The sequence below is a fragment of the Watersipora subatra genome, chromosome 4 (genome assembly GCF_963576615.1).
Source record: "Watersipora subatra chromosome 4, tzWatSuba1.1, whole genome shotgun sequence".
NCBI classification, from domain to species: Eukaryota; Metazoa; Bryozoa; class Gymnolaemata; order Cheilostomatida; family Watersiporidae; genus Watersipora; species Watersipora subatra.
In genome coordinates, this window is record NC_088711.1 from 37,768,461 (window position 1) to 37,886,199 (window position 117,739).

The window sequence follows — 117,739 nt, forward strand, 5'->3', positions numbered from 1 at the left end:
CGTACAATGCTACTGTATGTGTGGCAAGTGTTCAGAATGATACAACTTATTCTACAAAAGTACTTTTAATTAGCCTCCTGTTATAGTTGCCGCAGCATTGACAATAGTTCTTGGTATCAGATCCCTAAAACTTTGCATGTGCAACTGCATGTAACATGTATTTGTACATGCAAAGGCATGTACAAATGTAACACATTTGTACATTTTGTAATACCCTACAGGATGAAATTATTCACGGAATTAAATTTCGCGAGCAATTTTCAAGCATCTTCGTGGACCAAATTATTTGCGGATGAACACATTCGCGAATAAATTAATCGGTGAAAGCGACTAGCAATAGAGTAAAACCTTCACTTGCGTATACCACGTGTTTAGGTTTCTATTTAGCTAAAAAGTTTATGTCGATCATGCTAAGCTATAAATTTTTAGCTTCATCCAGAGGTTTTCATGAATGTTCATCGATTTGGAGGTCTTTTGTGAACCAACAACTTGTGATAAGTTATGAGTTATTTTTCAACGTTAAGAACTGCAGGAGATTTTTTTCGATGATGATGCCGTGCCGAATTTTGACTAACCTGTGACAACCTTGAAAAATTTGGTAAAGAAGTGTGGTGCATTGGCAATGGGCTTAACTCAAAGCCCCGGCGAAGATTTTAAAAGAGTTTGGAACTCAGCTACTTTTACTAACTCTGCCTAGTGGCTAGTTTTTAATTTGAAGTAGTAGTTATTCTCTCTTGTGTTAAAGATAAAACTAATTATTTGCAGATTTTTATAATTCACGGATTTGACTGTACGCGAACTCGCGAATTATTAAATCCATTGAATATTTTCATCCTGTAGGGTATTTAAACGAGTCTATTATGAGGCCAACAGCGCTATATGTAAATGACAATGAGCTTCTTGTAAGAGATTATAAGTTTTAGAATTGGGTAGTCATAAATGAATGCTAGCAATCCTAACTGTTCTTCATACGGACAAAAATGACAATGTAGCAATGCAGGAAATGAAAACAGAAGGTAAAAAAATTAAAAAAATGGGAGAAAAAAGAAGCAGAAGAGGAAGAAATAAGGAAGGAAAGAATCAGATCAGGCGAAAGTGTATTATAATGTCTATAGTTGCAAAGAGACTGATGGAATAGAGACGTATAACGCTACAAGTTCAATGCACTAGCTGGTATGAATAACGAGAGAGAGAGGCAGCCGAGCGACTAGTGATGTGATTGCCGCACGTACTTTTATTCTGAGAACTTTAGCTGCAATCAAGTTTTGCCGATTTTAATCTTAAAACAACCTGGCTGTCAGAACACATCAAACATCAAAAACAATCAAAAATGATAAAAAATACTGATACTTTCTGATAAAATACATTAAAATTTTATGTACATGTAATTCATCTATACAACAAATAGCACCAGCTAAAATGAAGTATTTTGTAAAATAATTTATTTTATAAAATAATTCGCAGATGGTGAATATGTAAAATTCTATTATTGACCACTTACAACTATGACTATAAAACTTGTCACGTTTGTAGACTGGACAGAGAATGAAATAGTAGAGACACATCGCTGCCAAAAGGATACAAAAGGAATTTTAGCAAAAAGTGAATATAATATACACTCAAATCTCTCGTAATATTAAATTAAAATACAAGCCATGAAGCCTTTCAAATAACAGCTCATTCGCGAAAAGTAAATGAAAAGTGAGAGCAAAGAAGAAGAACAACAAAGAAGGAGGCATGGGAGCGGAAAGTACCCAGTTGTTCCAATTACAAACCTCACCAACAGTAGCAGAATTTCTTTATATATTTTATGCTACGCCATTGCGATGCTTCACTTTTGAAAATTTACAATTACATTTGATACTGTGGTATGCTAAAAGCTGTGATATTTGGCATTAATTATTTAATTTTCGTCAAAATTACAAATAAAATTTGCTTATTCAAACACTTTATGCCTTGTTGCTTTTAGTTATAAGACTAGACATTAATCTCCCAAACCTTCCACCGAGCTTGGCACAAACAGATGATATATACATATATATATACTAGCTGTGCTTTATTAAAAATCAGCTTATAAACAGTGAGAGTTAATGAGAGTTGCCTGCCACTTACTATTAGCCTGGCACATTGCCAATGGATAATTTGAGTGAACTTACTAATAAGAGCTACGGCTTCTCATGCCGCTGCATCGTAACGGAAAGTAACGTAACGTATTTGCTCCCATATATCAACTTATATCGCCCAACTCCATCGTTTTTAGGGTCAAATATCCACTGTGTCATATACATGGTATCGTCCTATACGCGGGCATTTACAGTAATAAGAGCAACGGTTTCTCATGACTTTGCGTCATGCCTGAAAGTGTAGCGTATTTGCTCCCATATACTGACATATATCACCTAGGGAGGCTATCAAGCTCGTGTGGCTGAATTGGTAAGGTGTCGAACTGGTGAAAGGTAGGGTCTGAGATCAAATCTTTTGCAGTATGGATTTTTTAGTCCAAGATTTTAATAGCTATAGGTGGACATATACAACGACGAACGAATACACAAAATTTCAGAAATGTACATATATATAGATAGATATAAAACACACTCGGTGCATTTGTTATGAAGTGGAGTTCACCATCAGGTAATGTATTAGTTAAAAGACACTTATGAAGCATCACAGACACCATTCCATAGATGTACTGGTCAAGTAAACAAAAACAGTTGTATAGACTGTTTTTGTATATTAAGACTTTGTAATATTTTTGTAACAAGTTTAAATTTTGCAAACTTGTTTTCAAAAGTTTACAAACCCAAAAGTTTTGTAAACTTTATATAAATGTAGTTTATAACAAGATAAATGTTATTGTAAATTATAGTTTAGCCCTAGAATCTTTCAGAGATCTTTCAGAAGCTAGCACGTTATGTTTAAAAAAGCGCCTTTAACTTTACAGAAATAACCTCTTTTAGACTGGGTTCTACACTGCTTATTACAAAAAATGGTTTGGCCAGTACGGATTTGAAATCTAGTAAACTACACGTATGAGCAAATGTTGTTTTCATATGTTACACAGTTTAATCTTTATAATCTGGTATTAGGTGAAAAATTATTCATACAATCCTCTCTGCAGATAATTGGTTTGGTATAGGATTGTCAAAAAAGATATTTTAGTCAAACAAATTTATTCAATGCTCGTTATAAGTTTGGTCAATACGCAATTTTTGAGTTGTTGATTGATTTTCAAAATGAATATTCTGACTATACTGAGAAAATATTTACGATTTTCTGTAAAATAAAATTTCAAGCTTGTTTATAATTAAGCATTATTCATTCTTTTCTCTCTAGCATTTTGTATTGCAAAATGCCATATTAGGAAGCAAATAATTTATTATCAAGCCTTTCCGTCAGATATTTCCCTGTGAATGATAGTACCAATTTTTTCACTTTAACTTGTAATCATCAGCTTAAATAATACTATAATAGCAAATAATTGCCTTTATCTATTCTTAACTAACTACTGAAAGTTTTTTATGCACACAATTTTGGCCAATCAAACGTGCTCGTGTTTGCTGTTATAATCTTTTAACGAGGTTATTTGTTTTGTAGAAATCTGCTTCAATATCCATTTACCCAGTCAAGAATGGCGACCAATTGTGATGCGGGTTTAGGGCTCTAGGCTAGGGATGGAAAAATAACGATAAACGATAGCGATATTCGATAGCTGTCTTTTCGCTCATATATATCAAAGTGAAACTGCCCTATCTTGTCATCGATCTTACCGGTAGTTTCTTCTTCTCATCAATAGCTCACACTTCAATATGTATATTGTTTGTCAATTTTTTTGCAGTCGATTGTTTTTTTCTGCAGTTCATTTTTTTATTCATGAATCACGATACCACAATTGTTGTGGCTGTGATTTTGTTGCTGAATCAAAGGTATTTTCTTTATCCTAATAAATGCTAACTGAAGCCCAAGCACCCAACTGAATCTTTAGAAGACTATTTTTGCACACATACAATCTTATCATTTAAGTAGATCTTATGCCATGACAATCCTTGTTCCCTTGATAATTATTGAGAATTTTTAAATTCTTCTCTGTCAACTCAATGTTTTATTTGACTGATAGGTCAATAGTTATTTTATTTCGGTAGGTAGTTGTTGCATCACCATTAGCCGGGAGTTATCGGTAACTTGATATATCGAAAAGACAATTCCCAAAGATACAACATTAGCATAAGGAGTTGTCTTTTTCGCAGTTTTATAGACCGCGCTTGCTTCCTTTCAATAGTACACTCGAACAAAACATTTCCGATTCTATTATTGTCTAGCAACAACAATATATGTGAGGTCATCGCTTGACTGGCGCCATCTTCCTTTTTCTGCACCAGGCGTAATGGATAAGCCGGGAAAAAAGATAGCGGAGCTCAGAGTTGTGGATCTACGTGAAATATTAGATAAACGTGGTTTGGACAAAGGAGGAAATAAAGCTACATTGATTGAACGTCTTTCTAAGGTATTTAAATGCTGTGATGTATAATTATACGACTTCAGAAATCGTGAACATACAATGTATGAACTTGAGCTGTTGCGTTATTCAACTGTTTGCCACGATATTTGCTGTGATGCACTATAGTTACAACCTGATATAAGATTTGATTTTAGTAGTTTTTTTGGTGTGACATAGTAGTTCCGAGCTCAATTATTCAAGATTGCATACTCGCATGTCTCTCTCCCCCTAGGCTGTTTGCTATTCGTTTTTCTTTACAGAGTTTAACAGATGAGGGGTTAGACCCTAGCACGTATGTTCACACGTTAGATGATAATGGGGATGTTTTGAGTGAGTATATCTTTATGGAAATTTCGGTTTACTTGTTGCATTATCTGTCAAATTCGGTGTAGGCTCTTTACCTCATGTAGTTTGTTATAGATTGTAATTTTGGAATGATTCGGCTACTGTAATTTCGGTTTCCACAATTGATATGAAATGAAGTTTGTGTGTTTATTAAGGATTTTTATGTTGTAGATTTTGCTGTATTGTTTAAAATTTGTTCATTAATTAATTGCGACACATATGTCACTCTATTCTGAACAAGTCGTTGTATTGCTGGTTGAACAAAACTTTATAAATATGCAGCATAAAAATAAAATTTTGCTATCGCATTCATACTTTAATTTTTTAAAACACTCAATCAAATCTTCGTATATCAGTTTGCATTTTTGTCATGATGCAATAGTGCTGGTAGTTTAGGCCTTCACATTTCACTATTGTCCACTCGATATGTCACATTAGCACAGCTAAACATCGAAGCAAGTTGTTTCTATTTTAGTGTGACTCAATATTTGCGTGTACTGTTCATGTAATATTTAAACAAGTCTAGTAACAACAGAAAATTCATCAATATTGAACATCGTTGGTTTTGGTGTTTTAGTGTAGTCATATCTACCTATTATTTACTTTGTATCAAAGAAAATGATCAGGCAACAATGCATTATCCATAGCATGAGGTTTTTCAGTTAGCTGAACAGATAGATAGCTAAAGTATTAATTGTTATAAGTGACGAGTGTTCAGAAAGATACAACTTATTTTACAAAATTCAGCAGCATGCACAATAGTATTTGGTGAAATCTTTTTCAATATTAGGATTTTTCAAATTTTGTTTGTGTTTGTCTAAGGGGTGGCTGCATTTTGTATTTACTGATGGTGATCATTATCAAGTAGCAGTTTTCTTGAATGAACGTATAGTAATACATATCATTGCCTTAACATTGTTGCTGTCACAAATTGTTAATTATTTATATTAGTTGATACATATGTATACTGGTGATACTTCAATAATAGTAGTGGAAAATCAAGCAAGGCCATCTAGCCCATTTATAAATGTTGCACATCATTTAGTAGTATCTCTATAAGAGGAGCTGTAGAAATGACCTACATAGTGTGTTGATGAGTTTTGTCAGGTTGTGTAGGCAGTCCTTTTTTAGTTGCATATAGTTTCAGTCCTGTAGATGTACTGTTACAGTAAAACTATTGTTCAATTCTAAACAGTTCATCAGGGTGGAACTACCATTCAAACAAGTTGAGATCTTTGTAAAAATCATTTAATTAATGCAAGTCAGATGTGAACACAGTGAAGTAAGTAGTTGGCTGTTTTGCTGTCAGGATTAATGTAAATAATTGATTGATCCTGAGTTGTAGTTGATTTATCTGATTGTATTTTAACAGATGACTCTACATTGAGTGAAGCCAGCCAAGGCGATACTGCCGATGCGTCAGAGAGCAAGGGTAGTATAAATGAGGAATTTGTTGAAGATGCAGATGTTGAAAAAGACCCGGGTTATATGTCACATAGCTCAGAGCCATTTGGAGAAAGTAGCTCATTTCAGGATGGCGAAAAGGCGAGTTAAAATTGTTTGTCATTTTCAACACCTTCCTGTACATTAAAATCTATCGGTGAACATATTTCATCTTAGAACAAAGTTCTACTAAAGTTAAGCCATCTGGTAATAAAAATTGTCAAATGTAGTCTTTTTAGTTGGATGATTATATATTCTTTAACCTAGCTACGATGAAAGTTCATGTTCTTTATTAACCTTCCCTGCTGTCGTTGCACAGACTATGTGTGTGATTAGGAAGTAAATTCATGGAGAAATTCCTCACGAGTAAAATTAACTATGCTTGTAAATGTTAAACATCTCTGTTAAGATTTTTTTTAAATTGTATTAGATCCTATTGTGAAATTTCAAGAGATTTTAGGCATTCTAACAAAATTGGTCTACATAGTACACTCTACAGTCTACATCAAAGTTGGTCGCATGGTACTACAGCTCTGGAATATAGTGTATACCTTTTATAATCCCCTTTATAAACAATACCCCTTTATAAACAATACCCCTTTATCATGTTTCATTCTTGACTAGTGGCTTGTTAGCTGGCCAATGGTATTGGTCTGTCCAAGATCTAAATCTGAGAAATGATCATTTTTAGATGGTTGAGGTAGATTCACTGGCGGTTGACCAAATAGAAGCAGAAGATGGTAAGTTGATACAATTTGTGTTCTTTTATGTTACAATTTTTTTTTAATATTGATATCTGAGCAACTGAATTGAGGGAAGACAGATCATGCTGAGAAGCGTATCATGGTGTAATCGTTGACGGTCTCCATTTGTATTTCGTGTCTCCACCACAAGCGTTGTCATGAGGACCTGCATATGCTTTCAATCATCAAGGGCTATCAGCTCGTGAAGAGTCGGATGCGGAGCTAATTTTCAGGTCTCATATATCTCATGTCAACCCAAATTCCTGACTTTTTGTATTTCATTCTATTCAGCGCTTCCCAGATGTGTCTGTGATTGTCAATATTTTCATTTCGCTCTTCCAAGCTCCAAGAGAGGACGATGTTTCAGCCGAAAATGCAAACTCCGATACGGATCAGAATGCACTTGTTGATGATTCTGAACATGCTGGTGATGATGAGATATTTGACTCGGTTCAAAGTGCTGAGAGAGACATAGTCGATAGCTCTACAGCAGCAACACATGATATACCAACAGCTACAGAAGCCGCTGATACAACCACAGAGGTAGAGGAAACAGCTGGAGAGAACACATCCAAACCTGGTGCTGGTTCAGCACTTGACACTGATGGAACTTTTGTCGTACATATAGACGAGTCTGACACAAATTTAGACTATGATCTCAATGTTGAAAAACCAGAAGAAAGGGATGCTCCCACTCCTACTAAAGATGAGTCAATGGATGTGGATGCTTGTGATATTGTGCAATCAAGCGGTGATGCTTCAGCTGTAAAAGAGAGTGAGAATGTGAAAGAAGCAATCTCCAGCTCAGTTCAAGCTTCTAAGAGGTTGGTGTCTTCAGTAGTTTTAAATTTTGAGTAATAGCATTTATGATTAAAAGCAGGTTTTATCGAGCTATCACTAGTACAAGGTTAGGATGTGGAGCGATTCAGGAAGACTTCAAGCAAACCAAATGGATGGAGTACAGCAACAAAGAACCGGGATTATTCTATCTTCAATCAGTAGAGTGTAGTGATACAGCTTACTCGGTAAACGAGTTAGGCCTACATTGGTCGTGTCTTCAAGGAAAGGCTCAATTGCAAGCCCATACAACAATCTACCATTCAGCATCATGCTCTATGCATACAGTGCTGGTGTGTCAAATAAGAATGGAGTCTTGAATGGCACAGAAGCTGCCTCTTCACAAGGGTATTAATTTTGTAACTTAGTATTTGTAAGGAAAGGAAACCTACAAAAAAGGCTAAAAAGCTCATTTCCCTGTATTTGTTTGTTAGTAGCATATTCCTCAAATGATATACCAAAATGTTATTCCAAGTTATATATTTTTTAGTTTGACTGAAAACCGTTCTGAGGCACCCAAAAAAGATTCCAAAGGTATGTGACTTGTATTTACGTCATATTTTGTATTGTCTCATTTAATTTGATTTTGGTACTTATTCGTAACACATTATTTTGTAGGTCATAGTTTTGTCATGAGCATTTGCTGGATTCATTTGTTCAAATCCAAATGTTCAGACTTAGGCAGGAGTGTTGATAGGTTGAATATGCGCTTTTGAGAGGGTGTGTATCAAGAGATTATACTTATCAACTGTTGACTTGCAATAGATCGACAAATTTTTTTGCTATCATGAGCTGCGTAGCATGGCTTAGCAAAGCGTTTTCGTATGGCCAAGAGCCACATTATGCAGCTTTCAGTCGGCTTGGAGCAAATCATTTCTGATTAGACAGTAGATAATAAATTATACTATTCCTACTTGAATGAAAGGAAAAAAAAATTGCCTGCGTTGAGCCAATAAAAAAATTGTTTAAACATGAACTATAAGTGCGATTCAAATGTTATGTCAAACGTAGGGATATGAGCAAACATCTTTGAATATGTAAGAATGCCCCACCGCCTCCATTAAAGCAGCACTTGTATCACCTATACCACATACATTATAAATGCCTGGCCTTCGTGTTGAGAAGTTAATTTAAAACCCAGTTGTATATTTTTTCTTTGTCTAGTCTTTTAATTTAATTTTACACCGTGTGTGATATAATGCATTAGTTTCAATGCTTTTTTTAACTGCTTGAAGCATCAGGAAGATTTTTTACATATACTAAATTAAATGTAACAGGTTTATAAAAATATTTTCTCTAGTTTGTCATATGAAGTAAATGTTATAGGAGATTAATGTAGACTGTTACTGATTCATTAATTGCGTTTGTTTCTAGTAGTTTGGTAGACTAGTTCACAACTGTCCACAGTTGTAATGCTAGCAGATTTGTTCTACCTAGTCAAAATAGCCTTTAGATATTTTACGGTATGTTTCATGTTAACATCTGTCTTTACACAGAGCTGGCTTCATCTCAAAATCTATGGATCAGTGGGCTCTCATCTCTAACTAGAGCAACTGACCTCAAGCATCTTTTCAGCAAACATGGCAAGGTAAACATCTATCTTCCAAATGAATTGAAAATTATCATTTATTTCATTCTCAAATGATCCAGTCATTTTATTAGCAGCTGATGTACTTAGCAGTCATAATCCTCGGTGTCGTATCTGATGTAGTTCATACGCGAATATGATTAGACTGTGATCTACAGTAACTCTTATTGGTTTGGCAGAGACTGATATTTTGTGTCACAGCTGGTTGTATTATTTTGTCTTCATATTTTTAACACGAAGCTGATGTTTATAGGTAATTGGTGCGAAAGTTGTAACAAATGCAAACAGACCTGGTGCCAAATGTTATGGATATGTGACAATGTCAAGTGCAGAGGAGGCTGCCAAGTGTATTCAGAATTTGCATCGCACAGAGCTGCATCAGCGCATGATATCTGTGGGAAGAGCTAAGAGCGACCCGTGTGATCAGGCCCGTGCAGCGGCTGCCAGGAAACCTACTATTGATGGTTAGTTTCTAATTGTAGTTACAATTGCTTGAAAGTTGTATAATCACATCTTTCTAAATGTTCATCCGTGAGCTCTTTTTATCTGTGTCATTTTATGGCTTGATTGTGGTTTGATCTCAAAGCTTCCCATGTGGTATCCATTCCCGCATGCCCTCCAATATTCAGAGCCTATGTGGTGCTGCCTCTCTGGTTACACCTCGGCTTGTTTGCTGTCTAACAGATAAAAAGAAGGAAGAGCCTGCAACTTCTACTAGTCAGGAAACAGGGGCTGCTGTCAAGGATGGTTAGTTGTAGTGGCTTCCTCTTCTTACCTGTCTAACAGTCAGTTTAGTTTTGTCTAACTTTTCATATTCCCAATAGTCGCTTAGTGTGGAGGTGTCACGCACGCTGTTTGCTTTCGTTAGCACTTTTTTGGTTGGTTTTTATTGCGCTTTGATGTGTTCTGATAACCATGATGCGTTTACACCCTTTGAGAATATTCCATGAAATTGTCGCATATGTGATTGTTCTCTTATAGTTCTATTTTTCTTTTAGAAAATCGTCCTAGTCCAAGCTCTTATCGCTCAGAAGGTATGTCTGCTTTATATTCTCGTGGTGTCAAGAGTAAAGTGAAGACTGTGTCTATGATCTTCCTTTAAGCTTGTATTTACTCTTCGTCTTGTGTAGCTCTTCGCTACCCATAAGTCTCTATGCTTCAACCAAGGTAGATCTATCAGTTTGTCAAACCACATATCTTTGTTATTTGAGCTTACTACAATTTCATTATGGTGGTATATAAGAACATATCTAATAAATCTATCTGAGGAGCCAGACCTTGAAACTGTTGGCATATTGCTAAATTCAGTGTAAATTATACAAATTTTCAGTTTTACGGCGAATTTAGCAGCATAAATTGTCATCAATTTTCACTTAATAATTCGAAATAGGCAATATCTGATTTGTCATTAGTTTAGTAGGTGTGTGATCGAGTTAATTCATATTTGTTGCTGAAGGTGTTTCACCAAGTTGTGTTAAGCAGTTTCAATAACTAAGAATATTGCATTTATAGCTTAATGAAATGGCTAATTGACAAAATGGTCTGCCCGTTTTTAAATATTATAATGTGTTTTTATTTGCTTTTCATCGAGTTAAAATAGTTTGTAGAATAAATAATGAGAAATGTGTTGGAATCTGATTTGCAAGCGTCTAAGGGCTGTTATTTAATTCAGCAAGTTGGCAACTATAATAAAGATGTTGAACAAAATAGTGGTCGGGTTGAGACCATATGCATCAGCTCACAATCACAGCCAAAGTATTCTCATTTTACTCACTTGTGTAGTCGCATAACCTGCTGTTGTTTGATATTTCTTAATTCTATCTACTGTTATTGTTGCAGACAAGCACAGACATTCTGAACGGCACAGACCGAGGTCAGCAATCACTGGTCCAGATGCAAAAAAGGATGAGGAGTTGGGGAAAGATGTTGAAAAAAAATCTGAAGAAAAAGTTGAAAAATCTGAAGCCGAGCGCAAGGTGTGCACTGATCACTATCACAATCTACTATATTCTTTAGCAGTTGTCCATCGGGTTATATAGTAAGCGCTACAACTCATAACAGCCAACGCTTAGTTTCACATTGTTTGTGTAAGGGTATAGATTAAAACCGAGTTTTTAAGAAACCAAGGTTTCAACTCGTGCTCAATTTATATATGTTCTCTGTGGAGTTTTTTTATCGATTATGCAAGGGTACATGTGGAATCCGAAAGCACTCTTATGAGTTCTCCATTAGTGTAGGTAATTATTTCATGCCTATTGCAGGCTTTAGTGCCCATTATTATTCACGTATCAATTTTTAATCATGTTGTTGTTTATTGTGTATATCTGTGTTCAGGTAATATTGGGTGGTAAAATTTGTTGAAATCATAGAGCATACAGAACATTAGATTATTTGTTAGTTTAATGGAGCAATCAGTGTTGATGTGACATGATTTTTGAAAAAGCAAATGGTCGCGTTTCGAAACGAGCTTGAATTGGTAAGTAAAGCTGACCTTGGTTCACGACGAAGTATTGCATCGGGTTGTGTTGACTTGCTGACACTACTCTCACACATCAGTGAGCTAACAAATATGAGACCATATCCATTTTCTGATAATGTCTCATATTAGTTTGCATAACTATGAGGTTCACTACGAGTACGTACTTGTCTGTCTGCAGGCTGATGAGTACCTAGAGAGGGAAAAAAGGAGAGTGCGTGCTCTGGAGAGGCGATCAAGAGAGGATGATTACAGGAGGCGAAATGTGCTTATGAAGGAGAAAAGGGACTTGGCTGAGCAGCAACGGCGCGTACGGATGGAAGAGGAACGATTAAACAGAGAACGTGAGAAGATGAGGTAAGAACAATGAAGACACGGTGTGTTTAAATTCTTGAAGGATAACGAAATAATGGTAGCTGGGTAGCTCCATAATGATGAGGTAGTTCTAACTGCTGTTTGAGGCAAATGAAATGGATTTATGAACACTGAAAGCTGTCCAATATCGTTGTTCAATTGCTTTGAGTTAGTTATTCCTACGATTAGTCAATTCTCTAAACTCTTAGGATTGAAAGAGAGAAAGTGAGGATAGAAGAAATGAAATTGGACAGTCTCCAGGGTGAACGGTCACGGTTAGAGAACCAGTTGATAGAACTGAGACAGCGAGTAGACCGGGAAAGAGAGGAACTTAAGCGAGTTGAGACATTAAGGTTGGTGTTTTTAGAGCACTGTATGGTTTGAGAGGCAGGTTGTGATGTGTATGTCGCATACCATACCTTCAGGTCCGACTCTTACAGTTACGGACCTGAAGCATTGTTATTTGCAACTTAGTTTAAAAACGACTTCTATGATGTAATAAGAAAGTTGAGCTAACTTGCTGTAAGGTTTTTTGTTACACTCAATTACTGGGCTTGTTATAATTCATTCATAGTCGCCTCATTTTCTTTTGCCGAATCTCCTTCAGAATGTTGCAGTTCAAAACAGTGTTCAACTGGTGGTTGTTGTCTTGAACAATAACTAGACATTTCTACCATCCTTGTTGTCAGCAACCCTTCCAAGTAACTGTAAGCGTTAAAGGTCCATCGTAGTGGTATTGCTACAAGCTTAGTCTTCATCGTATGTTACATTATGATCTGACACCACTTTTTGAGGCGGCAATCCCGATTGCCCCTGTTTATGTCTGTCAGTAAGAAGTGTTGGATTGTGATGTTGCTGAACTTGAAGGGTTATCCGTTAATTTGTTATTATCATCAGATGTTCCAAATGGGAACTCGACCATGTAAATTTATTGTGTATAGACCTCCGTATTACCTGTGGTAATATGTCACATGTCTCTATCTAGTAACAACCTGTCAAATTGAGTTGATATATTTTTGAAATTGAATTGGTATATTTTTATCATTCGCCTTCAGTGTAACAGTGATCCCAGTAGTTGCTGTTGGGATATTTTGCTTATATTGTGAAATATTAATAGCTATAATTAAGATGCAAATGATGCACTGTGCTCTTCGATGTGTGGTTCATCTGTTTAACTGTATTGCAGAGCTTGGTTGCATTTTGGTCATTCGATGCCAATGATGGTTTATCTACATTGTTTGATATTGATGATACAACAATTGGCTGAGGCATTTTTTCACTCTCGTTGAAGTTATCTTAATTTTTCTTTTTGTGAGGCAATTTGAGCAAATGTGTGTCATAGGCTAGAGGAGATGCGCAGATCCACAGTTGTGAAGAGGTCATATGAGACATCAAACGCTAGTAGAAACTCTAGTGGAGGGAGATACGATGATGGTTGGGAAAGCAAGAGGCCAGCACAAGCGGATAGGTGGGTGAATCAGTTTAACAGTCCTTGGAGTGTGTCGGTTGGGTTGCAAGTCGCACATGCGGTGATGTTTTCATCAAGTCTACAAAGTTCTTTGAGTTTAATATGAAACATGCTCCTGATGCTGAGTGTGTGTGTGTGTATAATTGGCTCTTGTGTGTGTGCGTCTCTTTTTTCTACATAACATTTGACGATGTCATTTTACTGTTGCTGGTAGGTATACAGCGGTGAATGTGGATAGAAGAAGTTCAGTGGCCGTTAGCAGTGACAGAGGAAGCAGTTATACTGATAGACGAGTAGCTGATCTTGACCGGAGGCCAGCGTCTGTCAAAGATGTTGGTGTGGATAGAGGTAGTGGACGTTCTGAAGATAGATATTCAAGCAGGTATGTTAGCATGTTCCGTTGTGGTTAACCGTGTGTCTTTGAATTAAGTGTATGAAGATTATTTAATGTGGCATTTTAGCATGATTATAAGAAAGATAGGATTTAAACAGTCCTTTTTGCCGCAGCTGTCGCTTGATGATACATTCTAGTTCTGTTTATAACAGGAGTAGTGGGGAAAGAAGGGAATATGTCCCCAGCGACAGAAGCAGGGATGTGTCTTCTCGTTCTGGATCAGACTCTCGTGGTATGTATTGTTTTCTGTTCCATCACATGCCGAGTAGGATTACACGAATATGGCAATTTGGTGCAACTGAAACATTTTGCAGGGGTGAGTAGAAGTTACCATGAAAGCTCCTCGAGTAGGCGAAGTGGCGGCACTAGTGACAGAAGTTGGAATGGTTCGTCAGGAGGGCCTAGTCTTCTCTCAGGACCATCCAGTGAGTTATTCTCTGGTGCTGCAGTGCAAGCAGCTGGAATGATGATGAGTGCAGCCATGAGTAGGGGCAGTGGTACATCAAATGGCGCCAGTAGCAGGTGAGTGTGTCTGTGATGAGATTAAATCATAACATTTAATTCTTTTTGACGCAGAATCTCATTTAGAGTGTCGCTTGTTTCTGTACAAGTCTTTTGTTGATTTGGTTTAGGTTGTTTTTATGGTTTGGTGATATATGTAGGTAATTCCAGCTGCGTATCCATGATGATTGTAAAAAATTCAAGTCTTTTGTGAGACCAGATTTTTATTAATAGGATCTGATACTGACAACTGAACTCGTGTTGAATAATCAGATGTGTTCCGTAAATGCTAAAACATAGTTGTATTCATCTGCAAATTCTACAATTTCCTTGTTTGAATTGTTCATAATTAAAAGTGGGAAATAAAGGACAACTCCAAGCTTATATGTAAGCCTTGATTGTTTGTCACATACCACCATTTCATAAACAGATTTTTTATGTGCAGAAACCAAAAGCGCGTCAAGTGGTTGCCGTTTTCACAATTATGTATTGTGAAAGGTATAAAGGAGGTATTCTTGTGGCTTAAGTATAGTCATAATGGTTAGGGCGCAGCACTGCCAATGATGGTTTATCTACATTGTTTGATATATATGATGATGTTAACTAATATCTGAGGCACCTGCTGACGCCCGTTGTTCTCTCTCTCTCTAGAAGTATTGATGACTTTTACCTTTCAGCAAGCAGGTTATGTTACTGCAGGTTTGGTTATAGAAGCTATCCGCTATGCTGGTTGTTTTAGGTACAGTGGAGGTAGTGGAACTGGAAGCGGTAGTGGCTACGGAGGAGGTCGACGGTACTAAAGATACTGTTCTGTACACCATTTTTATTGTAGAACATTGTAAATAGTATTTAAACAATTGATATATGCACATGCATTAAATATCATATTTAGTCGTCTATTTTTGTCACGTGTCCAAATCTAAATTACTTACCTCAAGTCGTATGAGAATTTGGATTTCTCATGTATTTTCACACAAGTTGTAAATATATCCACTTGGTACACACCTCGATTTACTTCATAACTAATTATTTGTTTGGCAATACAGCTTTCAGCAACAATACAGCAATATTGTTTTCAGCAATACATGATCATAGCAGCTGTATTGGAAGTATTCATAATTCGAGAACGTGCCTCTGAGTCTTGCAACGTTGTATTATATCTCCCATAATCATTGAGGTGCTTTTTTGGTATGGCTACTGGAAACAAGGGGGAGATAATCATTCATTATCAAAATCTCCAAACATGATTACAAGACCTGATGTTGGGTTTCACCGCTTGTTTGGTTATGTTTGTGTGATGTATTGGTTGTATTTCCTCTCTGATTTTACTGCTGCATATGCCTTTTCAAGACTTGGGCATGTAAATATGCAGGTTCAATGTTGATCATTTGTTTGCACTCAATTCATATATAATTTGTTAACTACATGTAGGTAGGCTGGTAAACTTTCTATAACATGCTTCTTCCAATTCCGTTACATCACATAATTGCCCAGCAGATTGTAAATACACTACTAGGTGGTATGGTTGTGTGCCAGCCAGCTTCAAGAACTGGCAGCTTGCTTAGGCATTAGCTGATAGCACTAGGATACCTTTTGAGACCAGTTTGCTTGCGCCATTCGTCGCTGGGACCAGCTCAAGAGGTAATTACATTTAGTGTGCAGTACTTCCATCTTACTGCTTTGCCAGTTGCTGTTGGTGGTCTACTCCTGCGAAAGCTAGGACAAGTGATTAGTTTCTGACCAATAAAACTAGCAACACTCAACCAGTTGTCTTTTCCTTATACAAAGGGGAAATAACTTCAATTAGAATAGATAGGATTGACGTCAACAGTCTGAAATGTTAAAAACGGAAGTTTTGTTAGTCTTCGGTAATCATTAAAAATGTAAAGCAATAGGCAATATCTCTATGTACAAAAATCAAGGATTTCTGTTTCATAGATCATAATAGAGCTGCCCAGCTTCTGATTTCGGTATTGACACTGAAACGAAGGTCAAAAAAGGTCCTGTTCTAAAACGTCAGATACTTTCTATAGATGAGTTATTGAGCCTAGAAAAGTGTTTTAGCCTGCCGGCACGAACAAAAATCATCAACTGCATTTCTAGCAGTCACTCAATGATTTCTAAGCCTGGTATATAGATATATATCGTATAGATATATATATAAAGTATATAAATAACAGGGCTGTATTGTTCATTTTTAGGATGCCTCAGCCAATATCTTCAGTAGCCGGCATAGGCAACTTGTGAGGGCTTTAGGCCCTACTACACTGACTCTATTACAGCCTCTATTAGTAAAATGTTGATTAAGGACAATAGATTCAGGCTCAAAGCAGCGCACTTCGTTCAACACTTATATCGCAGAACTTACAACCATCTTACATCTTCTACAAGTAGTAGTAGTAGTACAAGAAGCTTCGCACCAACAAAATTCAAATACATAGCAAATCTATATGCTGTGTCAGATAACACCAACAGACCAGTAATGCACCAGCAATGATCTACACACTGAGAACCATCTTGCATTAAAATACACTGGCAGGCTGTTCAGATCTTAGCTAGCTGCACTGGTCAATTAGTTTGGCAGCAACAGTAAGTTTTGGACCATTTGGTATTTGAATCAGCAAGGATGTTGATTACATCTTGCCACTTAACTGGTTGTCATTTATTGTTTCCTCCTGCGAGACCCAGGAGAGGTGACATCTCTCATCAGTGAGGCTTGTGAGTTTGGAGTTGCACTCTCTGTAAAAGAGGTCAGAAAGCTGACAGCTACTGAATAGAAGAGATAGAATCCACTTCGGCTGTAACCTTTGTATTCAACGTATTGTTAGATTCAATAACAGACGTGCTAATAGCATACTTATGTAACCAGTTTATTTGATCAGCCATGGCTTTGAAGAAAACACTACTTTCTTTTTTGATGAACAGCTAGCCATATTCCTTAAATTGCTCTAATGTTGATGAAAATGAATAATAGCGTCGTTATACATACTCGCTCAGGGAGCGCGCACGAGCTTTTTGAAAACTTGAAAATTGTCACGTTTGTGCCGGCTATTATATTAGTAAACACTACAACGACCAATGACAGCGCGATTGATCACGTGACTTCTTCGTATTGCTTTCTTTTTGCTATGAACTCTGGGAGATCGTGGCCATGTTGTTGCTGTACAGCGTGACCTGTAAATGTAAACAATCGTTTTAAGCGGTTTTCAGTAATGGAAGCGTTTGAAGAGCTTACGGAGCACGTTTTGCCAGACAGACAAGAGAATTCGTTTCGTGGTGTCACACTGGTAGATGCTAGCTCAGCTAATCTTTTCAACGAGGTTGACCCTGTTAAACAATCAGATGACAACAGTAATAACGTAGTTGTGGTTAAACAACGCATCGGTCAAGGTAGAATTCAAGCTGATGAACAATCAACAATTTTTCAGCGACGGGATTGCAAGCAGGTAGTTTTAGATGCAGACTTCTGTAGAGCAGGTTCTGACGAAGATAATGAAGCAGATGATGGCCACGCGGGTAGTGACCGGCTTACGGATTCGAATTCATCTGAAAAGATGAGTCCGCCTTATGAAACTTCCGACGTGCCAGACACTGTATCTTCAATAGAGACTAACGAATCGTCTTTTGGGGAAATAAAAAACAGCATTCCTATTAACTTCCCTATTAAGGGGCGTATATTAGCTAGGCTAAGACTTCATGGTAAAGGATATGAATACTTCATGACTAAAATGAAGTTGGTCATTGGAAGAAATAGTAGTAAAGGTGCTGTTGACATTGACATAGGACACTCCAGTTTTATATCTCGAAACCACCTGACTATAGTTTACGATTGTGGAGACTTTTACCTAAGCTGCGGTGGAAAGAACGGCGTATTTGTTGATGATGTATTTCAAAAGATTGGTGCTCCTAGACTTTTGCTACCTAAGTCGTAAGTATAGTTTTTATCAAATCTTTGCATTTTATCTATTGATGCGTTAGGTAATTTACATGTTGTTCATACGGTGTTATTCAGTATGGTTGATTTTACATTCTTTCATAATACTATATAATTTATGCAATTTTACTGATTTTGTTTTAATTCTTTCGTAGGTGTACTCTCAGATTTCCAAGTACGCAAATTGTTATCATCTTCGATGCAGCAGAACGCTTTATAGACCAGTATTCAACCACTAACCCAAAAAGCGTTAGCAGCTATGAAGTTACTGGCACAGCAAAAACTTTGAACACACTCAGTGTTCAAATCCCAGAGAATGATCGAGTAGGTGATTTGAAAAAACCAACCAAAACCTTCTTCAGTCCCTGTCCATCTCCTTCTGGTACAATGAGGTAGGCTTTATAGCTTGTAAATTATTTTGTCTAGCAACATCTAAATTGGACCTTTTGATAGGCCTATTAGTTAGAATAATGGCAGACCCTGTTGTATGATGATCATAGTTAACTAGCAGAGCAGTTATATATTTTAGTTTCTGCAAACTACATGTTTGCCTTGCTTTTCTTCTCAGTCATATGATCAATGTCTAGGTTAAGAATCAAACACTTGAGCTGTTGTCATCTTGGTAGATCTCTCACTTTGTATTCCAGATTTACATTTGTCATTTTGACTCCAAATATTGGGTTTCAGCGCTGTAAATTCGTGTCCTACAAGTCCTACCAGTGCTGTCGTCTATTCTCGCTCAGCCTCTTCTACCTCACACAGACCAATCAAACCTAAGTATATCACAGATGCTGTTGTTGCCAAAGATGATAGGATTCCTTTGTTTGGTAAGCACAGGGAATAACTAGTTGAGCATGCATAGTATGACGTTTGCCAAATGAGACCATATGCCACAAACCTGTGTCTGAATATTCTCTCACGTTCAACCTAAGTTTTGGTGGTCCTTCGGTTAATATGTCCATGCCTAGCTCATGTGGTTAAGTGCAACAACAGGTTGGATCAGTAAGACGGAGCTGTGCTGTAGTTGCAATAATATACATGTATTTGTGCGTGCGTGTCTGTGGATCCTGGTGAACTCTTTGCAATAAAAATTTTTAAACCGTTTGAAATTGACACATAGACTACGGATCACCTAGTGATGGTTTTGGTGAAGAATTGAGCTCCACTTTGCGGTTATTTATATACCCTACAGGATAATATTATTCATTCAATTATATTTATCATATTAAATGGATTTTTAAAAAATTGGGTATTTGTGGGCAGACGATTCCGCGCATGACTAAAATCCGCAAATAATTAGTTGTTGGTTTAAAAAAAAGGTAGAATAACTACTTCCTAAAATTAAAACTTAGTCGCCAGGCAGGGTCAGTAAACATAGCTGAGTTCCAGCCTCTTTTGTAACCATAATCGGGGGTTCGCACTGCACCTTTTGTCAATACATCACAATTCTTTACAAAATTATTCAAGATTGTCATGACTTCTTTAAAATTCAGCTTGACATCATCATCTCAAAAGTCACCCTTGCAGTTTTTCAATGAAATCATCTCCAACAACTTCTAACACTGAAGTCGATGGCATTGACAATGATGGTTTGGATATGATACATCAAATACATGATATGTATTCGTGTATGTGCTTTTCCGCGAATAAAATACAGTGGATCACGTCATACGACATCAATTCATTCTAGTTTTGACATCGTAAGGCGAAAATGTCACGTAGAAGAGTATAGAAACCCATAGTAATTATCTAATGCAAACATCCCTTAGTAAAAAACATCAGTTTCATATACATACTACATATTAAAAATTAATAACAACAAAATAGTATACTAACCTTAGTAACTATAGTTACTTACAGTAACTTCAGTGTATTTAGTGGTTATGATCTGCAATAAAATATCACATTGCTATGTACAGTACTTACCATATGGAGCTCTTACCTTGGAGACAGATGTATAACATAAACTTTGTATTTAACTTAAATGAATATATAGTTTCTTGTAGGGAATTTTGTCCTCCTTCAAATAGTGTATAATGCAACAACCAATTTCAGAGTGACTGCCAATGGGAGTAATTTTTGTTGGTTAGTGTTTCGGCTTCTCCATTATAACTTATATAAAAAAATAGTGGGCATGGCTTATTTGTTTGGAACCATGCGAGCTCCGATATACGCTTCCGCTAGTCGTGAAACTTTGTTAGGTTATACAGCTCTGTACTGTCAGAGTCGTGTAGCTCTACAAAGTCTCGCGACCAAAACCGGAAACAAAAGTGCCTGCTTCCAAACAAACCCGATCGACATACTGATCTCTCCTGGAATATTCGTACCTGGCTCTCGATACCGTTCTTTTTTATAACTCTCCATTATAACTTAAATAAAAATAGTAGGCATGGCCGGTTTGTTCGGAAACGAGCGAGCTCCCATATATGCGTCTGTATACTCTGAAGCTATACGGATCTGATATGGAGGGGGACGGCAAAACATTCCACACCGTAAGGCGAAAAAACCATAAAACAGGGACATCATCACCCGATGTGCGCTGTAGTCTGCAAACAGGCATGAAAAGACAACTTGTGCGAAATATAACCCGTGAACAATATTGTCCTATAGCGTATCTGAAGCAACATGTTATGATGCGTTTGTCCGTCCAAATGCCTTTTTGAACAACAATGTTGTTCTATTCGTAGACATGTCTGTGTGACTGTTTTTTAAGCGATCTAATTGTGGGTTTGAGGCTCACCAGGGATGATCCTCTTTTTTCCTTGACTAATGCTAGTTTTGATTCTTGCAATGGTGCTTATTTTTGTTTTGCATTTACGTCACCATATCAATCTCGTGTGTGACGGAGGGTGTCTTATTACACAGTTGGGCAATGTCTTTTGCACGAACAAGGGCAAGTTAGCTAATGTCTGGCGCTGCATGTTCTATAAATCTGTAGAAACAGTTCAAGATGATCACAATGTTGTGCACCTGTAGAGATTTTAGGCTCTCGAGTTAACGATATATCTCTCAACTAACTGGCACTAAAGATGTCTCTCAACTAACTGGCACTAAAGGTGTCTCTCAACTAGCTGGTACTAAAGATGTCTCTCAACTAACTGGCACTAAAGGTGTCTCTCAACTTACTGGCACTAAAGGTGTCTCTCAACTTACTGGCACTAAAGGTAACCTTTCAACTAACTGGTACTAATGATGTCTCTCAACTAACTGGCACTAAAGGTGTCTCTCAACTTACTGGCACTAAAGGTGTCTCTCAACTTACTGGCACTAAAGGTAACCTTTCAACTAACTGGTACTAATGATGTCTCTCAACTAACTGGCACTAAAGGTCTCTCTCAACTAACTGGTACTAAAGGGGCCTCTCAACTAACTGGCACTAAAGGTCTCTCTCAACTAACTGGCGCTAAAAGTCTCTCTCAACTAACTGGCACTAAAGGTAACCTTTCAACTAACTAGCACTAAAGGTGTCTCTCAACTAACTGGTACTAAAGACGCCTCTCAACTAACTGGCACTAGATGAGTCTCTCAACTAACTGGCACTAAAGGTGTCTTTCTACTAACTGACACTAAAGGTAGCCACAATGGCTTCAGATTCGAGATTCACCAGTTACTAATGCAGTAAAACAAGATTAGTGACGAAGAGGCTTTTGTCACATGTTATGGAAGCAACCACACTTACTGAATGTGGCACAAAAAAGGATGTATTCATCTCAAGAATGCTTGAAATTACGTTTTTCATATAAGAGCTTGCAATTTACTCAATTCAAGTTTTGCCATGTCCATAAACAAGCTCAAAGCAAAAACATTGAGCGTAGCAGAGGAAAAATGAAAAAATCTTGGCTTTCATGTGAACTTTATTTTTGTCGGTTGTTTTGGAGTTGATAGTTGAAAAATCTGTTTGTTTTGCTTCCTAAAAATAACAAAAAGGGTATCCGTGAAAATCCATTGCCTTGAGCAAAAAATTTTCGGTTTAGTTTCTGTAACCTCAATTCGAAACCAGGAATGTTAGGGAGCATTTTCCCTGAAACTGATTAGCAAATAAGGCAACAACAGCGGTGTGATCCATTTCAACAGTCATATCATTCATTCTCAGTTTATATTAAAAAGGTTTCCTTATTTACAGTTTCGTTTCGCTAGTCAGCATCTCTGATGATCTGCTTGCAGCTGCCACAATTTTGTGAGGTTCATTGCTGACTTGAGTTTACTCATATTCCTTGATTGCTCACATCTGTTGTCACAAATGTAGGTTTTTCTGAGCTACAATATATACAGCAAGCATACTTGTTTAATAGGTCTTTCACTTCTTGGAACGCAAATTCTTATGCGTTGCAGCGATTCCAATCAATACCTGTTATGGGGCAGTTTTTCTGAGAACTGAGCATACTAGTATGCGAGTCTAAAAAAGCTTGTCAAATTGGCAGTCATAAATGTTGGAAAATCTCAGATATCTCTTTCATTCTTGATACCATTTTTGAAAATGTTTCTAAGGGTGTCAATACTCCCCTAACTGAATTTCCATTTTCACTTAGTGTCGTACGTCGGCAGTCTGATCACATCAAGAATTAACCATATTGCTAAGCTATTGTTATGCTCACATGAGTATCCCCAAATACCAACATGTGTATATGAACAATAATTAAAGCCCAAGCATCCTGTTGGCATAGGGATTAAGCCAATAAATTTAGAGCTCTGTACATGGGAGAACCAACTTGAAGTTGTTTCCTCGCTGTAATGGCAACTCCACAGATTTAATTGTAGTATTTTTTTGTATGGTAAAGATGACTCCACATCTGTTATACTATTTCTTGCATACATTTTAGTATGCTTTATCTAGTGGATTGAAGGTTAGGAGCAATTATTAGTAAATATTCATGATGTATGCGCAACTTGTCATTGGTACTTTCGGGTCCAACAACAGTTATTTATAGAATGGTAAGCGAGTAATACTAAATTAAGTGTAGTAATACATATACATGGTTTACAATGAAATACACAGCAAAATATTATTGTGTAAACATCTCACGGATAGGCATTTGTTTTTTGTTAGCATGTCGTAGCTCCATGGCTGCTTCTTTCAGACAGCAAGTCGTAAAAGGTTCTTGTTAAGAGTTTTCATTGCCATAAAAGGCATTTCTAATTGTTTTTAACCTGTACAGGCCATCAAACATTTTCTCCTTCGTCCTCTTGAGCTGCTGTCATATTTTCTGTGTCATTGGTAACAGCTGATGTTACACTATCAATTAGATCGGTTATTGCGGGTTGCATATTAGTGGTGAGGCCAATGTCAGCTTATCTGCAATCCTCCACTGAACATTCCATCTTCGTAATTCTGATGATCATGGCGATCTTCACAGGTGCATATCACTAAAACCATAGCAATACTACAGCAACAACGAAAAAATTAAAGTGCCGGTCTAATAGAGGTGGTATTGAATTAAAGGGTGGCACTGTATTTTTTAACCCTTCTCACTCTAGTGGTGTTCTATTAGAGGTGGCGTATAAATAAATGTGGCATTCATATAGAGTTTTATGGTATATCAGTGGTTCCCAACCAGGGATGCTCGCACCCCCAGGGGTTGCGAGACATCATTCCAGGGGGTGCGAGAAGCAGGGCTGCAATTTCTAAGAAATTTCCTTAATTTAATTGTTTTGCGCTTTAAAGGATAGGATATCTTTTGAGGAAATTCCAAGAAAATTTTCCAAAACTTAGTTCGATAACGTCATGGAAATCCTAAGTTTATAGTATTTTCATTCTTGATTCCTCTTTCATATACATTACATTGTTGACGAATTTATCTTAATCAGGTAAGAGTGTCATGACACCAAACAGAAAAAAGAATTCCCAAGAGGTTACTTTTTTCAAATCTTTGCTCAACGACTTTTCCGCGTTTAAGTGCGATACTGCCAAACATACAAAATTTCATCATATGATCTATCTATATCAGTGGTTCTATCAGGGGTGAATTTTGGGATTTCAGGGGGTTGGGAATTTGGTAGTTTGACACAGGGGATTTCCAGGGCACCAATTTTTCTTATCTAAAGGGCAGCGAGAAGTGAATGAATTTCAGTAGTTTCAACAAAGCCAAGATCTAAAACTGTGGAAAAGGTAAGGATTGCTACACTACATGCTTATACATACCTGCAATATTAATTGTTCAGTTACCGATTTGGTTTGCATAAATGTATAACATTTTGACAATTTGCTCTGTAGCCTAACATATGTACGATGTTTTACTCATGTAGATATTGAACGTATTCAAATATTTTGATTGCATATCCCATATTGTAGGTGTTAGAAATGTCGAAGACAAAAAGACGAACATATGATGATTCTTAACTATGGATTAACTTGTATGATTAAAAGCGGCATCGAAGTACCACAATGTGTTTTGTGCATGAAAGTGCTCGCTAACAACTCCATGAAACCACATCAACCTAAGCAACACTTAAAAAATAAACATGCAGAACACATGGATAAATCAAAGTCGTTCTTTGAAGCTAAAGAGAGAGGACTCAAGCGGGCAAAACTGGATTCCACTGGCAGCTTTCTTATCCAGGCACAGCCCATTACCGAGGCATCCTATGCTCTGTCTAACCGTATCGCCAGAGATAAGAAGCCACACACCATTGGTGAAACATTAGTTAAACCTTGTGTGCTGGAGTGTACTAAGATTATTCTCGGAGACACAGCCGCTCAAAAGATAGCTGATTTATCCCTCTCAAACAGCACAGTGAAATCGAGGATCGATGATATGTCAGCGGACATAAAGAGGCAAGTAATAGAAACGATCAAGTCATCTCCCATGTTCGCCATTCAACTTGATGAGTGATGTTGCTAGCATTTCACAGCTGATGGTGTTTGCACGCTATGTACACAGAGAGACAATTGAGGAAGAATTTCTGTTCTGCAGTCCTCTAACAGAGGCTACCACAGCTGTTGATGTTATGAATCTGGTTTCCGACTTCTTCAGCAAAGAACATTTGAACTGGGGCAAACTAATTGGAGTTTGCACTGATGGTGCTCCAGCCATGCTTGGCTGTCATGCTGGATTTGCACAGTTAGTAAGAGAAAAGAATCCTTTAGTGGTGAGTACCTATTGCTTCATTCACAGACAAGCGCTAGCAGCAAAAACTCTTCCCAAAGGATTACAGGAACACCTTTCTTCAGTGATTAAAGTAGTAAACTTTATCAAAGGCTCCGCCTTGCAAACATGTCTCTTTCACAAGTTATGCGAAGATATGGATGCTGTGCACTCATCACTATTGTTCCACACCGAAGTTCGATGGTTATTAAAGGGTAACATGCTTCTGCGTTTCTTCAATCTACGGGCAGAGGCCAATGAGTTCTTGAAAACTCATAACAAACCCAAACTACTGGCTTCAATGCAGGTGGAAGGCTTCCATTAGTGTCTTGCTTACCTGGTTGACATATTTGGTTCAATAAATAAAGTGAACACAAAGATGCAAGGTAGAGACAAAAATGTGTTGAATGTAACTGATAGTGTCAATGCATTCAAGGACAAGCTCAAACTCTGGGTGGAAAGACTGGCTACTGGGAATGTAAGAGTTTCATTTCCAGTTCTGCATTCGTTAGTTGACAAGAAAGCTCCTACTTCTTTGCTAACCAACATAAAGCATCACTTGACAGCTTGATAGCAGAGTTTGAGAGATATTTTCCAAAGTTAGATTCTAGCACAGAGCAATTGATGAGCCTGACCTGAGACCCTTTCAGGCGCAATGTTCACGAGATTCCGGAACAGTTTCAGGAGGAGTTTTTGGAGCTGACAAACAACTCTGCATTAAAAGATGACTTCAAGGAGTTATCAATAGAGCACTTTTGGGTTCAGGCCCAAAGATTGTATCCCAACATAAGCCTGGCCGCTTTCAAGATGCTCATACCATTTGCTTCCACATATCTTTGCGAGTCAGCATTTTCAGCAATGCTAACCATAAAGAGCAAATCTAGAAACCGTCTGAAAGTAGAAGCTGACCTACGGTGTGCCCTATCTACAACAACTCCTAACATCAAAATTCTGGTCAGCTTCAAACAAACACAGAAATTGCACTAGTCTGCTGACTGTCTTACAATGATAGATATATTGAGTTTCAATATACATTCATTTTTAATATTCCATGTAAATATGACTGTAATAAATGCATATATACATGTATATGTATGTATATAAGATATATATATGGAAATAAAGTTCACTATCTAGTTGCAGTGCATTATTTGAAGGAGTTGGAAGGGGGGAATTTCTGTCTTTAGCCTTGGAAAAGGGAATGGGGCAAAAAAGGTTAGGAACCACTGCGGTATATATAATGAAATGGAACTATGATTCAAGGGACCAGTCTACTTGATTCGGTTGTAGGAGGTTTGGAAAGGTTCTAGTGGTTGGTACAAATTGAACTTTTTTTCAGTTTTTTTTAATTACTAGCTCTGACTAAGCGGCAAATGTAAATATGTTTGCTACTTGATAAAACTAAGCAACATGTTTATTGTAATATGATCCATTCTATGTGAATTCGATAGGTAGTTTTCCAATGTGCTTCAACCTCGATGCAGCATTTAAATTCACATTTATGCAAATAACTAGATTAATGGAATAGGTTAGCGGTATTTGGCTTTTTTTTAGCTTGATGTTCTTCTCAGGGGTCAATACAGAATTGTAGTGATTATACCCATTATATATATATATTTATTTATATGATAAAACCAGTTATTTAAACATATCCTGTTGTTTTCCACTGACGGTGGCTAGTGATACACAAGTGTTCAGGCATCATATCATATAAGGTCGCTTGAGTAGCTATATTAGGGTAAATAACTATATCGTCAAGTAGTGACTGTCAATCTTTTTCTATTATAGTAATATATTTCTGTTGCAACAGAGGGCGATGAAAGTAAACCTCCCTACTCGTATGCTCAGCTAATAGTGCAAGCTATAAGCAGTACAGAGGATAAACAGATGACCCTCAGTGGTATTTACGGATATATCGCTAGGAACTACAGCTATTTCAAGGGCAATGAAAGGGGTTGGCAGGTATGTTACTACAGGAAACTTGTCTGTAGCATTTCTTATCATGATATCAGAAATGAATAAAGTCTATCAATTTTATAGAATGAAGCAGCTTGATTATTTTCTGATTTTAGGTTTTTAATAGTTAATTTTGCTGGTAGCCGATTGGCTGTTGACAATATTATAGCGTTTATTTTGCAGTTTCAAAATAAGTGTCTGTAACCCTGTTATGCGTTACCTCGTAGAACTCCATACAGTATTTAACTATAGGATACTGTTATTCGCATGTTTTGTAGAACTCCATACGACATAATCTTTCTCTCAATCGCTATTTCATCAAAATATCTCGGTCAATAGATGAGCCAGGCAAAGGATGTTTCTGGTCAATAGATCCAATTAGCGAGCCAAAGTTGGTCGCACAAGCCTTCAGACGACGGAATAAGAGGGGAATTCCTTTTTTTAGAGGAACTCCAAAAACATTAAAAACACAGTGAGTAACCATCTTGCTTCTCTTAACTTTCTTGAGTTTATAGTGGTCTGCTGCTTTGTGCTGCTTTGCAGCTGAACTGAAATTTGACTGATGAAGTTCAATTTTCAGAAAGGCCATTGATAATGACAAGAAGGACATCAGACTTCAACGCTTTTGCTTCGGAAAGCATTTTATAATATACATTGCAAGCATATATAGTATGTTCGCTCTGCCGGAAAGTCCTAATAAGAATAATTGTAAGCAGCGGCCTAAATGTATTTTTGCTGTGAAGTTCTTCATTAGGGAGGCTCAGATATTTCTGACAACTAACTTTTCATATTAGAGAATGGGGGTCTGCGTTTCAGTCAAACTGCGAAAGTGATAGCATTTTTTTTTGTATCCGGTTTTACTCAACTAAAAAAAATTGAATATGAGAGAGGCTTCGTTAGACTGTCGACAGTGGAGATAGTCGGTTTAGTTGAGATAGGATGAACAGATCACATTTTAGCTTGTGGCGGTGAAAGGATTTAAACCATAACTGTCACGTACAACTTTTATCGTATTTTCTAGGTAAATCAGCCACGCTGATTCCGATTTTGTACTCAAAATAAAGGTTGTTCCACCAACCTTTAAAGTCATTTAGGCTTTTTTAAAGCGTTTCAACAATGATATACAGCCCCCCAAGGATAGCCGACGGCTGTCATATGGGCGGGGTTTAATGATGGAGCTCTGTTAGGATTGTGCTAGCTTGGGTTTCGGAGCAAACACAACTCTCGCGGGGTGGTCGCGTTGCCTTGTTAGGTTTTAGAAAACACGACTCGCTGTTATCGTTTCATCAGCTCATTCAGTCAGTAGGCTCCGCGGTTCACAATAGCAAACCTTGAATTTCTACAATGTGGGGTGATACCTAATCAAAATAATAGATCCATGCAGAATAAAACATTTCAAATTACCTACTTTTAGTAATTTTAACATTGGTAAAAGTCGTAGTATATGCTTAAAGTTGAATATAATTTACCCGAAATTACCCGAACAACGGCCTTTTTTTCCTAGTTTTTGATTAATATTTTGCCACCCCTAATATAAAATGACAAAGTCTTTCATTGTTATCACATTGTTTTACCTGGCCAATAAGATGGGACAGCAGGCAAAGCTGTGCAGTGTAGTTTTCATACTCAAAATCTAAATGCAAAAACGAATTTGAGCTATTTTATGATTGTGACTATTAATATCACGAATGCTTGTGAATGGCAACTGATTGATAATAACGGTGACAATATTGGGATACTATATTTATTTGACAACAAAATGAATTCAACAGATAAGTAAAATAACCACTATAGTTCATAATCTTTGTAAATTTACAAGGTGCTTTATTCAGCATATTTGTTTGTTCGGGTGCCGTGTTCGGGTTAATCCCAACAGAGCTCCATCATTAAACCCCGCCCATATGAGCGCCGTCGGCTATCCTTGGGGGCTGTATATCATTGGTTTCAATATCCGTTTCGAAAACAACACAATCGGCATTACAAGCTCAGCCAATAAATATGTGACAAAACCTAGCTTTTTCAGAAACGGAAGTTAGGAATGTTTAGTCCGATCTAGAATAATAGAGATGGGTGTCTTAAAACCCATTATTATCTAAATCCAGCCTGTAAAATAAGCTCAGTCTTTTATGAAAGGTATATAAACTATTTAAAATTGCTCGTAGCTTGTTACATGATGTTTAAATAGGCTGAACGCCGAGAAAAATGAGCTCAAAAAGCGCGGTTTTATCACAAGCTAGCGTTGTTATTGCGCTTTCTTAAATATGCAATGTTAAATAGCTTATCTACCTTTCAGAAAGGGCTGAGATTATTTTTAAGGCTGAATTTAGATATTAATGGATTTTAAAACACCCATCTCTATTATTCTCAATCGGTCTAAACATCCCTACATAACTTCTATTCCTAAAAAGCTAGGTTACGTCACGTATTTATGGGCGGAGCTTGTTGTGCCAATCGTGTTGTTTTCAAGACCGATATTAAAACGCTGTAAAAAAGCCTTCATTACTCTGAAAGTTAGTGGACTAATCTTTATTTGGAGTACAAAATCGGAATCAGTGTGTCTGATTTACATTGTAAATACGATAAAAGTTGTGCGTGACAGTTATGGTTTAATATGTTTGTTCTTGTTTTAAGCTAGTTTATTATTATTTGTTTCATGAAGGATCAGAATAGTCAGTATGCTTACATGTGATAAGCAATGCTTACATCGCTTCGTTGTGTAATACAGATCAGCTCCTGTCTCCCCTACACCCATAATCCTTCACCCAGCCATCTACGCATCAACCATTAGCACTAACACGGCACCGATTAACAATGTCTATAGCACCGCTGCAGGAACCACAACATGCAATACAAATGCACCGTCCGTAGTCACTATTGCAACCGTCAATTCCATAGCAGAGGCTGTCACGATGCAACTCAAAAAGTCACAGGTTGTTGATTTGAACAACATTAGAAGCATACAGTCCGCTCCTGGCTCTCCGCAAGGTGACTGTCTGCAGTTCTTCTATTCCTTTTTGTTTTATTTAACTGAATGTCGTTAAGGCATAATATTTTGTAAAGTCATATGTTATACGCATCAGCTAGGATTTATGGTTATAGCGTGTTCCCAAATAGATTTGATGTTTAAAATCTTGTTGCCTGTTGACAAAGCACGAGACCACGGACATGCTTGCTACTGTCCAGTAGCCAAGGGTGTTACTTCTGCAGGTTTGGTACGAAGCATTTCTCTTACTTCCTGTCGGGTAGTGCGAATTGTGGTAATTTGTGGACACGTACCATTCGTTTAAGGTCTAGTGTTGAATAACTTTTACATCGCTCTCTAGTTGGTAGCTGTTTACCAACTGGCACAAAACACAGTAGCTGGAAAAGAAAGCATGTATACATTATGGTGGAATTAATAGTAACGATGTTTAAGGTCATCTTTCTGTATGAGTGTTTGTCATTATTTAATGCTGCTCTTTCAGCCTACAAGGTTGTCTCTGCTGCCTCGCTAATAGCCGCCAATGTTGTGCCTAAAGGTGCAACATCACTAATTGGCTCAAAGACGTCTGGAATCACTCTTCTTCAACCCACGCCCAAACATACTTCGGTTGTTTCCCATATTGGTAGGTGATGTACTTTTGCTTTGACTCATGAAATATATTTCTAGATAGGAAAGGATTTTGTATTTTGGACCGTTTGTTGTTTTGATCTTGGACCCGGCTGCTTGTTGTGGGTATGACACACAACGCATCTCACTCAGTTTCATGTTCGAGCGAAAGTCAGCAATGGCAAATGTTTTGTTCTCGTTCGTTGTATAAGTTGGAATTATTATATCTCACATACAGAATAAGACACCTTTTGCTTCTAGCAATTAAATACTTGTGTTTTCTGTACGATGATATAGTTTTTAGTTTGTGTCGATGTAAATAAATATTTCTATTTAAAAACAATTATTCTGAGCAAAACCAAGACAAACAATATAACATACACATTTTTGGACCGCCGTCTCCCCACTCCACGCAGTCTTCACTTAGTCTCCTCTAGATACCTAGGCAACTTAAAAGTAAACAAACCGTTTATAGCTTTTATTAGTTGTTTCTCTCTTCTTTTTTTGAATTTGTATTTCTATTTAATATATAGCAATATAATTCTAACATGTATTTGTTATAGGTTTTTAACCATTACATGTATTTATAATTCATACAAATGTTATATCTGAGTTTTGGGAAAGCTTGGAACGGATTAGGGCGTTTATATGATAAAATGAGCTTCCACTTATGAAATGGCTTCCTGAACGAATTAATGTTATAAGTAGCGGTTCCACTGTTTCTTAAACTGAGTAGTATGTTGTTAGGTGACTCCATATCTTATGTTGAGTATATAATTAATATCTTGGTTTCACCGGCATGTACACCTACTTTATATCCGTCCCAGCGTTCACAAAGTAAGCGTTGTTGAAATTAAGGGGCATCCTCTTTTATGTGAATCAGTTGACCAGCTCACCCAAAAGGTACAAAGTTACCGCTCTATTTTACCCCTATTACTGGTCACTCATTGATTCTCACTGGCTGCCAATCTTAAAGCAGATAAATTACATAATTTTTTTATTGTATATTTCAATACATCAGAGTCTTGGCTTTCGAATGAGCTATTGTTTGCCATGGTGAGACAGACATTGGTTGGTGTTTATAGGATTTCCCCAGAGCTCTACCGCGAAAAAGTTTACTGGCATAGTCTCAAATTGTGACGTCACAATTCTCATATTCGTTGTTGTATGCTCTTACCGCTTATTTATCAACTACGATAATGACGCTAGTGGCAGGCAAAGGTAGGACAACTCCAGAGAACGAATGAAGATGACAAAGGAATCAGTGTCATTAGTTCTCCATGTACATATTATTTCTATGATAAGTACCTCAGACTCCAAGAACCATACTATATTTTCCCGATGATATTATGCACTAGCTCTTTATTTTTAATGTGATGTTGAGGGTGACGACTGAGACTAATTAATTTCAAGCATTGCGTGATCTCGCCAAAGTGCGATTGACATTTAGTCCAAGGGCCACGCAACCCGCAGGTCATAATTTAATTGATGTGATTTCATTACCTTTATCAACGACAGTACATTTATTGAAGCATAATTAATTAACCCAGAACATGTGTTTGTATTGGTCGAGCGTTAGCACAATCGCGGGAATTGTTGATTATCTAGAATCTTAGTTTATTATTAGCGCTCTCCGGGTTTAACAGCACCGATTGTCACAAAAAAATGCAGCCTCAATGGCAGCGAAAGGGATCGACGACCTAAGGCTAAATGAGAATTAGGACATCACATTTTGAGTACCTAAACCAAGTGTTTTTTTTTTGCAGGACGTACTTTTGACACCCCGTTTTTCATAGTTCTATTATTCTTTGTGTATTGAATATAGGCTCATTCGAAAGCCAAGACTCTGATGTATTGAAATATATAATAAAAAAATTATGTAATTTATGTGCTTTAACTACCATGTTAATTGTATTAACTTCTGTATGTGTAGTTTATCTATACCTTACCTACCTATAAAACAAGCCAATTAACATGGTTCAAATCATTTCATTTATATCAGGTTTCACAAATGGTTATGAATTATAATGTAGGCCAAGTAACAACCAGTTTTGAGTTATTGCTTACAAGTAGAGATGCCCCGATTCTAAATTCACCAGCCGATTCAGACACCGATCCGATATACCGATCCTTATTGAAAAATATTCAGATTCAGATAACGATTCAGATCTTTTGTGTTGCGTAGATAGTTGTTCGTTTTATTATGCAAATATAAACATAATGCAAAGAAAATATAAATATTAATGTATTTGTTTGTTTGTATTTATGGAAAAAATATATATACGTATTCACATACTGATATACCGTGCATGTAGTAACAAAACAGTCCATGTTTCTTGTAATTTGTAAATAAAGGTAATTACTGTTAGTGGTACAGTTCTCTCTGTGATAACTCTCTCTTTCTCTCTCTGTTGGATGAACCGCTGCTAAATAGTTGCTCTGTAAAAGTATCGGAATTTGCAGGTTTTAACACCCATATCGGCACCGATTCCAATACTAAAATCGGGGCAACTCTACTTACAAGCTCTCTCAATATGCCTCCATCAACACGTTGGTCCGCTTTGAACCATGACAAACATTTACCCTGGTATCATCTGCAAACGGAACTTGTCAATGATGATATATACTGCTGTTCAAGTTGGTTTATTAGGAAGTCGTTTTGTCACTCGAGATGGAATAGTAAATATAGTTGGCTCACTAATGCTGAAATCATTCCGTGTCTTGATAAATTCCCAGTCTACTGAAACAACGTTTACACAAGTGTTATCATATGTTATGTACTTACGCCTTCACGACGAAGGTGATTTCCCTCATTGGCAGGGATTGAATGTGGAAACACTTAAATGCTAACCCATTCACCTTGAGCAAGTCGTAGCATCACTAGAAGCAGACGCAGTAGTAGGACTTTTCACATTATAGTCCTGTGTGATGTCTTGTAGAGAATGAGCAGATCTCTATAGCTACTCTCACTTCTCCACAAACACATTTAGTACAGTCAGGTACCTTGCTATCCTCCACTTCCTCTACCGTCTACACAGTGCAATCTCCGGCAGAGTCATCGGCGGTTGTCTGCTCTGTGCACCAAGCTGGTCAGGTAATGCTCATCTTATTACTCAGATGTCTTTAAAAGACAATTAATCAGCTTTTTGTGAAATCAAAATGGTACTTATTTTATGAACTTGAACACTTATGGTACTTATTTTATGAACTTGAACACTTATGGTACTTATTTTATGAATTTGAACACTTATGGTACTTATTTTATGAACTTGAACACTTATGGTACTTATTTTATGAACTTGAACACTTATGGTACTTATTTTATGAATTTGAACACTTATGGTACTTATTTTATGAATTTGAACACTTATGGTACTTATTTTATGAACTTGAACACTTATGGTACTTATTTTATGAACTTGAACACTTATGGTACTTATTTTATGAATTTGAACACTTATGGTACTTATTTTATGAACTTGAACACTTATGGTACTTATTTTATGAACTTGAACACCCAAACTCCAAGATAACTGGTCTCTCAACACTGTCGATTGTTGATTTAGTCTGGCATTCCGAGATTTGCCTCCGCTCATTCAATCTTTAAGCTCGTGTATTCTCAGAAGTATGGTAAGTCTTTGTACAATGTTGATGTCTGCTGTTACTCAGTCTTTTTTGTTTACTTACTCAGATGATCTCAAGCTAAGTACATATTAGCCAAGAATCTGCGTGTACGTTTTTTACCTGAATTCTGTGCCAAACAACTTGTAACGTTGGTGATTACTACAATTGATAATATACGTGTAAGTGATATGCTCTATGCGTGGTTTTTCTTCGTTGTCATTGGTTATAAGAGTGCACACTTAAAATAATAATTAATGTGCTCTCAAGTCCAGGATTTACAGTTTTCTACAATCTAATGCTGAGTTTTGACTACAAATTTATAGGTATTAAACTATCATAGACATTGACTTCCTCTTTTAAGACTGGCCAGCTATAGGTGATGCCTGTAATGTTACCGGTATGAACACATACAAAGGTATCTACATACATGTATATTTTTTTCAAGGAATGTGTTTTTTCTGTCCGCGCTTCTACCATTCACCGGGATCCAGGATACTGATATTTTAAAACTCTTAAAAAGCCAAGTTTAGTATTATATTTTTCAAACTGTATACATAATGTAGTAATTTACAAACTGCAGAGCTTAGAGAAATGTTGGATGTCAGATGTAGGAATTCATTCTGGATGCTGAGACAAACCTTTGCTGTTGTATGTTACTGTGATTGTAAGTTAAGGTAGAATTGTAATTGTATCAGCAGCTGCTTTCCATTAGGAAATCTATAAAAAAGTATTTTAATATTTTTTGATAAAAATAAAGTGTAGTAGATTTGGGTTTTATATTTGTTTTCAGCTATTCCAAGCATAAAGGCTGTCTTATAGTAATAATAATTTAATAAACAGAAGTAGCAATAGTTACACGTACATTAATAAACCAACTTGATAACTCCACAGCTCAATCTCCTTTCTGTTGCATGATGCATATGGGTAGAGCAAAATATCCTTCGGTTAAATATTCCTTGTAACTAAAGTGTTTATTAGTGTTCAAAATTGGAATTGCAGTAGTTTGCAATAACATAGATCTAGTGAACTGTATATAAACTTAATATTAATAATAAAAAAACTGGTCATTGTTTGTGATTGAATGAAATCGCAATTCTTGCTTGTTATAGTTTCGTATTGGTTATTATAATGGAGTAAATTTACCATGAACATGCAGAGTTTTAACCCATCAGTTTCCAATCAGCAAATAATGGAAATCTGTTTTGACTGATCTGTGGATGCAGTTTACAACAAAATTTTACCAGTATACATGCAGCTTTAACGTGGAGTGAAGGTTGTTTTATTGGTTTTAATATGGATTTGAAGGTTATATAAAATAATGAAAAGTGTTAGCATAGCATTAACAGCATATTTTAAGAAAGCCAAGGAGTTGTCTACCCAGGCCAGTGTTATAGTGTCTTGAATTGCTATAGCGTTAGTGCCTGCGTACACAGGCTGATCATGCAGGCCAACGTACAAAATCACTATTGTGCAATAAAAGAATAAACATTATACGTTGGCCAATAAAGTTATTGCCTTCTGGTTAGTTTTTAAATTTATTAGACTCACCAAACAAGTTGCAATAGTAGGTTTATCGTTTTCTATACATTTCTGAAATGTCAAACGAGCGCATAGTGTTGTCAGACTTAGCTAAGGAGATGTGAATAATGCAAAAAGAAACCCTTATCGTGTCCACATCTTTGTGGCAGTTCAATCTTTATTTCCACCCTATTAGCTTAAAGACTTAGCTTTTATGAAGTTGGTTTGTAAATATGTAGGGGCTTCTCTGTATACCGTGTTTCAAAAAGTGTACTCACAGAAAAGTGTGTTCACTGTCTTTATTGAATTGTTCTTTCTGAATAATAATCCTAAAATTATATTCTATTACTTAGCAAGTTTTTGGCGTAAGACTGTTTCATCGAAAATTGCATTTTTTGTTCTTTGAGTTGAAATTTGCGGTTATTATAAATTTGCTTGCGCTGCCGTGTTTTGTACGGTTCAGCGCTGTTGTTTATTGAACAGCTAACATTTATGAATCACCCTACAATCCATTCTTTGCTCAAACATGTGATGTCTTAGTAGAAGCTGGACTAGCCGTCTACAGGGTTATATTTTGTCACTTCATTTTCTTCGCAGGTTGAGTCGGCGAACAAAACTGTTGCTCAACCAATATTTATCCAACTCGCTCCTGGTGGCTTGCAAGCTCAGCTGATCCAGCCGAACGGAGGTACTGCTAAGATGGCCAAGGTTGACATTTCTTGATGCCTGTTGTCCGCAGCTCCCATCTCTCCTACTCGCAACGTCTCTTATAGTAGGTTGATTGATAATAACTCCATCACAGCTCGAGATGGTGCCACATGGACTCGGAGAAGATAAAACTCCACGCAATGAAAGCAGGGGCAGATAAATCCTTTTCGATTTACGCATATACACATAAATGTAGGTGTTAACCTCACTCATTGGGTGCAGTTTAAATAGAGGTATGGTGATTACATTAATACTATCATGTTGCGCATCTAAAGGCATTTAGTCTTTGTACTTGATAAGTCTGTTGGGGCTCATAGTCCTTGTAGCTAAAAAACATTTAACGAGCAGCTGAGAGTAAATATAATCAAATGTCGCTTATGTTGAAGGTTTGTAAGACCGATGATAATATATGCGTTTTTTTTTTTCATTTAGATTAACTTATCAGTTAGTTAAAAAAAATGCTGAGATTTGTCTTTTCTTTACACTCAATATATTTTTTACATACGAAGGCAGCTTTGCGTCATATCATCTGAGCTTTGAAATTGTTTATGTCAAACTTACTTTTGGTTTCTTATCTGAAATCAAAGAGAGCATTTATGTGGTCTGTACATATTCCACAATACTGTACTCTATAGCCCCCAACACTATTGTAATCTATAGCCCCCAACATTATTGTAATCTATAGCCCCCAACACTATTGTTATCTATAGCCCCCAACACTATTGTAATCTATTAGCCCCCAACACTATTGTAATCTATTAGTCCCCAACACTATTGTAATCTATAGCCCCCAACACTATTATAATCTATAGCCCCCAACACTATTGTTATCTATAGCCCCCAACACTATTGTAATCTATAGCCCCCAACACTATTGTAATCTATAGCCCCCAACACTATTGTTATCTATAGCCACTCAAATTTATTCATTACCCTTTTTTGTTGTTGGACACTATAATTTGTTATGTAAAATATGTTACTTATTAATAAGTATTTAAAACAAACCGGTAGTATTTCAACGCATTGTGCATATATCTTGTCAACCATGTATAGGTTAATGAAATTTCTAAACAACTGTTTATAATTTGTACAGATGGAAATAAACATTCTACTTTTATATAACAGTCTTGTCAGAATTCATATTTATTAGACAGAAATATTCGTCATTTGTCTTGAAGTTATCGCTCTGCATCTCTTTCCCCTTCTCTGTATCTACATGTATCTCACAACACACGCGTATCCATGCCATATGTACTCAGTCTAACAGCAGCACTCTTGGTAGATGTATAGCCAATTTAGTCAAAGGTGAGAAAAACTGGAATTACAGAAAGAAAAAAAACATTATGGTAACGTGTTTAAGTTGATTTATTGTAGTAAAATACAGGGCTACGATGAGTAGTGATCAATAGTAATGCCAAACACCTGATGGTTCATACCAGAAAATTGGTAAAGCAAATTATAACATCAACATTGGATATTGTGAATCACAAAATAGATTTTTTAGAACCCAGCTACAATTGGCAAAAAAACCATTGCAAGCCGTTTATATTTCCTCAGCATAAATTAAGAAATGTAGTAAAAAGGTGCGATGGCAGAGGAATAAATATATTATTTATAACGTATCTGTATATTTTGAGTTAGTTTGAGATAAACAAATGAAAGGCAAAAGTGAGCAATGGCAAATAAATACCACGATCCATTAGTGCACAATGTAAGAGTTAATTTATGATGCAAGATATTTATAATAAATATTAAAACTGAATGAAGCTACAAAGTTAAAGTTTGACGGTCACGATGGTGAAACAGGTTAATTGAAACTGGAGAAATGGTTACAGCCAAAGAATAAAAAAGGAACAAACGTCTAGTGAATAGATTTCTCAAATAACTGGAAAAAGCATGAATGTAGAGCATATTTTTAAGGCTAGCCAATGGTAAAGACCACCGTAATTGCTTGTTGAGAAAACAAATCTGTAAAAGCAATTGGTTTAAAAATTATCAACACTTGCCAATTAATTGCAGATGTTTTTAAAACCAAGCCAAATGCTCTAAATACAAAAATTTGTTGTGAAACAAGAAATTGAATTTTAATATTTTATTAAAGACTAGAAACAATTCCGTTTTTAAAAAAATAATTTTTAATGAAATTAAATCCAACAAAGAATGATTTAAGGAAGCTTAAAATTATGGAAATTTTATTTTTAAATTTTTCATCGATAGGCTAATAGCCTACACATTAATATGTTTATATACAATGCTGAGTTGTTTTCTTTGATTACCACATGTCTGCAATTAAAACTTTCTTTTTTTAAACTCTGGGAAAGTCTCTCAGCAATAAAGATTCAACTGATATATTTTATGGTTTTTTTAAAGGAAAAATGTACGCAAGTAGGTGCATTTATTTTACCGCTAGAGTCATTTTGTATTTCATTTACTATGCAAGTCACCAATGCTACAAATATTGATTACTGGATTCACCAAAACTGAATGGTTAGCTACTTTGAACTGTTGATTTCCCTGAGGGAGTTGCGTGTACGACATTTATACAAAAGCCCATGTCATAAAGCTCGGCAGGCTATGCCCTTTCATGGTTCTTGCTCTACATCAGGTTTGTGTTACATAACATAATATGTAATAGTAGTGCAGACAAACTAGCTACATAACTTCAGTGTCGAGCGTAAATAACCTTAATTCTTCACAGTTTATATCAGCCATCCATATTAGTTTAGCCAGTCTCCAAAACTAATATGGAGGATAGTTTTCTGTACTGCAAGGCATGGTTTTTATCAGCTCAGCATAAACGACAAACAGTACATTCAAGAGGGTCAAAAGGCATAATATTTATTTGGTTTTGACAAGAAAGATGAACATCAACTTGCCGCTAGTAGTAAATGCAAACATTTTTGTATACCAGCATGTACACTGTCCCTATACATGTGTGTACACTGTGTCTATAGCCGTGTATACACTGCCTCTATACTGTGTGTAAATTGTGTCTATAGATGCGTGTACCTGTCTTTATAAATGTGTGTACACTGTCTCTATAGATGTGTGTAAATTGTGTCTATAGATGCGTGTACCTGTCTTTATAAATGTGTGTACACTGTCTCTATAGCTGTGTGTACACTGTCTCTATAGCTGTGTGTACACTGTCTCTATAGATGTGTGTAAACTGTTTCTATAGATGTGTGTACACTGTCTCTATAGATGTGTGTACACTGTATCTATAGCCATGTATACACTGCCTCTATAGATGTGTGTAAATTGTCTCTATAACTGTGTGTACACTGTGTCTATAGCTGCATGTACACTGTCAATAATATAGCAGATGTTGCCCAAATCTTCATTGATTGATAAATCTCAAAAACGAACTTTTGACTGACTATAAATGTTTCGAAAATTCCACCAGACTGCAGTTTGTACTTGTTCAATTTGCAAAGGATTGTTTGGTCATGACAACTAATCTGTGCAGATCAAGCGCAGTTACATTTTTAGTTCCATTTTTGCGTGTAGAACTAGCTAGCGCGGGCTAATAACCAATAAGAATAATGAACGTATTTGCATGTGTAACATCAATTGGCAGTATAAATCAGTTTTTGAGCTCATTTGCAAAACGGATTGTCAGTTGCAAAAACTGGCAAAGATTTGTCTCAATCTATATAATTTGGAGTTGTCATGTATCACATACGGAGGAGGACAACTTCGTTTCTAGCAATAAAATATTTAGGCTTTGTGTACGATGATATAGCTTTTGGTTTGTTTCAGAAATTAAAAACTATATCAGCGTTTTTAGTTTCTGAGACTAAAAACGATTATATAATTTTATATCATCGTTTAAAACTATATCATCGTTTTACTTTGATATAAAAACTAACAACAGATTATCGGATGGTGTACACATTTTGATTCAGTTTGAATTGTGAATCTATTTTGGTATTAATATAAAGTTGATTAAGCTATTTTATCATTTTTCTCTTTTCTAAGTGTACTGGTTCTGGAATGCGATTGATCACACTGTGTCATGAGATTCGATCAATGAGATTTATATACTTTTCTTGATCTATATGATTATGGATATTGCTGGTAAAAGTCTTGCGTTAAGGAAGCCAACTGACTCCTTACTTGCCACACCAATTTTACAGAATAACTCGTGGTGAAAGCATTTAAAGAATATATTGGTATGTATATATAGAACATTACTAGATAAGGGCCCCTTTGCTCGAGTAATAAAATAATTACCCAATGAATATGATTAACAGATGAGTGCAGCAGTAGCACATCTCCTTCTTATAACAATAAGTGCTTCCGAAAGGTATGAAAGTTTTTATGGGTATGTACTTTAGGGGAAGATAACTCTATGGGTATGTTTTTATTGACTAACGGCAAATGGATTTACATTTGCCGTTAGTCTCATCATTAGCCCTGTTCCGGTGAGCTGATGTTCGATTTGAGATAAGTTAAGCCGTGGTCACACGATGGCCGAACCGACTTAGGTTTGGTTCGGAGGTTGTTTCAGTTCGGCTAAGCCACATGTCACACGGCATCTGAAGTCACTTCATTTTCTAGATACCATATGCATGGATATAGGAAACTGTTTCATTGGTAGTTTTTATGTATTTGAGCTAAATATTTCTATTGTAAACAAAAAAACTTTGGAGCAATTATTAATTATACATGTAATTACGCAGCAGATGTATCAGAAGATTGTTCAGCTGCTCAAAACAAACCACTCGATACAAAGATTTTTCCAACCTTTCCCATCAACAAAATTATATTTTTTGTTAACATATGAATGTTTTTCTATGCTGAGTACATAACAAACAAAAACAGTATTTATCATAGTACTGTGGTTTTACATAAATAAATCAGTCAACAATTCTTCATCAGGATGAGTATGACACATTACTTCTATTCTACACGAAAGAAAACCACACTCATTCTCTTACATTTATGCAAAATTTAAGTACAACATCTTAAATTTATGCAACGCAATCACAAGCTACACTGTGCCTGAGTAAAGTCCGGCAAAATCCTTTTACAATATATCCTCATATGGCAATGGATGATGTCTTTTAATTATTTTCCTTATTTACCAATGAAGTCCATATAGTTTTGTGCTGCCATTTCATTCGAAATGAAGGACCAAATATTGTAAACGTCGCCATCTTTTTGATGTAGTCCGGTGAGCCTTGTCGTAAATTGTTTCATGTTTTTTAATTAATGAAATAAAAAGATCGTCCCATTTCTTTTTTAACTTTGCTCACACACATAAGGAAAAATGTGACGCTTACTCGCTAGAATTTTAACCAGCCAATAAGAGCAGAGGTTCGGCCACCAAATTTCGAGCAGGACCGAAATGGTTCGTTTCGGCCAGAATTGTCTTCGGCCGAAAAGTTTACAACTGACACCGACGTCGTTTTGCGTCATTTAGTTTGTTTCGGCTCTCGTGTGACCACCCCTTAAGGTGTCAGTAACATTTCCTTCATGCTGTTTTACATCCTTTAGCACATATGTTCTATATCTGTGAGAGAAAGACATTGGTTTACAAAGCTGTCACAAATCATCACATCAATGTGATGTATCTATCGCTATGGCAACGATATCATTTGCTTGTGTTGAAAACCATGAAAATATCATTCTCCCAAAACAATTGTCAATTGGTGTCGTAAAGGTTTCCAAATGGAGTCAACACAGCTGCCATTCCTCAAGTATTTCCCACACATTAATAGTAGCACTAGCTGTTCACACTCCTTACCTAAACAGCTTCTCTTGTTTACAAACCAGCTTGACAATCTATTCTACTTTGATTTATTGTCAAATAAATAGGAACATAGTAACCATTACACCCAGTAAGCCAGCATCCATGTGCAGGAAATGCTCAGGTAATGTTTGTTATGTACGAAATGACCTTTTATTGGCAGTTAGGAAAAGACTAGGTGCTATGTTTAATGGATAGACAAACTGGAGAGCAGCCTGGGAGTATTTAGTGTATGATGAGACCTCTCAGTGCCGTACTTTCATTTGATTGGCTCACCCACTAGCTCATATTCAGTAAAGAGCTTGTCTGAGTTTTACCCTTGAACTGAGTTTCTTTTTAAATTCTCAGTCATAATAGACCAAAGACATCTTCCTTTACAATTTTAGCTACTAGTTATATCTTTGCTGTTAGAGGTAAAGAACTTACCTTTGCGCAATCTACATTATTATACGACATTCATCAGCTTGCACTGTGTTAGATGGTTCGCCTATTGAATTACTCCTTAGTATTCTAGAGTCATGGTCTAGAAATGGCCTAGTAATAGCCATAGCTTTATTTATATATACACAGTTATTAGTCTACCTAAAAGCGTAGCGTACCAAAGCTTTGATGATCTAATAACCAGAGTGACGTGTTCGGAAGGGTGCACCTGGTGCTCTCAATGGATGATAGCTGCTTGCTAGTGGTTCAGACATTTACGTTTGACAGAATTCAGACTAACAGCTAACTATATTAAAACTGCATAAAGTGATCCAAAGTGTTAGGGAGCTTCTCATTCCTCACCCAAAGGTAGTACCAGTTTGATGTTCAATCCCAATTGTACTAAAAACTACAATAATTTTATCCGACAGAATGAGAGTAGAGATGTGCAACACTGCAACTTGAACGCAATAGCCAATATCAACTATAGCAACGATAACAATTAGTGATGTCATTTCATACATGATTTTCTTCTGAGCGTTTTAATCGCAATAAAGTTTTGTCGATTTTAATCTTGAAACATCCTGACAGTCAGACCACCTCAAACACCAAAAACAATCTCAAATGATAGAAAAAATATTGATACATATAAAATATACTAGCATTTTGTGTTAGTTCATTTTTAATGATAGCTATTTGAAGATAGCATAAGGAACCTGACAGCACTTTTAGTTAGTCAAATCAGTTATATTGATTAAAATGTGTTTAATATTGATAACATGAATTTGAGGACCCACGGGATTGCTCCGTTTGATACGAGTCACTCCATATTCATGTGTTGAGTAGAACTACTGAGGTTTGTTCAGCAATTATTATATCAAATGAATCTCTACCTGTGTAACACATGGAATAAACTTGACCTGCCATTCTATAATGCATTAGACAAACATCATAACTGCAGTTCAATGTGTTTCATGTGGTGCAACCGCTAGTCTGAAACAGACATCAGCACTTGCAACAGCCAATCTAATCTCATCATTGGTAAGAAGTGAATATTTATTTATGTAGAGCAGCAACCATAATTTGTGACTATTTTGAGAAAAAATGCTTATCAGAATACTGAATTACATATTTTTCTAACTTGAGATAATCGACCCAAACCTTTTACATTTTAGTATCCAAATGGCTGCAATGAACTCTCATGTGCCAACAACTATAGAGTTTTCTTACCTTGCATCGTATGCGCATATTCATATCTCCAAACTGTTTACCTCTGTAACTGAAATCGAACTACTTGATGAACTGCGTAAAATATCACAAGCCTTTACTATCCTCTCTGAATAGCTATATGATGGGTAGACATTTGTAGACAAGTGTTATAACTGTAGGGCATGGATCAAAGCTTGGAAGCTTCTCCAATTTTGGTATCTCTTCCATTAGCAAAAAGTCTAAAGTATAAAAATTACCATTCAATGTTCGTCATTTTTAAATAAATGCTTATAACACTGACATCAAGATAAAACTATCAATGAATGAGAGCAAGCAAATCTTGTTAAGAGTAAATCAAGCAATACTTAAATGTTTTACATAAACCATCATGAAAGATTTTGTAAGCGAAACTGCAATCTGATAATAAGATGTCATTTCTATTAACTTGTAAACTAGCTGAGGTGTAAGGTATTAAAATTCAAAACTGTATAGTGTTTGGCACACTTCTGTTCAACTAAAACTGTATAGTGTTTGGCACACTTCTGTTCAACTAAAACTGTAGAGTGTTTGGCACACTTCTGTTCAACTAAAACTGTAGAGTGTTTGGCACACTTCTGTTCAACTAAACCTGTAAAGTGTTTGGCACACTTCTGTTCAACTAAAACTGTAGAGTGTTTGGCACACTTCTGTTCAACTAAACCTGTAGAATGTTTGGCACACTTCTGTTCAACTAAAACTGTAGAGTGTTTGGCACACTTCTGTTCAACTAAAACTGTAGAGTGTTTGGCACACTTCTGTTCAACTAAAACTGTAGAGTGTTTGGCACACTTCTGTTCAACTAAACCTTTATTAAATTTTTTATAGACTGAAGCAGAAATTCAAAATTGACCAAACGAGTAGTCACACTGCAGAAGTCGCACCTAAAAGTAATTATTTTCTATATAGCTTTTATAGCCAAATTTCAATAGCTTCTTGTACAATTGGTTTAAGCATTAATATCATCAGAAAATGTTTCATTCTATTTGGAGATGGACATTTATGGAAAGGACTAATTATGGTGCAATAAAAAGGCAGCATTTATGCTGTGTCATTATGAGCAAAAGTGTGATGGAAGAGTAAACAGAAAGGAGATGCAAAACCATCATATAAACAAAAAATGTTATGTTATCCTTTTGGTTAAACTACAGCAGCCCTAAATGCATTTGTACATTTCGAAGTTATCCCCTCTATGTGGCTGCCTAAGCAAAAAGAACAATGGTTTGATTACTTCAAGTCAAATCTATGGCCAATTCAATATTGTTCAAATAGTTACCTCTAAATTTATCAGTGCAATGATGTTATTTTGCAGTAACGTGTCACACTTTGCTCAAGTAAGAAATACGCTGTTGCTACAAAATTACATGCCCGAGCTGCTCATTAAGGAGAACTTAAAAGGCATCACGAGCCACTATTAATATTTCAGCGAGCTGTGTAAAGGATATGAAGTTATTCTGATTGTAAATGCTGGGCATTACCAGTAGATACTCCTTAAATTGTTGTTATCATAATGATATAGCATCAGTAGCTATAATGATATAGCATCAGTAGCTATAATGATATATTATCAGTAGCTATAATGATATAGCATCAGTAGCTATAATGATATAGCATCAGTAGCTATAATGGTATAGCATCAGTAGCTATAATGATATAGCATCAGTAGCTATAATGATATAGCATCAGTAGCTATAATGCTATAGCATCAGTAGCTATAATTGTATAGCATCAGTAGCTATAATGATATAGCATCAGTAGCTATAATGAAATAGCATCAGTAGCTATAATGATATAGCATCAGTAGCTATGATGATATAGCATCAGTAGCTATACTAATTCTCGGCACACAAAAATTTTGGTCGTAATCACAAACATAAAAAACAAGCGTTTGTCGACAAAAATGACCTACAAGCTAGTTAATGGTGGCATGCATGACTTTTTTTGTTTATACAAATTAGTCAACACGATGCACTTATTTTTAGGTGAGCAAGATAGCGATTCACTTTAGGCTCAGGGGCTGTACCAAGCTTTATATTGCAGTTAGCAGCATACCACAATTGAACTTTTGCTCAAAACTAAATGAATTCTGATTGCATGTTTGATGTGAGAAGAGAGTAACCTTAAATTAATTTAATAACAGACGACAAATTGGCTGCATAATATTTATTGATTAATTGCGCTGCAGAAAGCTTATGATAACATTTAATTGTTTGAGAAAAGGCTTTCACTTCCCTTTTTTCAAACTATTTTAAAAATGGTGGCTGTGGTGTCAAGGACTTGAGTACCTGATAGATCCTTGGCTAGTAGAATATAAACAATAAAGATTCAACACAAAACTTTTTAGTAGCACTGGTTCATGTATGCCGCTGACTCACCTATCCCAACTCTCTCCTATTCTGTTCAGATGGGTGAGAGTGCGGGCTAGTTTGAAGTCAGCACTAGTAAATACATGTGAATAGGAGTACTAGCTCAAATGCACAGCGTTCATGAGCGACAGTCTGAGAGTTATTCTCAGATTGGAAATTGCTGCCAACGTTGCTGTTTAGCTTGTCGCTTTACATCGTGATAATGGTAGACACATAGCTTCCCACAAATCTGAAAGGAAAGCATTTCAAAGACGGCTTTTACGTTTCGAGAGTCGCCTTGACTTAGCTTATAACAATGCTGGAAAACTATCAATAAGGATAGATAATTCGATTATAAATTTATTGTAACTTTAATATAATTTTCAGGTTAAAACTAGAAGTAAATATTTATTTATGTAGAACAGCAACTTTCTGTTACTTGTGACTATTTTGAAAAAAAATGCTTATTAGAACATTGAATTACATATTTTTCTAACTTGAGATAATCTACTCAAGCCTTTTACATTTTAGTACCCAAATGGCTGCAATGAGCTCTCATGTGCCAACAACTATAGAGTTTTCTTACCTTGCATCGTATGCGCATATTCATATCTCCAAACTGTTTACCTCTGTAACTGAAATCAAACTACTTGATGAACTGCGTAAAATATCACAAGCCTTTACTATCCTCTCTGAATAGCTATATGATGGGTAGACATTTGTAGACAAGTGTTATAACTGTAGGACATGGATCAGAGCTTGGAAGCTACTCCGATTTTGGTATCTCTTCCATTAGCAAAAAGTCTAAAGTATAAAAATTACCATTCAATGTTCATCATTTTTAAATAAATGCTTATAACACTGACATCAAGATAAAACTATCAATGAATGGGAGAAAGCAAGTCTTGTTAAGAGTAAATCAAGCAATACTTAAATGTTTTACATAAACCATCATGAAAGATTTTGTAAGCGAAACTGCCATCTGATAATAAGATGTCATTTCTATTAACTTGTAAACTAGCTGAGGTGTAAGGTATTAAAATTCAAAACTGTATAGTGTTTGGCACACTTCTGTTCAACTAAAACTGTAGAGTGTTTGGCACACTTCTGTTCAACTAAACCTGTAAAGTGTTTGGCACACTTCTGTTCAACTAAAACTGTAGAGTGTTTGGCACACTTCTGTTCAACTAAACCTGTAGAATGTTTGGCACACTTCTGTTCAACTAAAACTGTAGAGTGTTTGGCACACTTCTGTTCAACTAAAACTGTAGAGTGTTTGGCACACTTCTGTTCAACTAAAACTGTAGAGTGTTTGGCACACTTCTGTTCAACTAAAACTTTATTAAATTTTTTATAGACTGAAGCAGAAATTCAAAATTGACCAAACGAGTAGTCACTCTGCAGAAGTTGCACCTAAAAGCAATTATTTTCTATATAGCTTTTATAGCCAAATTTCAATAGCTTCTTGTACAATTGGTTTAAGCATTAATATCATCAGAAAATGTTTCATTCTATTTGGAGATGGACATTTATGGAAAGGACTAATTATGGTGCGATAAAAAGGCAGCATTTATGCTGTGTCATTATGAGCAAAAGTGTGATGGAAGAGTAAACAGAAAGGAGATGCAAAACCATCATATAAACAAAAAATGTTATGTTGTCCTTTTGGTTACACTACAGCAGTCCTAAATGCATTTGTACATTTCGAAGTTATCCCCTCTATGTGGCTGCCTAAGCAAAAAGAACAATGGTTTGATTACTTCAAGTCAAATCTATGGCCAATTCAATATTGTTCAAATAGTTACCTCTAAATTTATCAGTGCAATGATGTTATTTTGCAGTAACGTGTCACACTTTGCTCAAGTAAGAAATACGCTGTTGCTACAAAATTACATGCCCGAGCTGCTCATTAAGGAGAACTTAAAAGGCATCACGAGCCACTATTAATATTTCAGCGAGTTGTGTAAAGGATATGAAGTTATTCTGATTGTAAATGCTGGGCATTACCAGTAGATACTCCTTAAATTGTTGTTATCATAATGATGTAGCATCAGTAGCTATAATGATATAGCATCAGTAGCTATAATGATATATTATCAGTAGCTATAATGATATAGCATCAGTAGCTATAATGATATAGCATCAGTAGCTATAATGATATAACATCAGTAGCTATAATGGTATAGCATCAGTAGCTATAATGATATATTATCAGTAGCTATAATGATATAGCATCAATAGCTATAATGATATAGCATCAGTAGCTATAATGATATAGCATCAGTAGCTATAATGGTATAGCATCAGTAGCTATAATGATATAGCATCAGTAGCTATAATGATATAGCATCAGTAGCTATAATGATATAGCATCAGTAGCTATAATTGTATAGCATCAGTAGCTATAATGATATAGCATCAGTAGCTATAATGATATAGCATCAGTAGCTATAATGATATAGCATCAGTAGCTATGATGATATAGCATCAGTAGCTATACTAATTCTCGGCACACAAAAATTTTGGTCGTAATCACAAACATAAAAAACAAGCGTTTGTCGACAAAAATGACCTACAAGCTAGTTAATGGTGGCATGCATGACTTTTTGTTTATACAAATTAGTCAACACGGTGCACTTATTTTTAGGTGAGCAAGATAGCGGTTCACTTTAGGCTCAGGGGCTGTACCAAGCTTTATATTGCAGTTAGCAGCATACCACAATTGAACTTTTGCTCAAAACTAAATGAATTCTGATTGCATGTTTGATGTGAGAAGAGAGTAACCTTAAATTAATTTAATAACAGACAACAAATTGGCTGCATAATATTTATTGATTAATTGCGCTGCAGAAAGCTTATGATAACATTTAATTGTTTGAGAAAAGGCTTTCACTTCCCTTTTTTCAAACTATTTTAAAAATGGTGGCTGTGGTGTCAAGGACTTGAGTACCTGATAGATCCTTGGCTAGTAGAATATAAACAATAAAGATTCAACACAAAACTTTTTAGTAGCACTGGTTCATGTATGCCGCTGACTCACCTATCCCAACTCTCTCCTATTCTGTTCAGATGGGTGAGAGTGCGGGCTAGTTTGAAGTCAGCACTAGTAAATACATGTGAATAGGAGTACAAGCTCAAATGCACAGCGTTCATGAGCGACAGTCTGAGAGTTATTTTCAGATTGGAAATTGCTGCCAACGTTGCTGTTTAGCTTGTCGCTTTACATCGTGATAATGGTAGACACATAGCTTCCCACAAATCTGAAAGGAAAGCATTTCAAAGACGGCTTTTACGTTTCGAGAGTCGCCTTGACTTAGCTTATAACAATGCTGGAAAACTATCAATAAGGATAGATAATTCGATTATAAATTTATTGTAACTTTAATATAATTTTCAGGTTAAAACTAGAAGTAAATATTTATTTATGTAGAACAGCAACTTTCTGTTACTTGTGACTATTTTGAAAAAAAATGCTTATTAGAACATTGAATTACATATTTTTCTAACTTGAGATAATCTACTCAAGCCTTTTACATTTTAGTATCCAAATGGCTGCAATGAACTCTCATGTGCCAACAACTATAGAGTTTTCTTACCTTGCATCGTATGCGCATATTCATATCTCCAAACTATTTACATCTGCAACTGAAATCGAACTACTTGATGAACTGCGTAAAATATCACAAGCCTTTACTATCCGCCTCTGAATAGCTATATGATGGGTAGACATTTGTAGACAAGTGTTATAACTGTAGGACATGGATCAAGGCTTTGAAGCTACTCTGATTATGTGGGAAGATTAGCAACGGATTTCAAAGTATCTGCAGTCGTATTAGTCTCTGCGTGTTACTAATTTGCACTGTTAGGATTATCTCAGTCTGAGATTAGTTATAAATATAGCTAAGTGGAGGTCTGTAAATGAAGGAATGCAAATAACTACCTGGATGATGGCGAAAATATAAATAACACTCTTTCATGGGAATTTTTTAAACGCGATGTTCTTCTAACAATGACTACTTCCAACGGATTACACAGAGAATCTCAGAAACAACATCCAAAATAAATTTTCATTTTCTTACTAGCAATGCTATATATTAAGCGAAGGAAAAATTTTTTTGCTTCAAACAGGTAGTCCTCATTGCTACAACAACAAATAGTAATGTTTTATCAATTTTCTGTCGATATTTCATCAAGTTACTGTTAGAATGCAATTTTAAAACTAGAATATTTTTGTCAAATTCTTACTCAGCTTGTAAGCTTAGAAAAGATACTTAGGTTGTAACACAGCTATCGTTACGACTAGCGTTAACAATGCTACAATTACTGTTAGCAACATTATAACTATAGTTAATCATGTTACAACTAGGATTAACTATTTTGCCACTAAAGTTAACAATGTTGTCATAGAGAGTTAACAATGTTACAAATATGGTTAACTATTTTACAACTAAAATTAACAACGTTATCATATAGAGTTAACAATGTTATATCTAGGGTTAATAATGTTACAACTAGGCTTAACGATGTTGCAACCAGAGCTTAATTAAGGCTATCTAAAACTATGACATTGACTGATTTTGCCAAAAAGATAAGGAGACAACTTCAAGTCAAGGAGTCAATATGACCAATTTTATCATTTGAATAATACTGTGTGGCAGGTGTTCAAACGGGAATGACACCATTGTTTAGTTATTTATATTCGATCATAACTTGTAAAAACTGAAAGTCTGATCATACACCCTCAAACACTGGGTCAATGGCGGATGGAGCAGTAAACCTCAGTTGCTGTTTATCTTAAATGAAATTTGGCAACCGTTGACAAAAATGCACGAGGCTCTTGTCAAGCCAACTGCTCAAAGCTTTAGCTGTAGGAATCCTAATACGTACCCACAAGCAGCAGTTGGAAGCATTCCTTAGCTCAGGCAAGGTTGACACTGAGCAGTCTGGAGTTAGACTATTTAGTGACAAGTTATTCTCTTGGCTACCCTATAATATTTAGTTGCTGACGTTTACATTCCTCTAGAGCAATTGAAATGCCTCATTCACTACGAGTGCCAGCTGCATGGAACATTCTTCCTATATGATGGCTGACAACCGTATAAGTCTGCCTGACTTTTTCTCTCTTCATAAACTTCTCATCATTTCAATTCACTTTTATTGCCTATTCTTTGCGACTGTTTGGGCCTTTGTTCGATGTTTAGTTTTTGTTGTCTGCTGATGGGATGACTATTGTATTTGAAGAGAGACTAAGCGGTTTGGAGACATTTAAATTAGCCAGTATGATCTGGTGATCTTATCAGCGTGAGTCAAGCTTTTCTTTCGTAAGATGATCAGAGGAGGGGAGATGAGCCGGTAAGTTATTGGCAAATCATCTTTGTATGTGATACGGATCTGGGACAGGTTTCATTCATTTTCATTGATTAGATGGACCTTCCAACGAAATCTGTTAATCACTGATGAGTCAGAGAGAGGCACCAAGCAAACCACAATTGCAGGAACTGTGGTTAATACATAACAAACATTGGCTCAATTTTACCTCGTCAAATTCGGCTCAAGTGTAACCATCATCTAGCGATCATTATTACTAATCCAGTTGATGTAACTCAGTTCAACCAATCGAATCGCTTCATTCAATAGGTCAAGGGTCAGTTAGAAATCTCTCACATGGCTCACAAGGCTTCTAGTAGCGATAGTTGTCATTCCATCTGGGTAGGTGGTACTAGCCAAGCATAGCTATGATATCCCACAGGTACTGTCAAGGCTACACCACGCCATACAGGACCAGACAGTATGTAGCTGGGACGGCTGCATATGACCGACACAGATATGGAAATGATCGAACTATGGCTTATGATAGACATAGACACGGAAAGGATTATATCATATCAATGTTTATGGAAAGTATTTATCTCAGCAGGAAGTATTGGCAAAATCTTCAACCAGTTAATCTAAGTAAGTTTTCCACCTTTACTACTAATAAATTTATTTAGGAAACACATTGTTTGTTTCTTAGAAATACTTTTTACGGCTATAGCTGTTCACCTTCGCTCTCGGCTATTGGCCATGTTACTCGCTAACATTTTAAGGTATTTCTTTATTGAATATTTGTTGTTAGTCCAATATTTTGACTAGTTTTTTGTCTGACCCTAAGCTAGGTAAGGTGAGTCAATAAGCGGGTGGTAGGCATTCCCATCCTGAAAAATTTGAGTATCTCCGGTTTCTGTATCTCCTACAAGGAGTAAAATTACTATTTGGTGTGAACAGGTGCCTGTGTGTTCAAGTTTGGATGTTCAAACTGCAATAGAATTCTAGTTAGTTACGGTAACGCATTGCTTGGCAAGCCAAAGATAAACAGGAAAATAATTGTGAATAGAGTGAAGGTTGGATGTTTTAAATAATTCACATGCACTTGCCTCGGTGCAAGCTTCCGTTACAATACCAGAAGAGAATAAATAATACCAGCTGCTTTACCATGGCAAGATAAAAAGAAACAATAGTTGATATTCTAACGGTATTGATGAGTGACAATATTTCAGTTTTCCCAGACGGAGACAGGCAGGTGCACCTGCATTATGTGACCAGGATATTTGAGCAAATTACTGCTCGGCAGGTATTAGGTACTGCAGAGTCACTAGGTGCTCGAGGCTTTATATACAGCCAGCTAATAGATATCAGCTGGCTAACCAAACTTGGGTGACTTAAATTTCCCAGCGATAATCTTGCTTTATTTGCGTGCACTCCTCAAAGGGTTATCAGGCTTTCCTCTGTCTTCATAATACTTGGTGACAAATCCTGATAAGGTTTCAAAATTTGTTCTACGGTTATTGTGAAATTTTACTTCGCGAATAACCCATCGGCAACAAACTTCTTCAAAAATAATATTTAGAAATGTACATCTCCGTGTTGGAGTTCTTAATGAGACAGTGGCTAGTTGGTATTGCTCAACTCACCCCAGTTTGCTGATGCGGCTGTCCGTAGTATAAAAATTTTGATTATTTCTGTTTTTAAGAGATATCTTTGTGACGCGTAGCGCCGCTCACCCACTGAAACTTAGAATCAGGCTATATTAGCCATGCGATTCATGTGAGATTTGTAGGAAAATATTTTTATGGATAAAGTGCACCAACTATAAAATTATTATCATACTCTAATTTGGTGAAAACATGAATGGCTAGATGTTGACATTATCATCAGGACCTGCACAATGGAGGTGTCTGGCGCAAACAGCTTTAAATAGTCTATGAAGTTCATCGCTATGTTTACATGGCGCGGTTAATCCAAGATGGAAATAGTAAAAACTCGCAAGTTTGTTACTCTCAAGTTTTCATCAACTGTTTCATGCACAGGTTTTCAGTTTTTGGCAATAATGCGCACGAATGTGCCGCGCAAAATATTCTATTTTAAACATTTCTATACATAGTTCGTTCCTATTTTGAAAGCGGCTGCTAAGCGAGGCAAGAGGTCGCTGCTATGACTTCTGGCATAGAATTCCTTATCCTCTTTAACAGAGTACCAGCGTTAATCTGCAGCAAGCGGATGTCCATTCAAGCACTTTACATGTGCGCACAATTCCAAATCCACGTCATGTAAACATGTTCATGTAGCGAGTTCATAGCCAATCATAATTGTCTAGGATTTGCTTGACTCTTAGCAAATTTCCTCGGAAGTAATAAGATGAGGCCAAGTCTGTCAACGTCCTTTCATATTGAGAGAAAGAGACTAAACTGATGGAACACCTCTCTCTCATACAATTTGTGTAATTGTATTCAGGAAACCACAGAACAAGTCTATCTATTTTGAACAATGACCAACATTTGTAAAGCTTGTTTATAAATCGTCTCCATTTGCTGGCTCGGGAAGCCATGATTGTCTCAGCTTTTGTAGTCCAAATTTCTATAGAGGCGTTACCTAACCTTTGACCTTGGCTTGAACCAAGATTTGGGCTGATTGAATACAATGAGTAGGCCTATTATTTGTTGATATTAAGAATGGCAGTTTTAGCACTGTTCCACCTGTGTTATTTTATGTTCCACAGCTGTTGCCAGTGCCACGTGCCACATGTTTGCACACAAGGTGCAAACATGCAAAAATTAAAACATGCAAAAATTAAATGTTTATTTTACGATATTCTTGATATTGTTAAGAGATAATGGCAGACTACATGATCGAAGTTGTTGTTTATGTTGGCCCAGGAAGGTCTGTGACCCTATCTCATATACTTATGACATGTTATGTTGAACTAAATCTACTATTTACACATTCTATGACTTAATTTCACAATATAATTCTTTAGAGAATTTCAGAATAAACTTACAATTAAATGCACCAGGAAAGGTTTGCTGAGGGTGTATTATACTGTCGATGGACTTTAAGGTTATTTATAGCCTGAGATTTACAATGTTAGAGGTTTGTTTCACTGTTGACCATTAAGTAATAGGCAGCTATTTGCTATGTCGCTTAACCTGCTGAAATAGCCTTTATGCAGTCCTTAATAATTTTATACAAAAAATGTATAATTTTTTCACAAATATGTTGGAATTTTTTCAACAAAATAGTTTATAAATCAATTTTATAAAACGGTTCAAAGAGTAATCTAAGGCAAAATTAAAGTAATATTTAGCCAAATAAAAACAATAACAATTTTATTACCTCAATATATTACCAACTTTTTAGTTTCACATTTCAGAATGCTCTGAATATATTAAAAACTTTATTAAAAGTTCGAATTTGGTTAATAATAGACTTTACGTTAATAGTTCAGTTCAACAAATTACATGATAATTTTTTAGAATTAATTATTGTAATTACTTAATAATTAAATTTAATTTCAATTAATTACATGAAATTAAAGCAAGTTTCAAGTTTCAATGGTCCTGTTAGTTTTAGCATTAACTGTTTTCATAGTCATGAGGAGCAGTTGCAATCTTATGTTTACAAAGAGTGAACCTCATAGACCTTCACTCAGACCTATTCACTAACTTTTTTGTAACAAGTATTAGGCCACTTGTATATTTGCATTTCTTACCACGAGAATTCTTCAGTTCCCCCTCCCAGTCTATTTCCTTGACCTCCTGCTTGGTCAGAAACGTCAAATGGTGATAGGTTTGTGTCTAATCAGCTTTTATAGCATTTAAAAGCATTTAAAAGCATTTAAGAGCATTTAAAATGGAGTCATTGTGGTTATTACGATCCGACTGCCACCCTTAAATAGATTCTTGTTATAACTCAGAATCTTTAACAAGAACATTAGTGGCTCATTACCTGCCCTCCATGGAGATAAATTATATATATGTAATGAGATGAACTGTTATGTTGTTCACTCAATTAACGCTCTGATACCCGTGATGCGTTATAGTTTTGTTGCAAAGTTGCATCTGGAGGTACCAAATTAAATCTATTCGAAGAACCTTTAAAAAGCATCTTACATTGGCTGCCGCAGGAATAGCTTGGCTGCTGCCAGGACAGCTTGGCTGCGGCTCTATCTGCTGCTATATTGCTTATACAGGTGGACCAGCTGCCCATTTCACTATAGGGTTGAGTATGGATGAGACTTGCTAATTGTTCATGTGGTTGGCCAAGGTGGCAAGTTGGCTACTAACAGAGGTGACAAGTTGGCCACTGTCCAAGGTGGCAAGTTGACAGTTGCTAGGATGTAGGCAATTTTAGCTCTATCAACACTTGATGACATAACTAATAGCTTCTGTACACAGCAGCTATATTTAAATGTGTCCCTTTACTTAGAAGTTATGTGAAACCTAGCTGGTCTTTGATATCAAATACTGTCAGGCTTAGCTTGAAGCCCAGCAGTATCATAAGACACTGGTACATACATCCCTGTCAAACATTGGTTTACATAATCACCCAACTAGCTCTAATAATCACAACAATACTATTTTAAATGCTGTAGAGTTATTTAAGACACAAGCACTAAATTTTTTTACGTGTTCTGACAAAATAGTGAAACAGCTGACATGAAATACAAAGAACTCCTATTTTTGATATACCTTAGTAAATGCAATTACTAGGTTTACATACAGTGATAGCGTAAATACACACCCCCATGTGGCGCCGCAGTTCCATCATGGAAACAGCTGTGTCACTCTCGGTCTGTTAAGATACAGTGTCGCTGTTTGGAAGACACCCGTGCGATGCGCCATCTCTGTGGCATAGACAGGGCATCACACTCGTTTCCTGTTGCTTCATATGCAGACATGTATGCCCGTGACATAAGGAGTCGCACAACCAGCGCTCTATGGAAACATAGTCTGCTGGTCGGCCCAGCATAGCACTTCGGTACTGGCACACCCGAGAATCACTACACTATCACTGTATGGTGGTAACTTGGTCAATATTCATAGTCGAGAAAACAAGTATATACCTTAAAAACTCTATTTGTAGACCAGGGCGCTCTATTTTTTAACCTCTTCACTTATAGTGGCATTTTATTAGAGGTGGCATTCAAATAGAGGTGGCATTCAAATAGAGGTTTTATGACAGGTTTAAAAGAAATCGACGAGGTTCACTCTTTGTGAATGCAAACGATTAAACAATTTCTCATCTTTATAAAATAGTTAATAAAAGAACTAGTTTTTTGTAAACTGGTAGAAAGTTTATTTCGATGAAAGGTCCAACCTTCAATAGAATTCTAAAGATGTTTACCATTTTCTGCAACTTCAGTGACTGAATCTCTGCCCTATTTCAATGCGCAAACTAACCTGTTTAAATTTCCTGGCTTCTGTACTTGATGAAACAAATCATGATTTTATATGACCAAATGCCATTAAAATTGTTTTTAAATCAATCAGAACTGTTGTGTAAGAAAGTTATTTAGCATCTTTGCACAAATACAACCAGGTTTTAGTAGAATTACTATGTATTACCTAATGAATTATTAGTTTTTGATTGTTGATAAATTTATGACATTTCAGAGCTATAGAGTTCAATGAGTGCATGGAAACTGTAAAGGCAGCACACAGGCTAGGGCTTTTTTATATCAAAGAAGTTTTATCTTATTGTTAGTTCGTTTGAAATATAAAACAAGGAATTTACCTTGAATAAAAAGTTGCAGTATATATCTGTCATATGCTATGCTGCCATGCAGGTTACTCACACAGTGATTGGCTGTGTGGTGATATTCGGCACACTAACCAGTTCCTAGGATCGAGCCATCATTTGCCTCTGATTAGCTGGCTGTCTGTTCCTTGCTCTAGTCTGTTAGGAACAGTTCACACCATTCTTAGTTCAAAGGTTTGTTACCATGGCAAGCACTGTTGTCATGGTGGCAGCACTGTTGTTAAAATGGCAGCATTGTTTGACCTGTTTTTTACATCAGAGTGTGGCATGATTTGTGTAGCAGGAACACTATGTGGAAGGATCTCTGACAGCTTATTTGTGTTGACAACTTGTCACTAGTTGAACTCTTATCAGACAAGTTTGACCTTGCGAGGTGTCAGATTCAACTCTTAAAGATGTAGTTGCGTCAAAAATGAAATTAGGACCCATAAAAGGCTAAAACATCAGCTACAATTTGATGCCATTTTTGTCTTTGTAGACCAACCCTGTCCAGAGATATATGCGTTTGAATGAGGCCCTCTTTTAAAAAGCTCACGTTCCAGCGGGTGCCAATTTCGTGACGTAACAAGTTTGTTTTCTGAAACGAAACCACGAGCGATAAATATGAGGTCGCTTCGTTAGCCAATCACGAGCGCGAAATTTTTATATAGGCCGTAATAAATGTTATCACTCGTAAAACGGGTTGTCTGTGATCTCGAAGATTCTCATTCGATAGAGAATTCTCACCGTTACTGGTTCAGCGCTTTTCACCAATTACTACATACAAGTTATAGTTTTAAAATGGCTTCATGTTCGAGCGACTGCGACTCAGAGTTATCTGAGCAACCTTTAGTCAAAGATTGGAGCAGGCAGCCTATGGTGAAAGCTGACAGGCGTCAGCAGCGTTTTGCTGTAGAGAAAGACAGAATGGAGGTAAATTAACTTAGAGTCTTCTATACCTAAGTAAATGTAATTTTTATAGTCATAAATACATATACTAATTAATAAAATGATAATTCTTTGCTATCTCCAATCATCGTTTCATAGCTCATCTGCCGTTTTACTTAGCTTTAATATTTTTTTTCGAATCTTTAGTAAATTAGAGTCATGATTACAAATTATTTTCACTCGTAGGAAGTGGGTAAAATCGATTGATCATTGCTCATCATTAACTACCAAAAACAAAGCTTCGAATCGCTGGTTTTGTATTTATATATTTTACATACCTATATTTTTGTTAAACGTTTACTCATATCGTGATTTTAGATTAGCAATCTAATTGACTCCCAAATTGAAACCTTACCGTAAATACACCTTAGAACGACATCAATGAATGCGTGTAATCATTACGTTTGTTTTATTGATTACAGGATGTTTACGTGGCACCACCAGTTCAGCAGTGGTGCAAGTGTGAGAATTGCCATGCGTGGAGTAAAAAAGAAATGAACATATGCTGCACAAATCACGACATGTGGCATTCCATTCCGCAAACTGGTATCAAATGCGTTACCGAAGCTGACGAAATAAAAGATCTAATAAAGCCAGGTCCATTGAGAGTGGCTTATTATAACTACTGCCACTACCATGGTAAGCTTATGAGGTTTGTAGCTGCTATTTTTACTGCTTACTTCAAGTAAGTTATCAAGATACTGTAAAAGTATGATATTTTGTTAGTGCCCAAGTATCCAGATGCGGAGAGCCTGGTACCTTCTGAAAGACTGAAAGACTGTGACATCTACAACATGGTGTGTAGGCAGAGGAGATTATGCGCGTATAGATCTCTGGTATTCTGGACATATCCAACAGGACTTAGGAGGGGAGAGCGACGACCACTACCAGCCTGCGTGTATAACATGGTGCGAGCTGCATACCCTGGCACTGAAGATGAGGATGAATACGCAGATATGGCGCATACAGAATTTGAATTTACTGCAGTGCAGTGATTTTTATATACTTTATTTTACAAATATACTATAAAGATATATATACACTTAAACTTTGTAGGCAATGTATAATATATACAAAAATAAAAAAGTAAAAGACAATGAATGCAAACGGCGAACAGCAAAATAAATGTAGCAAATAGAGTTGAACTACGAACAGAGAAAATTCACAGGAATACAGTCAGACAATGGAAAAAATGTGGCTTGACAAACTTCTCGTCTCCTGTCTGGCTGCTTCCTCTACCTCATCAACGAACCTGCAGCTATAATCATCAACAAAAGATAAATGACAAAAAAAATTAAACACTTCATTGTCTTGCCACATCTGCCAAAGTATTGTCTGGCAGACTGGCTTATGAATTATAATCAGCAGTATGATTAGCTATTACTGAGAGATTCGTGGAAAGCTCTATTCATCGCACAAAGTTAGAATCACCATGGTCATGAAATCTTGTCTTGCTGGCTCCCCATGAACAAAGCCATTGTTATATGCACTCTTGTACAAGCCTTGCATAGCCAAACCATTCTGAGCCACACCATCAATCGCAGAGTGGAAAGGTTGCTTTCCCGCGAATGGAAAAAAGGGAAACCCCTTGCCAGGTCAAATTAAATTTTAGTTTCTAATGCGGGTGAATTGACTTCAACAAAATTTTTTATTACGTCTTACGTTCACTAATTTGGTCAACTCACAAAACAATTGCTTGTTTATTATCAACTAATCATATAAATGATCAGCAGAAAAATTTCTACAAATTCACACTAACAATGTCTAGATTATGATGAATACACGATGCAGTTAGTTTCACCACATTCGAATAGTTCCTTTTGAACATGCGGCTACTCAGCCTTAGCACGATGTCATTGTCTGCATCTTGCTAAGGTTCCTCCATCAGTGCCTTGAGCCGTTGACTGAGGTATCCTACTATATTTGAGGCTCAACGAAACACACAAGGCACATCAGAAGGCGTCCAACTTAGTACCGCGGCTGGCATCTACCTTGGCAAATCCCAGCGCTCGGCACTACGTCGATCTTTTTATAAATATTATATGATATAAATAATATATATAAATATATAATTATAATATACATAATATATATACTATATATACTATACATATTATAATATATTTATATATTCTAATTTTGTAGGCATAATATATATAGCCTACAAAATAAAAGAAAAAGAATGCAAACGGCGAACAACAAAATAAATGTAGCAGAGTTACAATACGAATAGAGAAAGATCACCGAAAGTAAATGGGATACAGACAGACATCGGAGGGATCGAGGCTTGACAAACTCCTGTCTGGCTGCTTCCTCTACTTCATAAATGGATCTGTAGCTAGGACCACTTAGAGATTGTACATCTCATGGTATATCTTCAGCAAATAACAAAATAAAAGAAATGTAACAAACAGAGTCGCAATAGGAACAGCGAAAAATCACAGGAATTAAATGGGATACAGATCCTTGGCCTGAACCAGCCATGTTATTACAAACACATGCTGCAGCCTGCAATGCACAGACTAAATCACACCAATAATTATGCAGTATGAACATATCACAGAACAAACAGCCAAGCACCTACCTACATGGGGCTCTACGTAGTTGCCTTCTTCTTGCCACGAATAGCTCTCCGCTTGGCTAGCTCCAACTCTGCCAACGAAAGGTAATGTGGCTTGACATACACTCCTCGTTTCCTCTGTCTGGCTGCTTCCTCTACTTCATCAATGGACCTGTAGCTAGGACCTGTTGACGCTAGACTTGGAGGTTCTACATCATGCGGTATACCTTCGGCATCCACAATAGAAAGTCTCAGCTGATGGAATAGCTTGTTGAGATAATCTGTTGTGAATAAAAACAAAAAATTTCAAACCTAAACATCAGAAGTTTGAGCAGCATGTGGTAATGTAATGGCAACTTACCATATGTAGGCCTGGATCTTATATACCGCATACTGGGACGGAGCTTGGTTGCTTTAGACCTAGCGACAACCTTGACAGGGTTGCTGGTCTTATCTAGCATGACTGGTCTTTGGCAGTTTTCGTTGTGATGGAGGAGAGTTAGTTGTCCTCGGCTGAGCATTCCAGCAAAGGAGAAGCCTTCCCTCTTTGGAGCATTTCGGTTTAAAGAGCTGTGGAAACTTTCCAGTTCACTAGTAGAGACGGTGCTTGCTCGGTTTATAGCTGAGCTAAAATCGAAGATGATATCCGAGAACAGCTGGATAAGGTCGGCATGAAGCTGGCGATCTAGATAGGCCACCTCAAGCTTGTTGCCTTCTTCATCAAACACGTCTTCTGCTTGTTCGTGTTGGCACTCTGGAAAAGTTTCATAGGTGTGAACATGTATATCACAAATGTGATTGACAGTGGAGCACCACCATTCTTTCCTGAGCTGGCCACTTTGAGTATGTGAAATCACATGGTACATGTGATTTATAACGGCGGGTATCCAGTCAAGAAGAATTCTGTAAGCAACCTTGGAGTTGGCAAGAGTTGTTAATCGCTTCCTCAAATTTTTGGTCAAGTGCCATGAGTCAAAAGTGTGAGAAACGGTGCTCCACTGAGTGGACATGTACTTCATGACAGAGGAGTGTCTGTCAGTCGTCAACTCGGCTACGTGTAGATTTTTCTCCTCTAGGTAAGCTCGACACCTTTTTAGCCCCTCAAGTTCCATAGCAGGTGACGATGATGTTTCTGTACATTTTAGGAGCTCACATGCCACAATCTTGCTGGAAGAGTTATCCATCAAAGTGTAGAAACTGTATGTAGCTACAAGGAGACCCCAATATTGAAACATGCGGTCCACAGATCAAGTTTGCAAAGCATAAAAAGTTACACAACAAATACGGTACCTGAATGTCCAATGCTGTGAAAACAGGCATCGCCACTCACTCCGATGGATTTTTCCCTGTGCTCTTGATGAACCTCTTCCAGCATTTCAGCTGTCACACTTCTAACAGCCTGTTGTAAATCGCATCCCAAAACATGTAAACCTCACATCATAGAATACAATAAAGTTGATACAATTTTGAACTAGATTTAAGATAAAGCTTACCCCATGTAGATATGCCTTTTGATGCCTGTGGTAAGTATTTAACGTCGGCATTGCGATGTTTATCGCAGAGAAAAAGTCAAATACTTTTTTTGGCAGTGATGCTGTGAAGCATATGGCGGCACAAATAAGAATGTTGATGACTGGAAATCTGGAAACCTTGTCAGAGTTTGACCAAGTTCTCGTGTGGTTACAGGTGGAGCAACGAGTAATGTAGCGAATATACGCCCCACGTCTATCCACCAATTCCACAGCACTGGGACCCGCACACATAGGGCATACTTCAAGGAGTTTTTGAAGCTGGCTATGCTCCACAATATATTTTGGCTGTTTCTGCCAAGGTCGCTCCCTGTGAACGCCAACAAAACATTTTTAGTGAAGATCAGACAATACTTTAGTAATATAAAATCAAGCACTGGATTAAGCCTTCATTAGTGTATAAGGAAGAAAAATTGAAACCTTACAATATTTATATTGTAAGATTGAAATATTGTAAATATTTAAAATTTAGAAATATTTAAAAAATCAATCATTTTTACAGTTAATAAATAGTAAAAAATTTAACAGCAGCTAGCAACTACAAAATATCTAGCAGAGTTCTACAGTTTGATTTGCGGCAATTAAGTGAAACACTTGAATGTAAAATAGCGTTGTTAGGCAGGCATGAGAAAGCAGCAAGCGTATGACAAGGCAAGCCTATGTTTAGCTTCTTCAGGAAGCACACACATACTTACTGCAAGCAGGCTAAAATAAATATTGTTGTAAAGACAGTGAGTACATATAATCGATGAAATAATACGCATTATCAAATACGAACTAGCAGTTACTATATTTCTTACCCCTCAAAGCTTTCTTCTGAAACCTCGTCTTCCGTCTCACTGTTATCTGAATCTGGCACCCATTCTTCTTCATCCAAGGCTTTACCCTAAAAGAAGCATAGAAAATGAAGAAAAGTGCTATGGCATTTTAGGAAACTCATCTAAGTCTTTAACGTAAAAGAAGCATGAGAAAAGGAAAAATTGCTATGACATTTTATCAAAGTATTTGTAACTTACCAGATCTTCCTCTCGTTCCTGCATCTCATCACTAGTATCACTCTCCATAATTAGAGAATAACGTTGTAACTGCTTAGATGTAGAAGGAATGGAGCTTGCTTCATCGACTACTGGCATTTTTCTTTTAGATGGAGGTGAGGCTGGAAGATCAGGCCTGTGAATAAATGTTTATAGACTATCAATATATATTGTAAAAAAGAATCCCGTCCAACCATATGAAACAAGTTAACTGTACTCACTGTTTAGCATCGGTCTGGGTTGAAATCGACCGATACTTAGGACGGTGAAGACATTTCCGTAGCTGTACCCCTTTGTCAACCTTAGAGGACTTTCCAGGTCCAAAGGACTCGGCAGGCTGAGGATTACGAACTGGTATTTTCGATCGTGAATGAGAAAAAAAGGTTGCTGTCCTAGGCACTGCAGGAACACTGTAATATATAGACAAGAATTTTTTTTCCGTAAAACACGAGTTGTTTTATATTTTCAAATTGGAAGCTCATAACATAACTTGTGAAATTCAAAGATTCCTAGTACTGTGCATTATCACATCTTACACCACTTACGCATCAGCAAGTAAGCCTCGCACCACTGCTCTGCGCTCTCTTGTAGGCAAAAGGGTAATTGGCTTCTGCTTCCTTGGGGTAGCAGCAGAATCAGCTTTAATGTGCAGATTTCGTGTGGGAATTATATCCGAGTGCTTCTTTAACATGAGCCGGATATCTTCTCCTTGTTGGTACCTGTATTGGTGGTAGTTGCTGAAGCATTCCTCAGTAAAATGCCGGAAGCAAATTCTAGATATGGTTTTATATCGAAAATTTGCTACATGTTTCTTCACAAATGCTGTCCATTTGGCTCGCTGTACATCTGTTGATGTCCTTCCCCGAGGCCAAGCAAATAGATGTTTGGTCTCTTCACAATTAGCTGCGGCACAGGAGAGAGCCCAATGTCGACTTGAAGACATTTCACTGCTACAACGAAACATTGAAGTGGTTATGCAGACTATTCTTAACAAATAGAAAAATATCACGATATTCAAGTGTGTAACCTAATGTGACTTTGAAGAAAATGCTTAATATCCATAATATGGCCGAGATTTATGTTCGTACAAATACGTGGTGTGTCTACCTTATCTTAAAACTAAAAAGTTTAAAGATACGAAAAAGTGAAGTAAGTTGAATAACTACAGCTGTATAACCATGATTAATATTTCATACTTAAAGTATTTTCGTCAATTGAAATGGCAGATCGACTAGTAAACCAGTCGAATGAACTACAACAGCGTTCTGCAATTATGAACTAAAATAGTATGGCTAATGTTGTTTTAATTTATAGAGCAACAGATCAAAACAAATGAAAATACTAATTGACTTACTAACTAAATAATGATTTGCCTTTTCATTTTAGTTTTTGTCAAACACAACGAAAGTTGGAAATTGTGAGAAAAGGTTATTCATATAAATACGAAGGTGTGTTTATCTTATCTTAAAACGACAACGTTTAAAGATACGTAAAAGTGAACGAAGTTGAATAACTACAGTATAACCACGATTAATATTTCATACTTAAAGTATTTTCGTCAATTGAAATGACAGATTGACTAGTAAACCAGTCGAACTAACTACAACAGCGTTCTGCAACTATGAACTAAAATAGTATGGCTAATGTTGTTTTAATTTATAGAGCAACAAATCAAAACAAATGAAAATACTATTGACTTACTAAATAATGATTTGCCTTTTCACTTTAGTCTCTGTCAAACACAACGAAAGTTGGAATTTATGAGCAAAAGTTATTCGTATTTTCGCAATACCGGTATATCGGTAGTAGCTTGATCAGCTAGTAGTTTCACGTTCGAGTAGCAATTGAGAACTGCGCTGACACAGAGACCGTAATCAACTTAGTTCGCTTGACCTAATTACTGTAGACCGGTAGAATTGGTAGTCGGTACCCAAATTTTTACACAACATTTGGAGAAAGTGAGTAGAACAAATTTTCAATTTTCTTTATTTGAGGCCTTTTAAACATTCATAATAATGCATCTGTAGCAGGATTTAAAATTTTATTCTAGCCAACATGAGCAAATACAAAATAAGATATATGCCAATAGAGCCGCGTAAGGCTAGACTTTTATCGCAAATAGCCGATGTGAATACGAGAGATAGAGACAGGTTGCCAAACGCGTTACGTCATTTTTGGCGAGGCTGGGCACGTTTTTGTGGCCTGAGCGTTTTTACGGCGATCAGATTTTTTCGGTTTTAATCTTCAAATATCTTGGCAATGCGATTGCGTAACACAACAAACAACATATCAACTGATAGAGAAAAAAAAATTCTTTCTTTTAAGATCAACTTAAATTTTGACGCAACTACATCTTTAAACCGTGTGCCAGTGCTTGTAGCTGATTGAGACGCAAAGGAATCTTGTATGCTGAACGTTTTCCAGTCATGGCTACGGCCACACATCTTGAAATGTGTTACCGAACTGAGCTGTTCGCTAAAAAGTTTGTGCGACGCCTGCTGCAATTAATGATTTGCCGACTTCAACTTCAAGATTGTCTCCCTTCGACCAAAGCCGTTATCGATGGCAGCCTTTGACTCTGTTGAAATCAATGAAATGAATATGGAATGAAATTAGCATGTCTACTTATGATTATAAGGTCATTCATTGAACATGGAAGGTCAATGTAGCCTTGTCTCTAAAACTTTAGATTAGGCCATATAATCAGGCTAATCCGTCATATTAGCCAATATATGTAGCCACTGCTAGCAGCAGAGGTCAAGGTTTAACATAAAGCATTTCAAAACTAAACACCGACCGATGTAGGTCAAAAAGTATTTTATTATTATTTTAGTGTAGTATAGATTTCGATGTTTTCCAGATAATTAGGTCAAGTCAAGTATTATTAAATAAATAGTTGGACCAACTGTAATCAGACAGTTGGACCAAGTGTTATCAGACGGTTGGGCCAAGTACTATCAGACGGTTGAACCATGTGTTATCAGTCAGCTGGACCAAGTGTTATCAGACAGTTGGGCCAAGTGTTATCAGACAGTTGGGCCAATTGTTACCAGACAGTTGGACCAAGTGTTATCAGATAGTTTTGCCAGATGTTATCAGACAGTTGGGCCACATGTTATCAGACAGTTGGGCCAAATGTTATCAGACAGTTGGGCCAAATTTTATCAGACAGTTGGGCCAACTGTTAGCAGACCATCGACCAACTGCTCTAAGGCTGTCGGTCAAATGCTATTCAATAGTTATGAAGATGGATTGGACGAAGTGCTCTCTGCACACACTGCCAGTTACCGCAGACATGTTCAGACATGTCTACCTTTTGAGATATTAGTGATATTTGGTAGCCAAAGCCATATTTCTAAACACCAGCCAGCTAATCAAAGACAAAATGATAGAAAAGTAATGACTTGATCAGCTAGGAACTGGTTAGAGCGCCGAATATCAGCACACAGCCAATCACTGTGTGAGTAATCGCAGTGTATTTGCTTTGATGTATTGCCAGTCATACACAAGGTTTATTACAACATGCCTTGGTTTTATCACTGAAAGCATAGACCTATTAACTATACGTAAGCATAGACCTATTAACTATACGTAAGTATAGTTAATAGGTCTATGACTGAAAGTGTCAGCTATTCACCATGATCACGCCACATGGAAGGATAGCATATGAAAGTTATGCACCGTAATCATGCCATTGGACAGCTATGCCCTGTAATCATACCATATGTAAGCATAGCTATGTGGTAACAAAGAATTTAGAGAGTTCCTTAACAGCAAATACACAAAGTTACATCGTAAAAGGCTGGTCACAGATGCAATTAAGCCAGACATTTAGCTGTACTATAGCAAAGGTTTATAGCCTAAGTACTGAGCAGGCAGCTGCTAACGGTGCTTCCTGAATTTTAACAGCACACACTAACAATTTCTATAATCCTAAGTAATGGCCGGACGTCTATCTCGAATGCCTAGGGGGCTGTTGAAGTTAATTAGAAATTTTGTTGTAATTCTATGAAATGTAATACTCATGTTGTTCTAGGCTCTTGCTCTAGTCGAGAAACTGAGGAAGAAATATCATATGGGCAGTGATGACTCGGCTAATTTATCTACATATCGAGTGTTCCCTTGTCAGCCAATAAGATGCCAGAATATATAAAATATATCTATTATAAACATTTGTTAGAATTCTAAGGTTGCCAAACTAATTGCTATGGCAATTGATACTGGTAGCATGCTGAGCAGGCTGCCTAACAAAAGGCCACCCGCAACAGCTGTTTCTTGTTTGTTTTATATTAAATTTTTCATACATTTCTTAGTTTAAAAGCTTACAGGTTTGTTAACCATTCTTTGAAGGCATGGGAAATGTAACGGTGGTTTTTATGACTCAGTGCTTGAAGTGGATCAACCGCTTTGAATACAAGACTGCACGATTGCAAGCTTCCGTGGCAAAAACATGACAAAAACCCGCAAGTCAAGAGAGTTTTGTTCCTCGCAAATTTTTATCAAAAGTTTGTGTTTGTGAAAGATGGAAACGACACTTGCGAATGATGCGCAAAAAATGCCGTGTAAGCTGTTCCATTAAAACATTTTTAACCTTTTCATCGTTCCAATTTCTAAAGCGCGTTGCTAAGCGAGACATCAGTGCACAGCTATGACCTCTGGCATAGAATTTCTTATTTTTTGTGCTAAAGCGCACCGTGCATACGTTAATCCGAACCGTGCAAATGTACATTGAAACACTTATCGCACCGTAACTCCACTTGTGCACGATTCCAAATCAGCATTATCCGCACAATGGAAAAGTCTGATGTGACTTTTCATAAACATATAAAAGGAAAAACTGGAATATGGAACATTTATTACTGCACTAAGTTTCGGAGAACATCCTTGCAAGGACATTATTATAGGAGCCAAGTCCATTGTTCATCGTTGGCCATTGAGGACAGTTTTTATGATTTCACCAGACTGACTAAGTGTGGCTCGACACTTGCATTTCCTTCTGCGGTTTCATTTATCTGTTATGTTCTTTTATTCTTTATAAGGAACAGTTAGTTCCGAATATTCAGCAGTTTGTGTATCGCTCAGAAACACTGCGTTATAGATGCCAAAATAATTATGGACCCACAGTGGCAGAAAGCTATGCTTATTGGCTATGAAATGAACATAATGACATATCCTTGTTCCTCTCCCCTCAGTGATTGATGGAACCTCTTGACTCAGCTATCATTTCTCTCTGCTTTCCTACATTGTTTACAGCCTTCATCTTGGTCTTACCAGTCTCAGAGATATTCCTTGGTGGCAAATGTAAATTGTCACTGGCAGGCTAAATTTGCATAGGAAATAATAGCTAATTTTAACCGATGCTAAAACTGATGGAATGTACTCATATTTTCGACGGTATAATTGATTGTTCAACATCCTTCTGTCTCACAAACTAACCCTGCCAACAGTCAAGGGTCAACAACTCTTACAGCTTTTTGCAAAAGCTGCTGTCGAACCAAGACAATGGAAATAACTGCAAATTTCTCAATGTAGAATGTGATGTGTAGAAAAGAGAGTATGTGATGTGTAGAAAGGAGAGTATGGGCTAATGAGATACAAATGAATGGAGCAATAATGATCAGTAAGAGGAAGCTCCTCTGCAAGGTTGATTATGTTAGACACTACTAATTACAGACGATTCTGTATCATTTTCTATTCAAAATTAAGCATACCCCTACTGCTGCCATACTACTCGTGTCTCAGTATATTCTGAAACTAGAAAGTGTCGTTTTTTTCAGCTCACCGCTTTCATATAATTCATAAAATTTGAACAATTCCACTGTAAGCAAGGTCAAGGTAATACTATGAACAGGTCAAGGTTATATAGGGCCTCTTTTGAAGGTTTTGTTGTAATTGAAAATCAGAAACTCTGAACTAGTCGAAATCAACATGTTCGGTTTGTGATAATCTTGTTCAAACATAACAAATTCTAATTTAGAGATCTATGTTTCCAACTATACAGCTGAGAATATAATTGCTATAGTATGATTTACTATGGTCTCTTGCCTGTAACTGGGTATGTTAATACTAATAAAGTTATTCTAATCTGCCTAGAGAGAGAGAGAACATAATCTTGTTTTGATTACGGACATAGTGAAATATTTACCTACTTTTGGTTTGAGGAAGGGGGAGAAATGAGTTTAAATGTGACAACAGTGAATCCTGTTTTTACGATTGTTTCTAGAAATTAAGCCATTATAAATGAACTGTGTTCATCAGAGCTTGACAAGTATTATATGTAACCCAAGAACTAAAACACAACTGTGGTCATACAAATATTTTTCGTTTCCTCGTTGTTATTAGTTTAACCTGTTATTAGTTTAACCGTGTTGGTTTTGAAATGTTTAGTAGATCTCCTAAAGGCTGTTCACACTGTATCGCTATATATCAGAGTTGTCCTCTCTGTGGTTATTCGTCGACTGTGTGCATTGTAAACCGCTGGCATCATCAAGGCAGCAGTCTTACATCGGGAAACATTGCAGCTGTCAAACTTTTTCGATAATTTGCTGAGCATCAACAACTGTCTGTGCAATGTGCACTACTTCGATGTAGTTATTAGCCATTGAGAATTGCTTGATCTGTATTTTTTTCATGGCGGTTGCTGCGGGCTAATAATTCATTTTTTGAAAGACCCATCGTATAATCAGAACACTGTGTAGCGGAGTATTCGCTGACGTAAACGCGAATGAGTTGATGATAGTGGGAACATTTTTATCACAGATGATCACCGATGTATTGTGTAACGAACACAGACACGCGGCAATATAGTGTGAACCAGATTTATAGCGCGACTACAAGTCACAGCTTGTCGCATCAACTTAGACCTCATTTTCTTGTTAGAGATGAACTTACACAAAATTTTAGTAGATTTTATCAGAAAGTATCAGTATTTTTCTATCATTTGTGATTGTTTTTTATTGTTGGGCTGATCTGATTGCCAGAATGTTTCAAGATTTAAACCGATCGAACTTGATCGCGACTAAAATGCTCAGAGGAAAAATACGTGTGAAATGACATCACTAGTTATTATCGTTGCTATCGTTGATATCAGCTATTGCTTTCAAGTTACAGCATTATGTGTCTCTATTCTGTCAGTCTCTTTGCAATTATAGACGTCATAATCACACTTTCGCGTGATCGGAGCGTTTTTAATCGCGATCAACTTTTAGCGATTTTAATCTAGAAACATCCTGCCAATCAGATCGCTTCAACCATGAAAAACAATTGCAAATGATAGAAAAATGCTGACAATTTCTGATGAAATCTACAAGATTCTGTGTAAGTTTATCTTTAACTAAGGATATAGAGCAATGAAATCACATATGCTAGGATGATTTTTGGCACAATAAACTATCATTTTGACATTTTGAGCTCGAATACATCATCAAAAATGAGAAGGTAATGGACATGCTTTTACTGTCTGGTATTTCTGATCTTTTACAAGGAGGTAATCGGTTTTACACTACCAGTGTAAGTTGTTTTTATATCAAACACTAGCGGTTAAGTAAAAGTCAACCTTCGGTTAAGTAAAAGTCAACCTTCGCACAAAGTTTTTATGACTGCGATGCAACTAGCGCATGGTTACAAAAATGACAGTCAAGACACTGAGAGACAGGTGTCACACTGCGTAGTTAGAAACTTAGAATGATGGCATTTAGGAAACAAAAAGAGGTGTCACATAGTGTGAGGACATTGTCAAACAGGTGCTTCCCTCTGTGCAGTTAAAATTATGGCAGTGAGGATGCTGAAGAACAGGTACCACCCTCTGTGCATTAGAATGATGGCATTGTCAGACAGGTGTCACCCTCTGTGCTGTTAAAACCATGGCAGTTTGGACACTGGGAGACATGTACCACACTGTGTGGTTACTATTATGACAGGCTGGATGCTGAAGAACAGGTGCCACGCTCTGTATGTAAGCTTACAAGGGATGGGGTTGGGGTGTTCTCTGAATATGGATATAAATTCTTTAAAATTTGTCAAAAATTGACGACTGGACACCGAGATCAAGTTTTGTCAATTTTCATCTTGAAACATCCTGGCAGTCAGATCATCTCAAACATCAAAAACCATTACAAATGATAAAAAAATACTGATGCTTTCTCATCAAATCAAATAAAAAATTTTGTAAGTTTTTATTTAGGCACTTTAGTTGTATGAAAGCAGATTCCAAATGGGTAGTTTGCTCCAGCCTCCCCTAAACAAAGGCAATGCCAGTGTGTTTAACAAATTCAAGAATACAGCTGGACCATTGTTCTTCATTGAATACGCCCAAGAATATCTTATCATAGCCCAGCCTGTGGCTTGCACTTGGTTCAACACAACTCGACAAAATACTTGCGGTCTATGAATTCCAATACATATCTTCGACATTGGTCTAGGAAATGTAATTACATTATAATCACTCCATTCAGGCTTTGTCTCACAGCCTCGTCGCCGCTGTCATCAGTAATTACATGCCCTCTGCTATTGAGCTTTTCCTGTAAAAGTAGCTTACAAGCTGCTTGCGAATGCTCATAACAAGCCTCATTTTCTACCCAATAAAATGACATTACGTAATCATGTAGTAGACTAACCAGTGCTGGTTACTTAAGCTGTAAGTTTTAGTTAGTATTGCATCATCAGGGCCACACACGAATATGGAGGGCGACACGAGAATGCCCCACTATAGCATACTAAGTGCAAATAATCTTAGTTCAATTCTGTGTTCCGTAAGGGTATTAAATGTTTCAACTTAAAGATAAAAGTGCATAACTGCTTGCCTCATCAAATTTGTGCAGCCTTTCCTACTCGATTCCTTAAAGGTTGACTTGCAACAAAATTCTCATTACAGTTATTTGGTATCATAAGATTCACCATGTCTTACTCTGTTGTGTTGTAGGTGCAAAATATGTGGGAATGTGATTACAAGCTTTTAAAAGCTCAAAAAATGAACAGTTAATCGCAGCCACACGAGACAGCCGTAGTTGGAATTCGCATTCCAAAATGGCTCAAATGGGACGTAGTTGTTACAGGATGGTTTCTGTTTACACTTTCATGCAACCTTATTCATCGAAATATTTTCACAAATATACTTCACGCATTCAATAAAACTATGTCTATTGTTCTTAGGTGTCTGTTTTATCATCATTGTAATGCTGTCACTTTTAGCACTGATATCTTATAACTTACCATAAAAAATCGTTAAACTTTTTAACCTTAGCTCGAAGGAGTAAATATCATTGTCTGATAATCATGACGAGCCTGTTGGTCACCTGTGATTATCGAAAAGTGCTGCAAAAATTATTTGCGAAATATTGGGTCACGTGATCAGATTACGACTTGATGATTAGATAATGCCGAAACAAAACTGTAAAGTAGCGAGCATCTATATTTGATACAGGGTCTTCGGTAAAACCCGAAGTGTTTGTCATAAACTAGTGCTACGATAAGTTTTATATTGAACTTTTTATTGGCCTTTCAATTCACGTGAGGACATCATGTTACAAGACGATAACCAAACTGTAATGACAACGTCAGAGAAATAAAGAGATTCCAATTTATGGTGGCTTTTCGTTTTTGCGCTTTTAAGAGCTTGTAATCACATTTCCACATATTTTGCACCTACAACACAACAGAGTAAGACATGGTGAATCTTTTGATACCAAATAACTGTAATGTGAATTTTGTTACAAGTCAACCTTTAACACTTACAAGCCTGGCACTAAGATAATTCGAGGAGTTGTTTTCCCACCTGATCCTTCATTCGAGTAAACTATGTTTTTCGCTCTTCTGGTTTATGTAGGATTACAATATTTTTATCAATAAGTGCGTAATATGTTTCCCCGCATAACTCTGAAGTTTCAAGTAGGTTGGATACTTAGTTCTCAGGATATCGCTGAAATACTGAGGGCACTTTTAACCCTAGGAGAAATAAAAAAATGGCTGCCAACAGAATATTAGTATCTAATGACATACTGAGTGAAATAATTAGTAATGAAGGATCAAAAATAGATAACGCTTGAAAGCTTCTTATTCTCAGAAACAAGAGTTTTACGCTAAAACGATATGTTTTTTTATTCCTAACAAATATACAGACTCTATCAGACTTGATGTACTGCAATCATTATGTTTCTTCAATTACTTCTAAAACATTACTCCTTTGAAAGGGTGTGAAATAAAACTTTTTACTCTATTTTATTGTGGTTTTTTTCATTGAGTTCTACAAGCTTGGAGCTGCAATATGATATTCAGTACAAAAGGCATTATGATACTTTCAGTCCTTTCTTAGTCGACAGAAAGTTGCCAAACCTGTCTAGGATTAGGGGACCTGCTTGTATATATAAGACTAGGATTGAAAGGGTTAAAAAATGATCCTAAGTCTTTAACGCAAGAATATCAAGACGAAATAGAGGTGCATTATGGGAGTTCGATTGTGAAAGTCATTCAACTTCAGGCTCGTATTCTTGTTTCTGATTGGCCTATGTTGAGTCAAATATGTTAGAGTGATTAGTATGTTCTCAACTTACCCCTATACTGTCTATTTACCAATCGGTCCAGCGGGCATATGTACGGAAGAAGGTAACCCTCAAATATACTTTCTTTACAGCGTGAATACACGCATGGACAACTTGTTCTAGAATATTCTTACACGTTTTGTTTTAGATAAAGAAAAGACATTTCCACATTTGCATTGTATGGAAGCTTCTCTAATGGCGGCTGACAAATCAAGTGAGTATTAGTTTACTTGTTGTCGTTACGAGAGATGACAGCCACACGTACTCACTATTTCCAATTTTCATGACATGAATGAGGTGGGTTTGGAGTTGTGCACACGTTGAGTTACCGTATGATGTAGGCCTAAGTGTTTCGTACGGTAAGGCTTATCTTTTTAACAAACGTGGACGCTTGGTTGAAAAGATAAGGATGTCTACGCACCGAGATAAGAACAACGAAAGTATGGAAAGCATTTAAAATGGAACAGCTTGTGTAGCATTTTCTTGCATTTTCTGGCATCATGCCATTTCCATCTTTATCAAACATGAAATATTCGGTAACAATTTGTGAGCAATAAAACCCGATTGACTCGCGGTTTTTCCCATCTCGCCCTACGACCCGAACTAGCTGATTAAGGATTAACTGCGCCGTGGAAACAGCGACTGCCACTTACTCAGCCAACTTGATGTAAACGCTGTCCTTACCTAGGATGCCTATTATGTAATTAACTAGAGTTAATTAACCCGAATATATGAATAGGTGAATTCCATAGCTTTTGTTCACCTTTTCAACTCTTTTATGACCCCTCACAAGCTTGACACAAATTATACCAAGAGAACAAAAGGCGGTTAACACTTGTCTCTTTAGCTGTAAGAGAGTGGAGTAGCGCTGGGCTGGGTCGCAGAGCTCAAGTCGGTAATCAGTGAGATTAGAAGCGATTATTTTTAGTTGATTACTAATTATATCTACCAGTCGTTGTATCGGTGAGACTTGGCAAGAATCATTTGGTTTGTCTACCTGATATTTCCACTGTAAGTAGATATCCTATATTACAACTAAGACAATATTCAGAGTGTAGGTATGCCAGGCAGTATCTCAAAGAGCCACTGTCCATGACACAAATTGGATCAGCAAAAGGTTGACCAATGAAAGATCGGTAGAAATATAACCATGGGCCGCCATCGCATCAGCAAAGATCGACATGAATTTGATCGATACAATCAGATCGCCACAATTTAAACAAAATTATTGCTCATGGAAAAAGTCGTCATAAAAGGTCGATCTTATGCCTCAAAGTAGTCGTAACATCGCAAAGCAGTAAATACTGCTGACAATGTGAGGTCGTGCGTGGCTGAGTCATCCGAAGTTGCGACCAAAACTGACACCATTTGTGTGATCGCTACAGATGTTATGTTATGGTTTGGATTAAAAAAGATCGATTTTGTGAGGTTTCATGGCCTACCAAACGCTTATCACAACTTTACATTTACGCATTATCAATCCTTGAGAAGTTCAATACAATTGGTGTCACGATGGCGGCTTAAAGAGCTCACTAAAACCAGACCTGGAGAAATCGCACTGCTATCATGTTTGCAGATGGCTAAGAATATTTTAATAATGTTGTCACACGATTTCTAAAAGAGAGCACCAGTAAAGACAGCCGATGCCAGAACTGATATGTTTGAAATGCATTTTCTAAGGTATCATTGATTGATTGACGTGTTTGCCACATTTTATTGTCTTGTTTTTAGTGTCAGACAGACTTCACACATTTTTATGTTATTATAGATAATGCAGCAGTCATGATGACAATACGGCTGAAAAAATTAAAACTCATTCAATTCAGAGACTTTGTTGACCAATGTTTAACTTGTACAGATTCTAATCAAGGCTTATATAAAACATTGTTAAGAAGACATCTATGTAGCCCGCAGTGAAACCCTTCAGCAGTCCTCAGACTATAATCAACATGACCTTTTGTTCTCAAAGCTGAAATATCAGGAAACAATCACTAGTGTTACATGCTACAAATTTTTGAGCTTCGAAGTTGTGGTTTTAATCGCAGCAATGAGGAGGAAGTATTTATATGATACGCAGGAGTGGTCGCACAACTCGCAATTATTCATAGCTTACGAGTTTACGTGCTACGAAGAAATTGTCGTACAACTCCGCGTTTTCTATATTAGACTGTTGCGCTTTTAGCTACAACGGAGCGCATATTTTATATCGCGGCTGACACTATTAAAACACGTATAAGGTCAAATGTCAATGTCAAAGCGTGTGGGAAATTTTTCCTTCAAATTCGGAGATAATATTTTTAAAACACGTGCGTTACAAACAGAGCTGCGTAGGGATGTTGTAAGGACGTCACCAATGCAGACGGTGAAAATCCAATCTCCGATCGCAAAGATTTATGTAATAATACGAATATTGATGTTTACATTATACACAGTACTTCGTTGTTTATACGATGTTTTCAAAAATACCCCCTTGAAACGGAGGTTTGAATCGCTTCGAAGAAATAAATATGCGACGTTTGAAACCATTTATATGCTACGAAGATGAAAAATACGCCAAACTTTCGTAGCTTGTAGCACTAGTGAATGTCTAAAGGCATCATCGTTGTTTACACTACTTTTGGAAACACTTATTGGGTTTAGATTAACTGTTCAGTTCTATTATAGTTATTGAGATGTTACAACTTAACTCTCTCGCTACCAAATTGTTTTTTTACTGAGACATAGTTAAATATTTAGTAAAACCTAATATTTGACAAAAAGATGAAAAAGATTATGAAAGTCTTCTAGTTATGAAGTCTATGAAAAAGATTTTGATACCGAATTAAGTAGCATAAGTTTTTACATCAGCTGATGCCATAAACAAAGCTACAAATGGGTTGCAGAATGAGCTAGAAGATTTTTTCTGCCCCTTTACTTACGACTGTGAGCATGTTCCAAGTCAGATGAGTTATCACTATTGCTATAGCTTACAACATATTATTATTATTGCTAAAAGTAAAATGATCACTGTCAATATTGCTCTATAGATAATCATCAGAAGTTCATTGATCTAGAATTAGTGAAATCTCTGTGACGGGTAATGCGTCTGACACGGGTAATGCGTCTGACACGGGTAATGCGTCTGACACGGGTAATGCGTTTGACACGGGTAATGCGTCTGACACGGCTGGTTGTTGTGTAGAAAATATTGTGATAAAAAAAAACAAAGTTTTTTGCGAAGTGAAACTAATTTCAGCATGGGATGTAAACTTGTTTTCTATTGGTTCAACTTAGGCATTTGCATGTTTCCTTTTGTTTAAGTACAAATATGATAGGCTGATTAATTAACTACTCACTAATCAGAAATGTCTTGTATGAAGCTTACTAAAGCCTCACCAAGTAGTTCTTAGCCATACGCAAATGCTGTGCCGACCTGTACTAGGGGCTTGTCGTAGTACGCAATGAGTTAACTTAGTTCAAACACGGATAGGGAGTAGTGGCTGTCTACCATATCTCTGTCCCTCTCACATTCGATCGAGCGTGGCTTCAGCTTTTGTCATGTTAACCTTCAGACTGTCATTCCTAAATCCTATTTTCCTCTTCATTAGCAAGTATTATTCTGATCCCAAACATTCATTAGTTGGGCATACATGACAAATAAACTGATGTATCAAATGATGTATGACAGCATTCTCATAAGTCTATGAGCAATAAATCAGCAGAGAAATAAATATTTACCTGTTAAAATGTAAACATTTGATCTCTAGGTACGTTTGGTAAGTGACTATGTCAGACACATGTCTGAGACACATGGCAGAAATTTTGGTAGCAATTCATTCTAAAACTCTTTCATAGTTGCTATTACTGCTATAGTTGCTATAGTTGCTATAGTTGCTATCGCTGCTATAATTGCGATAGTTAATATCGGCTATGGTGTTAAAGTTGCAGCGTTACACGTCTCTATTCTGTAAATTAATAATAATTACAACTATAAATATCATAATCGCACTTTCGCTTGATCTGAGCGTTTTACCTGGGATCAAATTTTGTTGATTTTAATTTAGAAACATCCTGTCAGTCATATCTTCTTATACATCAAAAACAATTGCAAATGGCAGAACAATACCGATACTTTGGGGTGAAATCTGCAATAAATATGTGTAAGTTCATGTCTAAACAGTTGTTGATGAATTGATCTGGTAATATTAAAAACATGAATGTGTTGTGCTGAGCTGTCAGGCTGCTAGGCAATATGATGCCATTAAATATACCAGAAAACCTCTATTTGAAGCTATAATTTTCAACCCTTTTCCTATAGCCGGTCAAATAGAGGTAGTGTGCGAGTAGAGGCTGGTGTCGCATTTTCCGCTGTATTTGTGAGCGTCGATTGAGTGTAAGATCCATCATATATTTTCCCATCAACAGTCTTGTAATACTAATGATGACATTTTGAGCCTGGGTCTTTGTAGCTTAGTGACATTCAATAGATATAAACATGCTGGAGAGCCTATGAAACTTGAGTTCATGGAACTCAAGTTTCATGGAACTCAGTGTAAACAGAACAATAAATGAAACCTTTAATATGATAACTTTGATCTCTCATGATTTTTTATCATTCAACGAAGTTCTGAGAGCTCGGAACGACACTCGTATAAATTTAACAAGCTTTTTTTAATAATTTTAGCAGGTCAGTATTTATCTGTTTTTGAAATGTTCTGCAATGGATTGACACTTATGAGCAAGCCTGGAACACACTAATATATGTCCTTTGTGTATAAATGTGATGCTGGCATTCAAAAGGTTAAAGCCTGAACTGTGACCTTTTCCTATCGGCTCAAAATTCTTTTATGGTTAATTTAAATCGATTGCCAGATGAATATTTTTTCAAGATTTGCTTTTTATTTCCCCCCACCCGAGCTTTTTAAATGTCTACCTATTCTACAGTATAGGCTAGGGTATCAATGATACAAGCTCTACCTCCATACAGAAATCCATGATTAGATCTTCTGTTTGTACCAAACCATTATTAGGCTGTTTAAACAATAATTCATGTAAATTTAACGAGCTCCATAAGTTTTCATATGATAAGTTACGCTCTATTATTTTAATGCTCAAAATGAAAAAGAAACTCCTTTGAAACTTGCTTGTGAACTAGCAATGTGCATTTATTCATCATATATTCATGACCTACTCATTGAACTCCCTACATTTATCAAAAGAGCATTTACAGCGTATCTAGTAAATAGGTTGTGCAACTGTCTTGTTTGTATGGCCATACAGCTTATGACACTGTAATTCTGTCATCACCCAATCACCGAACAGAAAAAAGTGGCTTACTATGCTATTCATAGTTTCCTCTCAATAGTTATAATTTATTTTTAGAAATGGTCATTGTTTTTATTATTAACAATAAATACCATATAATTAATAGTAATTTAAAATTCATTTCAAACTTCTAATTCCACTTCAAAGTTTTTGATATCAAAGGTGTCAACTAGTATTTGTGCTCCTAATTTGGGTTCTTTCGTAGCTCACGTGTCATGATGAATTAGGAGTTGCTTACCCATTAAAACTTTACAACTATGTGCCCCATTTTCCTATTCACTCTCCAATGTGATTTGCTGGTTCATATGTAGATGCAAAAATGTTTTAGAATCCTTGCCTTGTTTGAAATATTGTGTCATAGAAACACGAGTTATTATACATGGCTGCTATCGTTGATATTTAGGTAGAGAATACGGCCGAGCTCAGATGGCAGATGATTTGTGTCAAGTAATCGGACCAATCAGTGATGAGTCAGTGTGTAAGATTCTCGAGGAGCGATTCCATCTGCACTCGTATCACGTAAGCAGTTGACACTCGCTGCCAAGTGCTTCAGAGGCTGCTTCAATTTATTTCCATAAATGCAATTTATTTTCCCTCGAGATGAAGAGGAAGTGGAAATTGTGCGCTCCTAAGTAATGTCTCCTCTAGCTCGTGAAACCTGAAGCTGTGTGGACACCAACTGATTTATTATTACATTTCTACCCCAACTAATTCTTAATGTCAGCGTTCGCTGACCTATAGTTCAGTCGTTCCATGTATCAGTTTTGCCTTCAACTTTATTAGTTGTGCTCACCTTGCTCGAAAAATTAATTTTAGTTTAATTAGGAGGTCAGGGATGTAGCTTTTTTTCAAATATCGTTCCATTGACCCAGGATTGTTAGAATCGAGCTTTGTGGTTATTTGAAAAAAATCTTGTTTTGTGTGAGGAGTTATGTATTTCAGATTGTTTTTTTCTAAGTTAGAAACCATATTTTTGAAAGTTTTTTATAAATGACCTCCGTCTCCGTTCTCCTGCTTTATTCATTCACTCTGGTGTGTTATAGAAAAACACCACACCCCAAAAGTGAAGAAACCATTTTTTTGGGGCACGTTAACCCCTTGAGGAATCACTGCTGAAATGACAAGACAATGACTGCTGGTGACACGGGACAAGCTGTCAACTTGACAATGATATGCATCAGCTGGTGCATCAGATTCCAATTCTAATGCGTTAAACAGCGAAAGAATAATGCTTGGCAGCGCTATAAATAAAACATATTATGCCTCCCAAGGCACAATGAATTCAAAATGTCGTCATTTCTAGAATAAAGCAAGCCGTTGTTAAAAAGGAAACCTTTATATTCAAATGTTAGTAGCCATAAAAATGCTAAAATTCTTGCAGTTTTTTTTATAGCCTTGTTTACATTAAACAGCTATATGCCATCACAGTTCACACTAGTCTTGTGGGACATGAAAATATAACAAAATCAAACATTTATATCTCAATCATACGGTGGTCTAGGAAATAAACTGCACCCATTGGTTGGAAAACTAAAATTCTCATTCACAACATCGGTACTGATTGTGAGATCAATCCATAACTATAAATTATAATATATTAAATTATTCTTCATTTTATTCTGATTTCAAATATGTAAAGCAAAAAACTGTAAAATTATGTTTTTGAATGATTATATGTAGGCTAACTTGTAAGTATTTCATTTTAATAGTTGTAATAGTTTTATTTGCTTGTTTCAAATCATATACATGTATGTGGCCTGAAATAACCAAATAAAAAAGAGAATTAATTTAATATATAATTTATGGCTATTGACTAAATTTTAACTGAGACTTTTAGTTTTCCAACAAAGGAGTCCAGCTTATTTCACACACAACTGTATGTATTTCGATGAGTTTTCTGCCAGTTTTGCGCCCATGTATTTTGCAAGTTAGTACTTCCAAAGATAGCCTTCTTGTCTGGCAGGTAGTTGTTCTCTGATCTAAGTACAAGTAGGCTATCTGTTTACAATTGAGTAAGTGGGACTAAGGCTAGCTTGAAAGGTGGCCAGGATCTAATACTTTATACGGTTGTTTAGACTGTTTAGTGTGATAATACCAGCTTACACTCCAGGGTTATTGCTATCTCACGCTGTTGATAAGTGCCAGATTATCTGCTGACAAGTGGTGTCAGGTGATGCTATTCACTCTTGATTGTTTATAATGGTGATAGAGGTGTGACTCTATCATTTGTTGAGGAGATAATCATGTGCTAGAGATGAGTTTATTTGCTCAGGCAGCTTATGGAAACAGGTAAAAAACACTCTTGTGTTGGAGTCTTCTCGATAGATTCTCACGAGGATGGAATATGGTTCTATCCTGTTATTAGTGCTATTAGAGTGACCAATAAGAGCTCTACAGACTTTATGAAACCTAAGGATGTGGCAGCAATGAAAAACAGCAATTTATTTGTTGTTCGTTTGTATAACATAATCTTGATTGAATTGTAAACGCCAAAAAAGAAAGAAGCTGTTTTATTCTCTGACATTGATAGGGTTAAGTACTGTTTTAACAATACTTTGCTAAAATAGCGTACTACAACTTTTCATGAGAACTTAATTAAGATGTTTTCTCTTAACATTCGTATGTAAAACATTCTTACTAGAGATGCCCCGATTCTAAATTCACCAGCCGATTCAGATACCGATCCGATATACCGATCCTAATTGAAAAATAATCCGATTCAGATACCGATTCAGATCTTTTGTGTTGCATAGATAGTAGCTCATTTTATTATGCAAATACAAACATAATGCAAAGAAAACATGAATATTATTGTATTTATTTGTTTGCATTTATGGAAAAAAATATATACATATTCACATACTGTCATACCGTGCATGTAGTAACAAAACAGTCCATGTTTCTTGTAATTTGTAAATAAAGGTAATTACTGTTAGTGGTACAGTTCTATCTGTGATAACGAAGTCCCTCTTCTATTGTTGGATGAACTGCTGTGCCTGTACAAGTTTAGAGCAAATCAATGTTTCTTTTAAAAACCGTTAGTGATTCAATTATCTCAGTAAGACGTCTCTTTTCTTCCATCATTATCAATGTAGCCAAGCGTACTGAAGGGGAATTCCCTTGCAACAGATGTTGGAGGACAGGCTACATACCGATACGCCACTGGGGTTACCGTTTTTTGTATAATACAAACGATCCATTGTATCGTCAGGATCAAGAGAGTGATGGATAACTTTATGCGTCGACTGTTTAAATTACTTTCGTAATGCTAGTAAATAGAAATATTACACTGCGTTCTTGTTTCCCACTTTTGTTATCTTGTTCGTGATTGCTTGCAATAAAACCTATCGCTGTAATTGGGAAATACCACACTTTTTGTTTACGTTCTGGCTAAAAAGTTTCCTTCGCTGTGTTGATCAGGCTATATACATGAAATAAATTGTGCGGCAGGCCTGAAATTCATTAAGTAAAAGTAAGAAGCTTACAGCTGATGATTTTTTATTAGTATAGCAGGCTAAAATACAGTTTTCTGCTAAATGGTTGATCTGTAAAAAGTATCGGAAGGTTCAGATTTTTTAAGAAAAGATCGGCTGATACCGATTCAGATACTTGACACTCATATCGGCACCGATACCGATTCCGATACCAAAATCGGGGCAACTCTAATTCTTACCTAACGAGACAATCTCATTATAATTCCCAAATAATATATATTGTTAAGCAAAATGGCGTCGAGTGCATTCGAATTTTACTGCTTTCATGATTCAGAGAGGAAGCAACTCCAAGCCCATTCCCAACATTGAAATGCAGTGAATAAAAGAAGAGCAATTCAAGGATTAGAAATTCATTTATAACTCCAAAGATAGAGAACACAACTTCTAATTTTTGTTGTATTGTAGACATTTATTGGTCCAACGCTCATAGCCCTCAATCCACAGACTCACAGACTTCCTGATAAAGCCCTAAACTGCAGAGACTTGAGTGAAAACCTTCAACTTCTGGCGAACAACGTCATCGAAGACGTGATGGAGAAGAAGCAATCACAGTCAATTATAGTCAGGTATTGTAGCGCCACATCTCATCACAATTCTATCACTTTTTTGAAGTAGTAAATCAAAGACAAATTCTAATGGTTTTTTCATTATTTTGTCATACAAGCTCTTTGATGTCATGTGGTAAATACTTGTCAAAGTTCATGACACTGTCTAAAGACATTTATTGTTTTTACAGAAATTAGTTTTGCTTAAAAATCTTGAATCACTAGTGGTTTTTCAGCTTCTGTTGACGCCGGGCCGAATATTCCATCATTTAGGCAAGCCAGTTTATATACTCATTTGTTCTCCACTGTTTTCTATTCCTGCTAGATCCTCATTTGCGTCTGCTTTTTTATTTCTCTTTTACGTTCTAAATACCTTGGAACTTGGTCATCATGGGGTCTCCGCGTGTGTATAAACCACAAATATTACATATGCTGGTATGGCTGGAGTGTGTAACAGTGCTGGTACTACTGGCTATATAGACATTCATCTCAGGCTTATCTAGGTTGGTGACCCGTGAGTCAGCGCTGCTGTTCATAATTATTATTACTTAGTCTGCTATATGTCATTCTCTCTAGCCTGCCGTCATTCATTCCCAGCTTTCATATCGCCATGTCTTCTCATGCTAGCCAGCAAATAACCAGTAGCAGATAGCTTCTATATAGCAACCCTTCACCAGATATCCTTTTAACTAAAACCAGCCTTTACCAGATATCTTTTCTACTCACTCATCAGCCCCTGACAGACGACTTTCTCAAGTGGAAGGATGGGATGTTTCCTAAGCCTTTAAGTTACATATATACCAGTACCCTGGGAGTCTAGTGTGCCGTAAGAGATTGTCAGTTATTCCGATGAAACACAGCATAAGTATGTGCACAATATTCTGAAAAACTCAGCGAATAATTGGTGGAGTGCCGACTGGAAAAGCTGTATGTTGTGGGTTTTAATCCCATATGATGCAATCTTTATTCCATCCTCCTACTGTGGCTCCGGACAGACAGACAGATGCTTACAGCTCTTACTATAGTAAAGATTTCCTCAGTAATTAAGTGACTAATGAAGGGAGATCCTAAAGGATCAGCCTTAGAGCTAATGAAAGGTTAAGTAAGAAACATTGCTAAGTGCTAGCACTAGCGCCAGCCTTATGATCATACCGCGCAGCAGACCGGGAAGGGGAAAGCTCTGAGCAGAATGTTTGCTTTCATCATTCACATATATATACCAAATTTTATCCCAATGCTTTTACTGTAAATTCGCTAAATTGTGTAATTTTATTTAGTCTTTTAGTAATTATCTTGCCTTCTTTATTAAAGAGTCACTCATATTTTCTTCGCATTTTGAATGTAATTTTTAAACATACTCGCTGACAATTGGGCAGCCAATCACTGCAAATTGGTTGACACAAACATCAAGCAGGGGTAGCACATATGACTTCATGCCCATCCTCCTCTCAGTCATCATCAATTACCCAAATTTGTGTAATACTCTACCAGTGTTCTTAGGCCTTTAGGCTGACTTGGTGCGTGTTCATTTTAGCTTTTGTTCTACTGCTCTGACAATTAGAGGCTAAGTTCACATCCAAAATCACACTTTCTAGTTAGCCGCTATTCCCTATAACTCTATGAGTCATGCGTGTACACCTTCCTGAATGGCTGGCGACAGGAAGCAAAGCGTATTTGAATTGAACATGCATATTTATAAAAGACTTTAAAATGAGTGTATCTAATGCATTCTAAGTTGATTACCATAGAAAGACTAAGACATGCGCATCAATTAATCTTCCGCCTGTTGAAAGGTTGAAAAAGATAAGATATATGACTAAGCCTAGTAGTTTTAAGTTTTCCTTGCATCATTTCTTGTCTTTGAATATATGACACCAATGGCCAAAAACGTTTTATTTTTTATAGCGCTATACGTAAAACATTTTTTCTATTAAAATAATTATGAACTGCCCAGTAAAAGTATATGCATAAAAGTATATATATACTTTAAAAGTATATATATATATACTTTAAAAGTATATATATATATACTTTAAAAGTATATATATATATACTTTAAAAGTATATATATATATACTTTAAAAGTATATATATATATATATATATATATATATATATATATACTTTAAAAGTATGTAAATGTATAGCCTTTTTGCCCATCACAAATGGTTTTGTGATGGGCTTTCAAACAGTGTACAAACAGGCTTTCAAACAGTTACATGTACACTGACTGCTTAAATTTATTTTGCACTAATAACTGAAAATTAAAGTTGTCTTTCCATGAAACGTCTTAGAAATGTGCAGCATTTGGTGTCATCATGCTGTGAGCTCTCTGCCCTGTATAGATTTGTGAGACTGGTGATTATATTATAAGCTATCTGCATTTTTAACGATGAAAAATATGTGGGAGTTGTCTCTCGTCATTCGATATTGAGCGTTTCATTGTCGTTGTCTCTCTTTATTTAGTGGAGAAAGTGGAAGTGGTAAAACTAAGATATCTATGGAGATCTTGAGACATTTGTATAACGTAGTTGGAGGAGGATCTTCAACTGATGCGTTTAAACTGATATCAGCTGCCGTGACGGCAATAAGACCTTTTGATATGACAGCGACACCAACAAATCAGGAAGCAAGCCGATCGGTAAGATTTAAAGGCCTGTAGCGCAATTGTTTAAACTTACTGAGAGATTATTTGAGTTCAAATCACAATTTGGTGGTAACACAGGGTAATATATGAAACCATTCATATATTGACCGTAGTCTATGCATGATAATGCGCTGTGCTGTGTCTCCTCTGCTTCATGCCGTCTCATGGTGTATCAAATTTTGGTGGACTAGCATTTTTATTTAATAGTTCTGAGTTGTGTGAAAACAGCTTTGGGTATGCACAAGTTCATATATGGAGGTGGTCTCATACTTACACAGTGTAACTTACTCCACACGCTAACTTACTCGAACTTAAACTAGGTCAAATTTAAACTAATTTAGTGCATGTATTATTATATTCTTTCTTTTTAATTTTTACTGTTTGTGTCATTTTCACTTGTCAAACTATGATGTTTGAAGAAACTTCTCATACCATATATCGTTTTTGTTTAGAATGTAGCGAGAAACACTTGCTAGAATTTTATGCCATATGCTGAAAAATTCTTGTGAAGACAATCACAACTTATAAAAGTTTAACAGTAGTTTGTGTGGCAATTAAAAGTTATCAGCATTCTATTCTTGTTTTATTATTGTTTCTCTAACTTCAGAGTTATTATTCTGCATAGCTGTCATACATAAAAAGACTTTACATCTATCCATTTGAAATTTGACTTGTTAGAATGCTACCAGCTTTCTGGTTTTCATGGAAAAACCTTTCAGATATACTGCTAGAAAACTTGTTTTAATGTTACATGAGGTTTTTTAGGTAAAGCGCTTTTTAAGAGTACACATAAAACAAGGTCAGCATCTTCCTTATGCCAGTGACAGCAACATTACTTCCATTTCTAGTTCATCTGTCTGGATCTCTAGAAATAATAGCTCTACATTATGTTATCAGAAGCGCGCTGAACTGTTATACAGCGGAACTAAAGTTGAAACCATTGTAATGCTTTTGTAAATATTTTTAAAAGAGTACAATTTATTTTGATTAATTTGTTTCAAACTCAAAAAGTGTAAGAATAAGTACTATAAGTAATTACGTATAATATTAAATCGAATGCATAATATAAAACTATGTAGAAACTATATATATATAATCTAAATTATATACAAAAAATAAATTGATAAAGTAATAAACTGTAAAAATAACTTTTATCATTACTTTAGTTAATAAAAGCCCTGCATAGATTCGGTAGCCATTAAAATATGAGATAGAAACATGGTAAACTAATCCAATGTCTTTGAAAATAAAAAAAATGAAATTAAATAGTGTTAACATTAGTTAACACATTAGTTAACATTAATTAACAAAGTTAAATTAAATAGCTTTAGGCAATTAAATAGTGTTAACAGTCCTATAATAAATGTAGACTACTAGCCTGGCAGTCTGGTGCGGCGTGAGAGACTATCAGGTGTAATTAGTATACATACAATTATTCTGGAAATCCGACGGGCAGTTGTTGAGGTGTTGGCCTAACATGTGGAAATTTATGAGATCAAATCTCGATAAATGCGATATTTATTACCAACCTCCAACCGAGGCTTTGTACAGACGGACAGACAAATGGACGGGCGTATGTACATAGCATTTGTTATAGTAAAGAGTACATTGTGTAGTAACTTGGGAGATGAAGAGCGGAGTAACCGATACTGGGTTATAATGTTCGAGATTCCAAGATTTGTCTGTGACATCTAGTTTATGCTAGGTCATGATGAGTAGACAAATTTGGAAAGATTACAAAAGAGTTTCACCTTTTAAAGAAAACAATGAGCTAGCGATTGCAACAGAGTTATTAAACGAGTGTTTGTGTTGGCCTCTCAATATTAACAACATGGTAGATTATTGTGTATGAGCAATCCTTTGGAGATCGGATATGATGTTTGCTTAGCTGCGAGTAGAGGCTGGTGCATGTTTTTTAAAAGCATTGTTGCGCAAATAATGTCTTTCTAATCTTGGTGGGTCATGTCTGAGTCCAGTGACAAGGAAACCTCAACGACTGAGACTCGGGGACATGCCCAGTTGCAGAGAGAAATTTTAGATTGGCTGTCATTTCTGTCACCACCAGTCGCTTTTTTTGGAATCGAACTCCAACCTGTTGTTTGCAAGTCATTCGTTCTAGTCCACTAGGCCATGGTAAATAAATGTGTTATGACATCACCTGCAAGTCTTTGATAATGAACCATCGCATCTTCACACAAGGCTATGAGGAGACTGTATAAACAACAGTTATGCCCATTTTATAACTGGCATGGAGTTAGCTAACATTAAAAGCACAGAATGGGAAGTTATGGTGCTTGTAAAATTGATCATCATAAGAAGTTGTCATACCTTGCTCCTAGAAAATCTTTAGTTCCATGACAATTATAGCCTTTGCAATTTGCTTTTCATAGCTGTTAGCGTGCTACTCTTCACACTTTCAACATGCTTCCCTTATTACTCTTGATATGTAGGTTGTTTTATATGTTCACCTTTAGGGATTCACCTGTAATATTCATGCCATTATTTAGTCTAGTTGAACAGTCATATGGAAAAATAAATAATCCCGGCTCTTGTAGTGCTGGTGTGTGGAGTGTTCGATATCTAGCCATGCCGTAACCTCCACACGCATCACTCTCCACTGTCTACCACGCAACAGATTGACAGATAGACCTACCTTTGAACGGGGTTATGACATCTTCTACATGGTGCTTATTGGCATGAGTTCATCTGAGAGAGGTGATTTGGTTCTTCTGACCACGGTCGAAAACAGAGCGTAATTCAGGAAAAGATATTTTAAACATGTAGATATTCATCTGAAATTAAAACTGTAGAAACCAAATTGAACAACTAGAAAGATTTAGAAATATTTCTATGGAAATATGAGAGTAATTTATTACTTTTTAATCAAACACATTGTAAGCAAAGTGAAGTAAAGCAATCATGAATGTCTCATCTACATAACCTACTGCTGTTGACAAAGTACCTAATTAAGATTTGCTTCCTTTTACGTTCAATTAGGAAAAGGGCAGACAACTCCTGATATTTTTCCCATTTTTAAAATTAAAGCGAACGCTTAAAATTCTAAAAATCATTTAGTGAAAAGTTTACTTATTGATACAACGAGGAAGTTTGATGAGCACCGGAAGTACTTGTAGGAATGTGAGTACTGAAGAAGCTAACACTTTCAAGTATAGTAATGAAACAGTTTTAGTAAGACAACACTGTGGTCACTTTGCTACTACAGTGCAGCACCAACTATCCTACCCTCCCATGTTACAGAACACTGCCATCTGGTAGGTCAAGATGAAGACTCTCTTGTTTATCTTCAGAATACTCACAGAAAGCCTCTGCATGCGAGGAAATACCAGGAAAAATATTCTTATTGGAAGGTAAGATTTGTGTTTCTCGCAAGATAGTTTTTTAACATCTTATAAAATGAACACCGCGCGTTTTATCTAACATATATCAAGTTATCTACTTCTCTTTATGTGATGTACAATGAACATACTTTTACAAATCTTCTTTGTACCAAGAACTACAACCTTTTCCCAAACTCAAACAATGATGATTTTTTCCAAACACACAACCCCTGAGCGTAGTCAAACTTTTTTATATGTATTTTATAAACGTGTATAATGGAAATTAACCCAATGCTAAAAATAGAACATGGCTGGTGTTAAGAGCTCTTCATAAATTGTTTTAAAAAAAACTCTAAGTTTTCTAATAATGCATGTTTGTTGTCTCAGCCAATAGAGATATGTAAAATGTAGAATATTTTGGCTCACTTGACTGGCATACAAAGAGAAGATGTTTAAAATTTAAGTAAAGTTCTGTTGAATTTATTTATGCCATACTCACTACTTCAAGTTTATGTCCAAAATTTTGTGAGTCTGAACCATTCCGATACACAACCTCTTAGCATGGGGACCTCGTCAATGTTATCTGGATGATGAATAATGCGAGTGAAGATTCCGACGCTACCCACTATTGCATGATACTCATTACCTCCTGCTGTTTAATAACATGAGTTTGTCATATTTCATACTATTAGTTGTTCTTGATTTTGTTGTCGAAATGCTGTAAGTTGACATTTGAGATCTTTTTAAGGTAAACTAACAGTGCAAATTTTTACCTCATTAACAGCAGCAGATAACATTACAGACTTTGGTTTGAATAATATTTTTGTGTAATTTCAACCAAATACAAGGTTTTATCAACATTTCCAAAATGTGAAAATCAACAGAAAGATCACGATTTTTGCAAAATATCAACCGGAAACAGCTGCGACACCACATAATTATGTTAAAATCGCTCATTTTGCGAACTAGATGATCTAAAAATTGCTCGTTCAAATTCCTCATGCATGAAAGCAGAACATGTCTTGATAGGTTGTAAACAAATGACTTCCAAGAATAGCTAATTTTTATAGACAATTATTTAAATTTCCTGTTTGTGTAAAAGAAAACTTTTTGCTAGCACACTCCACAAATATAGGCGCAAGCTGATTGATGTATTTCTATAACCATCAGTTGAAAGCTAATGCAGGATATATATATATAGCACAGACTCTTTTAATATTTGTGGAATCTTTTTCAACCTTGTGTTATAAATATCTGCCATACTGGTTAACCAAAAAGATGTACAGTAGCGTAATGACTAGAAGGGGAAAAGTGTATTAGAATGGCCGCCAAATGGAGTGCCGTTATCTCACGCTCTCACGCTCGCGCTTTGGTAAATCTTTGGCATAGACGTTGTGATTCACACATCTCTGTTTTGCAATCTTATTTTGACCTTCTTTCGTCACATTCTAAAGCTTGTATCACAAGTGTTTTGTCTCCAAAAATGGGTTTTTATTTCTCTAATATGTATCAAAATCATCACTGAAAAATGAAATATAATGATTATAGATATAAATATTTGTAATATTAGAATGCAGCCAGTTAACCCTTCAAGTAAAGCCTGTAATCAGAAGAAAAAAACAGGTGGAAACAGAAGCCTGTTGAAAGTTAGACTCAAAATAATGCGGAAATTTTAATATATTAGAGGTCAAGTAATGCAGGTCTTTCCTGTAACAGCACGATTGAATCAAGAGGTTTGGAAACTTCTGTAAACACTCTTAACACAACAAACTAAAACTATATAGTTCCATATATAGTTCCATATATAGTTCCATATATAGTTCCATATATAGTTCCATATATAGTTCCATATATAGTTCCATATATAGTTCCATATATAGTTCCATATATAGTTTTATAGTTTTAGTAAACTATACAGTTTTATAAATAAAACTATATAGTTTTAGTTTATAGATAAAACTATATAACTACATAGTTTTATTCCAATCTGCCTGATCATCCATTACATACCTACTTCCCCAGGAAACCACTACACCTTATACCAAACACCATCAACTTACCAATTTACATTATAGAACAGAGTTATGCAAAAAGAGCTTCTTCCTTCAATACATATAATTTACTTTATTATTTTTTGTCCCATGGTCTAATTTGTTTAAAACAATGTTGACCAGTAACGATAAGGTTCATATCCATTTATCTATATTTTTTGGTAAAATTGGTAGGAAGTAGGCTACACTTATGGGGAGATAAATCCGGCTTGATCAATATTCAATTTAAATTTAAAGTGTAATAAGATTAATATGTGGTTTGTACAGATAGAGCTGATTTGAGCTTATGGCCATCGTGTCTGCCTTCACATTTTAAATTAGGGTTGATGACTTGATTGCTGTTTTAATGAGAGGCATGACCGCATCACGGTATATAAATGGGTCAGCGAATGTAAATGAGTCAGCGGTTGAAAATGACTTGCATAGTTCTCTGATTGAAGCACAGTTAAATAGCTGCGTTGATTAACATATCATCATTGCACTGTGTGCACTAATCTACATTAATTACCCTGGTTTTTAGGCGAACTTATCATATGGTGAGTCAATAATGACATAGAATGGGAATATTCAAATAAATTTTCGTTAATGTTAGTGTTTATCTTAGATTAAGAGGTTGTCTACTATGTATCCTCCACTGAATCATGCTCATATTCGGATGCCGACTAAAATTCGTTCATAGAAATTTGTCTTGTATGTTGACATACCATCATTTACTTGACATACCGTAGCATTGCATCACTAAGTCAGTGAATGATAGAAAACAATTTTGACTCTTTTTTGTTTCGCTATTAGTAGATCCTGCGCATGGCTAAGCAACGTGTCATCAAATAGTTTTCCTGTGAACTAATATGATACAAGTGATCCATTGCTAATATATGTGGTTGCGATATCAGTTAATTGAATATTTTACACATTCTGTTTTAGAGTTCTCTTCTCACGCTCGGGATCAACCACTTGGATGTATTGAAGGTTTTAGCTGCAGTTCTCCTCATCGGCAATTTCTCTTTTACTGAAGGTAGTAAAATGATGTTTCTATGATTAATGCCTGTCATTTTATCTGCTGTCATCTTCCACCTGTCATCTGTCACCTTATTAATAATGGCTTTTACCTGTCATCTGTCATCTTGTCTCTCACCATTTTTACCTGTCAACTGATGCCTACTCACTCATCATTTGCCATTTTTTGTTTCCCCTTTTTAAGAGGCTAGTCCCGTCATTTATAATTGATTATTATGATAATATTTTTTATATTCTTCTGGTTTTGGCAAAAAGACAATTTTATAACCGACGCAACTTATAAACTCTTTTATGTTTTCAGGCAATATATAGGATGCAAAAAGAGAACCTTTTTGCTCAGATAAGGTGGAACCATCGTTATTCAGCATCGACTAGTAGGTATACTAGTCGATGCTGAACAACGATCTTTGTATAGCGCATTATTATCTTGTGTATCAGACGATCATGCTAGCCGTAACTAGTGACTCACTTGCAGACACAGAATCTCTTCACACTCTTATCTATTAGTCGATGATGACATCTAGCTGAACATACAACTGGCAGCATCAGTTTAGCTCAGTCATATATGAAAGTGGCAGCATGAAAAAGTTCAAACATGTCAACTTTCCATCAGTTACAAAGTTCACACGCAGCTCTTTCATATACCAGTTAAAATATTTAGTCCTCATTTAGCCTTTTTACTAGACATCTAGTGGTCTAGAACTCCTGACCTACAAACAACAAGCTGGGCTTCAATAAGAGAAATATAAAATAGATTAATAATCAATAAAATCAAGTTTATAGTTACCATAGAAAGGAGAGAGTGGAAGTGCAGGCTTGGAGACACAGGAAATGGATGATGTAAGATAAAATGGTAAGAGCCATGCCGTTTAATTTACTCCAGGTTAAGCTTAGATTCATTTATCTTAACATTTTGTATATTTGATATTTTTACCATTCTATGAAATCAGCCTCTTCACTCATAAAACTGTGATGCTTCGTGACACTTCGAATGACGTATGTTGGAAAAGACTTCACAGCTATGGAGTCAAATATTAGCTCAAAATTTCCATTGTGTGAGCAACAGCGGCGTGGTAGTCTCTGACATGCAAGCATCAGGGCTGGGTTTAATTCCAAAAAAGGCCACTGATTGTGACAGGAGTGACATCTAACCTTAATTTGCTCTCTGCAACTGGGTATGTCCCCGAGTCTCAGCCGTCGAGGTTCCCTTGTCACTGGACTCAGACATGGCCAGTCAACATCACTAAGTCATTGTACATCAATACTCTAAGTCTGTACATCAATACTCTTAAAAACACACACAGCCTCCGCGTGCAGTAAGCTAAGCAGACATCTTACTTGATCTTTGAGAAATTACTCACGCATGTTTGTGCCCATTTTAGGAGACGATGGAAAAGTAGATCTGGTAGGAAATACGGAGTTACAGGCTACAGCTACACTACTCGGTGTGCCTGTAGCGTGTCTCTACCAAGCCCTCACAGGGCGTACAGTATATACTCAACGGAGATATCACCGAGCCGCCAAGTCTATAGACGCTGTGAGTCTCTATGGTGTTACTCTAACTGCCTGATTTATGGTGTAGCTATTACTGCATAGTTAGTGAAACCATTAGCTCTCTTGAGGCCTAACACAAGGCACCACATTAATTGCAGTCATACCTTGACACACGAAGTTAATGCGTTGAGACTGAGCTCATCTGTCAATTCTTTCGCACCTCAAACCAATTTTTCTGTGCTGGACATAAACATTTCCAGTACATTTTTATTTAATATTTAATTTAATATTTTATTGCAGATCATAGTCATTAAAAAAGGATTTGTTACTTTGTGAGGGTAGGTGGTGAATCAGAACTAGAAATTAAAACATCTTTTTTAATTAGAATTCAAAAACATGTTTTTCCATTGCAATATCCCGTTTTTAGGATGTCTTCTCAGAGGATGGGAACAGATTCATTAGTAATTAGTTATTTCATATACGGCAACTTGTTATGTGATACAAAGAGAATTTGCATATGAGTTCGGTTTTGGAACGCATTAACCTCGTACGTCGAGGTATCGAGGTATGGCTGTATCTGGTTAATTTCATAAACCATCCAACTGAGAAATTGACTCGACTGTTGATCAGCCATCAGGAATTCTAAAAAGGATATATTGATCCTGTGTAATCAGTCTTGGTTCTGGAAGTTAGTCATATTGCATGACATTGGAAAGAATTATGCTGGATTCTGTGAGATTTAACCTTCTAACCTGCTGGCAGCAGACAGCTTTTACCAGTCCGTTGACCTTATAAGTTAAAAGAAATACCATTTCATCATTATTGTAATGGATTCAAACAAAGTATTTCTTCCTAGTGAACCGACATAAATATGTGAATACTAAATTTGAGGAATTGTCTTCTTGTGCAAAAACAACTGAGAAAACTTATACGGTAGTTTTATTAATTTAGAGCATTTTTATTTGGTTTGACCATTGCTGTTTATTCATTACGAAAATTTTAAAAGGTTTTACTCAATTGTTATTTATGTAAATACTATATATATTCACGAAGAAAAAAAATTCTGTGCTTTTTTGCGCGGTTCAAGCAAAAAAGAGAGTTCAATATACTAGGTATAAAATTGTATATACATATATTATTATAAAAATTAGCGTAATGAATTTAACCAACCAATGCAGATTAACTCTTCAATTGGTTTCTTGTCTGTGCAATCATCAAGCACTAGTTGAACAGGCAAGTAAAAATCGTAACCAGAATTCGTTGTAGTAGAGTGCACTTCACCTATTTCTATAAACCACAGAATCTTGCTTATAAGCTGACCCTAAAAAAACAGCCCTAAACCGGTGAATTTATAAAAATTCGTATAATAGCCAACCCTACAGCACTTAACGCGCTATAGGCACCTGTCACAACAAATGATTGCAGAAAACTTATTGCGGAAAATTAATGAAAATGATAACCATTATTGTGTTGTTTAAATTTTGTCAACTGCATGTAAAGTTGTATGTGACAGGCATAAACAACTACATGTATGACCAACCAATCACAGATTGTTATATCGACATCTACATGTATGACCAACCAATCACAGATTGTTATATCGACATCTACATGTATAAATCTCAAAGTTGTGTGTTTCAGTTTGTTTAGCTATAGCTGTTAAAATTTAATAATGAGTTATCCGTTTCATGCTAGATTTGATCTTGATACCTCCCATTCACTAGTCAAGTATCTTACCAATTAAGCTACACGAGATCCATTGAATTCTGAGGCGATATGAGCAGTTATGTCATAGGCGTAGCATTCTATGTTACGCAACGTCACTAAAGCTTGCTCTCACGGCTCTTATTAGTAAGCTTAGCAATACTAACCTACTCAAATTAGTCTTTAGCAATGTGCCAGGCTAATGGCAAGTGGCGGGCAACTACATTACCTGCAACTGTTTATAAGCTGTTTTTCAATACCCTTGCAAGGCCAGGCATTCTGCTAGTAGTGTACTATTATCAACCAAGAGCTGCTTCGAACGTGTCCGTGCACGCTCTTATCGGGAGAACAAAGGCAGGATAAAAAAAAGGTTGAATGGCCGGTTTTATTGCTTTGTTTTGACGGAATCATCACATGCGTTTTTTCTTCAAGCGTAAACTCTATGTACAGCATAAAACCAACTGTAAATAACAGGCTACTAGCAGCATGAATAGTATGGTTCAAGTTGTGGGTGTTGGAATCAAGTTAGTATAATTTCATTTGAATGCAATCAGATTTGTACGCGTATTAATCGACTTATTAGTTTGGTAATTTTTTTAGTTTTAAACTCAGGTTATATGTGAGAATATGCGGTATATAAACAATTTTAGAATTATATAGTAGAAGTGGGATTTTTACAAACATTGTTAACCATTTGTCTCTAAGTTGACTGACAGTTGAAGCTCCTAAAGGTTAACTGACAGCACTAATTTTTATTGCCTTAAGAGCAGCAGATAACACTACAAATTGATGTTTGAATAATATTTTTATGTAATTTTGACCAAATACCAGGTTTTGTCAACATTTTCAAGTCATGAAAGTGAACAGAAAGATTTGCGATCTTTGCAAAATATCGACCGGAAACAGCTGTGACACTATATAACGGAATAATTTTGTTTCAGCAGAATCTACTTTACCCATTCTGTATATATATAGGCAATTATAGAATTTTTACTAGAGGTAACATTTTTACAAACATGGCTAACTGTTTGTCCCGCACATAGGAGAGCTGGTTGTAGTTATGTTTTGTTCACGTACCAAATTCAAGTACCAAATTCAAGTACCAAATTCAAGTACCAAATTCAAGTACCAAATTCAAGTGCCAAATTCAAGTAGCGAATGAAATGAACTCTACTTGTGATTCTTTAATTTTAGGCAAATAAATCACGTCATCTCTTAGCGGAGAGTCTTTTCAGCAGGTTGTTTCAACACTTGCTGAGGAAGATAAACCAGACAACAGAATCTCACACACCCTCTCTCAACGTCACCAAAAAAGATAGTAAACTCTCCACCGGCTCATTGGATGCACACAGCATTTACATCATTGACTGTCTCGCTTTCCAAAACACTCAGGTAACTGCGCTATGTATTCTACAGTCAAAGTACACTCAGGTACCTGCACTATGTATTCTACAGTCAAAGTACACTCAGGTAACGGCACCATGTATTCTACAGTCAAAATACACTCAGGTAACTGCACTAAGTATTCTACAGTCAAAGTACACTCAGGTAACTGCACTATGTATTCTACAGTCAAAGTACACTCTGGTAACTACACTATGTATGCTACAGTCAGAGTACAATCAGGTAACTGCACAATGTATTCTACAGTCAAAGTACGTTCATTGACATGCTTCCTATGTGAAAATATGGTTTGTTGGATCTAAAGATCCCGTGAGAAGTAAATGGATCAATTTGGTGCCTCTTCTTTGACGCCGGTTTTTTAGCACCAACTATTGGGCTAAAAATAATTTTAGTTCAAAATTCTTTGGCACCGCTTATTATTATTGTTGTTATTATTATTAGATTACTATACTTATTATTCATTGTCGAAATCACTTTTAGATTTTTTAGTTTGAACTCTCAAGTTTGCCTATTGTTTCTACCATTGACAAATATAGAAGAGACAATATTGAGTGAAAATGGCATAAACAAAAATTCAATCGCAATGGATATTTATTTGTCTGTCAAGAATATCAAGAAGAACCCTTTGGTGAAGTTTTGGAGATTTGAGAACGAGAAAGAATTATTTTGAATATTGTGTTGTAGTTTGCATTATTGTAAAACACAAATTTAAATACTTTTCAAGTTTATTTAAATTTATGCACTGCAATAGTAATATATAATATTTATAACAAATATATTAATATCTGTCTTCCATTCGACGTCAAAATGACTTTTCGGTGCCAAAAATGTCAGTTAAAAAAATATGAGCCAAAACATCGGTGTCAAAATGGTGGCCCAAAAAAGCACTAAACCCCATAAGAATATACTTTGATTCATTTAATTCTTTTCGTAATAAACAGAACTTACAAGAATCTTTTTATGAATACTGCGTATATCTCTAGGATAAAAGAAATGTATCGTATAAAAGAAATATAAAATAAATTTATAATCAATAAAGTCAAGTTAATAGTTACCATAGAAAAGAGTGAGTGGGAGTGCAGGCTTGGAGACACAGGAAATGGATGATGTAAGGTAAAATGGAAAGAGCCACACCGTTTAATTTACTCTAAGTTTGTCCAGGTCAAGCTTAGATTTATTTAACTTAACATTTTGTATATTTGATATTTTTACTATTTTATGAAATCAGCCTTTTCACTCATAAAACTGTGATGCTTCGGGACACCTCCAATGACGTATGTTGGAAAAGACTTCAGCTATGGAGTCAAATATTAGCTCAAATTTTCCATTGTGTGAGCAGCAGCCTCCTGGCAGTCTCTGACCTGCAAGCATCAGGTTGGGGTTTACACCCTAAAGATGCCACTAGATCCCACAAAAAGGCCACTGATTGTGACAGGAATAACACTCAACCTTAATTTGCTCTCCGCAACGGGGCATGTTTCCAGTCGTCAAGGTTCCCTTGCCACTGGACTCGCAGAGCCATTGTCTGTATAATAATGTTCTTAAAAACACACACAGCCTCTGATTGTAGTAAGCTAAGCATACATGATCTTCAAGAATTGCTCACATATATAGATTTTATGTCAGAAAATAAGTGTTTAACCCATTGTAAATAGAGGTGCAACTGCATTCCATAGTTTCCATAGCACTTAGTAATGGAAAGTTCTCTGCTGCTGGAAGGTTGGTCTATTTGGCTGTCTTAAGCCCCTCATGTGAAGCATACGGTACATAGATACAGAAAATAGGAAAGTACGCTATAGCCTGATTGGTCAAATAATGCAACTTTTTGTAGTTTATGCCAGCTTCAGCGCCATGGCTTTTCTATTTCCTGTTAAATTAGTATCAATTTGCTTTATTTTAGCATGGATCAAATGGGATAACACTATGACATAATAAGTGTATGAAATGGAGTGTTAAGAACAAAAAGCCACCATTCATTGCAGAGGATGGCAAATCGTCTCCTCACAGGGCCAGTTGTCCAAGCGAGCCAAAATAGAGATGAATAATCGTGTTTACCAACGTGGCTTCTATTAAACTTTATAATAATAAAGCTTATTGCCTTTTTAGAAGTTAATATCGTAAAACCTCTAATTGAATGCCACCTGTAATAGATGCCACTATAGGGTAAGGTTTGAGAAATAGAGCACCATGGCGCTCCAAGAGAGGTTTTACAGAAAGTTAAACTTAATTTAATAGTTTTTTTTATAGTTATAGTGTATGGCAGCATTATTTGAATATACTGTGTAACTACAGCATCATTTCACATAAAAGTTACCCTAGTTTTATTTGGAAAGATTGTGTCGTCATCTTTGAAATTGGTTCAGAAGTTCCCATGTCGATTGCTATAATATGACACACACATACAGTCAAATGGCATGCTCTCTCGCTAAGTCTTTCTTATAAATAATCATTGATTTTCTGCCGCCATTGTGCTTACACCACGCTATCTCTCAGCATATCACGATATATGTACATGTACTGTATAACCTTAGTTGTATCTTGCACATAATTTGCTCAATGCATTGATCCTTCTGCAGCTCCAGTCGAAGCTGATGGCGTGGTTATTCACATCGCTATTGTTAGCTATTGAATAGCACCTATTATTAGCATACAAGACGCTGCCGGCAAAGCGATTTGGTTCTCCACTAAGCAAACTAACTGCTCTTTCGACAACTAGCAGAGTGGCGCAGTGGAAGCGTGCTGGGCCCATAACCCAGAGGTCGGTGGATCGAAACCACTCTCTGCTATCTGACTCTTTTTGGCTTTTTTCACGATTTGCTCAACTATTTTACACCATAGTAAGATGGCGACTGGTTCGATTAATGTAATTGTTTTTTTTCAAGTTAGCTGCTTATGCATTAATGTTATAACTGCTTGAATCGTTTGAAGCTAAAGTAAATTTAGACATTGGAGAGTGGATTAAGCCATAGGGCCACTTGTTAAAGTATTGAGTTCACATCTGTACTAGCATTTGACCTGCTACCAAATAACTAACTCATCAGTACAAAAGTTGCTACGACTAGTCTTTCTTGCAAAATCAGCCAGTGTGCTTCAGCTGACTGCAGCTGACAGCTAACTACAGCTGATCACCTGTTGGGAAATAGTGGAAAATGAGACTAATACCTTTACAAAAAACATAACATTTACTTATCACTGACATGCAGGGAACACAGCTCGAGCGGTTGTGTAGTAACATTGGAGCTGAGGCCATCCAGCACTTCTACAATATGCACATGTTTCACCAGCTGCTCGACTCCTATGACGATGATAATATCAGCATACAGAGTGACATCAGGTGGTATGATAACTCCTCGACAATCCAGCTACTTTCACAACAGGTTTGTTGACAGCTTATGATATTTAAGGTGTTTTTAATTTTTACGCATAAGGCTATGGGCTATGCTTATGGTGTTTGGATTGCAATAGGTTCCCCCGTTAGTCGTTGAAGAATTGCTGTAACGCAGGCGGCGGTTAGGGCGGTACTACAAGACTTGATGACGCAGTTGTATAGACCTTATTAGTAAATTTCATTGCCTAAATTTCTCATCAACATAAAATGCTTACCTGATCAGCTGAAAATGTTTCTATTGGACTCGCCTGCAGGACATTGAGTCACCAGAGTAATTACCATGTCAATCACATATCATTTAAAGTGACACTGAGAATATAACTCCAAGTTTCAATTTAAATTCACTTTAATAATGCTCATCTCGTGGTTAGCCTTAAACATATCGCTATCTCTCTTGCCACACATAAAAGAAGAAAAAAACTTATGTCTAGGGCTATCTCCATTATACGTACTAGTATTATGCAGTCTAGTTCGTTATGAAAAATTGTCAGATGTCGTTAAACTTCAAATAATAACTAGCTGCGCAATTATTCGGTGTAGGTGTTAGAGTGTTCATTTACCTATCTGAATGTCACGAGTTGGTGTGTTGTCGAAAGCTATCTTTTATCATAACCTTTAACCTTTTTGACCGATGAACAGATAAGCACTGTTCTTATTATAATAAAGTTATACTTTTTATTTTATTTTAGACATTTAAAACATTTTATTGTTTTTCTTTTGCAAAATAGACTTTGCTGTTTAGAATAAAAGAAAAACTATAGGTGAATTGACATTGAAGGTGTACATTCTCCTAAACTCATTGTAAAATTACCGCAATCATCAACCATGAACTGAGCAAAAGTGATTAGAAGCGGGAGAAAAGTTGTCGATACAAACCAATAACACCAAAGTTACAGTACAGTCATTAAATTAAAAATTCAAGTCTAGTCTTTTTCCTTTTTGAAGGTCCAAAGAGGTGAGTTTGGGAAGATCTTGTATTAGACAATTTACATGTATTTTGCTGTTTATATAACATAGAATCCCTATAACGTAAACGTTCACGAAACGAACTGTTTTCTTTGTAGCATCTACCAGTCGGTATATACTGTATATATATACATAAATTTTAGAGTTTGTCATTTTTCATCCAAATTTCCAGTCAACGATAAAGTTTTAGTACCGAAAAATCTGCTTGGCCTTGGATGTGGACTCAGAACCTCCAGTTCATCAGACAGGCGCCTACCCACTACGCTACGCATTCAATTTCCATACTAGCTAATACTTGTACACATACTTAGGAATTGCTAGCATAGCTGATGCGTAATGTCATGGAGAGTCGTAACGTCAAGCTGGCTTTACCTCTCTTATTATAGTAAAGACTTAGACTAGCTTAAGTTACTAGTTCAAGCTACTTAAATTCATGAGTAATTACTTTATCACTCGTGCGACGCTGGGAATTCATCTAGTAATAGATATTTTTCATACTCTGGTGTATGCGCGGAGAATCCAAAGAAACAAACAGTTGATAACTCCTCTTAGAGACCTCCCTTTACTTATGTAGTTGTAAAAATAAAAGAAACATAGTGTAACAAGGGAAATGGTAAATTTGCATCTATACTTTGATGTTAGCAGTACGTTGCTTGCCATTTTACACGCTTAATATGTGCTGTGTTCGTAAATTACTTTTTTGTATGTTCATTCTAGATCATGATCTTGGATAGCAAATCTTGGTTCATATAATTGGATATAAAGTCAATGCACATTATTACTAAAGTGCTGGATTAGTACTGACAACTCTTTATATATCATCCAGAATGTGGGGCTTGTCTCCCTTATTAGCTCAGAGAGCAAAGACCCTCAACCCCGTCCCAGATCTCTGATACGCAAACTGGAGAAGCTGCACTCAAACTCAGTTTCGTAAGTTTTGTACAGGCAGTTATAGCATTCAACTCCAACATGTTTAGTTTAACATACAACCTGTTTCCAGATATAAATGCCGTAAATGCTCATGTATAAGCCGCTACCATGTATAGGTCGCACCCAAACATTGAAGGCTGTTTTTGAGTTACAGATATACAGTGTGAATAAGCCAGACCCACCATTTTCCCATTCATCTAACAAATTTAATTTAACCTAGCCATGTCAGTCAATCGCTAAGTCCACCATCTCTGTCTGTCACATCACACACATGCATTGGCTGATGAGGTGGCAATCGACCGATGAGTGTTCTCACCTTTGAGGGCGATGCGTTATGCCTCCAGCAATTTACACTACAATAAAGGAGTACCAAATCACTGAGCATATTTTGTAACGCATGTCATCGAGAGGGACAAAATCCGATGCCGCGTTTAAATTTAAAGTTGTGAACATAGCTTTGGAAACTACTATCCGAAATGCTGCTGCAGTTTTTGCATTAACGAAAAGCAACGCAGTGAATGGAATCCAGTGTTGGAGTTGTCATATGACAGTGACCATGACTAATGACCTCATTACATCAGTACAAGCACTGGATATTTCCTAGCGTCTTATTGCTGGATAAATTATTTTTAGCATTTGTCTATTTTAAAATGTACCTTAACCCCGAACATAGTGAGAAATTTACAGATATAATTTTTAGACTGCGGATGAGTCGCACCGCAGACCTTTTAACAAAAATTTAAGTTCACAGATATGGCTTATACACAAGGATTTACAACAATTTGTATACTTTATCATTAGTTTTGAAAATATGTGTTTAGAAATTTCAGGATTACCAGGTTTCTAGTGCATTAGCTGTCTTTAGTTTACTTCTGTCTGCACTTGCCTGCTCACAGAGTATTTCTTCTTTGGAATTGCCTTTCCATGTGTGCGCTACTCGTATGACAATTTGGAGGTTTCACCTCATCCAAAAAACATTTCCGCTACAAAGGCAAATATATTTGACTGCTTCTATGAACATTCTCCAACAAAACTAACTGCTGACTTCAGGTGCTGACTTCAGGTGCAATTCTGTTACACTTTCACTTTCAGTCTGGAACTCAATCGCTCTCGCAATCTGTTTACAATCCAGCACTTCGGAGGCCGTGTCATGTATGATAGCGAATCTCTTTTACTGGAGGACAGAAACTGTTTAGACGATGATGTCGTAGCCTTGTTCTCAAAACAATCAACTCATTTCAGCCTCCTGTCTAAGCTTTATGGTAAAGAACTCAAAGACATGGAAGGTAAGGAAATGTTTGGTAGAAAGGACGCAGTTGAAAAATAAGTAACCAGTTGACTTGTTTGTTTTATTGCTAGCCCATCCTAGTGTTGGTACTACTACTAGACCACCCTAGCGTTAGTACCACTAATAAAACATGCAACTGTTGGTGCTACTACTAGCCCATCCTAGTGTTGGTACCACTACTAAACCAGCCTAGTGTTGGTACTACTACTAGACCAGCCTAGTGTTAGTACTACTACTAGACCACTCTAGTGTTAGTACTACTACTATACCAGCTTAGTGTTAGTACTACTACTAGACCATCCTAGTGTCAGTACCACTGATAGACCATCCTAGTGTTGGTACTACTACTAGACCACCATAGTGTTGGTACTACTACTAGACCAGCCTAGTGTTAGTACACTGAGAGATCATCCTAGTGTTGGTACTACTACTGGACCACCCTAGTGTTAGTACCACTAATAGACCAACCTAGTGTTAGTACTACCACTAAATCATCCTAGTTTTAGTACTACTACTAGACCAGCCTAGTGTTAGTACTACTACTAGACCACTCTAGTGTTAGTACTACTACTATACCAGCTTAGTGTTAGTACTACTACTAGACCATCCTAGTGTCAGTACCACTGATAGACCATCCTAGTGTTGGTACTACTACTAGACCACCCTAGTGTTGGTACTACTACTAGACCATCCTAGTGTTAGTACACTGAGAGATCATCCTAGTGTTGGTACTACTACTGGACCACCCTAGTGTTAGTACCACTAATAGACCAACCTAGTGTTATTACTACCACTAGATCATCTTAGTTTTAGTACTACTACTAGACCATCCTAGTGTTAGTACTACTACTAGATCGGCCTAGTGTTAGTACTACCACTAGACCAGCCTAGTGTTAGTACTACTACTATACCAACTTAGTGTTAGTACTACTACTAGACCATCCTAGTGTCAGTACCACTGATAGACCATCCTAGTGTTGGTACTACTACTAGACCACCCTAGTGTTAGTACTACTACTAGACCAGCCTAGTGTTAGTACTACTACTAGACCATCCTAGTGTTAGTATTACTACTAGGTTAGATTAGCGTTTGCATGATAGTTGTGCATGTTGATTAGATGTCACTTTACCATCTTTAGATGGTGGCACACTTAACTACAGCACCGTAACATGATTTACCTACAGATCCTACAATTGTCATGATACCCTCCAAAATAGTTGTAGCGTGTCCTGTATTTCAGGTGTGATAATTTCCATTTATTACTGAGCTGACCAGCAGCTTGCAAGTGCATGAACCAGTCTTTGTATCAATGACGTAATGATGTACTTGTCTATTGCAGCTAATGGAGGTAAAGCAAGGGGTGCTAACTATAGAGTGTTGTCATGCCAATCTCGACCATATGACACAAAGCAGAGTTCTCACAGCCAAGACTTTTTATTTAGCATAGACAGACTGATGCAGACCCTTGCCTGCTCTAACTCTACATTCATTCGATGTATCAAGGTAAGACAACTCACTTCTACTTGCACTTACCAAAGTTGATATTTTTTTATCCCTTTCAAAATTGTCGTTTTGCATATGAAAACCAATTTTGGTGTTAAAAATGATGTCTAGAAATTGTGAACATGTTGTTAACACAGTTTTAGATGTTGATCTAGAAATCTGTTATCCATAAAAAAGACAGTAGTAGAGGGCATTTAATTGGTCAATAATATTAGCATGGGCTCTATCTGTTATATATTAGGCTGTCATTAATTTGAAATCTTTTTTGTCATCGCTTTTACGATTACCAACTGTTCAGGTGACTGTTAGAGAGTTAATGAGTGATTGTTGAATCAGAGATGGCAAATTTCATACAAACTCCCGCATGATGTCAAATTTGTCGACATCAGCCATCTCTGACAAGCGTCTTTATTCCGGTTAGGTTGTACATTAGTTGTAGACGACTACATGAACTGTGGCCGTGTGTAGATGAAGGCTTAAAGGTCAACTTACACAAACTTTTATTAGATTTCTTCAGAAAGTATCGATATTTTTCTATTATTTAAGATTCTTTTTGGTGTTTGAGCTGATCTCACTGCCAGGATGTTTCAAGATTAAAATTAATAACATTTCATCATGGTTACATCGCTGAGATTAAGCAAAAGTGCAGTTATGAAATAGTTTTACTCTTAAGTTTAACAGTCAATCTATTACTTGTAGACGTGAGACAAAATTGCTAGGACTTGTTTTGACAGATCGACTCTCTTGGAGTAATCGTGTTGAAACTATTTGTAATAAGGTCACTAAGCCATTGACTCCACTCCAGTTTTGCGGGCCATACATAAACTTTAAATCTGTCAGAGCATTTTATTATCAGTTTATCTTTTGCTATACTAATGGTTTACACATTTATTACAATCTAGCTCCAAGATATGTCACAAATGATTTATTTTTGATGCAAAAAAGAGCATTTCGACTAATTGCAAATCCACATCACATTCCAGTATATCTTATTTCAACAAATGATCTTTCCAAATCTTTGTATCTTCTTACTCAACCTATACTAAATGTTTACTTTACTTTAATTAAAGGTTTCAAGATTTTTCATGGTTTGTGTCCTCATTTTTCACATGACAGTTACAGGTTCTCAACTCATTTCAATGCACACAAACACTACCAATTATTTTGAAAACATCATTGCCAACTGCTTTAACAATCTTCCACCTAATTTCCATTCTCTTGGCGGAGAAAGGCATTTTAAACACTATTTGTCAAACCATTTGATTTAAGTAGCTAACTGCTGCCCTGTTTTTGTTTCACTAATGTTGTATGGCTTAATTTGAGAAACATTTCTATTTGAAATGAAATTATTGCCAATAAGGCAATATATATATATAATTATGACATTTACAGTTACAAAGCGACTGACAGAATAGAGATGTGCAACACTGCGACTTGCAACTGAGCAATAGCTGACAGCAACGATAACAACCAGTGATGTCATTTCGCACAAATTTTTCTTCCGAGCGGTTTAACTGCTACCAATTTTTGTTGATTTTAATCTATAAACATTCTGGCAGTCATATCCCTCAAACGTCAACAACAATTGCAAATGATAGAAAAATGCTGATACATTCTGATAAAATCTACTAAAATTTTGTGCAAGTTCATCTTTAAGAAGTTGTCCTTTCCTTCTCAAATGATTCTAGTGTCAGAAGAAGATGTAGTCAGCTGATGTTTAGACAAGAAACCCAGACTGTGTTACTAGCATGGTGATGCGCTCACCCAATTATTCACTATCCCCTTCGTTAGCCTTTAGGGTAGAGGCTATGTTGTATAAAGAACGCATAAACAGACCAGTAAAAGGAGACCACCAAGCCATTTGCTGGAGAAATATCAAATTTACCTTGATTCACCGTCACATTGGATATCTTGCAGGCGAGCCTATCAAATTGTGCTCGACACTGGGATGCAGACTTTGTCAAGAGGCAAATGATGGTGCTGGAAGTAACAGAAACGGTTAAGCTGCTGGCTGGAGGGCTGCCACACAGACTCTCTTACAAGCAATTCATCTCAAAATATAAGTGTCTGATCTGCTGTCGCAAAAGTAGGCCTAGTGCTGCCAGTACCGACTACTATCAAGACTGTTGTCAGGTGAGTGTAGCTACAGCAATTGGTACGCTGAAGTCTCCCCTAATCTATATAAAGAACAGCAACTTAATACATGTACAACTGCAGTGTTAAGGTTGTTAAGGTTTGCCTTGCCTAAGGAAGGGGTGTTTATACCTCCCTCTTCATATCCTCAAGGTCTGAATATGCGAACATTTATGAATTTTTGTAAGCTGTACACTGTAATACAATTGTCAGACTCAATTAAAAACTCAATTCAAAAAACCTTGATTACATCTAATCATGTTCTGATGATTATTCTGTTGCAAAGGGCAATCAGAACAGATTTTTATACTAGGTTGCTTTCATTTCACTACAAACAGGAAGCAGTTTCACTTTGGCTTGTTGATAACTTAATGCATGCATTTTATATGGCGTATCAATGCTTATTTTCTGTTAATACGAAACCTATTGAAGTCCTGCTCCTTTGCTAATCCTTCTGATTAATATATAATTGTATGTTTGTATCAGATCCAATCCTGTAAGATGGTAATTGTGTCATAATCAAGTTTAAGGGATGAGTATAATCATGTTTAACTAGCCAAGCAAACAAGAGAAGGCAATTACAATATGATTCAACAAACCTTTAGTTTTTATGTAGCTCACTTGAGAGCTCTCAGATATTAAGCTGGCAAATTGTAATAATCTATAGAAAAAAATTTATTTGATATATGAGCTAATATTTGCTCTTTCACTTGCTGAGTGATCAGCAACAGTCTTATCATAGCAATGAAGGACAAGTGTGAATCACCCAGTGATTGAAAACTTATTCAACTCTACAAGTCATTAAACACTTGTAACTTCTTGTCATAATAGCAAGTCAGTGGTGACACTGGCCAATATAGACACGAGACATTTAACAGAAACCCCAAGTGTAGTGCAATCGATTTTATCTTCTTGTAAAATATTAACTCCAGCAAAAAGAGGACTAACGGACAACATCGTGTTGATATAAACAAAAACTTTTTTTGCAGGAAATACTTCACCAGTATCTTCGTATAATGGAGTCAAAAAGCGTTTCCTATTCCTCTGCCAATTGGGTCTTTGGACAGAAGCATATCTTTCTCAGGTATCTAATCGTCTGTTATTAAGGACGATCACAGTCTATCACATACGTATAATATTTGTATAAGGCGTTTGATGACACTGAAAACTATATTTCCAACACCAAACATGAGTGAAGCACAATATTTATAATAATTATACAAGCAAGAATACATAGAGCAATGTTGAGCCATGAAGAAGCGAGGGATTACTGTATTTCTATTCATCTTCATTGGTGTCAACCTGTATTTTTCGATCTAATTTATGTAATTGTCTCCCTTGCGGGTTCGCTACCTGTGAAACAGATGTAGCAGTTATTAGATGATGCTATTTTAGTGATGATTCGAGCCGGCAGCTAGATATGGTGAGGAATGATATCAGACAGAATGCTGCCTGCAAGATCCAGTCAGTATTTAAAGGCTGGCTAATCAGGCAATCATGGCCCTCAATTCTAGCTCAGAGGAGGGGACAGAAGAAGGGCAGCTACAGCGGAACATCATATGACAGTGGCTATAATACCCCGCTCTCTCACAAAGCAACTCACCTTACGACCCCATCTATAGGTAACATGAGTGTTATCGAGGACCATAATCTACAGAAAGCTCACACCAATCATCTTTTTCAATGGAAGCCAACCTTTAAAAATATGGTGAGTGTATTACAAGTCCGTCGTGTAGCTTCGTACACTTTCTGAAATTGTAAGCCTCTCTCTATTGGCTGCTTGAGAATTTGTGAGTGTACAGTACACCTTGAATTTGTGAGTGTACAGTACATCTTGAATTTGTGAGTGTACAGTACACCTTGAATTTGTAAGTGTACAGTACATCTTGAATTTGAGAGTGTACAGTACTGACACCTTGAATTTGTGAGTGTACAGTACACCTTGAATTTGTAAGTGTACAGTACATCTTGAATTTGTGAGTGTACAGTACTGTACACCTTGAATTTGTGAGTGTACAGTGCACATTGAATTTGTGAGTGTACAGTACACCTTGAATTTGTGAGTGTACAGTACACCTTGAATTTGTGAGTGTACAGTACACCTTGAATTTGTGTCATTCCTGACAAACAAGTGACAATCTATATATGGAAATCTCAAAATTTGTCTGTTAAGTTACAACGATGAAGTTTTACCAATGAATAATCACCTTCGTACTGGATTTGAACTCCCGACATTAAAGTCGCGAGTCTACTAACAAACACGCATAACCACAAGGCTAAGCTGTTCTTATCACACTCATCGCTCTTACTATATACTGTATATCCGTTTCGCGATGGCACATACTAAATTATTACTTAAAGGTTTACTTGCAACAAAATTCACATTACAGTTATTTGAATTGATTCCAACCTACGGCGTTTTCGTGATGGCTGCGATTAGCTGTTTTTTTAGCTTTTAAGAGCTTGTAATCACATTTCCACATATTTTGCACCTACAACACAACAGAGTAAGACATGGTGAATCTTTTGATACCCAATTACTGTAATGTGAATTTTGTTGCAAGTCAACCTTTAATACAATGAGCCCTCGAGTTACAACGCTCCTGTTGTAAGATTTTTTTCGCCTTACAATATAGAACATGATGTTTTCTCGTCATCGCCAGAAAAGGACAAAATCTTTTCGACTTTCTCTGCCATACGATATCAAAAAAAATTTCTCTTGGACTTAAAATTTTACAGTTGGTGTACTGATTAAGACAAAATAATGAAAATGCCGATATGCTATACATGTATACCAAAATCCCTTCAACAATGTCTGAAAGAAATACGATGCTCGCATGCTCCCTATCTCAGTTCAGCGTTATTCGTTATAAGTTATAGTGAAAACCAAACCGAAAAGTGTTAAAATTTTAGCCTAAGACAAAGTTGAAGTTTAGTTTTGTAAAATACATGCTAAACTTAGCTTTAGAGCCTGGTTTCCATATGACAGTGCAAGGCGCGCAACAAGGCGCACGACGTCGTGCGTAGGCCAGCTGTGATATGGAAACGTCAACGCACGACGATCGCGCGACGTGCGTACGCTGATCGCAAGGATCCAACAGAATGGATCCTTGCGATGGATGCGCGCAATGATGTATCCCACAATACACCGCTAGACTTTTTCAACCTATCCCACAATTCAAACGGAGGGCTGTGTTCCGAAGAAATCGGTCTCCCATATGAAAGAGTAAGCCTGGTTTTCATATGATTTCGCAACGGAGGGCTATTTTTCCCGAAGAAATGTCTCTCCTATGAAAAAGTAAGGAAATTATCCACCCTGTCCAATGCAAGCATGGCGCCTACGCGCAATATGGAAACACTGCATCGCGGCCCGAGAAATGCATTGCGCACAATCACTGGGCCGCGCACGATCATTGTGCTGTCATATGGAAACCAGGCTTAAGTATGTGTTTATTAAGCTACTGTAAATTCTTTTAAGTTAAATTCAACGTTTATAGTATGTACTGTACAAACTACAAACTTTTGATGGTTTTTACCATGAGGGTAATTGCATTAGCTAATTACTATGGGTTTCTATACCATTATATATGACATTTTCGCCTTACACGGAAACGAATTGAAATTTTATAAAAGTATACCAAATAATTTTTCATTGTAATCGTAGCAAAACAGACTTTATTTAGCCATTACTTACTAATTATTTCACATTTACATTTAAACACCTTTACAGCTGTTTTATTTTTTCTCCTAATTTATTTCAATTGCACAAAACACTTTTTTCATTATATGAAATTTAAAAGTTAATTGTTTGAAAAAGTTTGAAAACCTTTGCAATTTTTTATTTTTTTGTCCTAATTTATTTGAACTGGACAAAAGACTTTTTTCATGATATGAATTTTGAAAGTGAGAATGGTAACTGTTGTTATATGTTAAATACAAAAAATCAATTTTCTGACCAAAAACTTGGTTTATTACCCGGGCATTCAGCTCGTCTTTACTATAATAAGAGTCGTGTTCATTAGGAAAAAGGTTGCTGTTAACAAGATGTGAACTCACAACTTTCGGCTTGGTAGACCAACAGTTTACCATCTGCACCAGTCAGCCATAGTAATCACTGCTGACTAATTGGCCTTAGTTATTCTCTGCACTTTGTCAGCACACCTGACGATCTCTCAAAGCGCACTAGACTGCCAGGGTACTAGTATACATAATACCCTTGTGAAAGTGTTACGGCTAAACCAAATTGGAGAAATATTGCTGATAATTTGACACTGCAGCTGATGCAGCTTGGAATGATAGCGAATTCACATCTATCAGGAGTGCTTTGTATCTATACCAGACATTTTACCATATGTGACTGACTCGGCGATTTTCAGCATATTTTCAACTAAAATTCATAATGCACCGAAAGGAAGAAATTGAATTTATAATACAAACCAAAAATAATACAAAAAAGTTCAATAAAACTTATTTCACATTAAAAATTTAACATTTTGCAATTACTAAAAGCCTTATACACAATGATATTTTAAAGTTTATAGTAAGGGTATATACCTTCGAAATGACATCATTAGTTGCTATTGTTGCTGTTGATGATATTGTTGCTATAGTTGATATCGGCTATTGCATCCAAGTTCCAGTGTTACGCGTCCCTATTCTGTCCGTCTCGACTAATAGATGTCATAATCATTTGATTTGAGCGTTTTAAAGTTTTTGTTGATTTTAGTCTCGAAACATCCTGGCAGTCATATCACCTCAAATATCAAAAACAATGCAAACGGTAGAACGATTCCTATAGTTCTTGATAAAATCCACTAAAGTATTGCTGAAGTTCATCTTTAATGGTTTCTAAACTTGCATATAGAGTTTGAATCGCAGCCTGTGACATGATTCACAGGCTGCGATTCTGTGAATTGGAATACCTAGTCTTTTAGCACCATAACTCAGCGATTAATCAAGTTTTTAAAAGATCTATCGCTGCCACATTCGCCTTCAGTAATTGACCTTCTATTACATAGACTTTGGACAATGAAAGACTCCCATATTTAGATAAAATTAGCCAAATAACATGATAGAGTGATTGCTCAGGTTATTAAGTTCACAATTTGGGTGGCCATCGCGGTTTGTGAGTGTTAGTGTACAGATAAGGTATATGCTGGTGAAAGGATTCCAGTTGTATCATGAAAGTTGCCGATGCTCACAGTATAGCTGTCCAGATCAGTCAGCTGGTATAATAAGCTGCTGTCACACTGACATATTACATGTTTGTTTGCTTATTTCGAGTCTGATACATGTACTCTATATGATTTAGAATTAACAATATTAAAATGTATATTGCGCGATCATATCTGTAGAGATTGTTATCTTAAACCATTGAAAAATGAGATGTTGAGAATTTGACCTACATAATCATTCAAAAACATAATTTTACAGTTTTTGCTTTACAAATTTGAAATCAGAATAAAATGAAGATTAATTTAATATATAATTTATGGATATTGACTAAATTCATTATTAGTAACTATGTTGTAAATGAGAACTTTTGTTTTCCTACTAAGGTTTCAGTTTATCTTGCACACCACTGTATGTTCAGTCTAAGAGTATGTTAGATATTACCTGTTCCTGTCAGTCTACCTTTGAACCGATAAAGTAACAACAAAAACGTTCTTCTATTGATTATTACTTTATTAATATATTTTTCTTACATATTATTTAGATTTTTACTCTTAATTTTCTAAATTCTTATGATAATCTTTACTCCAACATATGATGGTTTGACGTGCGAAACAAATATCAAAACGGATTAACTTTGTATGCCGAGGTTTGACTATAGATTCAAACTCATCTACTTGTCAGCCTTCCCTCGATGTACATTCATAAACTTAAATATACTAAGGCTCATGTATTCATTGAGAATGGTGTTTCTGTATGTATCTGTTTTGCTAAACTGCAGGAAAAAATTTTGGTGCCGATAAAATAGGAAAGAATTGCCAGTTTTATTAAATACTGGCACCCTGGGAGTCTCAAGTGCTGGTAAGAATTCGCACAATTATTCTGATATATCAGAAGGCAGACAATTAGGCCATGTGCACAAGTTTCAGGCTGCCAAGCTACATGTCGTTTGTTTGATTCCAGTGGGATACAATCTTTTTCCTACCTTTAACCATGGTTTCAGATGTACGGGTAGACGTAGACAGCTCTTGTTAAAAATAAAGATTGCAGATAGCTGATGTAAAATAATATGTGAAATTTGTTTGTAATATAAAGCTCAAAGTTTGTCTGTATGTCTGTACTTCGGTATGTCCGGCTATAGTTACCCTTTATTTTTTCGTGACGTCATTCTATTGTTGTCCCCCATCGCTGTATACAATTTTTGACATTGTAAACACGAAGCTTCTGCTATTAATTTTCGCGAATGACGCTGTTGTTCGCAATATTGTACAGCGACGCTGAACACTTTTCTCCAGAGAATCCTGATATAATATCGAAGTAACACCAAAAGTACTATTCAATAACGTAAAGTGAACGAGAATGATGATGGTTTGTCTACAAATATGGCGACGTTTCCGCAAACGAGCGCATGCGCAGACGAATTAATAAAGTAAAAAAATGAAAGATTAAAATTTAGAAATTAAATTTCCGTTTCACGCAGGATTTGAACGCACAAAGATTGCAACCGCTAGTATAAATACAAATATGAAAGTGACAACAGAAGGATACAGACCTCTGCTTTAATCTGAGAGTTGTGTAGCATTTATAGGTTTGGAAGCAACTCTGAGAAGGGCCGTTTTTATGTTTCAGCAAGAGATGGAGGCTCCAAGTCTACCCGAGAAGAGAAAATATTCAGTTCAAAGCGGGCTGAAGGTATACTTTCCTCAAGTGAGGGTTATGAGAGAGAGTGTGAACGGTGAGCTTACTTACCTCACAGAGTAACTTACAGAAGTTAGGGCTTTAAGTCTCTCTCTTGCAGTCGATTGTTGCAACAATGGCTGTTTTATGGTTTAGGCTAGACTTCCATGATAATCACCATCCTAATCGCTGACTTACATGTAGCTCTGTTTTCTGCATTCTCTTTAACCATAATAATTATCTCAAAGCCTTAAATACTTTGATAAATAAGATGGATGTCACCTGACAGCAGTCAGCATTACATCTGAATATGCTACTAGTGGACCACTCTTTTTGAGAGAAGAAAAGTGATGTACATCTTTGCTCTGTAGAGATGTAAGTCAGTTTTGTCGCTGAGTGCTTGCCATTTGTGTATGTGATCACGATCAAACTTTTGGTAGTGCAAAGAAGTAGTATGGCTAGTGATGCTATATTATTATGATTAAAACAATCTAAAGGGTATCTACATGCAGTGGCCAACGTTTACAATCAGAATAACTCTGTATCCTTTACACAGCTCGCTGAAGTATTATTAGTGATTTATGCCTTGTACATGCATACATGTGTTTGAAAACCATGCTAAATTTGGCCAATTTTGTTGATGATTACAAACAATTTTATTAGTTTTTTTGTCATAATGCGACAATATCGCTATGTTACACCCAAATCGACAGAAAAGACAAATATCAGTCGGTATTTAAAATATTCATGTATAAAACATCTCTAGCGGTCCGCTGGTGTGTATATTGCCATAATTAATCTAATAAATACAGTACGTTACAGACTGAATTAGTAACAAATAACAAGTTTTTTTATAAGCGTTCCAATAATAGCAAGCAACACCCAACGTTTAAAATCAGGGTAACTCTATATCCTTCGCACAGCTCACTCTAGTATTAATAGTGGCTCATGCCTTGTGAGATATACTTGATTAATGGGTCAGCTAAAGGTGTGCTGACTGTCCAAACGTATATACATGTAGCAGAAGACAAACTTTGTTCTTTTCTCTCAACCAACCTCTGTGTCAACCTCCAGCACTTCTGTTGCATTTCTATAGAATGAAAATATTACTCATCATGCAGTTACTCTAGATATAAAGATTACTACCTACTCTTGTAGTGGAGGGATATGAGTTGCCGGAGAACTGCGAGGTACATTGCATAGGATATTCGTCCCGACCCTCCCATGTCTCTATAGCATTCCAAAATGACATCCTCGATGTGCCATTTGAAAAGACCTCTATCAGAGTGAGAGACTCTAAATTTCACAGACGAAGTCGAACTCAGGACATTCTTGCCACTGACTTTTGATGCTCCATAAACATTGTCTACATGCTGCAAACAGTGTCTACATGCTGCAAACAGTGTCTACATGCTGCAAACAGTGTCTACATGCTGCAAACAGTGTCTACATGCTGTAAACAGTGTCTGTATACTGTAAACAGTGTCTGTATGTTGCAAACCGTGTCTGTATGCTGCAAGCAGTGTCTGTACACTGTAAACAGTGTCTGTATGCTGTAAGCAGTGTCTGTATGCTGTAAACAGTGTCTGTATGCTGTAAACAGTGTCTGTATGCTGTAAGCAGTGTCTGTATACTGTAAATAGTGTCTGTATGCTGTAAGCAGTGTCTGTATGCTGTAAACAGTGTCTGTATGCTGTAAACAGTGTCTGTATGCTATAAACAGTGTCTGTATGCTGCAAACAGTGTCTACTTGCTGCAAACACTGTCTACATGCTGCAAACAGTGTCTACATGCTGTAAACAGTGTCTGTATACTGTAAACAGTGTCTGTATGTTGCAAACCGTGTCTGTATGCTGCAAGCAGTGTCTGTATACTGTAAACAGTGTCTGTATGCTGTAAGCAGTGTCGGTATGCTGTAAACAGTGTCTGTATGCTGTAAGCAGTGTCTGTATACTGTAAATAGTGTCTGTGTGCTGTAAGCAGTGTCTGTATGCTGTAAACAGTGTTGGTATGCTGTAAACAGTATCTATATGCTGTAAACAGCGGCTGTATTTATAGTCTTTATTAATTTATGCAAAGAAACCTCAATTTTAGTGTACATAATTAATTGTTATGGTAATCACTTAAATTACTAAGTAATTATTAAAATAATCACTTTTTATGACATAATTATGGTGCTGATGCTGTGTAAATATTATTTAACAAATTCATAAAGAAAACTATTGGTGATGAGAGGACAACTCTTGCAAGTAAATATGAAAGTCGAGGTATTCAAATGCCTTCATACGCTCTCAGTTGTTTATCATTACTCTTTGTTGCTGATAATTCTATTGTATTAAGCTTTCAAATCACTTGCATGTGATATAGATCAATAAAATGTACAGGTCTCTATAAAAAGTCTCTTCTCGTAGCACTATAAGAAACAAGACAAATTAAGAAGTTTATGGTAGATAAACAGAAAGTGTTATAGAGAGCAGTTGCTGAAAGCACTCGCTACCTTTTAACGAACTATTTGACTACATTAACAGTAGAATATGTAAAGTGAGTTTAAATGGGATTTACAAGTTTGGAAAGTGGGGGGAGAGGGGGGTAATAAAACTTGTAAAATGCTGTAGAATCTTGTTCATTCTTCTTGATTACATTAGAAGGGTTGTTATGAGGATAAGAACTGTGGGATGAGCTCTTCTACTGCAATACATGTAGGAATACATACTAGCCTGCCACATTCCTTGGTTCGCCAATGTAACACACCGGGGCAATAAACATTGCTGTGACATCTCATCTCATAGTTCACTTGAGTGCATATCTGTAGAAATACTGTCAGGTCCACAGTTTGGGCTAGATCATTAATTAAGACATAAAAATGAAAGGCTAACAAACGCATATCTGTACAATGTCTCTATGCGGCTCTATGCGGAACACGGCACATTTGCTAAACTATGCTGGTGAGAGGAAGGTCATTTGGTATGGTCAACAGAATGATCTTTAATAGATGGGCACAACAATTATTTTACCTATTGTCCTTATTGTACTAGGTGAATGCCCGACATTACACAGGTAACAAACAGTTTTCACATAGAACTACATGGAAAACTTATTTTTAATTGGCTATGTTTTTTACCCAATGAATTTGAATTGAATAACGTTAGCCAGTCTGTGTAAATCTTTACTATAATAAGAGTCGTTAGTATAACTTGAGCCCTGT

General features: G+C 36.4%; 4 protein-coding genes, 1 long non-coding RNA gene and 2 other non-coding genes across 11 annotated transcripts; 6 read left to right on the top strand and 1 right to left on the bottom strand.

Moving 5' to 3' along the window:
- The first annotated feature begins 4,374 nt into the window (after positions 1–4,374).
- Positions 4,375–15,654, top strand: LOC137395308 (scaffold attachment factor B1-like). 2 transcript variants are annotated; one of them, XM_068082203.1, is made up of 18 exons: positions 4,375–4,501; positions 4,756–4,825; positions 6,213–6,385; positions 6,975–7,023; positions 7,370–7,850; positions 8,354–8,397; positions 9,360–9,451; positions 9,705–9,915; positions 10,136–10,198; positions 10,450–10,485; positions 11,291–11,427; positions 12,109–12,284; positions 12,491–12,634; positions 13,624–13,749; positions 13,964–14,131; positions 14,296–14,375; positions 14,458–14,665; positions 15,384–15,654. In XM_068082203.1, exons 1-18 carry the CDS (start codon positions 4,382–4,384, stop codon positions 15,442–15,444), a joined length of 2,439 nt encoding a protein of 812 aa, XP_067938304.1. In that variant the 5' UTR covers positions 4,375–4,381; the 3' UTR covers positions 15,445–15,654. The 2 variants fall into 2 exon arrangements, with proteins under 2 accessions (XP_067938304.1, XP_067938305.1); XM_068082204.1 differs by lacking the exon at positions 10,136–10,198.
- On the top strand, positions 13,491–13,555 carry LOC137395320 (small nucleolar RNA SNORD34). The gene has a single exon (XR_010978472.1). It is a non-coding gene; the product is annotated as a small nucleolar RNA SNORD34 (small nucleolar RNA).
- Positions 15,197–15,266, top strand: LOC137395321 (small nucleolar RNA SNORD34). The gene has a single exon (XR_010978473.1). It is a non-coding gene; the product is annotated as a small nucleolar RNA SNORD34 (small nucleolar RNA).
- A 2,141-nt stretch (positions 15,655–17,795) lies between the features above and the next one.
- On the top strand, positions 17,796–37,966 carry LOC137393224 (forkhead box protein K2-like). Of its 2 annotated transcripts, XR_010978281.1 has the most exons (10): positions 17,796–18,572; positions 18,734–18,970; positions 19,266–19,405; positions 27,471–27,622; positions 27,895–28,088; positions 30,342–30,601; positions 31,081–31,221; positions 34,145–34,299; positions 36,945–37,816; positions 37,918–37,966. XR_010978281.1 is itself a non-coding variant. In XM_068079680.1 (9 exons), exons 1-9 carry the CDS (start codon positions 17,857–17,859, stop codon positions 37,068–37,070), a joined length of 2,121 nt encoding a protein of 706 aa, XP_067935781.1. In that variant the 5' UTR covers positions 17,796–17,856; the 3' UTR covers positions 37,071–37,966. The 2 variants fall into 2 exon arrangements, 1 of the variants encoding a protein (XP_067935781.1); XM_068079680.1 differs by having other exon boundaries at positions 36,945–37,966.
- Positions 37,967–52,602: 14,636 nt separating this feature from the next.
- Positions 52,603–116,905, top strand: LOC137393435 (unconventional myosin heavy chain 6-like). 2 transcript variants are annotated; one of them, XM_068079987.1, is made up of 19 exons: positions 52,603–52,772; positions 74,627–74,692; positions 80,186–80,301; positions 83,682–83,842; positions 86,288–86,462; positions 89,024–89,183; positions 89,727–89,836; positions 92,782–92,872; positions 94,257–94,411; positions 97,267–97,464; positions 100,680–100,853; positions 102,657–102,760; positions 103,853–104,046; positions 105,389–105,552; positions 107,470–107,685; positions 108,675–108,769; positions 109,081–109,393; positions 114,487–114,592; positions 115,693–116,905. In XM_068079987.1, the coding sequence occupies exons 1-19, from the start codon at positions 52,664–52,666 to the stop codon at positions 115,881–115,883; spliced, it is 2,898 nt and encodes a 965-aa protein (XP_067936088.1). In that variant the 5' UTR covers positions 52,603–52,663; the 3' UTR covers positions 115,884–116,905. The 2 variants fall into 2 exon arrangements, with proteins under 2 accessions (XP_067936088.1, XP_067936089.1); XM_068079988.1 differs by lacking the exons at positions 114,487–114,592; positions 115,693–116,905 and having other exon boundaries at positions 109,066–109,088.
- LOC137394841 (uncharacterized) lies at positions 58,446–59,862 on the top strand. Its single transcript, XM_068081613.1, has 3 exons — positions 58,446–58,805; positions 59,243–59,459; positions 59,547–59,862. The coding sequence occupies exons 1-3, from the start codon at positions 58,554–58,556 to the stop codon at positions 59,813–59,815; spliced, it is 738 nt and encodes a 245-aa protein (XP_067937714.1). The 5' UTR covers positions 58,446–58,553; the 3' UTR covers positions 59,816–59,862.
- Positions 63,528–64,594, bottom strand: LOC137394892 (uncharacterized). Of its 2 annotated transcripts, none has more exons than XR_010978401.1 (3): positions 64,489–64,594; positions 63,926–64,079; positions 63,528–63,795 (listed from the first exon to the last, which is right to left on the bottom strand). It is a non-coding gene; the product is annotated as an uncharacterized lncRNA (long non-coding RNA). The 2 variants fall into 2 exon arrangements; XR_010978400.1 differs by lacking the exon at positions 64,489–64,594 and adding an exon at positions 64,165–64,281.
- Positions 116,906–117,739: the final 834 nt, after the last annotated feature.

Coding starts and splice junctions, on each gene's coding strand:
- LOC137393435 (XM_068079987.1), top strand. CDS start 52,664: ATGGCTTATGATAGACATAGACACGGAAAGGATTATATCATATCAATG. Junction 52,773..74,626: donor TCTTCAACCAGTTAATCTAA/GTAAGTTTTCCA, acceptor GTTTTGTTTTAG/ATAAAGAAAAGACATTTCCA. Junction 92,873..94,256: donor CAATTTCTCTTTTACTGAAG/GTAGTAAAATGA, acceptor TGCCCATTTTAG/GAGACGATGGAAAAGTAGAT.
- LOC137394841 (XM_068081613.1), top strand. CDS start 58,554: ATGTTATCACTCGTAAAACGGGTTGTCTGTGATCTCGAAGATTCTCAT. Junction 58,806..59,242: donor TAGAGAAAGACAGAATGGAG/GTAAATTAACTT, acceptor TATTGATTACAG/GATGTTTACGTGGCACCACC. Junction 59,460..59,546: donor TAACTACTGCCACTACCATG/GTAAGCTTATGA, acceptor ATATTTTGTTAG/TGCCCAAGTATCCAGATGCG.
- LOC137393224 (XM_068079680.1), top strand. CDS start 17,857: ATGGAAGCGTTTGAAGAGCTTACGGAGCACGTTTTGCCAGACAGACAA. Junction 18,971..19,265: donor TCTCCTTCTGGTACAATGAG/GTAGGCTTTATA, acceptor ATTGGGTTTCAG/CGCTGTAAATTCGTGTCCTA. Junction 30,602..31,080: donor CGCTCCTGGCTCTCCGCAAG/GTGACTGTCTGC, acceptor CTGCTCTTTCAG/CCTACAAGGTTGTCTCTGCT.
- LOC137395308 (XM_068082203.1), top strand. CDS start 4,382: ATGGATAAGCCGGGAAAAAAGATAGCGGAGCTCAGAGTTGTGGATCTA. Junction 8,398..9,359: donor ACCCAAAAAAGATTCCAAAG/GTATGTGACTTG, acceptor GTCTTTACACAG/AGCTGGCTTCATCTCAAAAT. Junction 10,199..10,449: donor AGGGGCTGCTGTCAAGGATG/GTTAGTTGTAGT, acceptor TTTTTCTTTTAG/AAAATCGTCCTAGTCCAAGC.